General features: G+C 42.7%; 11 protein-coding genes across 19 annotated transcripts in view; 5 read left to right on the top strand and 6 right to left on the bottom strand.

Moving 5' to 3' along the window:
- pabpc1b (poly A binding protein, cytoplasmic 1 b) overlaps nucleotides 1-1,553 on the top strand; it is an 11,098-nt gene extending 9,545 nt beyond the window's left edge. Inside the window, exons 14-15 of one of the 2 annotated variants that reach the window (XM_013135454.4) lie at nucleotides 942-1,063; nucleotides 1,147-1,553. In XM_013135454.4, the coding sequence (XP_012990908.1) occupies nucleotides 942-1,034 (93 nt within the window). In that variant the 3' untranslated portion in view covers nucleotides 1,035-1,063; nucleotides 1,147-1,553. Of the gene's footprint in view, nucleotides 1-744; nucleotides 880-941; nucleotides 1,064-1,146 lie in introns of those variants that run through there. The other variant, XM_034294816.1, reaches the window with a different exon arrangement.
- Nucleotides 1,554-11,063: 9,510 nt separating this feature from the next.
- rnf19a (ring finger protein 19A, RBR E3 ubiquitin protein ligase) lies at nucleotides 11,064-31,681 on the top strand. Of its 2 annotated transcripts, none has more exons than XM_029122770.2 (10): nucleotides 11,064-11,150; nucleotides 23,948-24,739; nucleotides 25,476-25,684; nucleotides 25,771-25,915; nucleotides 26,267-26,429; nucleotides 27,462-27,576; nucleotides 27,926-28,087; nucleotides 28,959-29,151; nucleotides 29,400-29,540; nucleotides 29,623-31,681. In XM_029122770.2, the coding sequence occupies exons 2-10, from the start codon at nucleotides 24,150-24,152 to the stop codon at nucleotides 30,404-30,406; spliced, it is 2,502 nt and encodes an 833-aa protein (XP_028978603.2). In that variant the 5' UTR covers nucleotides 11,064-11,150; nucleotides 23,948-24,149; the 3' UTR covers nucleotides 30,407-31,681. The 2 variants fall into 2 exon arrangements, with proteins under 2 accessions (XP_028978603.2, XP_010898220.4); XM_010899918.5 differs by having other exon boundaries at nucleotides 11,105-11,294.
- Nucleotides 31,682-33,037: 1,356 nt separating this feature from the next.
- spag1a (sperm associated antigen 1a) lies at nucleotides 33,038-40,691 on the bottom strand. Its single transcript, XM_010899923.3, has 8 exons — nucleotides 40,006-40,691; nucleotides 38,829-38,928; nucleotides 38,396-38,548; nucleotides 37,959-38,095; nucleotides 35,201-35,342; nucleotides 34,827-34,953; nucleotides 34,530-34,667; nucleotides 33,038-34,069 (listed from the first exon to the last, which is right to left on the bottom strand). The coding sequence occupies exons 1-8, from the start codon at nucleotides 40,337-40,339 to the stop codon at nucleotides 34,064-34,066; spliced, it is 1,137 nt and encodes a 378-aa protein (XP_010898225.2). The 5' UTR covers nucleotides 40,340-40,691; the 3' UTR covers nucleotides 33,038-34,063.
- Nucleotides 40,692-41,268: 577 nt separating this feature from the next.
- Nucleotides 41,269-42,796, bottom strand: polr2k (polymerase (RNA) II (DNA directed) polypeptide K). The gene is made up of 4 exons (XM_010899925.5): nucleotides 42,652-42,796; nucleotides 42,240-42,308; nucleotides 41,829-41,921; nucleotides 41,269-41,379 (listed from the first exon to the last, which is right to left on the bottom strand). The coding sequence occupies exons 2-4, from the start codon at nucleotides 42,298-42,300 to the stop codon at nucleotides 41,357-41,359; spliced, it is 177 nt and encodes a 58-aa protein (XP_010898227.1). The 5' UTR covers nucleotides 42,301-42,308; nucleotides 42,652-42,796; the 3' UTR covers nucleotides 41,269-41,356.
- Nucleotides 42,797-42,915: 119 nt separating this feature from the next.
- On the top strand, nucleotides 42,916-49,504 carry stk3 (serine/threonine kinase 3 (STE20 homolog, yeast)). 2 transcript variants are annotated; one of them, XM_010899924.5, is made up of 11 exons: nucleotides 42,916-43,175; nucleotides 43,681-43,761; nucleotides 43,870-43,998; nucleotides 44,248-44,362; nucleotides 44,986-45,150; nucleotides 45,370-45,537; nucleotides 46,522-46,659; nucleotides 46,847-46,972; nucleotides 47,118-47,325; nucleotides 47,501-47,685; nucleotides 47,783-49,504. In XM_010899924.5, the coding sequence occupies exons 1-11, from the start codon at nucleotides 43,150-43,152 to the stop codon at nucleotides 47,942-47,944; spliced, it is 1,503 nt and encodes a 500-aa protein (XP_010898226.1). In that variant the 5' UTR covers nucleotides 42,916-43,149; the 3' UTR covers nucleotides 47,945-49,504. The 2 variants fall into 2 exon arrangements, with proteins under 2 accessions (XP_010898226.1, XP_012990877.1); XM_013135423.4 differs by having other exon boundaries at nucleotides 47,786-49,504.
- A 792-nt stretch (nucleotides 49,505-50,296) lies between these two features.
- Nucleotides 50,297-54,271, top strand: LOC105027712 (2-iminobutanoate/2-iminopropanoate deaminase). The gene is made up of 6 exons (XM_029122950.2): nucleotides 50,297-51,234; nucleotides 51,683-51,788; nucleotides 51,960-52,014; nucleotides 52,470-52,538; nucleotides 53,508-53,563; nucleotides 53,679-54,271. Exons 1-6 carry the CDS (start codon nucleotides 51,170-51,172, stop codon nucleotides 53,733-53,735), a joined length of 408 nt encoding a protein of 135 aa, XP_028978783.1. The 5' UTR covers nucleotides 50,297-51,169; the 3' UTR covers nucleotides 53,736-54,271.
- A 9,964-nt stretch (nucleotides 54,272-64,235) lies between these two features.
- rpl30 (ribosomal protein L30) lies at nucleotides 64,236-67,306 on the top strand. The gene is made up of 5 exons (XM_010899928.3): nucleotides 64,236-64,314; nucleotides 64,428-64,476; nucleotides 65,165-65,310; nucleotides 65,956-66,086; nucleotides 67,215-67,306. Exons 2-5 carry the CDS (start codon nucleotides 64,456-64,458, stop codon nucleotides 67,265-67,267), a joined length of 351 nt encoding a protein of 116 aa, XP_010898230.1. The 5' UTR covers nucleotides 64,236-64,314; nucleotides 64,428-64,455; the 3' UTR covers nucleotides 67,268-67,306.
- Nucleotides 67,307-69,599: 2,293 nt separating this feature from the next.
- laptm4b (lysosomal protein transmembrane 4 beta) lies at nucleotides 69,600-76,545 on the bottom strand. Its single transcript, XM_010899930.5, has 7 exons — nucleotides 76,281-76,545; nucleotides 75,380-75,497; nucleotides 74,534-74,607; nucleotides 74,106-74,228; nucleotides 73,493-73,591; nucleotides 72,691-72,786; nucleotides 69,600-71,312 (listed from the first exon to the last, which is right to left on the bottom strand). The coding sequence occupies exons 1-7, from the start codon at nucleotides 76,371-76,373 to the stop codon at nucleotides 71,238-71,240; spliced, it is 678 nt and encodes a 225-aa protein (XP_010898232.1). The 5' UTR covers nucleotides 76,374-76,545; the 3' UTR covers nucleotides 69,600-71,237.
- A 3,060-nt stretch (nucleotides 76,546-79,605) lies between these two features.
- On the bottom strand, nucleotides 79,606-90,448 carry mtdha (metadherin a). 2 transcript variants are annotated; one of them, XM_010899931.5, is made up of 10 exons: nucleotides 89,986-90,446; nucleotides 89,099-89,197; nucleotides 88,036-88,120; nucleotides 85,938-86,117; nucleotides 85,561-85,614; nucleotides 85,139-85,306; nucleotides 84,861-85,019; nucleotides 84,097-84,383; nucleotides 83,778-83,874; nucleotides 79,606-81,593 (listed from the first exon to the last, which is right to left on the bottom strand). In XM_010899931.5, the coding sequence occupies exons 1-10, from the start codon at nucleotides 90,331-90,333 to the stop codon at nucleotides 81,526-81,528; spliced, it is 1,545 nt and encodes a 514-aa protein (XP_010898233.3). In that variant the 5' UTR covers nucleotides 90,334-90,446; the 3' UTR covers nucleotides 79,606-81,525. The 2 variants fall into 2 exon arrangements, with proteins under 2 accessions (XP_010898233.3, XP_010898234.3); XM_010899932.4 differs by having other exon boundaries at nucleotides 81,508-81,593; nucleotides 83,745-83,874; nucleotides 89,986-90,448.
- A 5,555-nt stretch (nucleotides 90,449-96,003) lies between these two features.
- rrm2b (ribonucleotide reductase M2 b) lies at nucleotides 96,004-102,734 on the bottom strand. Of its 3 annotated transcripts, none has more exons than XM_010899933.3 (9): nucleotides 102,506-102,734; nucleotides 100,781-100,942; nucleotides 100,274-100,390; nucleotides 99,170-99,303; nucleotides 98,579-98,673; nucleotides 98,115-98,248; nucleotides 97,764-97,868; nucleotides 97,476-97,589; nucleotides 96,004-96,421 (listed from the first exon to the last, which is right to left on the bottom strand). In XM_010899933.3, exons 1-9 carry the CDS (start codon nucleotides 102,623-102,625, stop codon nucleotides 96,272-96,274), a joined length of 1,131 nt encoding a protein of 376 aa, XP_010898235.1. In that variant the 5' UTR covers nucleotides 102,626-102,734; the 3' UTR covers nucleotides 96,004-96,271. The 3 variants fall into 3 exon arrangements, with proteins under 3 accessions (XP_010898235.1, XP_010898236.1, XP_019905898.1); XM_010899934.5 differs by lacking the exon at nucleotides 102,506-102,734 and adding an exon at nucleotides 101,747-102,457; XM_020050339.2 differs by lacking the exon at nucleotides 102,506-102,734 and adding an exon at nucleotides 101,087-101,621.
- A 96-nt stretch (nucleotides 102,735-102,830) lies between these two features.
- On the bottom strand, nucleotides 102,831-115,886 carry azin1b (antizyme inhibitor 1b). 3 transcript variants are annotated; one of them, XR_829317.5, is made up of 13 exons: nucleotides 115,699-115,886; nucleotides 113,650-113,793; nucleotides 111,467-111,660; nucleotides 107,729-107,902; nucleotides 107,434-107,606; nucleotides 107,163-107,291; nucleotides 106,832-106,913; nucleotides 106,594-106,668; nucleotides 106,300-106,465; nucleotides 106,039-106,154; nucleotides 105,570-105,793; nucleotides 105,110-105,256; nucleotides 104,776-104,867 (listed from the first exon to the last, which is right to left on the bottom strand). XR_829317.5 is itself a non-coding variant. In XM_010899936.5 (12 exons), the coding sequence occupies exons 3-12, from the start codon at nucleotides 111,566-111,568 to the stop codon at nucleotides 104,792-104,794; spliced, it is 1,317 nt and encodes a 438-aa protein (XP_010898238.2). In that variant the 5' UTR covers nucleotides 111,569-111,660; nucleotides 113,650-113,793; nucleotides 115,699-115,886; the 3' UTR covers nucleotides 102,831-104,791. The 3 variants fall into 3 exon arrangements, 2 of the variants coding, with proteins under 2 accessions (XP_010898238.2, XP_019905897.2); XM_010899936.5 differs by lacking the exon at nucleotides 105,110-105,256 and having other exon boundaries at nucleotides 102,831-104,867; XM_020050338.3 differs by having other exon boundaries at nucleotides 102,831-105,256.
- Nucleotides 115,887-118,450: the final 2,564 nt, after the last annotated feature.

The raw sequence follows: 118,450 nt of genomic DNA on the forward strand, positions 1-118,450 counted from the left end.
TATAGGTGGATGAGGCTGTAGTTAATTGTGTTTTATTGGTGGATGAGGCTGTGGTTAATCGGGTTTTATAGGTGGATGAGGCTGTGGTTAATCGTGTTTTATTGGTGGATGAGGCTGTGGTTAATCGTGTTTTATAGGTGGATGAGGCTGTGGTTAATCGTGTTTTATTGGTGGATGAGGCTGTGGTTAATCGTGTTTTATTGGTGGATGAGGCTGTGGTTAATCGTGTTTTATTGGTGGATGAGGCTGTGGTTAATCGTGTTTTATTGGTGGATGAGGCTGTGGTTAATCGTGTTTTATTGGTGGATGAGGCTGTGGTTAATCGTGTTTTATTGGTGGATGAGGCTGTGGTTAATCGTGTTTTATAGGTGGATGAGGCTGTGGTTAATCGTGTTTTATTGGTGGATGAGGCTGTGGTTAATCGTGTTTTATTGGTGGATGAGGCTGTGGTTAATGAGGCTGTGGTTAATTGTTTTATTGGTGGATGAGGCTGTGGTTAATCGTGTTTTATTGGTGGATGAGGCTGTGGTTAATCGGGTTTTATAGGTGGATGAGGCTGTGGTTAATCGTGTTTTATAGGTGGATGAGGCTGTGGTTAATCGGGTTTTATAGGTGGATGAGGCTGTGGTTAATCGGGTTTTATAGGTGGACGAGGCTGTGGTTCATCGGGTTTTATAGGTGGACGAGGCTGTGGTTCATCGGGTTTTATAGGTGGACGAGGCCGTGGTTCATCGGGTTTTATAGGTGGATGAGGCCGTGGTTAATCGTGTTTTATAGGTGGATGAGGCTGTGGTTAATCGTGTTTTATAGGTGGATGAGGCTGTGGTTAATCGTGTTTTATAGGTGGATGAGGCTGTGGTTAATCGTGTTTTATAGGTGGGTGAAGCTGTGGTTAATCATGTTTTATAGGTGGATGAGGCGTGGTTAATCATGTTTTATAGGTGGATGAGGCCGTGGCAGTGTTGCAGGCTCACCAGGCCAAGGAGTCAGCACAGAAGAACGTCACTAATCCAGCAGGTGGTCCAAGTGTCTAAGCCAAGGGAGGACTGTCCAGTTCCAGCAGGTCACTCTATGTAATACAGCCATGTAATGATGTCCTCACACATTTTCCACCTCAGATAACAAATGGCTTATCTCTGTTCACAGGGTGTGGGAAGCTTGGAACCTGCTTCACTGGTTAAAAAAATTTACTAAACATTGAAAAAAGCTGAAAACACACAAAACAATGCAAAAAGAAAGAAAAAGAATTGTTATAAAAAGGAAAGTACTCTGATCAGCCAGGCCTGGAGAAGCACACCAGACCTTGTTTATTAAGGAAAAAATCTGGAAAAAATAGTAAAAAAGGTTAAAATAAAACATTTTAAGTTTTAGGGTTTTAATAGATAATTCCATATGATGGAATGAAGCCTTCCTGAAAGCATTCCTTTCTGGCCTTTTATTCCTTTTAGATGTATGAATGTTTGGGATGTTGGTCTTTGGCGTGGATGATCGATAGACCAGCATTGTGAAATGTACATTGACTTTTGCTTGCTTGAATTAAACTCATACAAATATTTGAATATTGTCATCTTTGATGAACATTTATAACCTGGGTGGCTGATATTCAGGATGTCTGTCTGGGTATATCTGACCCCCTGATACGCTTTATGGCCAAAAGTAAGTGGACATCCATACTAATTGAGTTCAGGTGTTTCAGCCACACCCATTGCCCACAGGTACATAAAATCCAGCACACAGCCGTGACCTTTCCATAGACGAACATTGGCAGTTCAATGGGTCGTAGTGGAGAGCTCAGAGACTTTAAACATGGCTCTGTCATAGGAAAATACCTAGTCAGTTTGTGAAATTTCTGCCCCGGTTAACTAAGTGCTATGATTGTGATGTGGAAGTGTCTGAGTAACAACAGCCCAGCCACAAAGTGGTAGACCACACTCACAGAACAGGCGCCCCGAACAGGGCTCACGTATTGTCTGTTGCATCACTCGCCAGAGTTAGCAGATGCCTTACCTTCCATATAGACTATATACTGCCTTACCTTCCATATAGACCATATACTGCCTTACCTTCCATATAGACCATATACTGCCTTACCTTCCATATAGACCATATACTGCCTTACCTTCCATATAGACCATATACTGCCTTACCTACCATATACTGCCTTACCTTCCATATAGACCATATACTGCCTTACCTTCCATATAGACCATATACTGCCTTACCTTCCATATAGACCATATACTGCCTTACCTTCCATATAGACCATATACTGCCTTACCTTCCATATAGACCATATACTGCCTTACCTTCCATATAGACCATATACTGCCTTACCTTCCATATAGACCATATACTGCCTTACCTTCCATATAGACCATATGCTGCCTTACCTTCCATATAGACTATATGCTGCCTTACCTTCCATATAGACTATATGCTGCCTTACCTTCCATATAGACCATATGCTGCCTTACCTTCCATATAGACCATATGCTGCCTTACCTTCCATATAGACCATATACTGCCTTACCTTCCATATAGACCATATACTGCCTTACCTTCCATATAGACCATATACTGCCTTACCTTCCATATAGACCATATACTGCCTTACCTTCCATATAGACTATATACTGCCTTACCTTCCATATAGACCATATACTGCCTTACCTTCCATGTACACCATATACTGCCTTACCTTCCATGTACACCATATACTGCCTTACCTTCCATAAACACCATATACTGCCTTACCTTCCATATACACCATATACTGCCTTACCTTCCATATACACCATATACTGCCTTACCTTCCATATACACCATATACTGCCTTACCTTCCATATACACCATATACTGCCTTACCTTCCATATACACCATATACTGCCTTACCTTCCATATACACCATATACTGCCTTACCTTCCATATACACCATATACTGCCTTACCTTCCATATAGATCATATACTGCCTTACCTTCCATATACAGGGGCTGGTCATAAACTTTTTGATGATATTCTAATTTTATTTCAGTAATTCCATTCAAAAAGTGAAACTTGTATATTATATTCATTCATTACACACAGACTGATATATTTCAAGTGTTTTTTAATTGTGATGATTATGACTGAGAACCAATGAAAATCCCAAATTCAGTATCTCAGAAAATTTGAATATTACTTAAGACCAATACAAAAAATACATTTTTTGAAATGTTGGCCAACTGAAAAGTATTAACATGAAAAGTATGAGCATGTACAGCACTCAATACTTAGTTGGGGCTCCTTTTGCCTGAATTACTGCAGCAATGCGGTGTGGCATGGAGTAGATCAGCCTGTGGCACTGCTCAGGTGTTATGAGAGCCCAGGTTGCTCTGATAGTGTCCTTCAGCTCTTCTGCATTGTTGGGTCTGGCATATCGCATCTTCCTCTTCACAATACCCCATAGATTTTCTATAGGGTTAAGGTCAGGTGAGTTTGCTGGCCAATTAAGAACAGGGATACCATGGTCCTTAAACCAGGTACTGGTAGCTTTGGCACTGTGTGCAGGTGCCAAGTCCTGTTGGAAAATGAAATCTCCATAAAGGTGGTCAGCAGCAGGAAGCATGAAGTGCTCTAAAACTTCCTGGTAGACGGCTGCGCTGACCTTGGACCTCAGAAAACAAAGTGGACCAACACCAACAGATGACATGGCACCCCAAACCATCACTGAATTTGTTTTTGCAGCCTAAGGATGGCCTGTTTCACTTACATTGAGAACTCCTTTGACCACATGTTATGGGTTCACAGCAACAGCTTTTTTTTATGAGAATGCCACACCTGGAATCAACTCCAGACCTTCTACCTGCTTAACTGATGAAGAAATATTGAAGGAATAGCCCACACCTGTCCATGAAACAGCTTTTGAGTCAAATGTCTAATTACATTTGGTCCCTTAAAAAAGAGGGGGCTACATATTAAAGAGCTGCAATTCCTAAAGTGTATATACTGCCTTAACTTAAATTTATATACTGCCCAGCCTTCCATTTATGCTATATACTGCCCAGTCTTCCATTCATGCTGTATACTGCCCAGCCTTCCATTTATGCTATATACTGCCTAACCTTCCATATAAACTGCCATACCTTACTGGTACTGATGGCTGGAGTGGTGGCAAACAAGTTACTTGACCCGATCAGAACCCAGTATTACAGCTTGTTTTACTCCATGTCTAGAAATTCACAGAGGTTCTCTAGCCCTAATCCACATGTTTTCATAGAACCCCTGCTCAGGGAAAATGCAGAGCGACCAGACAGAATAAGGGAGAGAGATGGGGCTTCAATTCTCAGGGCCGAGTGGGGTCCTCGGGTCTAAGATGCTGACTTCGGTGCACATGATTGGCTACAGCATGGGTTTCTTATCTGACCTGTTCTTTCTGACAGTGAAAAATAAACTACATTTATATATATATATATACACTCACCTAAAGGATTATTAGGAACACCTGTTCAATTTCTCATTAATGCAATTATCTAATCAACCAATCACATGGCAGTTGCTTCAATGTATTTAGGGGTGTGGTCCTGGTCAAGACAATCTCCTGAACTCCAAACTGAATGTCAGAATGGGAAAGAAAGGTGATTTAAGCAATTTTGAGCGTGGCATGGTTGTTGGTGCCAGACGGGCCGGTCTGAGTATTCCACAATCTGCTCAGTTACTGGGATTTTCACACACAACCATTTCTAGGGGTTTACAAAGAATGTTGTGAAAAGGGAAAAACACCCAGTATGTGGCAGTCCTGTGGGTGAAAATGCCTTGTTGATGCTAGAGGTCAGAAGAGAATGGGCCGACTAATTCAAGCTGATAGAAGAGCAACTTTGACTGAAATAACCACTCGTTACAACCGAGGTATGCAGCAAAGCATTTGTGAAGCCTCAACACCCACAACCTTGAGGCGGATGGGCTACAACAGCAGAAGACCCCACCGGGTACCACTCATCTCCACTACAAATAGGAAAAAGAGGCTACAATTTGCACAAGCGCACCAAAATTAGACAGTTGAAGACTGGAAGAATGTTGCCTGGTCTGATGAATCTCAATTTCTGTTGAGACATTCAGATGGTAGAGTCAGAATTTGGCATAAACAGAATGAGAACATGGATCCATCATGCCTTGTTACCACTGTGCAGGCTGGTGGTGGTGGTGTAATGGTGTGGGGGATGTTTTCTTGGCACACTTTAGGCCCCTTAGTGCCAATTGGGCATCGTTTAAATGCCACGGCCTACCTGAGCATTGTTTCTGACCATGTCCATCCCTTTATGATCACCATGTACCCATCCTCTGATGGCTACTTCCAGCAGGATAATGCACCATGTCACAAAGCTCGAATCATTTCAAATTGGTTTCTTGAACATGACAATGAGTTCACTGTACTGAAATGGCCCCCACAGTCACCAGATCTCAACCCAATAGAGCATCTTTGGGATGTGGTGGAACGGGAGCTTCGTGCCCTGGATGTGCATCCCACAAATCTCCATCAACTGCAAGATGCTATCCTATCAATATGGGCCAACATTTCTAAAGAATGCTTTCAGCACCTTGTTGAAAGCATGAATCAATGCCACGTAGAATTAAGGCAGTTCTGAAGGCGAAATGGGGTCAAACACAGTATTAGTATGGTGTGCCTAATAATCCTTTAGGTGAGTGTATATAGCTATATAAACCTCTGCTCAAAAGTTTGGGTTCACTTACAAATGTCCTTGTGTTCCATTAAAATGTACTTGAAATTAGTTTGAATAGAAAATATAGCACAATATATTGGAAATATGGTACTTGACAAGGTTAGAAATAATTATTTTTAATTTAAATAATAACTGTCCTTCAAACTTTGCTTTTGACAAAGAATCCTCCATTTGCAGCAATTACAGCCTGGCAGACGTTTGGCATTCTAGTTGTCAGTTTGTTGAAGTAATCTGAAGAGATTTAATTCCATGCTTCCTAAAGTACTTCCACCAAGTTGGATTGGCTTGATGGGCACTTCTTACATACCATATGGTCAAGCTGCTCCCACAAATGCTCAATAGGTTTGAGATCTGGTGACTGTGCTGGTCATTCCGTTATAGACTGTTTCTTCCCTAAATAGTTCTTGCATAGTTTGGAGCTGTCCTGTTGTAGGAGGAAATTGGCTCCAATAAAGCACAGGGCATGGCAATGCAAAATGGAGTGATAAGCCTTCCTTCTTCAAGGTCCTTTTCACCCTGTATACATTTCCCACTTTATCACCTTCAAAGCACCCCCAGACCATCACATTGCCTCCACCATGTTTGACAGGTGGCGTTAAGCACTACACCAACATCTTTTCATTTGGTCTGTCTGATTAATGTTTTTTGTGATCCAAACACCTCAAACTTAGATTTGTCTCTATACAACATTAGTGTACATAGTTAAAGCTGTTTTTAAAAGGAGAATGTTACAAACATATGAAAGGCAAACAGAAGCCAAAAGTCATTGGAGACACATACTAACTGAAACATGACATGCAAATACGACCCGATAGGATCATTCTTCCTTTCCTAGCTTCTTCCTTTCCTAGCTTCTTCCGTTCCTAGCTTCTTCCTTTCCTAGCTTCTTCCTTTCCAAGCTTCTTCCTTTCCTAGCATCTCCACAAACCAAAAAGCTGGATTAGGGTAAAGATGCACTTAGACAATGATCTTGGGTCATTTTTGCATTTCCAACACTGGTTCATCTGCAACACTGACTGTTCACATGGTCAGAATGGGGAACAGCTGGCCAGAATGAAGAAAACACTGAGTTGTGCTTTTAACACAGCCCTGCCTTTCACCACCTCTACTGTTCCCTTCCACCAGTTGTGCGCTATATCTGTGTTTGAACTGAGCTCCTGCTGATCCACTATCTACAGATGTTCACAACCTCCTCATCGTCCTATCAAGACAGTGGTTCAGTCTGCTTCAACTTTGCTGGAGCTTGGTTGTTACATAAATGGGTCTAGCCTGACCAGAAATCGAGGTGTTCTTAGAAGCAAGCATTTCATGAGCCACAGATCCAGCGGAAAACACTACACCCATAATTGGCTACACTGTCAGATGCTCAGGCCAGAGATGTGCTGATCTAATGGTGCTTTCATCACAACACGAAACGCAGCCAAAATGGACGTCCAACTTCCTAATGGATGATTCAGACATTTTCCAAGTGGGGAACTCTGAGACAATTCCTCTTTAAGTTTCCATGTCGGAAATTCCCAGGAACAGATTGGGATTGTCTTGAGAGCATCATAACCCACCCTTTTGTGTGTGAAATGACCTAATCTAGATCTAAAGACGTTGTATAATCAATAATCTACCTGCTACATCCTGGTTACTTCCCACATTTTATCACTCTAGCCAATCAACTCTTCATGTGGCTTGTCATTTATGGAGACTCAAATGTATTTCTGGAAGAATGACACATTTGTGGTACTCAAACTGTAACAAAGCCACCCATTCTCCCCTTATCTAATTTTCTGAAATGAATGTGTGTTCAAAGACAAAGAAAAACCTTGGTTTCGACAGGAACACGTACAGGAACACAATGCCTTTCATCACACTGCTTCCTCTAGTTTATTTAAAGAGCTTTTTTTAATCGTTTTATTCAAATGTCTTTTGTTTCTAAATCTTTTCTAAATAATTCACATCTTGTAAAATAATATGATCTTGAATTAAACAAGCAAAGTCAACATAAGTTAAAATTACATTTTTACAAATTCCAAACAGGGTAATCCAAATGAGTTGGTGACTGTTGATTTGTTAATAAGATAACAGAATGTCATTATTAATGACCATTGTTTGATTTGGGGGCCCCCTCCCCTAGTGGCCTGTGGCTCCCCAGTGGTTGGGGGCCCTAAGCAACCGCTTGTTGTTTAAGCTTAGAACCGGCCCTGACATGGAGTATGTGTGTGTGTGTGAGAAACTGTGTCTAGATGAATGTGCAGGAATTAGCAAATTATCCATGATGACAATGCTTTTGTCTGTCGGTAACTGACAAAATGTTTTACTTATTTTCAGTGTTATGCTTCTCTGGTTTTAAAATAGTATTACAATAATCCTGAGTGTATTTTTGTGTTGATATTAATAATCTTGGCAAAACAATACCTAGAAAACCTTACACAAATGCAGAAACTAGTGGACCACTCACACGAAAGATAACACAAAATGTGTTGCTTAAGAGCATTCATAAACCTTACATAACACTCAGTAAACCTCATATTCTAGACCAGACAGTAGAAATCTGGGCTTCTGGGTAACTGATTTATGAAATGTTCAGTGTGACTTCTCTACAGCCCTGTGCCATTACAGGGGAGCAAAAGCATTTTCAGGTCACAGCTTCTATCACCAATACGACCATGAACTGGTTGTATCACCAATACGACCATGAACTGGTTCTATCACCAATAAGACCATGAACTGGTTCTGTCACCAATAAGACCATGAACTGGTTCTGTCACCAATAAGACCATGAACTGGTTCTATCACCAATAAGACCATGAACTGGTTCTATCACCAGTCCTAGCACAACCGCATTGCTAACCAAATGTCTACCTGGTCCCCTACTTCCCCCTGCATATGCCAGAACAGAAGTGGTCAACATGGGTCTGAGAAGCATCTTATTAGGTCTTTACAATGCATTTCTATGTACAATGGCTGTAAAGATAAATTGTATTATAATTTTAGTATAATTTACCCTTGACATCGGTAACTTGTTCTATTTGTTTGTATTGATGTAAAGGCACATTCTAGAGCATCAGGAAACAAAATCAGATCAACTGGAGGCCTTGCCATCCAGTTCAGAAGAAATGGATAAATACCACTCTTACGTTTCAGTTTGTGTTGTCCTCCCAGTCTTACTTCACCTGATACAGGTGTTAAAGGGCAGTATGGAACAATGACCATATTTGTTCCCATCACAGCAGCAGTGCAGAGTTCAATAGAAAAAGTAGCTCATCACCTCTTTTTCATTGCTCCCCTTTGAGATGGTTGCTAAGAGATAGAGAGAAGAGCAGCTGTTTAAATAGTCAGGATTGAGCCTGCTTAGCAAAGGCACAAAGAACATGACGGCTCCTGCTGAAGACAGCACACATGTTTTGATGTCCTGGATATTAAGACATTACGGTGCTGTGAGGAAACCTTTCTGGGCTTCATCGTCATAGCAACAGATGATTGATGTAATAACTGAACTTGTACAAGCTAAGACACACTACTGTTGAATTCAGAATAACTGTCCTGGTATTCACTACTGTCAGGACAGAAATGCTCAGTATTCACTACTGTCAGGACAGAAATGCTCAGTATTCACTACAGTCAGGACAGAAATGTTCAGTATTCACTACAGTCAGGACAGAAATGCTCAGTATTCACTACAGTCAGGACAGAAATGCTCAATATTCACTAGTCAGAACAGAAATGTTCAGTATTCACTACAGTCAGGACAGAAATGCTCAGTATTCACTACAGTCACGACAGAAATGCTCAATATTCACTACATTCAGGACAGAAATGCTCAGTATTCACTACAGTCAGGACAGAAATGCTCAGTATTCACTACAGTCAGGAGTGAATGTTGTTAAACATCTATATTAGCTGAATTTGTCTGGTGACTAGTTCCAACCTATTCCAGATATAGTGCACCTCTGGCAATGTAATGTAGAAAAGAGCCTAGGAATACTGAGTGAGCGAAGGCTGCCTGGAGACCTCCACTGTAGGTTGGTTTGACTGAGTCCTCTGAATCCTGATTGGTTCACAGCGGAATTACTTTGGAATTTCCTAATCTTTTCCTCCAGATGGCTTCAGCTGATATACCAGGCTTTTACCAACATATGTTACTGGGTGAATCACTCCCTCCAAGCTAAAAAACAAAGATATGCTTTCAGTTCAGTCATCAGGTGAACTACATTGTCAGGAAATCATTTTGAAGAGATTTCTTCCTGAAAAACAGGTCTCTGACAGCCAGCTATGGGAGGGGTATGCTGCTATGGGAGGTGAATCTCATATGCTGCTATGGGAGGTGTATGCTGCTATGGGAGATGTATGGTGCTATGGAAGGTGAATCTCATATGCTGCTATGGGAGGTAATATGCTGCTATAGGAGATGTATGGTGCTATGGAAGGTGAATCTCATATGCTGCTATGGGAGATGTATGCCGCTATGGAAGGTGAATCTCATATGCTGCTATGGGAGGTGTATGCTGCTATGGGAGATGTATGCCGCTATGGGAGATAAATCTCATATGCTGGTATGGGAGGTGTATGCTGCTATGGGAGGGGTATGCTGCTATGGGAGGTGAATCTCATATGCTGCTATGGGAGGTGTATGCTGCTATGGGAGGGGTATGCTGCTATGGGAGGTGAATCTCATATGCTGCTTACCTGCATGGGGCATGGAAGAATACGGAATGGAAGCAGTAACCAAGGCCGTCTCTAGACTTGAGGGCTTTAAACAAGATACAAAACGTGTCAAAATTGTGTAATGAAACATTAAGCTTTAAAATTCATGGCAATTTCTGGGATTCTACACATTTTGCAGTTGATCTGGTTTCTACCTAAAGGCTCTGACACAGCCCGCTGGCTTTTATTGACCTGCTGGTCACCTAAACATGCCAAAACATTGATGTGGCCCAAAACGTCAGGTACTCTTACAAAGCCACAGGCCACCCCTCAGAGTCTGGGAAGAAAATCCCACTTAGTCTATAGTGTGGAACAAATTCAGACATTTTATGATTTATTGGACAAAAAAGTGGTGAAATAGCAGGGAACTGGTGCACTGTAGCCCATGCTACCATGGTCTCTTCAGTCACACTGTATCTTATGAACTTAGTGTAAACAGGCCCCTGATCTGTTCCTGACTGGGACCTCCTTTCACTGAATTTTATGTTTTAAAAATATCTGACTACCCTGATGTAACCAGGCAAACATGGCTTTATGAGTCAAATAGGTTTCACTTCTTGTTTTCTTTGTGAATAAATAAATTAAATGTCAACAACCGTTTATGACTGTGTCCTCGCGAGATTTCGGAGTTGTCGTTTGAAAGCTGTTGAAAGCAGTCCACAAGGATGTGGCTTCTGGCCGGTCGGTGGTTCAGATGGGACGGGAAGCGCTCTGGAACGAAGAGGTAACCAGCTGTAAGTTACAACGGAACAGAATACAAATGCCCATTTGGGATACATCATTTTTTATACGGAACTGACACCGAAAACTCGTTGTAGTGCCCTTTTGCCACGTGTCAAGTCGTTTGGCGGATCTATCTATCTATATTTTTTTATACGGTAAGTCGGATGAAATCGCTAGCTTCCTAAACCAATACAACGGCAATGTTAGCCTGAAAGCTACGGTTAGCTAGAAGCAAACCCAGGCAGTGGGGTAGCTAGCGTAGCTATGTCACAAGTTTAACTAACGTTGTTAGGCTCTGGCTCTACTTGGAAAATATAAAGCCGCTGTTTAATTGTGTTTTCAATTAACTCGTTTGGGTGTTTTAACTTTACTACAATATCTATGCTTTTCTTTTCATAACAGAAAATAATCCTAAATCCGCCCCGATGAGTTTCGACTTCCCAGAAATCTTAGCGTTAGAACGCTAACAAGTTAGCAATTTAGCTTCGACGGAGATGTAGGCTGTTTTTTTAATAATTCAAGACATTTAAACATTAACATTGAATTTGGAGTTTGTTAGGACTGTTTGTATACAATAATATTGTACGCCAATTGCTGTTTGTTTAGCCAGTTAGCCACGCTGATACATTAGCTAGGTAGGTAACGTTCGCTAGCTGCTGTATATGTAGTTGGTCATTTGTAAACAGTACGTTTCAGTAACTAGCGATGTACGTTTCTAGCCAGATGTGGTATGTTGTATTTTCTTTACCCTTCAATTCGAATTTGCTTCTAACAATCTGTACTGTAGCTACCTAGAGCCAAATCTCTACGAAAAGCTTTGTTTCCCCACAATATTTTCTGAAATCTAACTAGTTATCTGTTCCTGCCAGTTTTTTTCTTCAATCAGATGTATTTATTATAATACATTTTATTTTTCCAATAATATCTAATGTTGTTGACCAATCCGTTGGTTGCTCTCTTCTTGAACATCATAATTAGTCTTGAGTTGGTTTTCCTGGTCATTCAGCAACAGGAAGAGCAGAAACAGAGAGGGTCTTTATACCCTACAAAGTGCAGGTCATTTTCTCTAACATTCCCTGAATTCTTACTGCATACCAAGAAAGCTAGTGGTTGAGACTGTTCGTTACAGTACATCAATTCAATTATATTTATAAACCGTGTGTTTCAAAACAACAGAATGTCATGACCACTGACCGGATGTAATGGTCTGTCAGATGTTAGCAGTGGTTCCGTACTGTGACCTGGTCATTGTTTCTGTCCAGGAAGTTACTTAAGGACTCATGGACAAGGATGGACAAATTTGTCAAGAACCCATTGTTTTGAGGCACACCCCAGCGGTCTGGGTTCTGGAAAATGTGCCATTACTTCCATTAGTTGTAAGTGATTGCAGTCCCAGATCTCGTTCGGTGCAGCATGGTGACAGGGCTCATTAGCAGTGATCCGTGGTGCCGTGTCTTACCAAATGGGTCACGTTACTTTTTACCTGACATGGTTGGCCCATCTATATGCACTTCTCTGCCTGAGCTGTGGCCAAACTGACCTCCACTTCTGATCCTCAACATTGGAGGTTTAAAGCATCTTGCTGACATTACCCCCCATTCCACATGGCATAGAGAAATCCAGTCTTTTATTTAGTACTGCTTCACCCGCCTGAACAGTGTGCCACGGGCCTGCCAGCGCTGCTCGTGTGAGCCAGGAATTTAATGGCTGGAGGTGGGTCTGGGCTCGGGTAGAGGAGTGTTTGTGTAAAGGGTTGATTCTCCCAGCAATATGCCTGTACATGTTCAGTGCTGTAATTTAGCTGTCTGACTAGAAACCCTAACAGTCTAATATACATTCAATCCAACGGGGCCTTTTACAAATCTGTGTGATCTGAGGGCCAGTTGTCTAATGCACAGCCCTGAGGGGAAACATGTTGAGTGTCAATTTTAACCTCACACTTGTTTGGTTTATTTTATTATTATTATATAGTATGATGCTTTACATTATTGCCAAATTGAGTCAAATGCATATTTATGTAATTTTTTTATAGAAAGACAGACATTTGTGTATACTGGGTTATCGAAGGTTTACATGTGTTCTGTAGGATATTTGTAAATGGTCTGACTGTGATTTGCTGTAGATGTTGTTTTCACTGAGTAAAACAATGTTCTGGAGTCAGCCATTTGTACAGCAAATTGTTTTTCAGAGATGCTGTTCAAGCAGATTCCCCTGCAGTAATTTTGGTCAAATGTCTCCTTTTGTGTTGTGGCTTACTGACCATGTTTCCAACTATTGGAGAAGATTCCTGATGAGAATATTGAATTCTTGGTCTGTGAAGTCTAATTTGAGTATACATCATCTTCTGGGTCTCTGTTTGGTTATTCATCAAACTATTTTTCATTATTTTGCGTTAATCAAAAAAAAAATCTACATACATTAAAGTCAGAAGGTCTTTTTCTTTTCTTTAGGTTTCCACACTTTTCCATATATCTATATAATTTCTTAATGGCATGAAGTTTGTTTGATCTTGATGCTTCGTAGTTGGGTATTGTTCTATTCAAATATGTTGTGAGTGGTCTGAATTTGGAGGGAATGAGAAGACTGACCACTGAGAGACATCTGTAATGAAGCTACATGAGCAGACCTCATTAGTGTATTTACTGCTGACTTGTATCTCTAGTATGAAGTGCTGACTTGTTTGTATTCTTAGGATTTGGTTGGCAGCTTGGCCCAGCACCCCAAAAAGCCTCATGTTTATGGGCTGTTCAGAGGGTGTAAATCTGAATGGTGGGTTGGCCCGAGATGTCTCCATGAAATGGCAGGCAAGTGACTGGGTCACCATCCATGTTACAATGAAATTTAGATAGTTGTGCAAGTGGCAATTCTCAATGGCATTCTAAATTTGCAGTCGAGGCAAATTGAAGGAGTAGGGTAGCATGTGCAACTGAAATGCAGGGATAGCAGCAATGAGGTTCCCAAGGTAGACGTGTATGTAACAATAGAAAATGCAAGTACAGTGGCAGTTCTAAATGTGTAATGAAGGCAATTTTAAGGTGCATGTCGGCATGCGCAAATGAAATACAGGAATAGCAACAATGACATGTACCTGTAGACAACTGAAACCCTTATCAGTCTTTGTAAGGCACTGACAGAGTCCAGTAGTACAACAGGTGGGTATGTAACCCTAATCCCTTTAAGACAGAACTCTGAATGAATCCTCACATGACCCCACTGGTTAAAGACACTTCTCTGGGGCTGAATTCAGAGCTTCCCTCCCCTGCCAAGGTCATGGACTTGTAAAGTGCAGAAGGACAAAGTTGAATCCTCTAGAGCTGTGCAGGCCAGAGTAAACAGTTTTCATTTTCAAGAAGGAATGAAAACCTCACTAGTTGCCCAATCACTGGGCATATTGAGGCCTGTATTGTTTTTAAGAGCTATATATTGTGTTGATTATTATTTTACTGTCTAACCCTCTTCATGGTGATTGGGAGGGGCCCTAGCCTCGTCGTGGCCTAGTGACTGTTTGCTCTGGGAGTCTCAGTTGTGGTCATCGACCTGAGAGGGGTTCTCAGAATGTGGATGTTCTAACTGACTTCCTGGATGAGTGGGTTATTGTATGGAGGAGAAGTGACCTGGCAGGATGTGTATCTGAAGATATGTCCTGCTCTTCAACTCTCCCAAACCCACTGGGAGTTGCTGTGGCAAGGCCATAATCAGGAATGGGACATTGATATTGTGACAGGAAAAGGGGGTGAAACTAGATGACGCTCTCCAATCAAAGGGAAGTGGATAATCACTGTAAATATACTTTGTTTAGCAGATCACGACTAAAGGGGTAATTATAGGTCTTTCCTTACGCTTGTTTTGTCAAAGGCAGTAAGTTGGTCTGTGAAGTTTCAAGCCTATTGCATCAACCAGGGATGTTGTTGTTACTGTGGAAAAGTTGACTGGCCCAAAGGTTATAGGCCAGTGTGAAGTAAATAGTGTTTAGGGGCAGGCCCTGTTGATCTGATGCTGGTCTCTGCCTGCCTCCTTCCCTGCCTGCCTCCTTCCCTGCCTGCCTCCTTCCCTGCCTGCCTCCTTCCCTGCCTGCCTCCTTCCCTGCCTGCCTGCCTGCCTCCTTCCCTGCCTGCCTGCCTCCTTCCCTGCCTGCCTGCCTGCCTCCTTCCCTGCCTGCCTGCCTCCTTCCCTGCCTGCCTGCCTGCCTCCTTGCCTGCCTGCCTGCCTCCTTCCCTGCCTGCCTGCCTGCCTGCTTCCCTGCCTGCCTGCCTGCCTGCTTCCCTGCCTGCCTGCCTGCTTCCCTGCCTGCCTGCCTGCCTCCTTCCCTGCCTGCCTGCCTGCCTCCTTCCCTGCCTGCCTGCCTCCTTGCCTGCCTGACTCCCTGCCTGACTCCTTGTCTGCCTGCCTGACTCCTTGTCTGCCTGCCTGCCTGACTCGTCTGCCAGTCTGTCTAGAAACTTGATTTGAACCACATTTAATATATCTGAAATGGATTTCTTGGCTTGTAGGCATGCCTGTGATTTAAATCTGACCTGATATTGTTGGAAGACTCTTCTCTAAAATGGAATAACTTATGTTCATGTTGTAAATAAAACCATACTCTTTAATTTAAAGCCATTTTTTGATTTGCAGATGGAAAGTCCACTGGTAAGTGGTGGTGCCATTACAAGAATCAAAGATAAATGTTCTAAGTAAACTAAATGTATTGCTATAGGACATAAACAGAGGTGGTGGTTGCTGTAGCGATGATGTTGATGACACAATCTTCTGGCAATAACCTTTTAAATATTAACAACAAAGTAGTTCATATAATGGATCAATCAAATTAATGTGTGCAGCAGAAAGAAACATATGGATTAAGGCTTATACTGGAATTAAGCTACATGCAGAAAGGAGTCTGCTGATTATGGCCATAAAGCATCATGTATGTATTCTACTAAAACCTTCAGATATGAGTGTTTTCCCCCCCATTTTTTCAATCTGTGAAAGAAAATCGGAACATGGCCAAACAAATGACACACAGAGCCCTATTCCATATGGATCAGGATCTACAAGGCCAAACGAATGACACACAGCCCTATTCCATATGGATCAGGATCTACAAGGCCAAACGAATGACACACAGCCCTATTCCATATGGATCAGGATCTACAAGGCCAAACGAATGACACACAGCCCTATTCCATATGGATCCGGATCTACAAGGCCAAACGAATAACACACAGCCCTATTCCATATGGATCAGGATCTACAAGGCCAAACGAATAACACACAGCCCTATTCCATATGGATCAGGATCTACAAGACCAAACGAATAACACACAGCCCTATTCCATATGGATCAGGATCTACAAGGCCAAACGAATAACACACAGCCCTATTCCATATGGATCAGGATCTACAAGGCCAAACGAATAACACACAGCCCTATTCCATATGGATCAGGATCTACAAGGCCAAACGAATAACACACAGCCCTATTCCATATGGATCAGGATCTACAAGGCCAAACGAATAACACACAGCCCTATTCCATATGGATCAGGATCTACAAGGCCAAACGAATAACACACAGCCCTATTCCATATGGATCAGGATCTACAAGGCCAAACGAATAACACACAGCCCTATTCCATATGGATCAGGATCTACAAGACCAAACGAATAACACACAGCCCTATTCCATATGGATCAGGATCTACAAGGCCAAACGAATAACACACAGCCCTATTCCATATGGATCAGGATCTACAAGGCCAAACGAATAACACACAGCCCTATTCCATATGGATCAGGATCTACAAGGCCAAACGAATAACACACAGCCCTATTCCATATGGATCAGGATCTACAAGGCCAAACTAATTTTATTTTAACCTTTATTTAACCAGACAAGTCAGTTGAACATTCTAATTTACAACCACGGCCTGGCAGGAGGAAGACATCTTTTTGAGGGAAAGGACACAAGTGAATAAAGGGAGTACGAAAGAAAAATAGAAAAAAGAACACAGAGCCCTATTCCATATGGATCACAATCTATTCCTGGTTCTGCCAAATCAAAACAAACTACATTGACTGTTGGCCTTTTAACTTTGCTGCTAAAGCACCCATGGGTTTTGGTGAATTGCTACATCCATAGTACAGTATAAACGCCTGCATTTAGTAATCGTATATCATTCCTGGCCATTTCCAGTCATACTATAAAGGGCACCATTTTGACCGGCTTCTAATGCATGGTGTACCATCAATCTGCTTTCTGTGGTTCTTCACAGTGGGGCTGATGACCCATTTAACAGGATACTTTTATTAGAGCTCAATTATTTAAGTTCTCAGCTGACAGACTTGTAGCTAACCAACCAGTGGGCCAGCAGTGAGACAACCCACCAGTGGGCCAGCAGTGAGACAACCCACCAGTGGGCCAGCAGTGAGACAACCCACCAGTGGGCCAGCAGTGAGACAACCCACCAGTGGGCCAGCAGTGAGACAACCCACCAGTGGGCCAGCAGTGAGACAACCCACCAGTGGGCCAGCAGTGAGACAAGCCACCAGTGAGCCCGGGCCAGCAGTGAGACAACCCACCAGTGGGCCAGCAGTGAGATAAGCCACCAGTGAGCCTGGGCCAGCAGTGAGACAACCCACTAGTGGGCCAGCAGTGAGACGGGCCAGCAGTGAGACAAGCCACTAGTGAGCCCGGGCCAGCAGTGAGACAAGCCACCAGTGAGCCCGGGCCAGCAGTGAGACAAGCTATTTCCAGTCCTCCGTTGGGCTTGTAGGAATGTGTGTGAGTTCTTTTTTTATTTTTTTTTGTATGGGCCCTACTGACAATCAAAAATATTCCCTGATTGTTTCCTGTGAGGAGCTTTTTGCTCTGAGGGCTGTGTTGCTGGTCTACTACAGACAAACCCTGTTATTTATGGGCGCTGCTCCTTTCTAAAGGTCAGCATAGAGCCTTTTGGCTTTCCTCTGTACTTGGTCTGCTTGTTCTAACTGAATGCTACTTCCTGATTGTTGTTTAACAGTTGTATAGTAAGGCAGGGAAGGGTGCCTTTAATGGCAATCTGTCCTCCATATAAGCGTTGCTCAACTGGTATTCTGTCTGGTACCAATTTTGACAATGATAATTAAATTGCAATCCCATATTGTTTACAACTTGTCAAGGCCGGGCTCATCTGCAAAAGAGTCCCTTGGTCTCAGCATGACTTCCTGTGTTAAAATCAAGGTTAAATTATAACATGGGCTATAGGTATATTTCCAAAATTTTTTTTACATCCATTCACTATTAGAAAACATTTAATATCCTGTTTCCAAAAATGTTGGGATGCTGTGTAAAATGTAAAGAAAAATGGAACGCAATGATGTGCAAATCATGTAACCCCTATATTCAATAGAAAGTAGTACAAAGACAACATATCAAGTATTGACTTAGAAATGTTAATGTTCTTGAAAAATGTATGCCCACTTAAAATTTGATGCCAGCAACATGTTTCAAAGTTGGGACGAGGCAACAGAAGACTGAAAAAGTTGTATAATGCTAAAAACACACACTGGTGGAACATCGCACAACTAATAGGTTAATTGGCAACAGTTCAAGAACATGATTGTGTATGAAAAAGCATCCCAGGGGGGATGAGTCTTTCAGAAGTAAAGATGGGGAGGGGTTCAACACTCTTTGAAAGATTGCGCAGGCAAATAGTGCAATTTAAGAAAGTTTTGCAAAAAATCTACAGTACATAATATTAAAAGATGACAGATGCTATTTGCACCCAGGTGTCTGTAGCCAACAATGATATTTTCACCCGGGGTGGAATTGAAGTTGAACCAATAGCCCTATTTTTGGTGGCTAAAAACAATATAGCTATATATGGCAACACAGCAGAGTATTTCGATTAACTGCAGGAGTTTTAAATGTTTCACATTTTGCCCAAGCATGTTCAGGTGTAGCCAGTTAGAGCTAGCTAGCACTAACGCTACTCCTTGTCTGTATGCCTTCATCATTGCTGGCTAACATTTGCTAAATTAGCTGGGCATAGCTAACCATGGATGGTTGTATTTTGTGTTTAATGTAGCCTACCTTTTTTTAAATTTTAATCCTCCTTTGGCACCTGCAACTGTTGAGGCACGTAGCAATCAACCTTTGTATCGTTTGGTGCCCGCGGCCATTGATGCACGTAGCTATCCGTTACGCATTGCGTTATTTATTTGGGTTGGTGTAAATAGCCGGTTAGCTGACGTGGCTATTCTCACCCGGGTGCTAATAGACCCTCTGTTAAGGGACACGGCCCAAAACCAATATTGGATGGCCTTGCTCTTTGGGCCCTCAGGCGGCACTGCATTATAGACACAATTCTGTAGTGGGAATCACTGCATGGGCTCAGAAACACTTCTGAAAACCTTTGTCTGTGAATGCAGTACATCACTGCATCCAGACATGCAAGTTAAAACTCTACCATACAAAGAAGAAACCATATATAAAGTTTTTCTGGATGTATAATACAGAAACGCTGCCACTTTCTGGGCCCGAGCTCATTTAACGAACTGCGGCAGAGGAAAGCTGTCCTGTGGTCTGAGAATCTAAATTGGAAATAATTTTTGGGAATAATGGACGCCATGTCCTCCAGACTAAAGAGGAGAGGGACCATCCAGCTTATCAGCACACAGTTCAAAAGCCAGCATCTGTAAAGGTATGGGGGTGTATTAGTGTGCATGGCATGGGTGACTTGCACATCTGTGAAGGCACCATTAATGCCCATCTTTTTTGAAACCTGTTACTGGCATCAAATAGAAAATGGGCATGTATTTTTTCCAAATACAATTTCCCCCAAAAAATCCCAAAACAACAAAACTGAACATTAAATGCCAAAACTGAACATTAAATGTTCAGTTTAAACATTTAATGTCTGCGTACTATTTTCAATTACATTTAGGGATGAATGATTTGCACATCATTGTATTCTGTTTTTACTACCATTTTATGCAGCTTCACAACATTTTTGGAAAAGGGGTTGTAATATCATTTCAAGGTAATTATTACAAATCATTATAGATCACTAAGAGGATGTTATAACAGGCTTGGCTACATATCGTTCATTAAAATATGCAGGTTAATGTAAATTTAAAAATGCAGTATTTTAATGTAAATAAAACATTGGCCAATAATAAGTTATGTGGTGAACCACATAAAAAAAGTGATTAGGTTTTCCTCAAAGCCCTCTTTCTCCTTTCCTAAATCCTGACCAGTCCCACAGCACGATGCTCCCGCCAGCATGCTTCACTGGGAAGTGGGTATTAACCAGGTAACGAGCAGTACATTGTTTTTGCCAAAATTCATTATTTCGACAAGGTTTGGGAAAAATGTCTTGTGAACGAAGGCATGTGGACAATCTCTCTCTACTCTACCTACCATCCGGCTGGTTGAAACAGAATTTTCTATCACAGTCGGTGAGTGCAGATGACGTTATGGGAAAAACGTCAACCCAGACAAACTATACAAGTAACGGCACTGCTGCCATAAAGGGAAGCCTAGCAGAAACCAACTGGCAGAGTAGCTAAGTTTTGTTTGGGTGTGGAGACACACACAGGAGATTATAATATATTTTTAATAAAAATTAAGTGCATTTCATGAACACCCATTTCATACTTCATTGGAGCGAAAACATCCTGACAGCAGATAAAAACTAAATATAGGAACATCATACAAATTACTCTGGTCTTGGAGGTTAGGTTTCACACAGCAAGGTGGTCCTGTAAGATTACCTGGCTGTTCCTCTGTTTTTGACTGCAGGGAACACCTGTACCTGTGTTGTGATTCAGGGCCCCTCCCACTGAGACAATGAGAAGTCTCTGTTTATGTTTTTCTGCAGAACTTACAGCTAACCAGAACCTGCTTGGAAACCAAATGTGTGTGTTGGTGTGAGTTCTCAGGAACTGAAAGTGGTGACCGATTGCACCTCCAGCAGTCTGCCAAACCAGCTGGGTTTCTTCTAGATAATCTCCCTCTCGTCACCCTCCTCTCATTCCTCCCTGGGAGTCTCCCTTCTGTTCCAAGGAAAGTTTGAGTATGAGAGAGTTTTTCTCTCTCTCTAGTTATTACCAGCTGACTCTCTACTGTGCTGTTGCAGCAATATCATTTTATTATGTTTAGATAAACTCTGAGGTGATTATCTTCTCTCAAAGTAGATGAGTCACTTCAAAGTTCAACACACTCTAATTTCTCTTAATTTACTGGTGACCTGCCCAGTAGAAGTGGATCTAGCTAGTCTCCAGCCTCTACAATGTTTGTAGGACATGGGGAAAGTCTGTTTGTGGTTAGCAACACACACATCAATACCATTGAGCTGTTTCCTTTAAGACAGTCTGCAGGCTGGGAGAAAGGAGCTAGCATGTAGCCTTAGAAATGTTTAATCTCTCCAGCGGTTTATCAGCCTGTTCATAGTGTTCTGAAAGAGGATAAACTGTGGCCTGGAAGAGTTGGTTGGCGTGATGGATTACCAGGCTACGGCTTAGGCTACATCTCTGATGCAGTGAATGCTACAGGTTACAGGCTATGGGTTTAGGCAACCCAGGTTAAAGGGTTAGGGTTCAACCCTGAAAACAAGGTGTGGGGGGGGTAATAACAGAGTTTACATTTAGGCCTAAGCATTGCATTTTCGTGGGTCTATTTGGAGATATGTTCTAAAGAAAGCCTCTACTCTCATCAAGGCAAACCGCAGTGTAGGAAGTTTGCTAAATGTTATTAGAACTTTGATTTAACCTGGTTCTGTGGTCCAATGTCTTCAGACAAAAGGCTGAAAACTTGTTGGAATGGAGGTGGTGTCTAATTGTAGTTTTGGAGACTTGATAGACCTTAGATGTAACCAAATTTTCTTTTGTGATCCTTGGGGCCTTTTGGACCTCGGTCTGACATTGACATTTCTTAGTAATTGGCCTTGTGGAGGAGCATTTCCAGAGCTCAATACATTTTATTTTTAGTCATTGCTTACTTTACGCAGGTCAATTTCCTTATGTCTCTGTCTGTTCTCTGACTTTGATACCCCAGTGAAACAGGAAGAAATGGATGACCACTTGAGTTCCTAACTCATATGAACCTGAAAAAATATATGGGGCAAATGTCTGTTCAGTGAAAGTTCTGTCTTGCAAGCATCATGCCAATGGAAAGGGTTTCTAAATCTGCTTACTTGGTTAAAAAAAGGTGTAATAAAAACCATTGTGCATGTTTGGGCAGGTTCTCTCTTCAGTTGTATTTTCAATAACATTTTGGTGTCTGAATGGGAACCAGCATTCTAGCCTGTTACACCCTCCGGAGCCTAGTGTGATTAACAACCAGTTTGACCTGATCAGATGCATTTTATTTAGGGAGACAATTATCCTGTCAGAACTCTACAGAACTTGGTCAATATGATCGTGTTGCAATTATAACAATCATTACCAGTGGTATGTAAATATCACTTCCTCTCAGGAACTGCCTGACTCCCATGGAATCTGTTGGACTGCTACAAAGGTACCTATTTTACAGCTATACATGTTGATACAGAAGTATTCTGATCATTCATGAGCATTTACCTCCACCAAATATCAAAACAGAGATCAAAGTGAAACTAGATGGGCCTAGTTCTGCCGGCACGTGAGTAGAACGGACTGTGGTGAGACAGGGAGGTCTGTATCAAGAGTCTGTATTTATGATCTAAATCTAGATACCTAGTAGCCAGTAGATGTGTGTTTGGGGTAATTAACAGGACTTTACCCAAAACAGACAATCATGCAGTAAACATGGGCCTGCACCTTATCCTACAACACGTTGATAATCCAGTAAACATGGGCCTGCACCTTATCCTACAACACGTTGATAATCCAGTAAACATGGGCCTGCACCTTATCCTACAACACGTTGATAATCCAGTAAACATGGGCCTGCACTTTATCCTACAACACGTTGATAATCCAGTAAACATGGGCCTGCACTTTATCCTACAACACGTTGATAATCCAGTAAACATGGGCCTGCACCTTATCCTACAACACGTTGATAATCCAGTAAACATGGGCCTGCACCTTATCCTACAACACGTTGATAATCCAGTAAACATGGGCCTGCACCTTATCCTACAACACGTTGATAATCCCATAAACATGGGCCTGCACCTTATCCTACAACACGTTGATAATCCAGTGAACATGGGCCTGCACCTTATCCTACAACACGTTGATAATCCAGTAAACATTATTATCCAGGTACCTATTCAGTGGTCCTGCATTTAACACCATCACAACAGTCTCTCCTGCAACCATTAAGCCATGACTTTCTGTTCATTTCTGGAACATGGTTTTATTTCATAGCTACAATGATATTGTCAATATGGCATTGCAACATCATTTAAATGGTTTGCTGTCTGTTATAATTACATCATCAAGCCAGGGGTTCTAACCTAGGAAGCTGCACACAGGAGTCCAGTACCAAAAAAGCAGTATCCCAGGGATTCCAATCTAAGACGTTGTACACTCAGGTCCATGTCTCTAACCACTATGCTACTGAACAATGAATAGTTACTAGGCAGAATTTCAGAATTATTGTAGACATGCATGCAGAGTTCTGGACAGAACAGGACACTGACTCCATTTTGTAACCTGCCTACCTGCCAGGAACAATGCCTTTCTGTTAATTAATTCTGCAGTTAGTCTAAGGAGACTATAACGTCAATTTATTTAAATGAGTGGGAGATCATAAGATCATCTAACATGTTTTTCATTTTTGCATCGCCAAGACTCAGATAATGGTGGTCACATTTGTGTTGAGTTTCCTGACTCTGTCTTTTGGTGGTGTCCTCTGCAGGTGTGTGTGGCCTTGACCAGATTCAGCCCTGTGGGCCATAGGAGACCAGGCGTGGAGAGCGGGCCCGGGGCCTGGCCGCCACCAGAGAGCCCCCCCATGTCTTAATGGCCTCCGCCTTCTCCTCAACACGCTGTCCCCTCAGCCCCTCTCCCCCTCCCCCTCCCCCTCGCTCCCAGTGGAGACCCCACTACCTGGTGGGGAGATGAGTCTGCAGCAGCTGAGAGGGTCGGAGAAGGACCTCCACTCTGCCACCTCCTCTACCAGCCTGCCCTCCGTCAAGAAGACCCCCAAGAAAAGACGCCTGTCGCTTCGCTCGTTTTTCAGCCGGCGTCGCCGCGGTGACCCCAAGAGGAAGTCCCGGGCTCTACCGGGCGGCGTGGACGGGATCGCCAGTGTGGAGAGCATCCACTCAGAGATGTGTCACGGCGATAAGACCTCAGCGCTCTCCGCCCCTGGCGTGGCGTCCACCACCTCTTCCTCATCTTCGACCTCTTCCTCTGAGCTCCTGGAGTGTCCTCTCTGTCTCCTCCGCCACACCAGAGACCGTTTCCCCGACATCATGACCTGCCACCATCGCTCATGTGCTGACTGCCTGCGCCAGTACCTGCGGATAGAGATCAGCGAGTCCCGGGTCAACATCAGCTGTCCAGAGTGCTCGGAGCGCTTCAACCCGCACGACATCCGCATCATCCTGGGAGACCCGCCCCTCATGGAGAAGTACGAGGAGTTCATGCTGAGGCGCTGGCTGGTGGCCGACCCTGACTGCCGCTGGTGCCCCGCCCCCGACTGTGGGTAAGAGATACATGCACTCATCATTGGAATGGCCACAGGGCTTCAGTGACTACCGGGGGGGGGGGGTGGCGGCTTAGTTCAGTGACTACCGGGGGGGGGGGGGGCTTAGTTCAGTGACTACTGGGGGAGAAAGGGACTTGAAGTGTATTCAAGCTAAGCTTAGTTGTGTGGTTTGAATGGTTCATAGGTGTCTCTGGCTGCTGAATCAAACAGCTGTTCTCTAATAATGGCATGTTAGGTAGACTGACCCCCTCTAGACAAATGTCCAAGTCACACTAATAGAATGCATTACTCAGACAGTGGAAATAGCATAACAGAACTAACATCTCAGTCACTGTGACACACACACACTGCAAAATGACAGGAAGATTAGCTGCTCTTATAGATGCAGCTCATGTGTTCATAGGCTTGGCCTGGAATAAGCGGTTATGGCACAGTAACATCTGATTGTTCCAGGGGATTTATTCATCAGTCAGAGCAGCCATTAGGTCCTTCTGCTGAAACGCTTCCATGCGTAACCCCAGACCCTCACTGTAACCCTGCTGGGTTCACCTGTAACCCCAGACCCTCACTGTAACCCCAGACCCTCACTGTAACCCTGCTGGGTTCACCTGTAACCCCAGACCCTCACTGTAACCCTGCTGGGTTCACCTGTAACCCCAGACCCTCACTGTAACCCTGCTGGGTTCACCTGTAACCCCAGACCCTCACTGTAACCCCACCTGTCTCCGCCCAGGTATGCTGTGATAGCGTTTGGCTGTGCCAGCTGTCCTAAGATCACGTGTGGCCGTCAGGGCTGCGCCACTGAGTTCTGCTACCACTGCAAGCAGCTGTGGCATCCCAACCAGACGTGTGACGCGGCGCGGCAGCAGAGAGCCCATAGCCTGAGGCTGCGCACCTTCCGCTCCTCCTCCCTCAGCTACAGCCAGGAGAGTGGAGCAGCAGGTAACCTCACGCTCACACACAGGACCCGTCTGATCTGGCTGCAATAAATATTAAATCTGGCTGTTCCCTCTCTGTCCTACCTCTAGCTGACGACATCAAGCCGTGTCCGCGCTGTGCTGCTTACATCATCAAAATGAACGATGGAAGCTGTAATCACATGACCTGTGCCGTGTGTGGCTGTGAATTCTGCTGGCTCTGCATGAAGGAGATCTCTGACCTCCACTACCTGAGGTGAGACTGAATGACTGACCTCCACCTCAAGAGTTGAGACTGACTGACTGAATGACTGACTGACTGACCTCCACCTCCAGAGTTGAGACTGACTGACTGACTGACTGACCTCCACCTCCAGAGTTGAGACTGACTGACTGAATGACTGACTGACTGACCTCCACCTCCAGAGTTGAGACTGACTGACTGACTGACTGACCTCCACCTCCAGAGTTGAGACTGACTGACTGCGAACTTATTGAATAAAGTTTAACGTGGCTGTGATATAGAAAAGAGTGTGGTAAATAACCAATGTGTTAATGTTACCCCACATCAGTAGTTATATAGGGTTAAAAACAACTTGCCCCCCAGTCCCTCAGGCTGCACCTTCTGGGGTAAGAAGCCGTGGAGCAGGAAGAAGAAGATCCTGTGGCAGCTGGGTACACTGGTGGGCGCTCCAGTGGGCATCGCTCTGATCGCTGGCATCGCCGTCCCTGCCATGATCATCGGTATCCCTGTCTATGTGGGGCGGAAGGTGAGTTGGGCCCCTTTTAAAGGACTGCAGAAAGACTACTCTTCCTGTCAAATCTTCAATGAAAAAGTCCCACTGATGGTACCAATGCTACCTTCATAGAAAATGAGTTGATGTGCTTTACCTTTTTACCCTCACAAATGTGACTGTAACTCTTTACCACTGAGCTGTTGGCTATTATGATCCCGGTCAGGAGCTCGTATGCATGTTCTGCTCCAGTGTGCTGCTCACCAGCTGTCTAGGACACCTTAAAGGAACTCTGGCAAAATGTTATTTTCTGCAGTCATTTATTACTTGATTATTCTTCCTTCATGTTTTCAGGAACTTCCCAGTGCTTTTCTAATGCCTGTCTGTCACTACAGACCATAGACCTAAATCCTTCCCATTTCACCTCCTTCAGAGTTTTATTTTACATATTTACTGGTGTTTATTAACATGACCAAATGTATTTTATTTAATCACATACTTGTTTCCAATAGTGTCATAAAATAGAGAATTAAGTAGATTAAATCATGCTTTAACTGTACCTTTAACGTAAACCATGTTTTGAAATATTTCTTTAATGAAGAGCGTGATGGTTAATGTGTTTTATTCAAGTGGTTGCCAAAGGAAGAAGTCTCTGGCTCAAAGATGTTTGAGAGAGGCTGATCTAGAAGACACTTATTAGATACCAAGTTTTAGTATCTGAGTGTCAGCTTGTGATTTGATTACACATAATTACCATTGATCCATCTTGGACTTCAGCTACTGACTTGTCAGGTCTGTCAGTCACCTCCATGTATCATTGGATACAGTAGAATGGTTTGGTGAAAGGAGACGACATTCTGGCAAGGCCCGGTGTTAGTTTGGAACCCCTCTATAAATCAACTGCCTTATTAAAAACCCTTTTTCCCATCAGCAACTGTCATAAAGTGCTTCTTCAGATACTCCGTCTAAATCCCCACAGAGGAAGCACTGCAGATGTTAAAACATGGACTGGCAGGAATGTAACCGTGAGCTGTGCCAGACTCACGTGATCTTATCCTCTTCCCTTAGATACACAACCGCTATGAAGGAAAAGACATCTCCAAGCACAAGAGGAACTTGGTAATAGCAGGGGGAGTGACATTGTCAGTCATTGTCTCTCCAGTGGTAGCAGCAGTCACTGTTGGTAAGTTCCTTCACTTGTTTTGATCAACTGTCAACCAGCTTGGTCTGTCAGATCAGTTAGTTGACGAGTAGAAGAAAAACTCTTAGGACTTTGTTACGTACAGAAAGCAAATAAGCATTTAAAAATAGCTGTAGGTTTATTTAATTGATCTGGGTTCATAGAAACTACTCCCACTAGAAGAATACTTTTATATCCAAGCCCCATCCACAACACAGATGTTGCACCTGCTTGTCAAGTTCATGAAGGGTTATTATAGCAGCAGCTTCCTGTGACTATAGCAGCAGATAGTCTTCCTGTTGCTGATTCTGTCTCTGGGTGTTGGTGTTTTGACATTTCTATCTGTCTTCAGGTATTGGTGTTCCCATCATGTTGGCGTATGTCTATGGGGTGGTGCCCATCTCTTTATGTCGTAGTGGAGGGTGTGGTGTCTCCGCTGGCAACGGGAAAGGAGTCCGCATCGAGTTTGATGATGAGAATGAGATGAACGTAGGGAGTGGAGCTGCTGCAACTGGTGAGTCATCACAAACATCATCAAACAGCTCACTGATTGGTCAAGTGATCAACATCATCATTAGATAACGGACCAATCAGTGAGCTATCTTATTACATTCTACTCTGCCATATTCTGTATTGAGTTGTTCTTTCATAGCTCTGTGTCTTCACCTGAAGGAAGGGCTGGGTGATACAATGTCAATCATAAATAAAAGATACACTGATGATTTCTTTTAAACAGACAGGGAATATGACCTTCATTTTACGTAGCGCTTTATGATGTATAATATAGGGATGAGTTTCGGTACCCCAAATAATTATTACTTGATCACTGATTTGTTATTTCTCAAAAACAAAGCAGTAGACTTTGTCATTGACATGTGAAGCCTGGTTTTTGTCTGTGGAAATGCTCTCCTGCTCTGAGTTTTTGTGTTTGCTTATGTGATGTAATTAAATATCAAAGTGGTGCAATTGCAGAGAGAACCTTACAGTTCTGAAATGTCAGTCTGGAAACAACAAGGTTCTACCTGCACAGAATGTTACATGACTCCAGTGGTTAGGGTTAGGGTTAACCCTAACCCTGTTACATGACTCCAGTGGTTAGGGTTAGGGTTAACCCTAACCCTGTTACATGACTCCAGTGGTTAGGGTTAGGGTTAACCCTAACCCTGTTACATGACTCCAGTGGTTAGGGTTAGGGTTAACCCTAACCCTGTTACATGACTCCAGTGGTTAGGGTTAGGGTTAACCCTAACCCTGTTACATGACTCCAGTGGTTAGGGTTAGGGTTAACCCTAACCCTGTTACATGACTCCAGTGGTTAGGGTTAGGGTTAACCCTAACCCTGTTAAATGACTCCAGTGGAACCATGACTTGGTTGTCGTCCTCAGACACCACCTCCGTGGCCGAGACCCGAAACAACCCCAGCCTCGGGGAGGGCAGTCTGAGTGCCAGCGGGAGTCACATGGACCGCTTGGGGGCAACGAGGGACAACCTCAGTGAGAACGCCTCCACCATGGCCCTGGCTGGAGCCAGCATCACTGGCTCTCTATCCGGCAGTGCCATGGTCAACTGTTACAACAGGTAGGCTCTTTATCTGGCAGAGTTACGTTAAAACCTAGAGCATTTTCAGTGGGGCTTTAACCACCTTTCCTATTGAAGTGGTTGAGTAGGCTCCATTTCATGTGTTTTTATATATGTTGCCACAGTCTGGGATGTGTCGAGGGTCTGGGATGTGTCGAGGGTCTGGGATGTGTCGAGGGTCTGGGATGTGTCGAGGGTCTGGGATGTGTCGAGGGTCTGGGATGTGATGTATGCCATATCTCCTCCAGGCTGGAGGTGCAGGCTGATGTCCAGAAGGAGAGATGTAGTCTGAGTGGAGAGTCGGCCACCGTCAGCTTGGGGACGATCAGCGATAACGGCAGTACCAAAGCAATGGCCGGGTCCATTCTGAACTACAGGCCTCTGGACAGGTTAGCAGCTCCATGTGGACCCATTGGGTCGTTACTCGTTGCCCTAATAAAGACCAGTGCCTAACGGGTTAACTTGTTTCAGGGAGGGCAGTCTGGAGGTGACTGTGGACGTGGAGGGGAAGCAAGAGAAGAAACTGCGTCACCACAGCAACAGCAGCAGCCTGGAAGAGGGCAGCAGTGGGGGGCGAGGGGTGGGGGTGTGTTCCTCTGGCTGCCCCCATGAGTCTATTTCCTGCTCCTCCAAGTGGGCCAAGGACCCCTCCAGCTGCTCCTCGGGGGGCAAGAAGAGCAAGACTAAGTTGCGGAGCAGGAAGACCAGCGGCGGAGCCCAGATCAACCAGAGACGGGAGGAACTGGACGTCCAGCTGTTGGAGCAGCGCAGCACCAACTCCTCCGAGTTTGACTCCCCCTCCCTCAGCGGCTCCCTGCCCTCCGTAGCTGACTCCCACTGCAGTCACTTCTCAGAGTTCAGCTGCTCCGACCCCGAGACCTCCAGACCACCTCCTCTAAACCCCTGCTGCATGGACCTCCCCTCCCAACGACCCCTCCCCTCCCTGGGCTCCGATGTCACAGTCACCCCCCTTCCGGAGGTGGAGAACGACCGGCTGGAGTACTGTCCGGCAGCTGCCTGCTCCTTGGCCTCCGGATCTCCAGAGGGAGGCGCTGGGTTAGGAGGAGCAGGATGTGCCTTGCTCTACATAGCGGAGGAGAGTGTGGGTCTGATGAGAGCAACACTGGAGGAGCAGGACTTCCTGGCAGAGGAGGACCTGAAGGAGACCAAGAACAAAGATACGGACGGTGTCATTGCCTCACCCCCCCAACCTCACTGCCCTGTGACGGGGGCCTGCATTCAGACGGACATATAAACTCTGCTGGCTGGCTGGCTGGCTGGCTACAGGACTCCTGTTACTACAAATGATCTGGCCTAATGTTTTTGAAAACTTCTTAAAGCTAAAGATCCACTTTTTTCCCAGGTGCACGCTTTAAGAAGGAGCTGGGAGGAGGGTCAGGGGGAGGGGCTGAGGAAGGGGAGGGGCTGAGAGGAGCAGAAGGGGGAGGGGCTGAGAGATGTCTCTCTATTGGTGGGGTCTAATGATTGCTTCCATATTAGAAGTCAGACAGCTGAATAAATGAGACAGATGGCCCAGGTAAGTTAGAAAGGATGAATCCAGCAGACAGCCCAGGTAGGTTACATTGAGCCAGGGAAAATCTCATGTTCTACTCATTAAAGGGGTTTTGTCAGTTAAGGGTTTTGGTCAGTGATAGGAACACTAAATTGAGTTATCCATAAGAACCAGAAGTTGTATGGCAGGCTCTGTTTGTGGAAAGAGTAGTAAGCAGACATCCAGTCAAGCATCCACTTATGTAACAGTTGCTGTGATGGCCTGGTCACTAGATATTCACTGGTGTCTCGACCAAGAAATCACATGTGGATCTGACCAGGACACCTGGAGGAATCTGGCGATGTAGTGCCCTGTTGCTGGATGCCCTCTGAATGGCCAGGGGTTTCAACCGTTACCCTATATGGTCTGGAGCCTTTGGCTTTTCTGTTGCATCATTAGTGTCACCCAGCAGGTGTTCAGGTCTGAATCGTGGTGAGAGAAGAAAAATAAAAATAGTTAATCAACATTGGAACGAACTTGGAGATCCAGAGTTGTTTGTGTAATTCCATCTATGAATGCTGATAAACCACTGTGCCTCTGACACAGTCTCTGCCAGCCAGGCTACCAGCCAGGCTGCCAGCCAGGGGCTCCACCCCCTAATGGGTGTTAATCATCTCTTCCAATGCCTGTCAATAACAAAAACATCTAAGAGGGACCAGTCACTAATTCATTTTTTCCCCCATGACAATTATTTTAAACATGATTATTACCTTGCTAATGTTTGTTTTTTGTTCTATGGTTTTTGTATTTCATTTTCCATGTTGGGAAGTGTTGTAATAATATTGATTGTGTTGTTGACCGGCGAGGAACACAGCGCTTTTCTGGCCAAATCAACATACAGTTTGCAAAGTTAGCTATACTGGAGTTATTACAAAACATGTCAAGCTTTGAGCTAACATTCAATATGATTAAAATGTGAGTGGCCATGTTTGCAGATGGGAACAAAGTGGTTAACTCTCCCTTTCAGTTCTGCTATAAGAGAATATATCTTACAGTAGAGTTGTGGATGTCTTGGTGCTGTCCGGTCACCTCGTGGTCGGGAGAGTCAAGACGGCCCAAACCGCTCCGCAAACCAGGCTAACAGAAATGAGCGATGTCTTCAGGCTGGCCATCGCCTGACCACTGAAACATGCAAATGAAGATTTTTGTACTTGTGGTGACTCATTGTGCCTTTATGAAAAAGCTTTCTTTCCATTTCCTGATTCCTCCTCATACTGTGTCTTCAAAAGATAAGAATCTGCCTCGTAAAAGCCACCTTATTTCCTGTGTTGTTCACAACTTCCACCAGGGTTGTAGTAGTCTCCTATACACAGTAGGGAGCCATTTGAGATGCGCTGAAAGACCCTCTTAAGTCAAGAGATGCTTATGGACCCACCTCTGCGTGACCTCCCAGCCTACCAAAGACCGCTGCTCAGGCTCTTGTGCTGCATGGTGTCACCGCGGAGACGGCAGCTCAAATGGCTCTCTGGTGGGTGTGGCCTCTCGACCCTCCTGTCGAGGGATCTGTGGTGGGTGTGGCCTCTCGACCCTCTTGTTCGATCCGTTGAGTTGTGGTGCTCTGAGGAGAGTTGTGGTGAACTACGGATCAGATCCCTGTTTGCTGCTGTTTAACTATGACCCTGAACTGGGTACGTGATACTACGAGTGGCAGCTGGTTCTGGCAGAACACTGAGGACACCTACCCTGTGTAACACAGAGAGGGAGGAGCTTATCTTTGTATACTTGTTTCCTAATTTGCTTCATAATATGCGTGTAAATGCATATCTGACAAAATAAAATTATGAATCAATTTCAAGCTTTCGTTTAAATGTATTTTAATGCAAACTACCTTGTGGTGTGTTGGTGTTCCTTCCTACACCACTGTTTACTGTCCAACATGACTGATCAGTCCCAAGGAGTTGGCATGATGGCAAAGACTGGCACATTTACACAATGTTTTACGCCACTGCTGAACATTTAGCTGGGACATGTCAGGACAAAATTCAATCCCAGGTTAGAATCATTACAGATTTTTAAGGCCATTTCGGGCTGAGGTGACATGCGACGTGTATTGTGAAAGGTAACCGCAAACACAAGCACTGCCTAGTTTAAATAAAATACTTTGATTTTCATGTAATATTTATTCAGTGGAGCGCAACACCAGTCTCATTCCTGGTGGTGTCCTGAAAAACAGAAGTACAATTTAAGAATGCTCTCCTTTTCTTTCACTGAAATTAAATATTAGCTGGTGTTTCCCAGCACGGTGTCAATGTCAGAGCTTGATCAGAATCCTGGCTCAAACTCAAAAGAGTTGTGTATCAAACGCTTACTGACTGAAGACATGGCATACAATCATACAAAGCACAATCTGTTTATTCCAAAAATGGCCAATCAACTGTCTGTGGTGAAAGCATAGCATTAAACACATGCAAGTTGCCCATCAGATCTGAACTGACCACCTGAACTGAATTTCGTTTTGGGAGCAGAACACCATCTGAAAACTAGCAGATAAGAGACAATACTAATACACAAATGGACCTACTTTTGGTACAGACTGATACAGTTAATCTACTGAACCAGAGCTATCATGTTGGTCAGGTCTGACTCTGAGCTATACAGAACATGATTTTAAACTGTCCTCAACATTACCTGACAAACAGCACTCTCTCATGGTTAAAAAATAATAGCTGTCAATACAGTGCCAACATCATCTTTTTCAATACTTAAAACACTTCAACAGTTTATCAAAGCAGCAGTTTATTACATATATACAAGGATGTCATTTCTCAGAGGTTCAGATCCCAGGCACATACTGCATCTCAACCACAGCATGTTCCAGCGTGTGGAGAGCTTCATGGTGTCTGTCCCTCGCCTGATCAATCTATCATAATGCTTATCTGCATAACCTGCTGTTACTGGGAATAATATAAATACTTCTGCAAGAAAACTAGATGCTCATGACTTTCCAGATATGGTTGCATCCCAAATAGCAGCAAATTCCCAGTATAGTATACTACATTTGATAAGAGCCCTAGGGGAGAACGAGAGCTCTGGGCCCTGGTCAAAAGTAGTCGGCGCCATTTGGGACACATGCCCTCTCTTCAGTGCTGCCAGGGAGTCTGAGCATGCTGAGGTAAAGAAGCTGCATCTGATATCTCTTGACTTCCTCCAGAATGAAAATGAAGGGTGCAGCTGCTGTGAATGATTGAACAACGCCCTGGTTGCTATCCTCACAACACTAAAGATGTGTCCAAGCACAGTGCCATTTCCCACAGTTCACATGAGGAAGTCTCAGAGGAATTGCTGTCTTTCCACATGTGTCCATGATGCTCCTTCCATTCTGTGGTCTTCCTACAGCTGTTCAAGTCAGTCCATCTGCGATCAAACCTGAAGCAGAAAAAGGGAATTTAAATAATTGTTAAGAAACAGATTTTTCAATCTGGGAAAGATGACATCACATACAACATGTATCTACCCCGGGTGTTTTGGGTATCTACCCAGGCATTTTGGGTATCTACCTCTGGCATGTTGGATATCTATCCAGGAATTTTGGATATCTGGTCCGGGTGTTTTGGGTATCTAACCCAGGCATTTTGGATGTCTACCCTGGGTGTTTTGGGTATCTAACCCAGGCATTTTGGATGTCTACCCTGGGTGTTTTGGGTATCTAACCCAGGCATTTTGGATGTCTACCCTGGGTGTTTTGGGTATCTAACCCAGGCATTTTGGATGTCTACCCTGGGTGTTTTGGGTATCTAACCCAGGCATGATGGATCTCTGTCCCGGGTGTTTTGGTTATCTACCCTGAGTGTTTTAGGTATCTGCCCTGAATGTTTTGGGTATCTACCCTGGGTTTGGTTTGGGCCCCATCCATAAGGCTCTGTCTGAGCAGCACTGTCACTGTCTCCAGCTCCTGCTCAGCCTCCTGGACGTTTGGGTCTAGCTGCAGTACCTCCTGGAGGTCACTGCTGGCTGCCAGGTAATCCTGTGGATCAGAGGAGAAAATGATAGAGGAGAGGAGGATGAACAAGGAATAGAGGGGATGACAGTGTGAGAAGAGTGTAAGAAAATAAAGTGTCATAAATGTCAAATCATCTTCTACTGCACACCCTGCTAAACCTATAGGTTTGATTTTCATATGCACCTGTAAGCCTTTATACGCTAGAGCCCGTCTATAGAAGGCCTTCTTATTGGTTGGCTCAAGCTTTAGGGCGGAGTCACAGTCCTTTTTTGCCTCCTCAAAACAACCCAGTCTCAGATAACAGATGGCTCTGCAGGGGAAGGGAGGAGTTAGGGACAGGTGGTAACTGTAATGTTGGTGGACAGTTTACAGAAATAACCTCTTTATGTAAGTCAATATATAAGTACTATGACAAATTGAGTGAATTGGACTTCCATAGCATTGGAGACTATCCACATATTGAAAATTAGACGGTTAAGAAGAATGCTGTAAATGTCCTGTTAAAACTGGTGTCCAGTTGTTTTAATGCTTGCAAGACCCGAATAACATTGTCTCACCTGTTGGTAAAGCAAGAGCAATCGTCAGGTTTGATCTGAAGGCATTCACTATACTTCTCCAGACCATCCCGGAAAAGGCCCTTCCTCACATTGTCGTTTCCTTCTGTTTTGAGAGAAGCAAAGCGGGCCTCTGCTTTTTTAGCTGCAGACAAATTAAAAAGAGCAGTAGAGATGATTGGCAGGGAAATGTAAGCAACATGATTTGTTTAATCAGGACTAATCAAATCATTTCTGGTTTCAAGCCTTTCCTGGCCAACATTCTGCATCCAACTGCTGGCTTGCCTCTGAGGCTATGCAGGGTCATGGCTGTTTGAGCTATAGAGGGATAAATGTCATCAGAGGCTCCATTGCTAGATGACTCCTGCTCTCCCCATGGGTGGTGCATATATTATGATCTTGGCATTCAGCTCTCCAGTAATTACCCCCCCCTCTCCCCCATGGCTTCCATCCATTTCAAGGTTTGATGCATCATTCATTCAGAGTTATCCTTCTAACACTCCCACCACAGTCAAAGTTGCTTAGATTACACGTCTTCCCCGTTATAATTTCTGGTTGACCAACAGATAAAACTCGTAACATTCTTTATTTAGTTGCAGCCACATGATTGGCTGTTTGGCTACAAGTCAGTGTACATAATGAAGTGGCCAGTGAGTGTCCTCTGTCAAATTCCATGTTGTTAATATCACAGTCCAATATAACTATTCAAGTGTAACAGGTCCTACTTGGATTCGAACCCGAGTTCTCGGGATGGGCGTTGGGCGCTCTAGCAAGGAACACATGGGCTCTAGCCTCTGTCATTAGAGTGCCCCTCAAGGCATCAAGGAGTGAGGTTTTCACTCATAGCACAGCACTCTCTGGCCTCTGTACCACAAGCTTAAGATTGTTCTCACCTACTGTCTTCCAAGTATTCTTGAAAACATCCTTGATGATGTGGACACTGTGATAAGTTAATTTCCTGACAATGCACATATTATCTGATAACTTCAGCCCTCCAGGGGTCTTCCTTACATTTAATTAATTCCTCTGTTCTCATTCTTCTAGATTTATCATGACTATTGCTCCTCTCTCCTCCTGTTCTCTTCATTTGACACTGTAAACCATCAGATCATCCTCTCCATTTCTCAGGGCGTTTCAGGCTCTGGATCTTGGATCGCTCCCTACTTGGCAGGACGTTCCTACCAGGTGATGTAGAGAGAATCAGGATAAGTGGCTGCAGGATCAGCCCTCTTACTACTGGTGTTCCCCAGGGCTGCATTCTTCTCTTTAAACACCAAGTCACTTGGCTCTGTCATATCTTCACATGGACTCTTCTATCACTGCTGTGCAGATGACACTCAACAATGTTTCTCCTTTCCCCATGTGACTGGCAGAAATCTCAACTTGGATTTCAATCTACCACCTCAAGCTCAACCTTAACAAGACCGAGTTGCTCTTCCAAATTTCCCAAACAACTTTGATGTGACCCTAGCGATCACGCTTTCGTTCTCCGCAAACATCTAGACTGAAACTCATTTCTGCAGGTTCATGTTCTATAGCATTTGTAGAGTGCTCAATTCTTAATCAAGGCACTTGTCATCTCATGCTAGGACTAATACCATTCCAAGGAATCTGCTTAGCCCTAGTCCTGACACCCGTGATGGAACCCTTAAAGCAAGCACAGAGTACCTGATCATTTTCCTGAAAACTTAACAAAGATTTCTCAAATGACTTAACAACTTTTTAATTACTTTCAGAAACACCATCTCATGGCACAGGACTATGAAGGGACTAACACACACACACATTTAATTCAGGAAGAGTAGCTTCTGCATTAAGTGTTAGCAGAAGCTAAAGGAAATCCAAATTTAGATTAATCTCTGTTAATCTCAACATAGGACTTTAACTCAAATGCATTCAGTAATAACTAGAGATCCCATAACAGATTGTAATGAGATGTTCCGAGCGTTTGTGCTGTCAGCTGAGGGGTACCAACAGCAGGCCACCTGATCCTGGTTTTTCCATGAGAACCATTCTGCCAGTCTGCCTTCCATCTATTCTATTACACTCTGCATTATTCATTGACTGCCCTTGAGACAGCATTACTACAAATACTAACACTACATAGCTTAGCAACTAAGCCTTCACCCAAGGCCGTAGATGCCGATGTCTACACTGGGTGACCAGTTTATTAGGTACACCAATAATACTGGGTCTGACAGTTTATCAGGTAGCCCCATATAATACCTGGTTGGACACTTTGCCTGCAGAACAGCTTGAATTCTTCAGGACATGGATTCTACAAAGTGTCTTGACTTTCTCCTTCAGCTTCTCTCAACAAGCTGTGTTTGCCCAAAGGACTGTTGCTGACTGGATGTTTTTTTGTTTGCTGTAATTTCTCTGGACACCCAAGACACTGTGGTGTGTGAAAATCAGAAGTGGACGGCTGGTTATGAGATCCTAGAACTGACAGAACTGGTACCACAAATCAGTCCACCATCAAACACTGAACTAACTAGTTTCACCATTCTAACATTCAAACAGTCTGGATGCCTGTCTGACTGCTTTATATAGCAAGCCTCAGCCACAAGGTCTAGAGCAGCAACAAATTATGAAAACGAGGTTGCAAAGCTAATGAACTGGCCACTGAGTGTAAACCAGTTTCAATACCTGCCATCAGATGATGGCCAAGACCTGTTTAAACTGTTTAATATCACTGTTGGACAGAGAGTTGTGAGATTAGCCAGTAAACCAGAAGTCGTGTGAGAAAGTAAGCTCTGACCTTCTCGTGCCTGGACGAGCTCCACGCTCGGGTCTTTCTGTCTGTGGTGCTGCTGAGCAGACATGGGGACCAGAGGGATCTCTGGAAGCTTCTCTCTCCATTCAGGACCATCCTGCTCTATAAGCTGCTTGGTGATCCTGTATGGAGGAAAGCACACTTCACACCAGCTATAACAAAAGCAACAGTGATTGGCTGCTCAGTCACATCCGTTATAACAGCAACAGTGATTGGCTGCTCGGTCACATCCGTAATAACAGCAACAGTGATTGGCTGCCGGTCTCATCCGTAATAACAGCAACAGTGATTGGCTGCTTATAAAGGTAATTTCTCACAGTCAATTGGATTATTGACCATTGTATATCAGCCCTATAGTGGGGATCTAAGGAGTTCCTCAGAACCCCCCCCGTGGGAACTGATTCGGCTGTCGCTCAGGTTACCGATGGACACTGTCGTGGGCGGACTGAACGCCAATGTCGATCTGCAGAACGGTCTTGTAATCCACGTAGGCCTGCCGGTAGCGCTCCATAGATTCATAGGCCATGGCTCTGCGGAGGAGGGGCTTCAGGGCGAACGGCTGCAGCTCCAAGGCTCTGTTAATAGGATCACGCCAACAGGGAGCTTTAACACACATGCTTTATGTTTGGTCACACGGAGACCCAGGTGGCGCGACCAGACTTATGCCCAGTCCTCTCCACGGGACAGACTGCAGCTGATGCAGCCATTTAGAAAACTGACAGGCAAATTAACATTTTATCGTGTTCCAAATCACCCCCATTCCCTTTAAAGTACACTAGCTCTGGACTAGGAAATAAGGTGTTATTTGAAACCAATACATAGTAATGGAGTGTGGAAGGGACAAGGCCTTCTGACCTGGTACAGTCCTGGATACACTCTGTACTGCTGCCATCCTTCAGGTAGCACGCTGCTCGGTTTGAGTACAGGATGCACAGGTCCTCCGGACTCCCAGTACCTGGAGCAACAAGCAGAGCTTGATTTCATAGTCAGAATGGGTTTTATAAGCAGAGCAGTCATACAATAGCAGAAAGCATTTTGTCCACACTGCTCAGATCAGTCAGCAAACTCCACTACTATAGCTGGAATAGAACACCCAGAGGGGATGCATAGTGCACAGTACGTTCTGCTTTGTCATTCCATTTCCAAGGAAAAGGCTTCCGCTGCTCTTTCTCCAAGTAGCTCAATCTGCAGAGTCAGCGATGAATCAGTACTGATGGATTCCTGTCAGTCTGAATAATGTTGCTGCCCGTGATTTAGCCTGGTGATCCCACCTGATAGTAGCGATCATCTTCCACCCATGAGTTTTGATGAAAAAGATGTAGTTAGATGTTTTGTAAATTGAGATCAATCTTATTAGCAGGACTGTTAAGCTTTATTCCTATGCAGCATAACAAGCCTCCATCAGCAACAGGGAACACTCCCAGGGCTGCTAGACAACAGCTCTGTTACCATGGGATTGGCTGACCATAGCAGCCATGACTGTTGTTAAGCCCAGTGACAACAGAGAGGCCTGTGAGCCAGAATATTGAACCTGTTTTCAGACACCACAGCTGGGAGTGACACGATATACCTGTTTCCATCTTGGGCCACAACATTTTGACTATTCTGCATTACTAAACTGTTAGCCTCTGTCCTTATGGAAAAAACAAGTAGTCTCTTTTGTAAAGTAGCCCTATATCACTACTGCAGTAGTACTTCTATATCCCCATTGCAGAGAACTCCTATATCTCTTTTGTAAAGTCACCCTGTATCACCGCTGCAGTAGTAGTCCTATATCTCCATTGTAGAGTAGTCCAGTATCACTGTTGTCAGAGGATTGAATGATTCTATTGACCCATAAGGAAAATGTCACTTTCCTAGATTGCAGTAATCTCATGAAACATTGAGTTGACAGGCTGCCGCCAGCTTTGATCAGACATGAAAGGCATTTAAGAGCTCTGAGCTAATGAACTCTTAAGAGACTAAGCCCCATTCTGAGATGTCCAACTCCTCTGTAAGAAGCACAACCAAACGGCTAGTAGTTTTACTCCACCTGCGTCACAGCAGCCGTTGATGGCCGCAGAATACTTCTCCACAGCATCTGCAAACTGTCCATTTTTGAAGAGGTGGTTTCCCTCGTTCTTGAGGCGGGCCAGGTGTGGCGGCAGGGCTCCAGCGGGCACGTCCAGGTAGCTGCTGTCAGGTGGGGTTTCCCGGCTCCTGTCCCCCTGAGTGGCTCCATTGACTACTGACTCCTTTGATGGGGGCCCCTTTCCTGCCCGGGGCTTTTCTGTACTCCCGGCCCTGCTTCGCCTCCTGAATCCTGGGGTGGACTGGTCCGTTTTAGTCCCTTCGGCTCCACTGGGCTTATCCTGCGCATTGCCCATGATTATCTGTGCTTGCTGCCACAGCTCTTCCCTCTCTGAGCAGCACCCTGGCCTATCTGGGTTGGAAGATTGTGTCAGGACACACCCCTACTGGTGGAGTCAGCAGTGACATCACAGAAGGGGCGGGGTTGTTGCATTGCAGTGCTGCAGAGCTGCGAAAGGAGCTCCATGAATAATGAGGCTGAACTGGCTCCCTGCAGGAAAAAGGCAGTTCTGTTGCCAGTTGTTAGGTGTCTGAGAAAATTAGGACCTACCTCTAGGGACATCAGGCCAGGAAACCAGTTACACCCCAAAAGGAAACCAAAACCCTATGTAGTGCATCACTTTTGACCAAGATTGTTAGTCCTCCAGTCAGTAGTTATGCACTATATAATGAACAGGGTGTGATTTCAGATACAGTAGTAATCAGGCAGCCTGAAGCCAGAGGGAAATGAAGGGAATCATGAACACAGTGCTGCTAAAAGGCATTTCCCATTCACTGTATTCAACTACTGTTCATATCCAGCCTATATTCATATTAATAGAAAGACATGACCTCTGTATTGGGTCTTCGCTGTGAAGGAAAACCATTTGTACACTGATAGATTTGACAGTTATCTTCCTACACAGAGATTGCTCCTAATACAGAGAAACACGGACGACTGGACCGTTCAGTCCTACTAGAAACATACCGCCACTGTACACTTTCCATATTCAGTGGTCCTGTTGTGGAGATGTCGTGACGAGTAGAAATTAGAGCTATTTAAGGAACTAACAGTACTAAAGTAAGACACTTATGATTATGCAAATTAGTGGAATCAGAAAACCATCTCTATCATCAATTACAGGAAGGTAAAAAGGCAACCATCAAAAGATCCCCCATTTTGGTACTCCTCCCCAACCCAGTGAAAAGTGCAATTTATTTGAAAGAATATACAGAGTTTGTTTTTGGATTGTAACCAAATTTATTTACACTGCGATACACAAAAAACAACATGAAATAAAAAAATGAACCTAGTTCTATTGTCTTTGTCCACGTCAGCGCGCGTCAAATACAACCACTGGAAACAGCTAGTCAAGGAATATCAACCGAAAAGGAAAACATCAAAACAAATAGGCAAAGCAGCATTTTGCACAAGTCTTAGATTAAACTGGTGGGTAATTACACTGCCCTCTGTAGCTGATCTGCTAGTAGGATTTGAACTCTGGTCTCGCAATTATGCTGCTAGCCAATATTTTACATTTAAGTCATTTAGCAGACACTCTTATCCATACAGAATGCAGGAGCAATTAGGTAAACATACCTACTCATGGACAGATCAATAATTTCATGTGTTTAACATTTCTAGTTCAGAGATTTGATCTAGCACCCCTTTAGGTTGGGACAGGATGCTAGTGTATTGCAGGGCATTTTTTTATTTACTCATTATTCAGTTCTACAGAGACATTTTAAAGAACATTCCCTTGGGTATCTTTTGAGCCATTGACAAGGGCATTTTTAAAAGGATACATCTCTTTGTTCTCTTCTTGTACATGATTCTGTATCCACACTCTCTGCATCTGATTGGATCACGAGCCTTAATTTCATTTTCAGTGTGGCACTCTGTTTGGAGAAAAACAACATTCCAGCAGCAATCACCTATGTGTTCTGTACTGTAGGAACTACAGCAGTACAGCAATAATACAGAGACAAATGTTATGTAGATATGGGTGAACAAAACAAACGGGTGGCAACTACAGTCACATATTATGAGAAGTCACTGTAAATGTCATTTTCAAAGCAATTTGTTGATATCACCACCTCTCAAACACGTTGTGTCATGCAGAGTATTCATAATAGACATTCTGTTATGTTCAGTAGTGTTTACCGAGTAGACATTATTTGTCATGTAGAATATTATAGAGTCAAAGTAGACATTACCACCACATATGTAGATCATAGGTTGTTGCTTGGGTGGTTGCACGTCTTTTTGAGCGTCCATGCCTGAATCTGGAGATGAGATAACGGTGTGTTTAAGTTTAAGTGCCTAGGTGTTGTGCAATTGCTAACATATCACACGATTGCTAAATCAGACAAAATATCACACCGTAATACAGTATGATATGATAAATAGGTAGCTAACCGCTAGAAATATTTCAATAACTTTTTCCGACTTGCTAGCATTAGCGGTCTAGCTACAGTAGCTACCCAGTTAGCTAAGAACAGCAAATGCAAAGGTATGCACATATATCAATTTCACCTAACATCTAATGAAGAACTCGGAACTATTATAGTATGAATCGCATTTGTAGTATCAATTAATAAAGAAATAATTGTAATTCAAATAACACACCGGTTTAGAAAACTGCTACAGATGTTTGTTTGTTTCTCTCATGCCAGCATGCGCAACGGTACTGGACGTCGCAATAACGTGATTCGTGATAGGTTACCTAATCCTCGAATGTAATTGGTTCGTTAAACGTTTCTATTTCTGCTTCATTATCCATTACAATTAATTATTTTAATTATTATTACTTGTAATTGACGGATATAAAGCAGCCCATTAAGTGTTTTATTATCTCTGGTAAACCCCAAGTCGTCTGCTTCGCAAGCATTTGCTGACGTCTCCTGATTTTGCGGTAGGCGGTAACTCCAGGACAGGAGGTGGCGCTTTTCTACACCGACGTTGGTGACCCTCTTCTCGTTTTTACATTGAAGACGATTCAGCTGGACCGGTAATAGTGTGAAAACAACAACTAAAATAGAGAATGAAAATATCTCGAATATTACTTTGAATTTGTTATTTTCCGGCGTTTGTAAAGTCCCGGCGGATTATCTGAAGTTGAAAACCATGGAGCCATCGACAGCGCCCAAAAGGTGTGAATGGTTTGATTCGCTTGGAAAAGTAGAGAGTAACTACGAGCAAATGTAGCGATCTAGCTGAATTAGCATTGACAGCACAATAGCTAGGCAGCTAACTAACAAAATAGCCACGTTAGTAAGTTTACTAACAATATATGGTAATTTCCGATAAATTAGTCTTAGTTTCACCACAAATACTGCTAATTAGCTGGCGAAATATTATATTAGTTGTCTTCATGCTAGTTCTATTTTGAAATGCGGTTGTATTAACAACATGTCTAACTAGTGGTAACTGTGCTATATAGTTCTGTAAGTTGGGTACTGAATGAGAGAATTAATCAAATGTAAAAACGTGCTGTAAAAGTATGTGCTGTGTTTTACATTTTAATGCATCCTTTTCACCACTAACAAACGCTAGTTAGCTAGACAACGTTTCATGTAATTTTAGGATACATTGCATTGTCATTATATTCAGTGTATACGCAATCCCAGTAATGTTGTATATATTCTGTCTCCACAGCAAGCTGAAGAAACTGAGTGAAGACAGTCTCACAAAACAACCAGAGGAGGTTTTTGATGTTCTGGAAAAACTTGGTGAAGGGTGAGGATATTTATTTCTTACATCATTATAACCTTGATAACACTGAAATGTATTCATTTATGAACGGTTTTAGTTCATGCGACAGTAGTGTTTATTTTTATTTTTTAGGTCCTATGGCAGTGTATTCAAAGCCATTCACAAGGAGTCGGGACAGGTGGTGGCCATTAAACAGGTTCCTGTTGAGTCAGACCTGCAGGAAATCATCAAAGAGATCTCTATCATGCAGCAATGTGACAGGTACTGAATGCTAATAATATATTATTATATATTTCCAATCATGCAGTCGTGTAACAGGTACTGACGCAGTCGAGAACATACTCTTCCTCACACAGAACTTAGGATTTATCTTCTCATTTATGATATTCATAATCATTCAGTTAGATTTTTACATGATCTTACCTACCGTAGTTGAGTGTATTGTCCATGGGTCCTGCAATGTAAAACACATTTTCTGATCTCCCTTGGTTTGGTTTGTTTCATGTCCAGTCCCTATGTGGTTAAGTACTATGGCAGCTACTTCAAGAACACTGACCTGTGGATAGTGATGGAGTACTGTGGGGCGGGGTCAGTTTCTGACATCATCAGACTGCGCAACAAAACGGTCAGTACCGGGTATCTACAACATTTTGGTAGGGCACGTGTCCCGTTTAAGGAGGGCTGAGCATTTACAGTCTTGGTCAATCGGTGAGTACAGTAATAATGAACAATATAGTCATTAAAGTGCCTGTAAACTCTATGTAAAATCTTAATGTTTGCATGATGTTATTTAAGAATCATCACTGAATGCATGAAGATTTTGTAGCTTTTCTGCCTCTTCAGACTGCTCAATTACAGTTTATCCTCATTGATTTTCATAACTCTTCATAAATTTCATGTCGACCGTTGCATAACAGTGTGGAAAGCAATGCCAACAATGTAACAAAATATGGATCTAAACTTACAGAAAACGTCATTTGCAATACATAATGGCATAACTCAGTAACCCCGTTAAGGGTGGGCATTTTAAGGCTAAGTTAGCCATAGCTCCCTGAGTGAGGAATATTGACTTAAATTCCTGGGCAAGTGTTCATCATTTTAACTACTCTAACAAACATTTTAGATAATGTGAATAATGTTCTGTGTAATAAGGCCTAAAAGGGTGAACATTTCAGACCTTACATTTAAATATTGTGTTCATATATAGACTACTGATCAGAATTCATATGTTCTCTTTGTCTTTTGTAGCTCACCGAGGATGAGATCGCCACCATCCTGAAGTCCACACTGAAGGGCCTGGAATACCTGCATTTCATGAGGAAGATCCACAGAGACATCAAAGCAGGAAATATTCTGCTCAACACCGAGGGCCACGCCAAACTGGCTGACTTTGGAGTCGCGGGACAGCTTACGGTTGGTGTCTCTGTCTCTTCTCATTCAATCTTGTTCTTTTTCTCTCGCTTGCTTTTTAAAAAATTTGGACAAATACCACTACATTGCTTCTTATTGGCTAGCCTGCTCACTGTATGCAGACCAGCCGTGCATGCAATTTCAGTACCTATTGCTATTTGGACCTGTTACCTTTTGTTGCTATTTGGACCTGTTACCTGTTGTTATTTGGACTGTGTGTAGGACACCATGGCAAAGCGCAACACAGTGATTGGGACTCCGTTCTGGATGGCTCCGGAGGTGATCCAGGAGATTGGATACAACTGTGTAGCAGACATCTGGTCTCTGGGCATCACCTCCATAGAGATGGCTGAGGGAAAGCCCCCATACGCTGATATACATCCCATGAGGGTGAGTGAGACCACTGATGTAGGTTGAGCTTCCAGGCAGGCAGGATGATGATGATGGTGTTTCTAGGTGGAGAACAGACCATAATCTAATTAGAGGGCAGATAGGAGGATGATGATGGTGGTGGCTGGGGGACAGACGGGACGTGGAAGGTGGTAGTGAGGTTACATGTGTGGGAAGAGTCAGGGGAAGAGTCACTGGCTTCTTGTCTCTCTGTTGCGCACTTGTGCAATTGGGCTGTACGCTGCTGGCAATACTCGCCCTCTTTCAGGGGGGTTGCTGTTGGTGGGTGTCCCTTTGGTTGATGCCTGGCAATGTGGGTGGATTGATTTCCTGCCTGTTGGGCCCTGTCCGGGGCCTCCCCCGGGTTGGGCCACAGTGTCGCCGGACCCCCCCGTCTCAGTTCCAAGGTGTTACGCTGCTATATTATTGTGCTGGGGGATATGAGGAATGCACTTTCTAACTTTTCTCAGTCCCCTCCAGTTTTACATTTTAGGAGGAGATGAGGTCCTGGTCCACACCTGCGGAGTACCTGGTTTGGGGGGCCCGTTGCTGTCCTTGTCCACCTGGTCATTCTTTTGACCTAGTCTAAAATCAAATAGACTCTGGATTTAGTCCAGAGAAATGTATTTATTATTCCAATTGGACTCTTAATATCTAACCCGGCACAGCCAGAAGAGGACTGGTCACCCCTCTGAGCCTGGGTCCTCTATAGGTTTCTTCCTAAAATTCGGCCTTCTTAGGGAGTTTTTCCTAGCCACTGAAATCCAAAACTACTGTTGTTTGCTCCTTGGGGTTTAAGGCCGGGAGTCTCTGTAAAGCACTTTGTGACAACTGCTGTTGTAAAAAGGGCTTTATGAATAAATTTAATTGATTGACATGTGGATGCTTATAACGGTTATACCTGAAATGACCAGTGTGCCTTAATGTTGATCTACAGAGGTGCCACACCTGCTAAATTGACTAACTCTTCTGTATTGTTATCAGGCCATTTTCATGATCCCAACCAACCCCCCTCCGACGTTCAGGAAGCCGGAGCTATGGACAGATGACTTTACTGACTTTGTGAAGAAATGCCTGGTAAAGAACCCAGAACAGAGAGCTACAGCCACCCAATTACTTCAGGTAAGATGCTGTCTGACTGAATGGCTGGCTATCTTAAGGTCTGACAACGACCACCTGTAGACACCATTTCTCTTTCCAAGACACTAGGCCTTGACATTTAGCTCTCCAAGCTGTACCTCCCTTTCCAAACGAAGTGAAACACCTGTCATGGATGCCAAGCTTCATCAACTCAACCTTTCTCCCTCAGCATCCATTCATCACGGCAGCCAAACCTGTGAGCATCCTCCGAGACCTGATCACAGAGGCCATGGAGATGAAGGCTAAGAGACAACAGGAGCAGCAGAGGGAGCTGGAGGAGGAAGATGACAACTCTGTACGTGGGTGGTCCGGGGCTGCAGATTATTTATGTAGTGTTTATGTAATGCAGTCTGTCTTTTGGAGACGCACAGAATCTGCTTGCATCTTGGGGTCTTAAAATCTTAAGTTATGTGCCACCATTTGTGTCTCTGTCTCTCCAGGATGAGGAGGTGGAGGTGGACTCTCATACTATGGTGAAGTCTGGTTCGGAGGGGCCTGGGACCATGAGAGCCACCAGTACCATGAGTGACGGGGCCCAGACCATGATAGAACATGGCAGCACTATGTTGGAATCGGACCTGGGAACCATGGTGATCAACAGCGATGAGGAGGAGGAGGAGGAGGACAGCCAACAAGGATCTATGAGACGTAGGAACACCACGACTATCTGTAGTAGTTTTAGGAGGGGAGCGTTTGCGAGGAGTGTGTCAGGACACTGTTAAAGTATCTAGCCTACATTCTAGTTGACCTCCCCAGATATTGTTCCAACACAACTGGTTAATGATAAGAGGCCACAGGGTGATTGAGGGAATGTCTTCCTCAGGACACGCCACACCCCAGCAACCTCTGCGCCCATCCTTCATGGACTACTTCGACAAGCAGGACTCCAATAAGGCCCACCAGGAGAGTTACAACCACAACCAGCAGGACCCCGGCTTCCACATCAGCCAGGCCAAGAACGTCTTCCCTGACAACTGGAAGGTTCCACAGGATGGAGACTTTGACTTTGTGAGTTCCACAGTCTCTGATTTGCTCTGTTTCTTAAAGACTTTCACTGTGCCGTGTTTTGAAGTTGTTTCTCTCGTTTGCTTTGTGTGTGTCGAAGCAGCTGAAGAACCTGGACTTTGAAGAGCTTCAGTTGCGCCTGACGGCTCTGGACCCGATGATGGAGCGAGAGATTGAAGAGCTCCGGCAGCGTTACACCGCCAAGCGACAGCCCATCCTGGACGCCATGGATGCCAAGAAACGTCGGCAGCAGAACTTCTGACGTACTGGACCAGGGGAAGGCAGCCATTTTGACGCGGACCCATTTCCATGCTGCATTTTAGTCATAGGATCAGGTCTCTTTCCATGTTCCATTTAAAAAAAAATGATAATCCAGAAGTTAAAACTGATCCAAAATCATCCTTCAGGGTTACAGTACTTCTGAGGGTCTGACGTTAGGCGTTATGACCTGTTTCTGGTTGAGGACTGAAGACCTGGCTGCATCCGAACCCCCCCCCCCCTTTCCCCCATGTCCTCCATTCACCCCCCCTCCCCCATGTCCTCCATTCACCCCAGTATTGTCCTTCCCATGGTTCCCTGTTCCCTTGACTAGTCGTCCTGTCATGGCTTCAAGTTTAATCCTGACATCCCTCTTAACTTTAAACCTTTAGGAAGGCTTACATCCCAAAGTATGATTAACATTAGATGTTCCTAAAGTCCTCAGTGACCACATCTGTCTGGGTTTCAACCAGCTCTGCTCCGGCTGCTGGGACATGTTACTGTACCTCTACTATTCCTGCCTGTTGATACATTCCTCTGACTGCCTGAGTGGCAGGGGATGACTTGCTTTAGCCTGGTCCAGTAGAGGTTTGTGCTGTCACACCACTCCTCGTCAAGAGCACGAATACACTGGTCCCTAGGCTAGAGTGACCTGTGGCATGTTTGATGTTGTCTAGGTGTTATGAGGAAGTAATGCCTCAGGAGGTCTGCTGAATGCTCACTACACACAACTGTGCTGTATTGGTTGTCTACCTGGGATCATGTGGTGTTATAAACTGGTTGCCAATCGTTAAAACAAGCGATTTAGTGAAAATAAACAGTTTTCAACCCTAATTTGCTCTAAGCTGTGGTATGAATGCCACAATTATGACAAAATATTTTTTTCTGTTCAAATGCCATTGGTAATTGGTTTATAACAGCAATAACGTATCTGAAGGGTTTGTGCTATATCGACAATTTACCACAGTTTAGAGCTGAATCCTGGCACTCCTTGGGTCGTTCCTAAGAACTGCCGTAGTATATTGGCCATATACCACATCCCCTTGGGCCTTATTTGCTTCCAGGAAGTCAGTGTCCAAACCCAAATAACCCGGTTTATAATCCAGGTATGTATCATAGTACACTGTGGAGTTCATTTCCTCCATTGACATGTATTGAAATGGAACCGGCTCCACACCTGGAAAGGATTTTAGGACATTAGGATTTTCTGTGGAGGCGTTCTCCACGACCAAAGACAATCTTGATAAGTACATTTTAGAAAGCCTTAAAAGAATGGGAGTGATATTTTTTTGAGTGTATTCTTACGATCTGATTCATCAGAGTTTCTCCAAGTGCTGTCAAGACATAAAGGCCGGACAGACGTTATGAAGGTGATCTTATGTAAACCATGACGTTAACTTTGTCCATTGGATCTTCTGTTAGTTGTACATTGTTCTGTTTGATATTCTGAAACAAAACTACAGTACTATATAGTTAACCTCTTTCCTCTAATGAAGACAGACAACCTTTATTTTCTTTGTAACCTAACCTCAGCTGTAGAAATGGAAGAATTCCTTTGTCTGGCTTTGTCGGCTTTTTTTTATGTGTTTCTGGTTTGTTTCCACACTGAAGGGATTTTCTTTGTATTTAGACATGCTTGGTTCTCAATGTCCTATTTGTGCATCATGACTCACAATGTGACCTCAGTCATATGATTTTCGTTCTCTGTTGAGTCTCCAAGCGCACCCTACATCACACAAAGTAGTGCACTACATTGGGGATAAGGTGTCATTTGGGACACTGAATGTATTTGACTTAACAAGCATTTTGCTACAGAGAGACAACCACTTACAGCTAACCTGCTTTGCTTCATGTGATTCATGTGAACACTAACCCCAATGGGACCTGCTTTGCTTCATGTGATTCATGTGAACACTAACCCCAATGGGACCTGCTTTGCTTCATGTGATTCATGGGAACCCTAACTCCAATGGGTCCTGCTTTGCTTCATGTGACCAGTTAGTGAAGGATGACTGAAGGATACTTCTGATGGATTTACCTTGAATCATCCCTTTACGAAAGCTGTTACAAAACCATATTTATTGAATGTGCTGAAACCTATCTGAAAGCCTTGTTGTGGCCCATTAGATTTAGCTTATTGTATAATTATGTTTGACTATGCATGTTTAACTCTATTGTTGATCTTGCTGTGTAGTGGGAGTAACATTGATAAACTATGGAGGATGTAAATATAGAAATGTCAACTTAGTGTCTTGCTTTGTTTCAGGGTTTAGCCTCTACATTGCCAACTGCTTTAGGTTTAACCTCTACGTTACCAACTGCTTTAGGTTTAGCCTGTACAATACAGACTGCTTCAGGTTTAGCCTGTACGTTACCGACTGCTTCAGGTTTAGCCTGTACGTTACCGACTGCTTCAGGTTTAGCCTGTACGTTACCGACTGCTTCAAGTTTAGCCTGTACGTTACCGACTGCTTCAGGTTTAGCCTGCTTTTAATAGGTGACAGCATTTCCCCTTATTACCTGTAACAATCTGTAACCATAGCATCTGTGTTGGATAATGTAACCTAATGCTTAGAACTCCTAACTCCTTACCAGTAGATGTCTGTGTTTTGGTTAAATCATGTCACATGACCTGTGTTTTAAACTTAGAGCTTTTCCCAGAAATCAGACCAAAAGTGTAAATTAATTCAGAGGAGGGTGCTGGACCCTCTGACAAAAAGAAACGTGCGCAGTTCAAGGAAACGTTTTTAAATGAAGATTACAATTATCCACCAAAATACAGAGCCCTAATTTTGAGGTTTGTTTCATATAATATTTGAAAGAGCAAGGAATAAACTTTGACACTGAATAACGTATTTTACTGAACTGTCTTGACAGTTCTTCAGATTATGTATCATGTAAAGAGATATTATATTCTCACGATAGACTCGTAAATCTGCTTTATTTCAAAATATAATCCCAGTGGACTACACAGGTTGGGCGATTTAAATCGACACGTGCAGAGGAAACTGAAATATTTCGTATCGGTCTCCGAAATGTTCCTATGGTGAAACGGAATCTCCATAGCTGGATGGTCTGCGGGTGTAGGGGCGTGTCCTGTATACGACCTTAGAGGTAAGGACCCTGCATGAACATAGAACTGCCCTGATAAAACTGTGTAGTGTTTTTCTGGACTTGGGGTCATTCGCTCAGTCCCAACCTCACTTCAGAGACTTGTACTACTGACACAATGGCCGCTATTCAGAAACATTGTCCATATACTCCTAAAGCCCCTGTACGGCAGGGCATTTACAGGTACGCATAAATTATTCTCAAAGGGATTTTTGCACAGCGTTTGTGTTGTGTTAATTCTTTAGAAAGCAGATAAGACATGCATTTAGCGATCATAGACTTTGCCATAACTAAATACAAGAAGAAATACCTGCTTCATGAATTATTGTAAAGATAACCGTTTTGACTTTGTGCAGTTGATAAAAACTTTGTGGGGGCTTACATTGACTGCACACTTGCCATCATTACATATTGGCGACGTGTGTGTGCGTGCGTGTGTGTGCGTCTCTTTGTTGATTTTGTGTGTAGGAAAAAAAAAAAACTTTGTGATTTTACTTCAGCACCGAATCTCACCAGACCCATTAGTTACTGTTTACCATAGTGGTGATGATCTAAAAGTCAGATGTTCATTCCCATTATTGACCATAGTGGAGAAGTTATCGGATTAACCTTTGTCCACATTGTGCTTCAGCCAGGTGGTACTGGTGGACAGAACCATGTACATCTCAGGTCAACTGGGGATGGATGTGACCACTGGCCTCCTGGTTGAAGGGGGGGTGGAGAACCAGGCCAAACAGGTGAGATGGGGGGATGGCAGGGGGGGTCAGAACCAGGACAAACCTCCTCCATCACCAAATCAATCCAATATTTTTATAAAGCCTTTTTACATTAGCAGTTTTCACAAAATGCTTTAAAGATATTGAGCCGAAAACCCCAGAGAGCTAAAACAACTGTTCTTCTCCCAACAGGCACTGATTAACATGGGGGAGATCCTTAAAGCAGCTGGATGCACTTATGACAATGGTTAGGTTATTTATATGTTTTTAATTGAAGAATGTTTTGTGATTGGTTCAATTCACCTGAATGTCTTAATGAAGACCTGATCGATGTAGATCAGGTCTTCATTAATCGGTCATGTACATCTGACAGACTGGTCTTCATTAATCTGTAATGTACATATGACAGACTATCAATCAATCACATTTATTTATAAAGCCCTTTTTACAATCAGCAGTGGTCACAACGTGCTTTTACAAAACACCCGGCCTTAAACCCCAAGGAGCAAACAACAGTAGTGTTGAATTTCAGTAGCTAGGAAAAACTCCCTAAGAATGCCAACATTTAGGAAGAAACCTAGAGAGGACCAAGGCTCAGAGGGGTGACTAGTCTTTATTAATCTTTAATGTACATCTGACAGACTGATCTTCATTAATCTGTAATGTACATCTGATAGACTGGTCTGCTTTTGTCTCTTCCAGTCATCAAGATAACCTTGCTGTTGGCAGACATTAATGACTATGTCAACATCAACAGTGTATATAAAACATGTAAGTGCTTGACTGACACTGTGAGGTAAGGAGTCATATCATGTCTAAGTCTGGGATCCCCTTGTCTCAGTGCTAGAGCTTTGCACTAGGTTAGTGGGAGTCCCCCTGAGCGTCTAGACTTTGAGTACATGTATATATACAGGGCTTTGGTAAGTGTGCCTGCTAAATTGTTACCATAGGACTACTGTAAGTGGCTCTAAATAAGAATGTATGCTAACAGTTAATGTAGTAAATATGTAAATACTTACACTTTTGATTCAATTCTGGCACAAACAAGAAATGAACGTAATGTTTTGGCTAGAAAGCCTTTTTTTCTAACGTACCAATGTTATGTGCTGAAATTCTTTATTTGTACCACAATTAAACTAAAAGTTCAGTGTCCAAAGTCTGTAGACATTTCCTTAAATGTGCTTCCTGTTTCTCTCTTCAGTAACTGTGAATCAATCATTGTTTTGACTCTGAACACTTCTAGTCCTTAATGTTTGGAAATTGCATTTTTTGCTTAGTATTTGTTGTAATGCTGACCGGCATGTCCACAACTGTCCACACAGTGGCGCCCTTCCCCCTCTCAGAACTACTGTCAGTATTTATTCACTTGTTGTGTGTGCTTACTGTCTAATAATTTATATAGCATCTGCGGCATAATGTTGGATATTTAGTTTTAGAAACAATATTCTTCAGAAGTCTTTTATACCCAAAGAAAGTCCTAATTTAAGCTTGGGCCTCCATAGCTGGAGGTCTATGGAACATGTTCATATCATCCATTAAAAGTCAAAATGTGTGCCTAGCTGTTTTACTGCTCAACATGCTTTATTTTTTATCAGTCAGTAAAGCTGGTAACTCAGCATTGCCTGGACGCTGGTAGGGAAGTTTCTGAGGACCTGAGGAGGCTAAAGTGAATACAAAGTATATAGAAACCTAGTACAGATGTAAATATACTTTTTAAATATAATTTTTTCTTTCTCTCAGTTTTCAGCAAAAACTTCCCTGCCAAGACTACCTACCAGGTGGCTGCCCTCCCAAGAGTAAGCACCAATAACAAAGATCTGCACATATGTTTTCATGATTGGAGGATTGAGCTTTAAATACCCCTCCCTCACCCCCATCCCCCCCCCTCCCCTTCTGTCTGTCTCTCTTTAGGGGGGTCTTGTAGAGATGGAGGCCATAGCTGTCCTGGGTCCCATGTCTGACTCCTGACTGACCGGCCAAGGCATCAACAAGTTGTAAACTTGTGAAAGTGAACTCCAAGAACCATTGAAGTCTGTTTTGTGCTGGCATTCTTGTGCCATTTGTTTGGCCTGACCAGGAGTGGAGTGCTTTTTATGTGGATAGAAAGAGTTTAAGGCCAGATGATGTCATCTAGGTTCATCTGCCACAGAGCTGCTGCAGATACTCAGTCCTTCCTTCCTTCTGGTAGTCATCTTGTAGAGCCCTTGATGTTAGGTTTAGTATGGGTCTGTAAAATTACTTTGTGACAATGGCTGATGTAAGAAGGGTTTTGTCAAATACATTTGATTTATTAAAACTTAATAACAGTAACTACATGAAAATATGCATTTATTGGATCTTTTCTACTTCCATTTTCTGACTTGTAGCCCACCAGTGATAATAAGTGTGGACAGGTTTGTATCTCTATGATTTGATCTAACGGTGTGGGATGGTTTACCTTCATGACCCTGGTATTTAAACTCACCCAGTGTCCCAGGTCTGAGTCAGACAGCTCTCTGACTGAATCCAACAATGTGGATGAGTTCCTGTCTAACAGATAGAAAGACTTCACCACCCACAATAAATGTTGTGGAATCAAACAATCAGTAATTTCCAAAAGCAACATTGGTAAATATCTTTAAGTTCAGTGACTGTTTTATTCAAACCGTTAGACATGATCACAGAGCTTTAAAACATGGTCAAAGATTGTAATAGATAGCTTTATAACATGGTCATAGAGCATTATAAAATATATATATCAAATTATCATAAAGCTGTATAATGTGATCCAAGAGCTGTATAAGCTTTATAATATAATCAATAAAACTTCATAACAGAGCTCTGTAACATGGTCATAGAGCTTGATAACATATTATAGACCCTCATAACCAGCAAGCTGTAAAAAACAATGTAAATGTGTGGTATTTTTTGGCTTTGCATGTCTCATTATGTGAGTGGAATTAAGGTAGATCTCCAGGAACAGGGTAAGGCAGGCCTGATGTAAGGTATTCTTCAGTAGTTCAGAACAATTTGTGCTAGTAGCTGAATCACACAGATTGTCAACAGAATGTAGCAAGACTCTTCATGCACAACAGAAATTGAATATTTTTTATTACTCTGAAGCAGCTATTTTTTATTTTTTTAAATAAATATAGAATATATATTGAAGGTCTCCCACCCAACTTTTTAAAGGGGAAAAGGCACAGTGTGGACTGACTGACCCCGGTCATTGTACTAATCAGTTGGTCTGTGTCTTGGCAACAAGCAAGTTGGACATTCATGCAGATTCTTCATCCAAAACCATGTTTATCAGCCGATACGGAAAACCTGTTGAATGGCCCTAAAATTAAATCAAGGAAATTCCTATTAGCAGGAGTGGACATATAAGACCGTAGAATATAATTTAATACAGTAAAGAAGCCTTCTTACCTCGCTGCTATTCAGTCTTCGTCTCTGCTGTAACCTCAGTCGCTTTTCAGAAAAGAGCAATAAAAAGGTATACATTTTAGTATATGCTGTCCTGCAGTTTCCTTTAGTAATAAAATAGTCAGGTCACTTTGAATTAGACAAACACTGTGACATCTCTCAACCTTTCACCATAGGAGAAGGCATTTATCCAAACTGGACAAGGGATGACTCATTGTATGGAGAATGGTGTGATGGAATGATGCAGATAAAGCATTCCGTGTTTTTTAGATATTTATTCTACCTTTATTTATACAAGGAAGTCAAGTTTTAGTTAGTTCCATAAATAGATAATGTATACGCTCTGAAACTCATGACAATAGCCAAAACGGGTGTCTGAGTGGGAATGAACATAACACTGCCCATTATGAAGGAATGTGAAGGTATGCTTTCCCTACTGGCCTCATGTCTGCTTCCAGCTTCACACACAGTTCCTCCATCCTTATCAAAGATGTCACTATTTACATGATGTCACAGGCCTCTCTTGTCAAACTCCTCGGGGGGGCATATATGGGCACTGGGTGGAACAGTGCTGTGTAATATATTTTGCATAGGAAAGAGATAAGGGGATGGTTATGGTTTTGGACAGGTCTTTTGGAAGGCCTTGCTCTTACGTTACGTACCTGGCTCTTCGGCTGGAGGGGAAGGATCAGGGGGGCTGGCTGGCTGCTCAGGGGAATCAGGAGCCGGGTCAGGAGGTACAGTATCATTCTGAGCTGGGCCCTCTGCTGCTGGAGACAGGGCTTGGGTGTCAGCAGCAGCCTGGCCTGGGAAGGTCTCAACACTGGCGTTCTCATTGGCTGTCCCTGTCAGTGGACACACACCATCAGACACATACTGGGAGCCTAAGGATTGGTGATTAAATCAGTCAATCAATCAATCCATCTACACATTGTTCAATCAATCCTGGTTCTATAATTTGATAATAAGGACATGGTTCTAGTTCTTAAATCTGTTACAGGGTTCTGTTTCTAATGTGATTTCTATGACAGGAGTCTAGGTCATACTACTGTGAGTCTAGGCATGTCGAACCACTGTGAGTCTTGGTCAGGCCACTGTGAGTCTTGATCAGACCACTGTGAGTCTAGGCATGTCGAACCACTGTGAGTCTTGGTCAGGCCACTGTGAGTCTTGGTCAGGCCACTGTGAGTCTAGGTAGGTCGAACCACTGTGAGTCTTGGTCAGACCACTGTGAGTCTTGGTCAGACCACTGTGAGTCTTGGTCAGGCCACTGTGAGTCTTGGTCAGGCCACTGTGAGTCTAGGCAGGTCGAACCACTGTGAGTCTTGGTCAGACCACTGTGAGTCTTGGTCAGACCACTGTGAGTCTTGGTCAGGCCACTGTGAGTCTAGGCATGTCGAACCACTGTGAGTCTTGGTCAGGCCACTGTGAGTCTTGGTCAGACCACTGTGAGTCTAGGCATGTCGAACCACTGTGAGTCTTGGTCAGGCCACTGTGAGTCTAGGTAGGTCGAACCACTGTGAGTCTTGGTCAGACCACTGTGAGTCTTGGTCAGACCACTGTGAGTCTTGGTCAGACCACTGTGAGTCTAGGCATGTCGAACCACTGTGAGTCTTGGTCAGGCCACTGTGAGTCTTGGTCAGGCCACTGTGAGTCTAGGCAGGTCGAACCACTGTGAGTCTTGGTCAGACCACTGTGAGTCTTGGTCAGACCACTGTTAGTCTTGGTCAGACCACTGTGAGTCTTGGTCAGGCCACTGTGAGTCTTGGTCAGGCCACTGTGAGTCTAGGCATGTCGAACCACTGTGAGTCTTGGTCAGGCCACTGTGAGTCTTGATCAGACCACTGTGAGTCTAGGCATGTCGAACCACTGTGAGTCTTGGTCAGGCCACTGTGAGTCTTGGTCAGGCCACTGTGAGTCTTGGTCAGACCACTGTGAGTCTTGGTCAGACCACTGTGAGTCTTGGTCAGGCCACTGTGAGTCTTGGTCAGACCACTGTGAGTCTAGGCATGTCGAACCACTGTGAGTCTTGGTCAGACCATTGTGAGTCTTGGTCAGGCAACTGTGAGTCTTGGTCAGACCACTGTGAGTCTTGGTCAGGCAACTGTGAGTCTTGGTCAGACCACTGTGAGTCTTGGTCAGACCACTGTGAGTCTTGGTCAGGCCACTGTGAGTCTTGGTCAGGCCACTCTGAGTCTAGTTAACTGATACATTTAGAGGGAAATCATCTTAACAACATTGCAGTTGACCTACGTTAATGATCTCACAGCACTCCAACTATATTAACTTCCTTCCCCACATCCACACATATTTTACTGACAGGAATGTGTACAAGGATATGAAGCTGAAGCCAGAACCTCTACTCTATATAACCAGACACAGTGGCAATGTCTCTATAACCCTACAGTACTTATATACTGCTCCCATATACAGTTGTGCTCAAAAGTTTGCATACCCTTGGAGAATTGGCAATATATGTACCATTTGTAAAGAAAACATGAGTGAGCAGGCAAAACACATGTATTTTATTTCTTATGGGATTCACATTGAACTGTAGGTCATAACAGAATGACACAATCATAAAAAAAAACATGGCAACAAAGAAAAAATTAACTGACCCCTGTTCAAAAGTCTGCATACCCTTAGTTCTTAATACTGTGTTTTGCCCCCTTCAGTATCAATGACAGCGTGCAGTCTTTTATAGTAGTTGTCTATGAGGCCCCGAATTCTTGCAGGTGGTATAGCTGCCCATTCGTCTTGGCAAAATGCCTCCATGTTATGCAAATTCTTTGGTCCTTTATATACTGCTCCTCTATATACTGCTCCTATATATACTGCTCCTCTATGTACTGCTCCTCTATGTACTGCTCCTCTATGTACTGCTCCTTTATGTACTGCTCCTCTATATACTGCTCCTTTATGTACTGCTCCTTTATGTACTGCTCCTTTATATACAGCTCCTATATATACTGCTCATTTATGTACTGCTCCTTTATATACTGCTCCAATCTAGTTCCATCTGTAAACAAACATTTTCTTGAAACCACAACTTCCTGTAAACCCTACACATTTTCGGAAAGTGATACCGCAACTGCAAACCAGAAAACATTGGTGGTGAGGAGTAAAACCTCTTACTCATTTAGCAGATGCTCTAATCAAGTAGTGATTTTTGTTGTACTTTCTCTTAACTCCCCTCTGGGATTCAAACCCACGACATCAGAGAAAGAGAAAATAACTATTGGGGGAGGGACAAGGTTGAATTCATCTGTAGATCAGTTCAAGCTGTTTTCAGATTGAAAAGTCTGAGCAAAACTATTCTTTCATGTTGGTAGTGGAAAACATTTGATATGAGCTTGATATGAGTTGATATGAGCTCAGTCTTCTTGTCCTTCCTGAGAAGGAGCAATATGCAAAACCAAGGAAATGACCCAGGCTCATGTCATCTGACCCAGACAAAGAGATTATAGCATTTCTATGTATGACAGACTTGACAGGGACATTGTTCACTGTAATTCAAGTGACACCCAAACGGGATATGAATGATGACCATACAACTGGTTGGGTTCGTTAACCCTTAGTTGCACAACATTTCTGATGAGTAACCTAAGTAGTAACCATCCCCTAAACCAACCTACACTTCAAATCTAATACCCAACTTGTAATGGGGAAAATTACAGAGGCATTTACATTTGACATTTTCTTCATTCCAATCACGCTCTGATCCAGACTGACTTGCAGTTTGTACAACCACACAAACCAGAAGGAAGCAAAAAAACATAAATAATCACATTAGTTCTCAACAGGCATCCAAGGATGGAGGGAGGTGGAGGGAGGTGGGGGGAGGTGGAGGGAGGTGGAGGGAGGTGGGGGTCAGCCTTGGATGCAGGACCACGCTGGTCCTGCCAACGTGGAGATGAGCAATGTCAGATGAACTAGTGGATCCTAGTTTTCTTTTACACCCAAACATCAAAATATTTAAATAAAATGTAATAAACCCTAAATAACATCCAGTGCGCATAAAACATTTTTAAGATTTCAGATGACTTCTAGTAGCCTAGAATTACAGATTTTCTTTAAAAGAGAGTTTGTGAGACAAACACAGATGACTGGTGAAATGATCATTAGATTAGGGTGTGTATTGTCACCAAAAACATATTTGCAATAAACAGTGTAAACAAATATCCAATTAACTTATGTAAGTCACTAACAATGTAAGTATATGAACGTGACGACGCTGGATCAGCGACAGCAGCAGATCCCAGTACAGCTGAAGGAAGTTGGGGGGGGGGCAGTAAACAATGTGGCGTCAAGGCAAGGTTTTAGGAAAAACTATGCAACAAGGTTGTAATATATACAGCTGTTTTGTCTTTTATGCAAGTCTTTATTTAAAAGAACATAGCATAACAAAGACAATAGACAAGAATATAGACTGTAATTAACTATAAAGCTAATAGATTATTTCATATTTTCCTAGATCCTCTAAAAACATAGAACCAGTGGTTTTGACACTGAATGGCTCAATGTTTTCGGGTGGCTCAGACATAATAAAACCCTATCTCTCTCTGGGTGGTGTTTTACCTTTCTGTAAGCCAGGTGGTGTTCAACCTTCCAACAAGTCTATTTGGGTGGTGTTTTACCTTTCTACAAGCCTCTTTGGGTGGTGTTTTACATCCCTACAAGCCTCTTTGGGTGGTGTTTAGCCTCCCTACAAGCCTCTTTGGGTGGTGTTTAAACTTTCTACAAGCCTCTTTGGGTGGTGTTTAGCCTCCCTACAAGCCTCTTTGGGTGGTGTTTAAACTTCCTACAAGCCTCTGGGTGGTGTTTAACCTTCCTATAAGTCTCTTTGGGTGGTGTTTAGCATTTCTACAAGCCCCTGGGTGATGTTCAGCCTTCCTACGAGCCTCTGGGTGGTGTTTTCAGAACTCTTTGCCCTGTCTGATTAGTATAAAAGCTGCTCAGAGAACACAACTTCTGGCTGAAACATGGAAATAACGGACAGAATTTGGATTGACATCTTCAACGCCTCTTTGGTTAATCAGGATAACTCCTAATCATCATGGTATAGACAGAATAGCTCCATTATTAAGTATCATAGAAACAGCGGGTGAGCATGAGACTGGCCATGGCTAAAGCACCTAAAGGTCCTCCCTCTAAAACTCTCTCCTAAACCACATGTTACCACAGCAACTTACTATCACTTAACTCTCCCAACATGAACCACAAAACAATAGAAGGCGGAAGCAACGCATTCCGAGCCAGACCTCTCTAACCTTACAAGAAAGTTCTCCATAACCTGTTGAAACCATAGATGTCACCATGTCACCGAATCCCCCGACCTCCTGCTAATTTCTCCCCGGAGAAAGGAGCAGGACCTGTACATATCCACCATTTCGTATTATATATTTTATATTTGTGTCCACAGTGCTGGATAATCTCAACAGCGCTTCTTCCAAAATCTAGTTATTTTATTTTAAAGACATTTAAAGATTTATTTTGCAATTAAACATTTATGTATAGCACTGTTGCAGGCCGACATCAATAAACAACCCAATAAACCAATGGCTGTTAATGAATCGTTGTAGATTTGGAGAGACAGGCTAAATGTGTAACATTTACTCAAATGCCTACATGTGTTAACTAGTCACACAAGTACAGTCAACTATTCACCTGTAGTGCTGGCTCCATTGCTTTCCTCAGGGTTAGCGCGAGGTTTTCTGGTGGTGTCCTGTGCTGTAGTGTGGGAACTCGTGGAACAGCCCATTCTGTCTCATAGAAGCCTGAAAATGATGAATATCAGAGAGCTTTCTGCCGTATTGATGTCGGGCATATATACTATTCAAATTCCAAAGGGAAAAAAACTCGGCTTCTGGCCCCGACTGCAGACTACATAATAATATCACTGGTCTCCAGAATTGTGTATTTGCGCATGCCTCTTGATTTAAATCCAACCGGCAACGGCTTGTTGTGGAAAGCTGGCAGCGGGGTTACCTATGTTAGCATAGTGTAGCTATTGGAATCTGCTGTGTCTCCAAACCCTGTAGATAACAGATGAATACATTATTCAGTGAAAAGGAGCGCGTTATGAAACGTGCGTGCGCAACTAAACCCATAGCACCAAAGTGAACCGCGATGACCAGTCACCATAAGTCTGTATGTTAAAACTGGCACTTGTGATATGTGTTCATGTCACTTAAATTATTTAAATTAATGTAAATAAGAACTCTGGGTCATCCTGTGTGGGATAGCCTATTATTTCTTGTTATAAGGTGCGGAAAACATGAGGTCAACATTTTCTTTAATTTTAAAGGAAATACTGAATATTTATTACTTTTGAAAGGTTTGTTATCAGCTGTAGTGTTTTGTACAAATAAGAAAACGGTATTAAACGGGAGACATTGCGCCTCCCGGAGGGGTTCTGGTGTTGCGCATGTAGGAAGCTTCAAGGCACAATGATTACAGACTAAAATATATACCACAACCCATGTAGCGTTTGTCAATCCCACAAAGAAGGTTAGAGAACGCAACCCGATATATTTCCTTTTGTGGAGTCTGTGAGTGCATGGACGTATCGTGAATCTCAACCCCTGCCCCTATTCAATGTTTTGGTGGCAAGGGTGTAGGAGCCGGGGGGACATGTCCCCCCCTCCCAAATATATTTTCATAGCTATAGAACGAACGTGTTACAATATATAAGCTTTCTTCTGGCTAAGAAAATATTTAAGAGTTAGCTTGCTATCTATATTTTCTTCAATTTAGATGTTTTGAATTATCTAGTGTGTTAAATATTTTAAGAATTTGGTTTATGCTATGTATGATTATGGCAGAAAAGTGATAGACATGAACAAACAGGCAAGGAGAGAAAGAGGCCACATACCAACAGTGCCAAGATAGACTGTTGATCTGTCATCATGTAAATCAATCAGAGTCATTGAATAGGATATCTGATAGCAGGACAGCAGCTGAATTTAGGATTGTACTGTATGTGTTTACTTCATTCACTAGAGAGGCAGTCGTAACAATAACACAGATCAGAAATGTAGGTTGAGGCAACAAACCAACAGGTAAGATAGTGAGAAGTATTTAATCAAGGCAGTTTATAGGAGCAGATTGGAAATATTAAAGCTGGACTAACATGCCTGACTTAGATGTTACCAGGATTGTAGTATAAGTCATTTTAAAAATGCACTCTGGTTACATTATCATCTACCTGAAATGCCTTTCCAGCTGAAAAGTCCGCCATGCAAAAAAAACAAAAAAACACACCCAGGACTATTGCATGTTCAGAAATCACTACTTTCTTAAAGTCAAACTGGAATTTTCACACTGAACGCTTGAATCCTATCAACACATGCAAGGCATCAGTGCAGAAAGACAACATCGTTTGTGGTAACTTTCTATTAGCTACACTCTTTCCAGGCATAATGAGTATGCCAAGCCAGAGTTGTGGAAACAATTATCACCCCCAGTATTTTCAACCAGACTACCTCTGAGCGAAAATGTGTCAGTTGCACTGGTCCTATTCACACTTCATTGGTAAATAATGCATATGCCTTTTTTTAATCAGAGCATGTCTATATCTAACGTAGTCATGAACAAAGAGAATCAAAACAAGAATTGGATTCTAGAAGTGGAAAAACATAGAACTACATATTAAAAAAACATTTTGGTGAATATATTAACATTCACACTTGGTCAAATGTGTGTCCCTCTCCAATATCAGTCACTCCTGCACCCTTGCTTGGCGGTTTGAGGTCCCTGCATCAGGCATGGTCAATTATAGATCCCTGTAAGGTTTTGAGACCATGCTGGTTTCACCTCAGACCACAACAAGTGTCTTCTTGGCCGATCATTAATAATTGTATTTGCAAGGTGGGTCTGTGGTGGGTGGGGGTCCCGCGGTGGGTGGGGGTCCCGTGGTGGGTGGGGGTCCAGTGCTAATAGGCATGGACACTTGAATGAAAGGCAATAAGCGAGAGATGTCAATAAACACAAACACTTCTGGACAGACTCTTGACTTGGATGATCCAATTCATTTTTAACTAATAAAGCAAACATGAATTTCACATGAATAAAAACCTATTATTGTTATGCAGGATATTAACCTCATAAAATGTTTTTTCCACTTTACATGTGTCAAGTCTAGAAACCAGACATGACTATAATGGGTTAACAGAAATGATCATTCACTTAAATGTACATTCTGACCAGTTGACCGGGTAATTAGGAAGTTGAAAGTCAACCACTTGACTACTTTAAAATGGCAGCTGCATTCGTTGTGGCCCCTTTGGCATTGGAACAAGTGTAATGGTCCTTTATTATTTATTTTGTCAGGAAAGACACTGAGAACATGTTCTCTTTGGCATCACCTTCGTGATGTTCAATGGCAGTTTTCATTTTAAAACGTCCTTTTGGCTTTCAACTTCACTCTTGTAGAAACACTTTTCGTTATTAAATGTTTACACTTCTCAAACTGAACTGTATCATTTACTATTATTTCTTAATGTTTTGTTCTTTTAGCTTTAGAGACTTGAACAATGAACATCTTGACAAGCAATTCTGGATTTATTCATCCCACTGCTTGCTCAACGAAGATGTTTTCACGGCATTGCACTAGAAGAGCGCTTTCCAGGGTCAACAATCATGAAGCTTTGCAAGACCTACCACAAGGATTCTTTACAGACAAACCAGCCTTGTCCATGATATCCACCTAATTCACCCTAGTTTGCATGCAGTGACACACAGCTGTACTGCGAAGCAGATAGACTATATTTGATTACAGTCGGCCATGATATTTTACACAGATTATATTGGGTATAACATATGGGCCTACGTGAAAAACCTGCCCAGGCGTTATAAGATGTCGAAAGGGGTCCGCAACGAAATGCGGTACCAATCTAAAAGTAAATTGGCACTGGCCATCTCGCGATAACTTTCCAGGGCTGTGAGGTGTGCTGCTAAATATCTGATTTACAAATGTACTCCAATGTGCACACACTTGTGTATTTAATCCGTATAATGCAAAGATCAGCGATTTTGCGCAAACCCAGTCATGTCAGTCTTGGGTTTTCATTAGCATGCCAAATGGTCGCAAAGCACGCTGGGACTTCCTTTCTTACCGAGGCCATATTGGAGCAACATACTTGTAAGTTCGGCTCTGTGTTTATTCTTTAAAATACGTATATTTTCGCAGTTTTGAAGAACACCAGACGTGTGGTTATTAACGTAATATTATCCATCCTTTTATTTCGTATTCAGGTTGGCCGGAACGGACTAAATCGCAGCAATGGTAGCCGCAAAGAAGACGGTGAGTCGAACTCGTGAACGCATGCATGGAGGAAGGCTTCACGTGGAATCGTGGTGCTCGTTGGGCCTAGTGAAACAAATCAGGATTGATACGTTTCATCATAGTGTCAAAAGTTACCGTACATGTAAACCAGCGTGTAATTTACTCCAATATGTAATGCCTGCCTCTCTGGACAGGCCACAAGTTAACTAGCTTCTGACTCTTCGTAACCGGCTCGGCTAGCTAACGCGCTAGCTAACTAGTATCAAATTAGCTAGATGACTACAGTGACAAGCTTACTAGTGTATTGTGTGTGTGTATATATCACAGTAGTAGGCTGTTTACTCGTCGATATTTATAATTAGTAGGCTGACTGCTAATCAATAGTATAATTGTATTTCAAAGTGTCGCCCCTGTGAATTATTCGAACTACAGTACAGTAGATCTCCATGCCACTCGATGTCCGTGTTTGGCAGAATCATAGTGGCGTGTTATAGTTAGCTGTACAGTTGTCCGGGCTTGAGTTGTTGGTCATCTAGCCTGAAAACAAGTTTTCATATGTGTTGTGTATAATTTGGTGGATCATTTGCGTTCAATTGACTTGACTGTTACCTTTAACGTCAATGAAATTGTTTGCTAAACAATTACCATATAGCTACATTGTGTAATTTGATGTCACTAAAATATAATTGTTTTTGTTCTTTGTCAGAAAAAGTCCCTGGAGTCTATCAACTCTCGTCTCCAGCTGGTGATGAAGAGTGGAAAATATGTTCTGGGATACAAACAGTCTCAGAAGATGATCAGACAGGGCAAAGCCAAGCTGGTTATCCTGGCCAACAATTGTCCTGCCCTGAGGTAATGGACTCTGGCCCCCTAACCCCATATAGCCAGCCCTCCCACAAAGGCGCACTTGTATTGGTCTGCTTACAAGTGCGTAAGAACCGGAGGAACATTAAAATGAATGCTGATTTTCTTCCTGGCTGCTTCTGTGGTTGGACTCTCAGCTCTCAGACACTTGTTTTAAATCCCAAATTATCATACTATTTACATTTAACAGACAACCAATCTAAACCAAAAGTTGTGCATCTTGGCCAGCCATCAGCATTGGTGCAAATGTCCACAAGTCACACATGCTGTTTCATTTTCCAGATTTTTGCCTGACAAATGATTGGATCGGATTTTATACTATATCATACATACACAACATAATAGTCTTTATTATTACTCATCAACCATTAGCTGTTTGATAATCGTCACGGTTTTCATAGTCACGGTTGGAGGCAGAACAGGTATTTGCCATTTTCTACAGTGGATAACAACCCATTTAAATGGTAGTTTTGAAATTTGTAGTATTCTGTTTGCACTTTCAAAGCATCAGACTCTAAATTATTTGACTTATTAAGAAAGTCTTAATAACAACCAAGCGTTGCTTTGTTTTAGTCAGGGATAGTCCCTTCATTTTTTTGCCACTTTTCTAAAAACCGATTTCTCGCATCTTAGGAAATCTGAAGTCGAGTACTACGCCATGTTAGCCAAAACTGGAGTTCACCACTACAGTGGAAACAACATTGAGTTGGGCACTGCCTGTGGAAAATACTTCAGGGTGTGCACCCTGGCCATCATCGACCCCGGTGAGTGTCCTCTATCTGACTGGCTGAATGTTGCTCATCTAAGGCCTAACCCAGGAACAGGCTGTGCATGGCAGGGGGCAGATTGGGGTCACCATCATCCCATGTAAACATTCTGGCTCAGACTAACTAGATTAGATTGAACTTTACTCATTGAACAAGTACAGTACAACTAGCAAAATGTTGTTCTGGTTTGCCGATTAACTTCCTTGAAATATGCCAACATGGTCCTTAATTGTTGGAAAAGCATGTTTGTTCTATAACCGTTCTGTGCCAAAATGTTGCCCTAAATGCTGCACCCCATGTGGCACCAATAAATGTGACACCAATCAGAGGTCAGAAGTGGCTCCCTGGATTGTAAGTGAAGTAATGAGGTGTTTGCATGGATGGAGGTCTCTAGGAGAGCACTTTCACGTGGTTGTTACACTTCAATGTACATTTGTTTAGGATTGTTTTAATGATGTTGGTGTTACTTATTTAAATTAGCTGCTTTTTCTTTCAATCAAATGTATTTATAAAGCCATTTTCACCACAGCAGTTACAAAACACCCAGCCTGACAACCCAAGGAGCAAGCAAAAACAGTGTTGAAGCACAGTGGCTAGGAAAAACTCCCTATGAGGAGCTGAAATTTAGGAAGAAACCTAAACAGCCTTGGAGGGGTGACCAGTTCTCTTCTGGCTGTGCCGGGTTAACTTTTTAATAGTACAAGTTGTAATAATTAGTAAATACATGGTAATTAAATTTAATTTTTTCACTTTTTTAAAGATAATGCTCACTGCCGGGTTTGCATTTGGTGGGTATCTTGTGGTCTGGCTGGACGCGTGATTCAATGCATAAATGTAATTGCAGAGCATTGAACTGAACTGACTTTGCTCTGTGGCCAGTTGGGTCCTGCTTTATGGGTGTTTATGGCTTGGCAGTTCCCTGCATTACAACGCTGGCTCAATGAGTTAGTCAGCTGACATTGATTTAAATAAAACAGCATTTTCTAAGAAACACATTTCCTAAATTAACTCAGGATGTTTATCTAACTTGAATTTAAATAAAATAACATGACTCAAACCTCCTTTGTCATGTACCCAGGAAACCTGCCAGGAAATGCAGTTATTCAGTGTGTTCTCTCCCCGCAGGTGATTCGGACATCATCAGGAGTATGCCCGACCAGCCACAGGGGGACAAGTAGAGCTATTTCACTGTTATAAATAAACTTGGTTGAATGGTGTTTTTGGTGTTTCTCTTCATATTTCAAATGGAATGTAGATTCTTGTAATATCCTCTTGGTTTTCCTTTCTTGGTCTGATTGTGAGTCAGAGAAGGACCAAATGGATAGAAGACAACCTCCAGTTTCCCAGAGAACCAGCATAAGCCCTGATCCTGTAACTGAATCTCTGCTTTCCTGTTCTCTGCCAGTCTCTTGAATTTCCAGTCAAATGATCTTAGTCAGCCTGATTTGTAGGACAGGCAGCAAGACAATACATCGGTAGTCAGAAGTTTAAATGGGGCTCCATTTTCCTATTGTTTATTTGCTGTCTGCCCTGAAGCTGTTCATGAATGCAGTGGTGAGTTAGTACAGTTATTATTGCTCACAGACTGTTAGCTGGTCATATCTAGTGAGGTTATTGATCACAGAAATCAATATTTGAACCAGTTATTTCCTGGGTACCAGTGATGAAGTAACCAGAGTTCTGTTCATGAGGGCACTGAACCGGGGTTGCTGTAGGTCTTTGCAGTGTTTAGTGAAAACATGCTTCTGTTTGACATTTGGATAGGTGTTGCTTCAGTTTGTTTTCCCTTTGGTCCAACAATATTTTTCCCGTGGCCCATATTTTCTTTGAAAATATCACTGTTAATTACCAACATAATCTGTGTTTGTGAGGGGTTTTGACGAGTTTGTTGGTTGACCTAGTTCAGTCTCCGTCGGTGTGTCTCCTGTCTAGCCAAGTTACAATGCCAGCATGTCCTGCAGGATTCAAGTCATTTCAATGCGTCTGTGCTTGATTGAACTTGCCTGTCTGAATGGACCAATGGAATCTTAGTGAACATATGAAGACCCGCTCATCCGGCACACCAGCCAACCCTTCAGAGCCGTGGAAATAAATCCTCGGAGCAGATTTCCCTGTCGTCTCTATCTCTTCCTGCTCTCCTGCTTATAACCTCTCATTCCCCATCCTTACAGGTGCTGGTCATAAAATTAGAATATAATCAAAAAGTTGATTTATTTCAGTAATTCCATTCAAAAAGTGAAACTTGTATAATGTATACATTCATTCCACACAGACTGATATATTTCAAGTGTTTATTTCTTTTAATTTTGATGATAACTGACAACTAATCAAAACCCCAAATTCAGTATCTCTGAGAATTTTGAAATCAAGGTCCCAGCAATTTTTTTGAAATCAAGGTCCCAGCGTCTGGAGGAAGAGAGGAGAGGCACAGAATCCACATTGCTTGAAGTCCAGTGTAAAGTTTCCACAGTCAGTGATGGTTTGGGGTGCCATGTCATCTGCTGGTGTTGGTCCACTGTGTTTTCTGAGGTCCAAGGTCAACGCAGCCATCTACCAGGAAGTTTTAGAGCACTTCATGTTTCCTGCTGCTGACCAACTTTATGGAGATGCAGATTTCATTTTCCAACAGGACTTGGCACCTGCACACAGTGCCAAAGCTACCAGTACCTGGTTTAAGGACCATGGTATCCCTGTTCTTAATTGGCCAGCAAACTCGCCTGACATTAACCCTATAGAAAATCTATGGGGTATTGTGAAGAGGAAGATGTGATACGCCAGACCCAACAATGCAGAAGAGCTGAAGGCCACTATCAGAGCAACCTGGGCTCTCATAACACCTGAGCAGTGCCACAGACTGATTGACTCCATGCCACACCGCATTGATGCAGTAATTCAGGCAAAAGGAGCCCCAACTTAAGTATTGAGTGCTGTACATACTCATACTTTTCATGTTCATACTTTTCAGTTGGCCAACATTTCTAAAAATAATTATTTGTATTGGTCTTAAGTAAGATTCAGAATTTGGGATTTTCATTAGTTGTCAGTTATAATCTTCACAATTAAATAAACATTTGAAATATATCAGTCTGTGTGTAATAAATGAATATAATATACAAGTTTCACTTTTTGAATGGAATTACTGACATAAATCAACTTTTTGATGATATTCTAATTTTATGACCAGCACCTGTAGACCTCTGTATCGAAGCTGTTCTGCTGGCCCGGACAGCCACTGAGGATTCTGGCCCAGAGTGGCCAGACGGGCCACTGGGCTTTCTGCCCTCATCAGCATCCTGTCCAGCCTGTTTATACCGGTACTGTTGGAGGATGGCGACGAGTGCGTTATTTCATCACAGCATTTCATTTCTAATCATTCTCATTGGGTGTGATATTTTTGGGCCATTTATATAGTTGTGACCAACAACTAATCCAACTTCTCTGTGTTTGGCTGCCAAGTCTGATGTCGTTCAGAACTTCAGGGGGATGGACATGCAGCAGAACAGGGAGGGATTGATGTCATTAAGTCTTTATTGATCAGCGATTAAGACAAGCCTACAGTGGAATGTGGGACAGGGATGAAACAAACATTGTGTATCAGATCATTAGTGTTCCTCCACTAGTTGCACAATAAAACATTTCTCAGTTTAAATATTGCATGAAACCCTGGGAGACTTTTACAACGACCCACAGAAATGGTGTAGTATCTTACAACATAGTAAAAGCACTAGTTTCAAATATCACCCAGGTAAGATTCTTTAAAGTGCAGCTTACATTAAACTGTTGGATTGCAAAAGCAGAGGTCACAATTCCCACAAAGACGATGGACCGGAATGAATGGGACTGATGTTAACTTTCAGTAAAACTCCATCTGACTCAGGATGGTCTATCATTAATCTGTCTTTATGTTCCCCTGACACAGGCAGAGAGAACCAATCACAATATTTTATAATTCAGTTCAGCTACTCTTAAGGTTAACTCAAGGTGTGCCAAACATCTGCTTACACGGGACAGTGAATTACCTTCATGGGGATTATCACACAGTCCGGACTTAAAGAAGCAGATGACTCCGTTCAGTAGCAAGTCATGCTCTCAGGACTGCTGCTCAGCTACAACAATAAGATCATATTATCATGTTAAAAGCCCCTAACTATTTTCAGCTCAATTAGTTTAACTGAACATACTACAGTACACATGAAATGGACACATTGTAACACACCAATACATATTTAATGTTTCTATTAAGTGCTTTGATAAAGTTGTACGTGCAAGTCTTTGAAATGTTTAATGTTGGAGACCAAGAACATAATGGGAAGGACTCCATGGGTTTCTGGTCATTGTAGTATCTAGTACACTAGTTTTGCCTTCCATTCCCTGTTTGGCACTACATAAGTGCCATTCTGGGAACCATTATTTTCAGAAGATCAGTCCATAATAGGCATTCCAACAACATGACGTCATGGTGTTTTGTACCTTCACATGACAGCCTTACACAGCCTCCCCCTTGATGGTTCAGTCAGATATCACTCTATAAAAAGCCATACAAAAATACCCCCGATATTACATTCAATTATGACCAGGGTGAAAATTATTTATATTTTTAAAAAGTGCCTTTGCATAACCAATACTTTTTATCTGCTATTTAAAAAGTCAGGTAGTGCTGGAGAGACTGTAAGGGAATCAGAGTTAGGAGATACACCTCCCAATATTGACCAGGGGTTTCTAGTGAGAGGCTGGGTCTAAAGGGGTTTCCAGTGAGAGGTCGGGTTTAAAGGAGTTTCCAGTGAGAGGGTGGGTTTAAAGGGGTTTCCAGTGAGAGGTAGGGTCTAAAGGGGTTTTCAGGTAGATGTCGGTCTGAAAGGGTTTCCAGTGAGAGGACGGGTCTGAAGGGGTTTCCAGTGAGAGGCCGGGTCTGAAGGGGTTTCCAGTGAGAGGCCGGGTCTGAAGGGGTTTCCAGTGAGAGGCCGGGTCTGAAGGGGTTTCCAGTGAGAGGCCGGGTCTGAAGGGGTTTCCAGTGAGAGGCCGGGTCTGAAGGGGTTTGCCTGTACAGCTGGACTAGGCTTGTAGGGAGAGCAAGGGGGGAAGGACAGAACATTACAGCAGCACAAAGAGAGGGGAGGAGGCCCAGTGCATTGTGGGGTCTCATTCTTCTCAGGCTTCCATGTACTGTGGAGGGGGCTCCTTGGGGGGAACAGCAACAACCTCTTCATATGGTGGCAGCAGAACCTGAAGCCAGAGAAACACAGGCAGATTAAACTATATTCTAAACTCAACAGGCAGGTTAGCAACACTAAATAATATATCCAATTCTTCAGGCTCTTCCTCCCTGCTGTTTGTCATTAATGCTGAGTGCAGCTCGGCAGCTATCCTCTGCTGGAGGGGAATTCCCATGATTCCCCACAGAGGTCTGGCCTCAAACTGTTATAAAAACACCATGTTAATTCAATACAAAGCAGATAGAGAATCTGCTAGGAGGCGACACCATTCTAAACGCGTTAAAAGTGTCTGGGCCAGATTCATTTCAAATGAACCGGACAAGCATGGACAGTTACATAACAGAACACGACGCTAGAACTGATGAGAGGAGAAAGAAGTGGAATGGGTTTTAAATGGTGGTGCACTGAAATAGACTGTATCACACACTAACTGGCTGGCAACATAACCAGATCTGATGGAACATATCAACCCCCTACACCAGGCCAGATAGGATGGAACATATCAACCCCCTACACCAGGCCAGATAGGATGGAACATATCAACCCCCTACACCAGGCCAGAAAGGATGGAACATATCAACCCCCTACACCAGGCCAGATAGGATGGAACATATCAACCCCCTACACCAGGCCAGATAGGATGGAACATATCAACCCCCTACACCAGGCCAGATAGGATGGAACATATCAACCCCCTACACCAGGCCAGAAAGGATGGAACATATCAACCCCCTACAGCAGGCCAGAAAGGATGGAACATATCAACCCCCTACAGCAGGCCAGAAAGGATGGAACATATCAACCCCCTACAGCAGGCCAGATAGGATGGAACATATCAACCCCCTACACCAGGCCAGATAGGATGGAACATACCAATCTACATCAGGCCAGATAGGATGGGACATATAAAATCACAATGATTAAATATTTATAAAAGTAATGTTATAAAAATGAGTTTTTAGGTAAGATTTAAAAGAATGCACTGAGGTAGCATCTCTGACATGCAGTGGGAGGCTGTTCCAGAGTCTAGGGGCCCGTATAGCAAAGGCCCGGCTCCCTTTAGTTTTTTTGGGACAGCCAGTCCTTTTACAGCTGATCCGAGAGGCCTAACAGTGCAGTATGGGTTGAGCATGTCACTAATGTAATCAGGTGCCAGACCATGAAGTGATATGTAGAGTTTTAAATTCTACTCAGAAATTCACCGGTAACCAATGTAGACCTGCCAACATTGGGGTTATATGTAACCTATATGAGACCTTAAGGACCAGCTGGACTAGAATATGACCTTTATGACCCCTAGGCTAGGATAGGTAATTTTGGACCAGCTGGGCTAGGATAGATCCTTTAGGACATTGAAGAAGCTAGTATGATATGTGGGCGTGTCTTACCGAGGTGTCGTTAGTGGTAACGTACAGCAGCACCTCTGTTGAGCCTCGTCCACTGACGTACCGGTAACAGTTCCACACGCAGCCAATCAGGTAGGCCTACAGAACACAAGAATAACATGACTAGTCAGAAGTGGATTCTTTAACTTAAGGACATTCACAGATGTGTCACTCCAGCGTTGTATTTGCAGTGTGCTTTGGGTTGTTGACATGCTGAAAGATTAATCTTCACTGTGCACTCTAGATCAGGTTTTCTTCAAGGACTTTTGAATTTTCCTTGGTCCATCCATCCCTGAATCCTGGCTAGTCTGCCAGTCCCTGCCACTGAGAAGCATCCCCATAGCATGGTGCTGCCACCACCATGCTTTACGGTAGGGATGGTGTTTCTCAGGATGATGTGCAGTGTTATGCTTGTGCCAAACAGTGTTTAATGTTGATGCAAAAAAAGTATCTCCTTTCATTTGTTCTCAGAGCCCCCAAAATGGCTTTTGGCAAACAGCTGAGTTTGACAAAAAGGTTTTTTTCCCACTCTGTAATACGCCGCACTTACATCATTTACAGCATCTGGTTCAGTTAGAATTAGCATAAATTACTATATGTAAGAACATCACAGAGTTTTTACCAAATCAAGCTGAATACAATTTAAATTCAACAGTGAAGAAACATAAGTAAACATGGACCGTGGAAAACTCCAGTTGAGATGGATGTAGAGGAGGTCAACCAGGCCTACATACAGTAGATAGTAGAATGGAACCACAGCTAATTAAAACCACATATGGATGGTTTTCTGTATCTTTGAGCGTACCTTAAAGGTCAGTATGCAGCCAACGAATAGTAGAACAAACAAGACGAGGCATAAGTTGTTGGTTGACATGATATCGTCTTTGTATGGGAACGTCCCAGGCTGGAATGAGATGACAAACAGCACAGATGGAAGGGAGAGAGAAGGAAAATATAAAGAAAAGAGCAGGAAAGAAGAGAAAGAAAGGAAAAAAACAAGAACAACATGTCAGAGATACACAAGCCATCAGGATGCTAGATAGTGGTGACCTAATAAATTTCCTATGAAGTGACAAAAAGTGACAATTTCTAAATGGTGAAACCAATATCTACCGATATGCCTTGAAATAAATCCATACAATTTATACTTTAACCGTACAGACATTGTTAGATTTTAAATCCAAACATTTAGGGGGGGGGGGGGTTTGCAAACACAGATTAAGCCTAGTCTGGGACTAAAAGAATCTCAATGGAGATCTCAGTTCAGCTTGACTGTGGTAGACCAGAACCAGATTTAATCTTAAAGGACAAAGCCAAAGGGGAAATAAAAAATGTCATTGTCCCAATAATTACTGAATGTCAGTTCTTTAGTGTGATGAAAGGACAGAGGAAACACTGTTGACAGGTTTGTTCCTCACCAGCTGGTGTAAGTAGTCCTGGATAGTATTGGGATACACCAACACACTGATGGCCACCAACGCATTCAGGGCAAAGTCGAAGACTTGGTAGCAGAAGAATGGAATGAGCCATGCCGCATGTTGCTGCCAAGATAACACAATACTACGGTTTTTATAAATGGAAACATTTAAATGGTTGTAAATGAATGTTTACTTTTATTTTTCTTGTTATTAGAATTATCTACTTGAATGTTTATATTTCTTGCATTATTTTTCTCATGTCACCTTCAGGGTGAGACTTTGGTGTCAATAAGTTTTCTCCTGAATAAATTAAAGTTAAATAAAAAAGATATCATACAGTTGTACACAAAAAAAAAAGCCTTATAGCTTCCAACAATAATAGATGTCATAATTTGTTTGTTCAATAATAAGCAGTAAATTAAAGTTACCTTGTAGGCACCATAAGTTGCCATTCCACATATAAGAATCATGAGCAGAGAGATTGCCGTGGCGATACACATGTCTGTAGAAAAATAAGAACAAAACAACATGTTAAGAGTCATGAAGACACTTGTCCACCATTAAGGGTTGACAAAAATACAAGTACTATTCTGCCAAGCCGTTTATCAGATAGTCTGACTGGTTTAGAGGCCTGTTGGGAATGGAACCATTTGAGAGGGACTCTGACAATCAACCATGAAGTAACTCATTGTCAACAAGCACAACAGCACAGCAACATTAACAGATGTTTTCATTATTAACATTGGGGATAATGTTTTCATTATTAACATTGGGGATAATGTTTATCCCCGTCTGTACTGTGTTTTGGTGTCAACAAAATTCATATCTGTCTCAGCGATGAGGATACTGCCCTCTTAATCCCTTCCATCTGTGAGACTGACCCCATCATGTAGCAGCTGTAAAATAAACCCCATAGGGACGTTTCCTACTCTGTTGTCCGTGCTGGATAAAACAACTTTTGTTGACCTTGTCCTTTCTGCACTGTTCAACCAATCCAGTAAATGTGGAAGGTGTCTCCAGGTTTCCAAAAGCAGGAAGTTGCAACACAGTCTAACCTAACTCAGCTGTGAAGGACCAGGTTGTGAGGGTTGACTAACCTTCTGCTGCACTGCGCTGTAGTTACCATAGTAACTGTCTGTCTGAAATCAGTAGTAGGTCAGTACTACTGTCTGTCTTTCTGCTTAATGTGTGGTTGAAACAGAGGTATAGAAGTTTAATTGCTTCACCACAGCCTCAGAAATGCTGAGAGCCTCCCCAGTCATAATGAATCTTACTAGCATCATCCATGACATCAAAGTCTGAGCCCAGCTCAGCATTGGTAAGGTGGTAGCGGTACTGGTCTGGGTCGGTGAGAGCTGACAGGAGAATAAGTAGAACAACAGCATTGATGAGCTGGAGTAGAAAACAAGAAGGACAACATATAGTCTAGGTTTAATTTTTGTATGAATTAAAACACAATCAACATTAGACAGAAGTGTGTGTGTGTAAAATGTAGGCTCATATTGTAAAATCTTATGAAGCATGTTAACTTCAGCCTGGGATGGACTGACAGAATAACTGCTGGACAGCTCCTTCTAGAAGTAGTTCACGCTGTGAGTAGTCAATGCATTTTCACTGCGTTGTGGCGGCAAAGGAAAAGTACAGTGAACAACAGATGGTCTAGTTAAGCAGTCTCGCTCTTTATCGGATCATGTGTCAGTGAATTTGTTTGGATGCTTTCCTCATTCAGGGAAAAACGTCACATAAACTGCATAGCTAACAACTGCCCCTAGACGCTGCCTAAAGGATATGGCAAGGTTTATCGGAATAACAAAAATTTGAAGACTTATATATATATATTCAAAAGCCCAATCCAACAAAGTCATAAAAACGTCGTCGACATAACACATAATTATGAATACGGAAAACGTATGGTGACAATGTCATTAAATACAGTAACGCATTTGGAATGGCACTACAAAATGGCCAATGATATTGCAAGGAAGAGATACGTGCAGACATCTACTGACCTACGAGGGTAGGACATTTTAAATATGTCTATTTTATTCAAACCTTTGTTTATTTAGAACACAACCCATTCCGTGTGTAGATTTACAAGTAGGCCGCTAATATAAACCCATTCCGAATTATTCTACTTTTTTATCTATAGCCTAATAATACTATTATTTCGCCTACCATATACCATATCCCCAGGATAATGGTGCCCGTCCGAACATGACAGCAGAGGCAGCAGCTAGTTGTGTACCACCGATCCCACGGGGAAATCATTGTTCCGGTTGGAAAGGCGATCAACTATTACATCTATGATTATTTCAGTTAATAATAAAGGTTATTTCCCCCGTTAAACGATTGATTAAAACGGCGGAGCCTTCCAAGTCCTCAGAGCCGCCACATTCGATGACTGTTGTTCACAGTTTCCGTTAGTCACAGTCCGGAGCTTGAGCCGGGCTCCGGTAATATAGTGCATCCTGTAATCACGTGACCTGCGGAGGATTTGGCCATCACCAGAAGACTCGTGCTCCAGGAAATTAAAATTAAGATGATGATTGGATAATAATAATAATAATTGGGTGGAGAATACAGCTTAAATTCACTTTTCTGACTGAATTGAAAACATTTTCATATCTCTTATAAAGGTAGGCGGAGTAGACGGACAGTGGTTTCCATCATCGTTTCATGAAGCAGCCTACATCTGCACGTGAACCACCCCAGCAGATGGAGAGCGGGGATGCGGAGGCAGGCAGGGCAGCTAAGCCCCGTGGGCGGGGAAGCTTCCCTATCAGCAATGCTGAGTTTCAAATAGCATCAGATTCCTTGTATTGTCCATTACTTTCACCAGAGCCCTATTCCACCAGCTCCCTCCTCAGTCTCAGGCTTCAAAGTTCTTTTTGATTGGGTAAACCAAGTTGGAAATGTATCCAGCCTGCTGGCATACGATTTATGGAAAGTTATTTGCCTTAGTTGACACAGGGCCTGATCAACCCACTGAAATATTGTCTTTTGTTGTGTTGTATGTAACATATTTTGTAACATAGGATTGGTTAATACTTGATATGCCAAGTGTAGCTTTTGAACTAGGTAAAACAGATTTAGGTTTTCTTGCAACACAGAAGTGAAATAATTCTAAATAAACTCATGCTTGTACACCTTCTGCACTGTGAATTTAGAGAGCACTGTTAGAGGCTCTAAATTCACACCTTGATTTGGGGCAGTTTCTCCTATTCTTCCTTGCAGATCTTCTCAGGCTATCAAACTGGATGGGGATCGTCTGTGAACTGCGACCATCAGATCGCCCCACAAATGTTCAGTGGGGTTCAAGTCCAGGCTGTGGCTGGGTCACTTAAGGACATTCACACATTTTCCCAAAGCCACTCCAGCTTTATCTTATCTGTGTGCTTCAGGTCATTGTAATGTCCTCTCCACTCATTGTAATGTCCTCTCCACTCATTGTAATGTCCTCTTCACTCTGGATCAGGTTTTCTTCAAAGACCTTGTTGTATTTTCCCCATTCATCCATCCCTGAATCCTGACTAATCCCCCCGTTTGTGCCGCTGAGATGAACCCCACAGCAAGATGCACCCACCATCATGCTTCACTGCAGGGACTGTATTAGCCATGTGGTTTTGCCAGACATAGTACTTTGCATTCAGACCTAATCATTTTATTTTTCTTAATATTCTTAGTCCTTTAGGCAGCCTCTTGGTGATTCCAAAACGTTCTTCCATTTCGCCATGATGGAGACCACTGTGCTGCTGGGAACTTTCAATACTTGAAAAAAGAAATTATAACCTTCTTCAGATCTTTACCCAAACCCGATTCTAAGATCTATGGAGAGTTCCTTGGACTTCATGGCTTAGTTTTTGCTCTGACACACACTGTAAAGTGCCTTATATAGAAAGGTATCTGGATTTCAATATCATGTACGATTAACTACATTTATCACAGATGGACTCCAATCCCAAGAATGACCCAAAAAAAAGGATGTCAGATCAGTTTGGAGTGTTATGGTGTGACATAGCTCAACTGTTAGTTAGGCTGAGTATTTTAAATTCCTACCTTCCGTCATCTCCCACATTCAAAGCGATAACCAAAATGGCCAGATGTATCACATCAATTGTGTTCTATTTTGTGTTCTAATTTCACTTCTTTCATCAGTCTGGTTTGAATCGCTACGTGATGTTTGTGAGGGTCAACTAATTCTGACTCCAAGATAATACGGAATTTTTCAGAGAATGAGTAGTTATGTAGTACACTGATAATCTGTATTGGGGTCAGCGTGATGTGACTGTAGCCATGAAACAATACGCCTCAATCCTACCTTTGGTACAGCTACAGATGTCAAAACATGAATTTGCTTGTCTCGTCTGGTCCTTCCATTTGGAGCTGAAGAGAAGGACATATAGGGCCGGTTTCACAGACAGATTAAGCCTAATCTAGGACTAAAAACAAGCTCAAAGGAGTTTTCTACTGAACTTCATTTTCTTTTAGTCCTTAGACTTAATCAGTGTCTGTGAAACCAGCCCATAGTAATATAGTAGTATAGCAAAAGACAATGCTCATCACTAACCTCCCCCTAATGCTGCTGTGCATAATGCATATGAGCCTGGACACCTTCCATTCAAAGACCTTAGGGAGGAACATTCTTTGGGAGTGTAATTTATATGACTTACATGGCTGTATAAGTCATATAAATTACAACTTTGTATCCTACATACAAGTCTGTACTTACAAATATCTTTTTAATTCAGTTAATCAAAATACAGCGATGTGTGCCATCAAATGGAGTGACAATTCCAAAATGTTATCATGTAAACAAAAAACAATGACATCCAGTCTGGAGTAAGCCCGCCACTTCATAATACCACCTTATAGCCTACAAAACTGTTGTCATTAGTAACTTGTTTTTATTCATTAAGAAATGTTTAGTTGTGTCATCAGTCAGTAGTAACAGATGTTTCAGCTGGGCTGTATGCTCTCATAGCTGTCCCATAGAGAACTACAGTGTAGAAACAGGTGATTGGTTACACAACCCATGTGGGGTAATGTGTTGGGGGGAGATGATTGTTTGGTAGACAAAGCTGATAAAACCAATGCCTACTGAAGCGGGGAAATGTGCCCATCTTTTTGAAGGCCTCTTTGTTCGAAGTGTTACTTCAGATCTACGAATGTGGTCAGAAGTGTCTGGGAATGAGATTAGTCTCCAAGAGCTTTGGACACCTGGATTTTTATATTATTTTCAAAGAATATTATTAGTATTTGAGAAAATGATGGTGGGTAATATTTTAGAATATCTATATTCTTTATATCTGTACGATCTAACCATATATTTGTATTCCAGTCCTGCAGTTCTGTTCAGGAGGACTGTATCTTTCATTGATGAGGCTGGTTCATCATTATTAACTTGACCATGCATTACTTAGACATTCTGGAATACTTGGTGTAAATCAATGCCCCCCCCCCCCAAAAAAAAAAAAACATGACAAAAAACAGTTCAAACCACTTAAAACTTGGTGCTAATTTTTTTTAGCATTTTTTGTTATTTTAATTTCAACATACAAATATCATTGCATTTCTTCAATAAACAAAATCATTCCTCAAAAATGTTATTTTTCTAAGGACAAGGTATAAATACATTGATTGAATAATCACTTACATTTCAATGATCAACAGGCAGGTCTATGTGGCTTCTGTTCAATTCATCAGACTGCTCTACCTATAAAACCTCCATACAGACCGGTTATTCTGTACAAACGACAAAGCTATGAGAAACACAGTCCATTTGATTTCAGCTGAAGCGCAGGTTGCCAGCCCTCAATCTGGAAGCTCAGTCGTCCCTCATGTCATTCAAGGATATTAACAGGAAGTGTAACGAGAGGAGCACTAGTGTGAACAGAAGTAAAACTCAGCCCATTCTCTAATCAGAATGTGAGAGAATGGATATCAAAGTCATGCAAGAGAGTAAACTCATTTTGGACATCAAACCTGTAAAAGGGTCCCCCTCCCCCGGTCTGAATATTATAAAAAAAGGAGATGTAAAGAAATCCACAAAAACACACTAATACACTAAAGGTTAAGGCAATAGAATTCAATTCCTGATACCGTTTAAAATGACTGACATGGAATTAAAGCTGCTCAACACAATGTCTCTCCAAGGACCATCTCCTCCACATCACATTCACTTTCATCTAAATCCACTAGCAGAAATAGCACCTTCACATTCCTCTGAACAGTCTTCTTCAGAAAATAATCATGAAAACGTAGATAAGGTACACAGTCAGCACAGTGCATTCAATCACAGAAAAATTCCACATTAGAAAAAGCCCTTATATTCTGTACATATGGCATGGCTTTTTCCACCACACAAGAGGTTGGAAGAAAAGACTGGTTACGATAAACACCCTCCGATACACAGCTAAGCTCACAAGACCTTCTCAATACAATCAGAACAATTCAATAAAAGGTCCAAAAGGTACACTAACCAGATCAGTGAGAAAAAGATACTCCGAAAGAGAAACACATTGAGAAGAAAATACTATTAGTGTGTAATCACAGTTGCAGCCAAATCCCCCCTCGTATACTGCCTCCTACTGGAGCACTCTGTCCAATTAACCATACTGCCTCCTACAGGAGCGTTGAGTACTCTGTCCAATTAGCCATACTGCCTCCTACTGGAGCGCAGGAGCATTCTGTCCAATTAGCCATACTGCCTCCCACTGGAGCTCTGTCCAATTCATTTCAAAACCTTCCAGTGGCTTTTCCTTCTGCAGATGGACCATCGATAACCTACCTCTGATAATAGTTTGACACAGGTTTACTGGCTGTAACCACCAGCAACGCTATCATTAGCCGTAACCACGGCAACAATATCATTAGCCGTAACCGTCAACACTGATATTCCACCAATATAAAACAAAAAAAAAAGCACTTTTATAAAAAAATTCTTTGCATTACTTTAAGAAAACATGTATACATTTGGGTTATTTAAGATAAACATAGATAAAAAAGAAGCTTGATATCACTGAAAAATTATATTTTCTAAATGTGTACCTCACTACAAGTTCAACACCCTCCCTCCTAAATCATTTGTTCTGCTGCAGTATAGTGTAGAGGGCATGTAGGTTAGATAGAGCTGACAGGACCAGAACCATGATGAACTGGTCCAAATATCTGACAGGACCAAAAAACAGATGAACTGGTCCAAATCACTGACAGGACCAAAAAACAGATGAACTGGTCCAAATATCTGACAGGACCAGAAAACTGATGAGTTGGTCCAACTAATTGCTCTTTGATCTTTTTTTGGGGATATTGAAAAAGTAGAGTCAACTTATCCTGCATACAAGTCTGTACTTACAAATTATTGCATTTATAACAAACAATCCTTTTGCATATAATTAACGTGGGTTCTTGTTTCTCAAATTCATGTTTCTCTCCGGGCTTTCTTCTTCTGGGACGGTTTGGGAGCCTCGAAGCTCGGATCAGATAATTCTGAAAAGATTATAGAAACAAAGAAAAACATATTTAATGTGTTATGTTTCATGACTTACGGATTATAAGACATTTTTAGGGCCATCAAAGCCAACTTAGCAACTAATCCCGCATTTCCACAGGGCTACAGCGGTGATCTGTGGTAACGTTCCAGGGCTACAGCCGTGATCTGTGGTAACGTTCCAGGGCTACAGCGGTGATCTGTGGTAATGTTCCAGGGCTACAGTGGTGATTTATGATAATGTTCCATGGTTTGACAATAACGAGCCCGGGGCCAGTAAAAAGTCGGACCAATAAAAACAGCAAGTCACTGTCCTGATAGGGCCAGTGCAAAAAAAAAAAAATTGAGATTGAACTAAATGATTGCATTATAAACTCGACATTCTCCAGTTGTTTCGTAATCTGGCACTTGCAACCCCTTTCGCACGCTGTTGGCCAAGAGTTGAGCAGTGATCTGATGTGTGGCTGTCTGGTATTGTTTTTTAATAAAAATGTAAAAACTTGTGAGTCACTCAATCGAAGAAGGCACTGAACGATAACTAAGAGCCTAAACGAAAGCAAACAATTTTACCGAAGTGCAAAAAATAATTGACCTGTTTCGACTTCGATGGAATTCAGATGCACCGTGTTGTCGGTCATAAGTTCCTGGACAAACGTGGGTCTTACAAAGGCACTGACAACTTTCGCAAGCAGTCCCTTGACCAGCCACGCCAATAGCAAACAGCACCTGGACTGCATGACAGTCAAACGGGTGGCTGACAATCCCTCGTTCTGGTCAGGAATTTAAATGCAGATGCCCATTGGGTGATTGCAGACATAACCACATACCTAGTAACTGACAGACCAGGCGGTCGCCTTGTTCCCCAGGGATGTGTGAGTTACTGTTTAGTTTAAAAGTCAAATGTTTTGTTGACTTATCTTTTTATAAATTTTTATAATTAGAAATGTGATGAAACAAATAAAAATATTTTTATGTTTCATATGTTAACCTTTACCCTACCTTTAACAGAAGGATTTGGGAGAATTCAGAGGTAATTTTGTGTTGTTATAGGTTCTGCAGGCTACGTCTCAGTCTCAGCGCTTCATTTTGCTATTAAGTCGATGGCATCGTACCACCTCGTATTGAGTCGATGGCATCGTACCACCTCGTATTGAGTCGATGGCATCGTACCACCTCGTATTGAGCCGATGGCATCGTAGCACCTCATATTGAGCCGAGGGCATCGTAGCACCTCATATTGAGCCGAGGGCATCGTAGCACCTCATATTGAGCCGAGGGCATCGTAGCACCTCATATTGAGCCGAGGGCATCGTAGCACCTCATATTGAGCCGAGGGCATCGTAGCACCTCATATTGAGCCGAGGGCATCGTAGCACCTCATATTGAGCCGAGGGCATCGTAGCACCTCATATTGAGCCGAGGGCATCGTAGCACCTCATATTGAGCCGAGGGCATCGTAGCACCTCATATTGAGCCGAGGGCATCGTAGCACCTCATATTGAGCCGAGGGCATCGTAGCACCTCATATTGAGTCGATGGCATCGTACCACCTCATATTGAGTCGATGGAATCGTACCACTTTCGGTCGTTCCAACTCTTTCCATTGAAAGTTTTTGCTTCCCAGTACAGTCGCATTATTTTCTTTATTTCATCAGGGATTTGTTTGTTAGACAGCATGTAACGCGTCAACTTGCAAACCACGCCCTAAGTCCGGGGCGTGGCACCAAGCAAGAGCCGGGCTACTCTGCCATGGCACTGGCCCGTGTCAATGTTAACAGAAACATTTCTTGACACCAGTGTTTGGCACCAGTGGAAACAAGGCATCAGAGGTTTTAATGTTCCTACAATGACAGATCTTAATTGATCTGACCTGAAACATGAATGCTGACACAATATACGGTTTAGGGTGCCATTTGGACCTGGGGTTCAACATTCTACTACAGAGGGTTTAGGGGTCCATTTGGACCAGGGGTTCAGAATACTACTACAGACTGGTAATGGCCAAACAAGGCTTCATTAGCGTTATTTTAGCAGCAGGATGTTATGCTGGCAGCACTCAGATTTTCTTTTTTCAATTTTTTTTTACAAGAACGGTAATGAGGCCTTGAATGGCCATCACTACTACAGAGGGTTTAGGGGTGCATTTGGACCTGGGTTTCAGCATATCGCTGCCAGTCTCTTACTCTGTGAAGAGGCAATCGGGCCGGACGACCGTGTTGCAGCTGGAGGTGGAAGTGATGATGTCTCCACTGGAGTCACTGTGCTGCTGTCAGAGGACATCTGGGGAGGCAGACAGAACCAGGAACACAAAGGTCTTTAGGTAAAATACCTAATCTTGCAAGATGAAAAACCTGTCATTCGGTCCCTGAGCAAGACTTAACCATCATTTGTCCCAGGTCACTGATGAGTGAGAACATGTCAGTCATTTTACCTGGTAAAATTTGTATTTAAAAACAGATAGTGAGAGAGAACAGCCCAAAGGTGGTTCATCATACATGTTACCTGGGCTGCCCCCCCCTCCTCCTCCGGTTTCTTCTTCTTCTTCTTCTTTTTCTTGGACTTCACAGCCCCACCAGCAGGGTCATCCTTCTCCTTCTCCTCGTCAGAGCCTTTGGTCCCCTGGAGGCGGGGTGCTGAGTCCTGGGGGCGGGGTGCTGAGTCCTGGGGGCGGGGTGCTGAGTCCTGTGGGGGCGGGACACAGGCCACCACCGCCGACGGCTCCTCATAATTCCCCCACAATTCTGTGGGTGCATTCCAGTCCGAGCTGGGGTCTGCTGCAGTAATCCCATCTGAAAACAACACAGACACTATGGGCATATGTACACAGAACATATCATGAGACAGGGAGACCCAGAGGCCCAGGGAGACCCAGAGGCCCAGGGAGACCCAGAGGCCCAGGGAGACCCAGAGGCCCAGGGAGACCCAGAGGCCCAGGGAGACCCAGAGGCCCAGGGAGACCCAGAGGCCCAGGGAGACCCAGAGGCCCAGGGAGACCCAGAGGCCCAGGGAGACCCAGAATTGTAAAAAATCTCATTCTAATCCAGGTTCCGTGGTGGACCACGTCAAGACAGCGGTTCCTTCCTGTTCCCACACCAGCGTTCTCTTTAATAAATTATTTTATTTTTTGACCTTTTGGGGTTGTAAATGTAGATGAGGGATTTAAACTAGTATTCTTAACCAGGGATCTGACTAGTTTATTTAATGACTTACCCAGACCGTAATAACAACCATCCAGATATTCCCTTATTAACAGATTTTGTTCTTACTCAGTCCAGTCCAGTCATCATCAGCAGGCTGAGGAACACCTTCCCATGTGAGCTCAGCAGCAGGGGTGGAGAGGGGTTCCGCGGAGCCCAGACCAACCACAGGGAACGGCACTGTTTTGAGTTCAGTCTTCATTCTCCTGTCAATACCAAGCCACGACCCTGGAGTAAAGAAATAACATCATACTTTTGTTGTTCCCAAGAAAAATAAAACAAACAAACAAAAAGAGTATCTTTGAAGTTGGGAGGTTAGGGGTCAAAACCAGTAGACAGTAAGTCACCTTCAGTCTCCTGTCCCCAGCTGGGATCTGGGTTCCTGTGTCGGGGGATTTTGGGGATAGCAGGCCACTTCTCCACATCTGAGGCACTTAACTGGACTGGCAGCTTCATGGAGATGTCAGACCACCCTCCACCGTTGACCGAGTGCTCCTCTCTCCAGCTGGTCGACCCTGACGAGTGAGGAGACTTTTAGGGAACTAAACCACTTGTTGCTGAGACATTCCAGAGCAAAGCCTTCAGCTCATGTTTGTAGAAAGGGAGACTTAGTCAGTGTTATCTTGATGTAATGGAACTGTCATTATTCACAGACCACTCATCGACATCAGGTGTTGGCCACCTTCCTCGTGGAGTGCCAATTTACAAGCCACCTAACATTCACACCAATCCACATGGGGAATAGGATGCCATTGGTTTGGTAGTTTACCTGGAGCCATGACGGTGTTTCCCTTCACCACGGTCCGCATCGGTTCTAAGAGGACTGAGAAGAGACTGTTTGAATGGACGGAAGAATAGAACGATGGTTCCAAACCAGAACCCACAGCCTAACGGAAACCACAGCTCAAATGAACTTTGAGAAATGAAATGAACATGGTGGGACCTGGAACTTTACAAAATTAATGTTGCATATTAAAAAAGACATGCTACTAATTGTTGGCAGCAGGACTACAGAGTCATTTAACATACACACACCACAAATCAGTGATAAGACCTAAGATCCTAATTTTTACAGGTATTCCTGGTAGTCGTTTCCAGATATCCTGCTTTCAGGACTATAGTGCAACATTCATTTCCACAGCATACCTCTACCCCTCCGGGAGGTGGGCGGGGCTGTGGGTGGGGGCGTGGCCAGAGCGGTAGGCGGGGCGGGGGGAAGGAGTTGCTCCGCTGGGTAGTGTGGTACCTCCACCCCCCCGTCAGGGCCCTTCTCCTTCCTCTTCTGCTGCCGTTTCTCACGGTTACTCACCTTCGTCTCCCAGGCGCCTGAGGAACAACACAGCACAACAGAACTAAGATACATTCTGGTTTTTGCTCTGTTGAGGCAGTTATTTTCATGTTGTTTTAGCCCACCAGACAAAGATCCTAGGATCAGTTTCCCTTCCCGGAATCCTAACCGTAATCTTTGATGAAGAAACTGGATCTAAGATCAGTGACAAGTGGGAGTGCAACAGTACGCAAATTTATTTAAATTTACTACGAAATTATAAACTTTGCCCATTGCCACTGTGATTAAAACTGCACTAAGTGGGAATTTTTCTGTAAATAAATTACAGCATTTTGCAATTATTCACCAGTCAAAAAGCGGTTCCACACCAATGCCTGCTGGAGAGTGATGTTCCGAATAATAATATGAAAAATAGAATTAGCTATTCTCAAAAAAGCGCCATCTCTGGCTGGTCGTTTGTGTTCACCATTTATTTACGAGGCTGCATTACACGTTCTAGGCCAGTGGCTCCCAACCTTTTCAGTTACTATACCCCCAAAAAGATTTTGAAATGCTTGGAATACCCCTGAAGCACTCTTCATGTTAATTTCACTAGTAAGCCTATGGTGTCATGAGTGTTTTCAAGTATCCCCTGTGGAGAGGCCATGTACCCCAAGGGGTCCTAGTACCCCTGGTTGGGAATCACTAACCTAGGCTACTTCAGTTGCTAAGTTACAGCTCCAAGATCCATCTCCAGGTGGAAACTGAGTTTAGAATGTTAGTTTCCCACACAGAAAGTAACATGTGTGGTTAAAGCTAGACTACATGCATTTGGATCACAATGTTTACAAAACAGAACATCTTACACTGAACGGAGTGGTGTGGATGTGTACCGTTACAGCCCTAGTATCCTGAATAACCATGTCAAATCACTTCATAAGGAAGATGAATACCTACAGGAACTGAAAGCATACTGTCACTTCAGCAAATGTCACTTTACAGATACCTCAACTGTAGCTGTTCAGCCTCAACTGAATTACTGGTTGACCTACATGGGAGTTAATTTGCAACTGATGTTCGATGGATTGAGGTCACATGACATCAATCATTAATGAATAGGGCCACACAACTGCCACTGCCCTAGTCAGTTTGGTAACTCCTATTTATACTGTAACCTCCTACCCATCTGGGGCAATACTTGGTAGCTCTGAAACCTTTCCTCTAATGCCCTGGTTCTGACCAGGGTCCAGAGTCGCTGGTCTGTTGGCTCTGAACCTCCTTACCCAACACATACAAGTCTGGCACAACTGCCATTGGAGGTTGGCCTCAGTGGGATTAACCAGGTCATTCTATGGGTGTGACATTATGGAGTACAGTATATTGTCATTATTTGATTTTAGCTCACCAGAAATCTGCCAGGCGTGGCTCCCAACAGGGTAAGCCAGTTCACATTACAAAATAGAAGATGTCTAGCGGCATACCTGACTATGTTCCATCAATTAACCATCTAGCAACTATCGTAACATTCTTTTCATAAGTTAAAATGAAGGAAGAACTGCATTGTTCCTCCCCACTGACAACAGTTAGGGTTATCTCCATAGATACTGCACTAACTGTCCCACAATGAAGTAAACATGTTAGTAATTGGAGCAGTGGGAGATGATTGGTTGATACACAAACCATAGTAAGCCAATGCCTTTAGTGCTAGGAAGTTTTTCTCCCACAACTTCCTTATAGGCTAACAATTGCCAAGTCTGACGGACTGTACAACCAGTCTTTCCACGAATTTGAACTGAAGATCAATTGGCAAAGGCTGTGGGTTAATGAGGGAATACGGTCCCAGTATGGATTCATCCTGACTGACTTGCTCATCCTCAAAAAACCTGACAGTAGAATTCAGTTATCCAAGGGTCTTAATAACATATCAAAGACAGTAGAGTTCAGCAGGATTCATTTACAGGGGGTGATGAGTCATACCGTCATCAGGTTCTTTCCCATCTGAAGCAGAGACTGTCTTGGCTTGTTTTACCTCAGGTTTGGCTTTCTTCTTGTTCTTCTTCACCTTTGTAAAGACAAAGTCCAATAGAAATGTTTATGCCCAGTCATTGATAGCTGTCAAGGTCCTGGAGTAAACATGACAATAGACCCACAGGGCACTGGTAGCTTTACCTTATCACAGCTGTGGTGACAACCTGATGTTCTAATACCAACATATATAGGACAAAAGTTGTTTTATATATACACGTTAACATTTTGCATGGTTCACTCTTCAGGATTTTTCACTGAATTCTCTCCAAAAGTTACGTATTTCAGTGGTTGCTGTTTTGACCACACAGCTTTGTGCAGTGAACTTTTTTTGACTAGATAAATGTTACCTTAACACATCACTCATAGACATTTGCATTAAAACATATTTTTTTTTATCTCCACCCATTCAACCATATAGAAACTTGGAATTCTGACTTCAGTTTGTGAGAGCCATCTTTGTTGGGCACCACACAGATCCAGGTCCTGCCACAGATAGGCAGTGAGCAGAGATGCTTTGTGTAATTCAACTAGTCTATTAACATTGAAAAATGCAAAACTCTGAAAATATATTTCATAGGCTAAGCAAACACCTGCTTTTACAGAATGCAACACACATTGTAATTAATTAGTCCTGAAACCGGTGATAATCGCCCCAGACCAGTGTTTCCTGCACCAAAAAATTGTTGCGACTGTTCCAGTAAAACAATGATGTCTGAACAACTGCTTGTAGTGCTAAATAAGGACAGCCCTAATGTTTTTTGGAGCCCAGAAAGTGTAGCTGTAGCTTTTAGTGGCAGCTAATAGGATCCTAATACAGCCGTCTGAAATTGAGCTATAACAAACAAACCTTCAATTTGGATAAACCGGAATTCATTCTAACCAGATGGAGAATTACAGCTACAGGTTAATAGGACTTATAAAGAGAAATGTATTTCGCGATGACATTTAAATCCGTTTGACATCGAGCATTGTTTGAGGACGTCAAGGTGTTATTTACATGCCACGAACAAACCTTTTCAGTTTTGATCTCTGGAGATGGGTTGGAGATTTCAACAATGTCTCTCACTTCCTGTTGATTCTCTGGCACTGTGCGACCGTTAGACTGAGCCTTCTGAAGTAGGGAACCAGAAAACATTGAGTTAGCTACTGTGATCGGTGGGGGTTTTTGCACAAAAAACATTAGACAACAATCTACTACCGTATAGGACTGTTCAGGCTGGCAATGATAGAAAGCTAACGTTAGTTAGCTTCCTACTCCTACAAAAAAGATAGCCAGCTTGCTAGGTACGGAACAGTTTAACTACACAGCTCAGTCGATACACCAACGACATTAAGTTAGTTAAATCAGTATAACTATGTATAGTTGTAGTTAGTTGTGATGAAACATGTTCAATTATTCACATGAAACTGATTGCTACATTACAGACACAAGTGAATGCTAACAAAGATGGCTAACTAATGTTAGTTAGCTGGAAGCTAACCTGTCAAAAACGAAGCACAGTAAAGCAATATAAAGTACTCTGCTGCTAGCTACTGTCATGGGTTGTATTACAGTAATATCATCCAAACACGTTTTAAGTTGAGAAACAGTTTATAGCGGACATAGCTGGGTATGTTCCTGAGCTATTAGTTAATACATTAACAAATGGTGAGGGGCCTACCTGAAATGTAACTAATAGAAATGATGTTTCACCAAAGCTTTCACAACTACCGTACAGTACTGTAAAACGTTTTGTTTAGCAGAATTAATACATCTTGTGTAAATTAGCAAGATAACACTTAACAGGCTACTGTAGTTAGCCAACTAGTCAAAACTCTGTTGAATGAAAGTTTGCCAATGCCACGACAAAAACTATTTACAACGAGCTAAATATATAGCTAGTTACAGTAGCTATGTACCTTTTCGTTTGATTTCTTTTTAGTCTTTTTCTTTTGTTCCTCTGGCTTTCCAATCTTAATTACTTGGGCCCTAAGTAAGTCGTCACTCTCTTGGGTAACCAAAACTCGTTTCTTTTTTCCACCGAAGAATCTGCCACAAAACGCGGCCCACGAAAGAACCAGCACCACCAGCAGCCCAACCACCGCGGTGGAGAGAATCACCCATGACGGGTAAATCTCGGGTGTTAGACCCAATTCCACACCAAACTCCGATCTAAAGTATCCCTGGCCGGAGGATAACAGCTGTCTGATACCACTGGATATCAACTCGGCTTTCTCAATAGCTAAAGCTTGCCAGTCTGTTGCCATCTTTTCAGAGCACCATGTAGCAAAGCCAGTGCCAGCACTTAGCAAGGAGCTCACTACCTAGGTTCCAACTATCGTTTCAGTTCACTAGGCTAGTGCTATTGTTCTGGCAGCACTAAGGATGACGTCTCTGTCGAATAGCAATGACGAAAACTTCAAAATAACAGCCTAGAATTAGATTTTTTATTTATAATTATTTATTTTTCTAAGGCGTTGGAATTGTGATTGGTTTCCAAATACAATAAGGAATTTGTGAAGGAAAATTACTTTGGTCAATAATTGTGTAATTGTACACTTTATGAAATACATTTCTGCATTACAAGTGGTGAGTGTATTGCCCACTTGACCCCACCCCGACTCTCTACTCCAGGCCATCTCTGGAGAACTCTCATTCCTTGCCTCCCTCATTAACTCATTCCTGAACCCTGGCTGCGTTCTTCCTGACTTCAAGATGGCCAGTCACTCCCCTCGAAAAGAAACCAGCACTGGACAAAGGTGTAGTCTACAGACTGGTGTTCCTTCTGTCTTTCCTTTCCAAAACAATTAAGCATTTCTGTATTTGACCAATTTTGGTGTTATTAATCTTAGAACAATCTCCTCAACCCTAAGCAGTCAAACTTCAAGACGGGACACTACACCACAAATGCTCTCCAATGTTTTCAAAAAGTAATTGTATAGCCCCATAGGTGACATTTCAAACTTGCTGTTGAGTGAGCTTACAGTTTGTTCATTTAATTACATTCACCCCTTCTTAACTTGCTACAGTGCTTTGCTCAACTTACAATCCAGGTCACTGCACCAGTGAAACTGATATCACCCTAAAAAAACAGAGAATGGTAAAACACACTTTATGCTTTAACATGGAATTCACCCAGAAGGAAAGGTAAGACATTGCTGAGAATCTTATAATAGGCAGCTTTAAAAACAGTTTATAGTCAGAAGTAAACAGAAAACACCTATTTGTATGTATGATTTTGTGCAATAAATAAATAAATAAACAGAAAACACCTCTTTTTAAAGAATCTATAAAAATAACTCCACAGCAACCCCCACTCCTGCCTTTGAGAACTAATGCATGCAATGTTTATTTTTATTGTCTTCCTTCTAGCTCTTCATGAAGTAGCTGTCAGGAAAAGTATTTCATACTTTCTACTACTGTGTTGCATGGATGTTCCACGTAGCAGTCTTAAGTTAAGCTCGGCTCGATTCTGGGCCCATTATTATTCTCACTATACAGGTCCTGGTCATAAAATTTGAATATCATCAAAAAGTTTATTTATTTCAGTAATTCCATCAAAAAGTGAAACTTGTATAATGTATACAATCATTCCACACAGACTGATATATTTCAAGTGTTTATTTCTTTTAATTTTGATGATTATAACTGACAACTAATGAAAACCCCAAATTTAGTATCTCAGAAAATTTGAATATTGTGAAAAGGTTTAATATTGAAGACACCTGGTGCCACACTCTAATCAGCTAATTAACCCAAAACACCTGCTAAGGTCTTTAAATGGTCTCTCAGTCTAGTCCTGTAGGCTACACAATCATGGGGAAGACTGCTGACTTGACAGCTGTCCAAAAGATGACCATTGACACCTTGCACAAGGAGGGCAAGACACAAAAGGTCATCGCTAAAGAGGCTGGCTGTTCACAGAGCTCTGTGTCCAAGCACATTAATAGAGAGGCGAAGGGAAGGAAAAGATGTGGTACAAAAAAGTGTACAAGCAATAGGGATAACCGCATCCTGGAGAGGATTGTGAAGCAAAACCCATTCAAAAATGTGGGGGAGATTCACAAAGAGTGGACTGCACCTGGAGTCAGTGCTTCAAGAACCACCACGCCCAGATGTATGCAAGACATGGGTTTCAGCTGTCGCATTCCTTGTGTCAAGCCACTCTTGAACAATACACAGCGTCAGAAGCATCTCGCCTGGGCTAAAGACAAAAAGGACTGGACTGCTGCTGAGTTATGTTCTCTGATGAAAGTAAATTTTGCATTTCCTTTGGAAATCAAGGTCCCAAAGTCTGGAGGAAGAGAGGAGAGGCACAGAATCCACATTGCTTGAAGTCCAGTGTAAAGTTTCCACAGTCAGTGATGGTTTGGGGTGCCATGTCATCTGCTGGTGTTGGTCCACTGTGTTTTCTGAGGTCCAAGGTCAACGCAGCTGTCTACCAGGAAGTTTTAGAGCACTTCATGCTTCCTGCTGCTGACCAACTTTATGGAGATGCAGATTTCATTTTCCTACAGGACTTGGCACCTGCACACAGTGCCAAAGCTACCAGTACCTGGTTTAAGGACCATGGTATCCCTGTTCTTAATTGGTCAGCACACTCGCCTGACCTTAACCCTATAGAAAATCTATGGGGTATTGTGAAGATGCGATACGCCAGACCCAACAATGCAGAAGAGCTGAAGGCCACTATCAGAGCAACGAAATGGCCCCCACAGTCACCAGATCTCAACCCAATAGACCATCTTTAGGATGTGGTGGAACGGGAGCTTTGTGCCCTGGATGTGCATCCCACAAATCTCCATCAACTGCAAGATGCTATCCTATCAATATGGGCCAACATTTCTAAAGAATGCTTTCAGCACCTTGTTGAATCAATGCCACATAGAATTAAGGCAGTTCTGAAGGCGGTCAAACACAGTATTAGTATGGTGTTCCTAATAATCCTTTAGGTGAGTGTATATCAGTCTGTGTGTAATGAATGAATATAATATACAAGTTTCACTTTTTGAAAAGAATTACTGAAATAAATCTTTTCGATGATATTCAAATTTTATGACCAGCACCTGTATATGCTCCCTCTGGGTGATGTAATCCAAAATCACAATGTCAATGTTCAGTGTTATGGTGATGACACACAGTTATATATTTCAATGAAGCATGGAGAAGCCCCAAAATTAGCTACTTTGGAAGCATACGTTTCAGATATTAGGAAGTGGATGACAGAGAACTTCTTGCTCTTAAAGTCAAGAGAAACAGAAATGCTTGTTTTAGGACCCAAGAAACAAAGAGCGTTGTTAGCAGATCTCACTGTGAACCTCGACGGCTGCATGGTCATATCCCAAAAAACTGTAAAAAACCTCAGCGTTACCCTTGACCCTGACCTCTCCTTTGAAGAACATATAAAATATGTCTCAAGAGTTGCTTATTTTCATCTTTGAAACATTGCAAAAATCAGAAACTTTCTATCAAAAACTGATGCAGAAAAACAAATCCATGCTTTCGTTACTTCTAGTCTAGATTACTGCAATGCTCTTCTCTCTGGTTATCCAGACAAATCAATAAATAAACTTCAATTAGAATCCTAACTAGAACAAAATAAATTTACACGTTACTCCTGTCCTGGCGTCCTTACACTGGCTGCCTGTTAGGGTTAGGGCTGATTTTAAGGTTTTACTCTTAACCTATAAATTAGAATTTCTAAACAAACAGCTGGCGGCAGGGCCTTTTCTCATAGAGCTCCACTCCTGTGGAATGATCTGCCAATTAAGGTTAGAAATGCAAACTCAGTGCAAACTTTCAAGTGTCTACTAAAAACTAATCTCTACAGCACGGTTTATAATTAGGTGTAGCCTGGCCCGGGGGCGTGAAGGTGACCAGGAGGTTTGATACTGTCCACCCTTGCTGTCTTGCCAGGTGGGCTCTCATCGCCACTGGGATGCCCTCCCTCCAATGCCTTTTGGGGGAAGAGTCACTGGCTTGTTGTTGTCTCTCTTTTGCGCACTTGTGCAGTTGGGCTGTCCTCTGCTGGCAATACTTGGCCCTCATTCAGGGGGGTTGCGGTTGGTGGGTGTCCCTTTGGTTGATGTCTGGCAATGTGGGTGGATTGATTTTCTGCCTGTTGGGCCCTGTCCGGGACTCCCCCGTCTCAGTTCCAAGGTGTTACACTGCTATATTATTGTGCTGGGGGATTGGGTCAGTTCTCCTTCCCCACTAAGTTCTCGTTCTCCACTATAAATCATTGTTGATATGAGGAATGCATTTTCTGAATTTTCCCAGTCTCCTCCCGTTTTAAACTTTAGGAGGACATGAGGTCCTGGTCCACTCCTGTGGAGTACCTAGTTTGGGGGGTCTGTTGCTGTCCCTGTCCATCTGGTCATACTTCTGACCTAGTCTAAATTTAAACAGACTCTGGATTTATCCCACATGCATTTATTAATTATTCCAATTGGACTCTTAATATCTAACCCGGCACAGCCAGAAGAGGACTGGTCACCCCTCTGAGCCTGGGTCCTCTCTAGGTTTCTTCCTAAAATTCTGCCTTCTTAGGGAGTTTTTCCTAGCCACTGAAATTCAACAATACTGTTGTTTGCTCATTGGGGTTTAAGGCCGGGTGTTTCTGTAAAAGCACTTTATGACAACTGCTGTTGTAAAAAGGGCTTTATAAATGCATTTGATCTTCCAAAGGCCTAGCGGGAAAGAGAGCAATGTGATATTTTACGAATTTCCTGTCTAAAGCATAAAAAAGTGCATTAAGTACATTAGAATATTCATAGTTTCCACAGTTGTTACAATGTTGACTCCACTATAATATAAATAAAAACAACTACATTTCCTAAGCTTAACATTGCTGCATGGGAACTTTTGTTTTGCAAAAGAAAATCTGCAATTACGTCATCATAATATTCTGCTACTAGGAAAACAACGTGAGCTTGAGGAAGGGCTTTTCTTTTTACAGTCTACCAAGCTGCCTACATTCAAAATGCCTGTCACAAGGTGGAAAAGGTGACGGGCTCTTTAAGGATCTGGTTTGAACTGGTAAGTTGTGAAGTAGGGACCAATACATCAAATGTCAAATTTCCACAATTTAAATGAAGGCTAATATTTTCATACATTTCAACAATTCAGAATGAGTTAATACCACATCCATTCCTTCTCCCAGATCTTACTTGTTACCTACTCTTTATTAACGACCTGTGTATCAACCCTCATTATAATTAACTCAGAGTGCAATCTAAGGAAGGGATCATGGCTTACAGGGAAACCTGGGGATAGATTGGATTTTTGGTAGGACCTGCCTCCGTACTTCACACACCTTGATACTGAATGTGGGTGACCAGTGTCAGTTCGTCAGCATTGTCCAGTTCCCCCCCCCCCACAGGGTTCTGCCACAAATGCATCACTCAGTCAACAAGTCAGTTTGGCGTCAGTCGATCTGAGCTCCACTCCAGTCTGGTGCCACGTCACCAGACTCCATCGCCTGTAGCATGCAGTGTTTCCATTGGCCTTTTAATTCCATGATTCTAGTCAGTGTCCATAGCCAGAGGGACTTTTCTCCTTCGTAAGTCCAATAGAAGGGAGGTTCTGGTTTCCTTCTGTTCAGCAAGCGGGTATGTCTGACAACAGTGAAAATACATTCAGGACACTCAAGCAACCTCTTTTCAGCACAGGAAGTTATAACAAGTGGTGTGTTTAAGATTAGGAGCTTGCTCACAAATTTAATACATATATTTTTTTTTTTAAATGTCTTGCAGACCAATTTATTATGACTCAGATGTGAAGTTGTTGCTGCGGCAAAACTGGAATCGATTTAAGTAATATGGCAGACGCTTTTGTTCAGAAAGAAAACCTGTAATAACCTGTGGGAACTGGACCTACAACCTTGGTGTTGTAAGCACAATGCTCTGCCAACTGAGGTGCATAGATTACGAAACAGAGACATTTTATCAGTACTCATTTAATATAAAAGATAAACAAAGGCCTTTGTCAAGTGTTTATTTACAGAGAAATATTTCCTCATTAAAACCCCCCGCATTGTGGAATTATTTTATTTCTGTCATGGCAATTCAGGTCAATCAAATATATTTATAGCAATTCCATGTTGGAAAGCAGTGGCTAGGGAAAAACTCCCTAAATAACCAAAAGCTATAAGGATAAAATAAAACTCATAAATAGAATAAATATAAGTGTAAAAATGTGTTTGATCTAAAAGTCAGCATCCAGAGTGAATTCACAGTCCATATTGGACATGACTCCAAACCGCTGATATTCCGCCACGCGCTTCTCAAAGAAGTTGGTTTTCCCTTCCAGGGAGATGGACTCCATGAAGTCGAAGGGGTTTTCTGACAGATAGACCTGTGATACAGAAAAAGGCCTGTTACATTCATTTGCCCAATACATTAATGTAACCCAACAAGCAACGCATGGTGTATTGAATCCACTGTACTGTCCAGATGTAGTCTGGCAGCAAAAAGAACAGAGTTCTCTTAATGTGAACATCAAACACAAACAACAAAAACAAAACATATGTCTACTTGTTTACATTATGAGAGAGAATATAACAAGATAGACATTATTTAGCCTAACCATTTCCATAGCGCTGGAATTTACCCAGGCATGTTGGAGAAGTACCACACAGGATTGTGGGCATCCATCACAGGAAATATTGAGCCATTTGCACACATACTGGACAGAAACGTGATACAGTTCCAACACAAACGTCTTCACACTTGCAAAACTCCGGGTGGGGGAGTGGGGGCACAATCGAATTTGTGGCACATGCTACCTCGGACGATGGTGTCCTGAGCAATCAACAGCAATCAATCAATGGTAGCGTAATGTAAACAAGCCCTTTGTAAATGTGTAAGAGCAGTAATGAGTATTGTAAACCAGCCCTGTGTAAATGCCTTTGAGTAATAACGAGTATTGTAAACCAGCCCTGTGCAGATGTGTATGAATATCAATGAGCATTAGTGAGTATTGTGAACCAGTCCTGAATAGAGGATGGATTGACATTCCTGTCAAATTAGACAGTTTGTCCATTATCATCTAATTCTCTCCAAATGTAGTGTTTGCCAATTTAATAAATTAATTGAATGACATTTTTCCAAAACATGAGGACTTGTTTTTTGGCCAAAATAAGTTTTGTTGCGGTTTGGATATATGGTTTAGGGCTTGTGAAGTACCCAAAATAATAAATTAACCTCTGCATTAATGAACGTACATCTGATCCTTTAAAAGTGTATTTTCAAGATGTAGTGCTAATATCCCATGATGGTTTGCACCTAGCTGCCTGGTAGGTCATAGGAGTCTTACAGAGAAAAAACATCAACACAAAATTCAGTTGGAGAATATAATAGCAAATAATGAAATAAAGAATAATATCACAAAGAATAAAAATAAGAGTCACCTTGTCTAATCCCAGGTCGACCAGCAGACGGTCGGCCACAAACTCAATGTACTGCTTCATCAGCGCACTATTCATCCCTATGAGGTCCACAGGCAATGCCTCCATCAAAAACTCCTGCACAGTCAAAGTGGTAATGAACAGGTTATAGAGGAATCACCACTTTATTCACCAAGGACATTTCATTTTAATGGGAATTGGATCCAAATGGTGCAGACAACAAAAACATTTCAGACAGAATATAAATAATCTACATATGATAACATTATGTGGCGCAGACAGTGTTCTCACCTGCTCAATACTGACAGCTTTGGTGATAATGTCCTTGACCCGGTCCTCTGAAGGTTTCTTCACTATGTGGCTGAACAGCAGACAGGCAAAATTACAGTGCAGACCCTGAAGACACAAATACCCAATGATCAGGAAACAACAGCTAAAAGCATATTGTCAGTGAGGTCAAACCTCATCCCTGCTGTCAAGCTATCCCAGTTATCTACAGTAACTAACCTCATCCCTGCTGTCAAGCTATCCCAGTTATCTACAGTAACTAACCTCATCCCTGCTGTCAAGCTATCCCAGTTATCTACAGTAACTAACCTCATCCCTGCTGTCAAGCTATCCCAGTTATCTACAGTAACTAACCTCATCTCTGCTGATGAGCTCATTGGAGTAGGTGAGTCCCGGCATCAGGCCTCTCTTTTTTAACCAATAGATGGCAGCAAATGACCCTGAGAAGAAGATTCCCTCCACTGCTGCAAAGGCAACTAACCGCTCTCCTGGGAACCAATCAAAACATCACAGTTTTATTTAAAAATGTACAATTACAATAAAACAACCATCCAGTTATTCAATGACAAAAACATGTAAAATATTAGTCCCCCTCAATGATACGATTTTAATATAATTATCTCAGATTGTACATAAACATTCTGTGATTTATTATTTTACACATAGAAAGACTAATGGCATAATATTTTTGTTTTAATAATTGAGATTAATAAACAAAATAGCCTATAATGAAAAGATCCAAGAAGATCCAATGAAAGACTTCTGATACACACTGTAGGTAGCGGTGGTACATCTGGGATGGTCAAGGACTGACTCACCAAAAGTGGACTTTTTGTCTGAGATCCACTGCAGTGCCCAGGCTGCTTTCCTTCTCACACATGCCATAGTCTGAATGGCATTGAACAAATACTCCCTGAATAGACAAGAAAACAGGAGAAGAGCATTTAGTAACATCATTAAATGCACTAACCAAGTATGGAATCATAATTTCACTACAACCATCTCGCTAAGGGTCCAAGCACCACCTGGTGAGGTCAGCCAGGCCCTCAGTTATAAAGGACCTGATCTAGGATCAGAGTAGCTTTCTGGATCACAAAACATATGGCTATTTGGACATGGAGGATCTGATCTTAGATCAATATAAATATGGTTACTTGGACATCGAGAACCTGATCCTAGATCACAGTCAATATGGTGACCTAGAGGACCTGATCCTAGATCATAAATATGGTGACATGGAGGACCTGATCCTAGATCATAGTCAATATGGTGACATGGTGGACCTGATCCTAGATCATAGTGAATGTGGTCACTTGTACAAGGAAGACCTGATCCTTGATCAGCATCACTACCACTCAGATGCTGTCTAGGTGCCAGCCCAGGATGCATTGCACATCCCAGTCATATACCTTTCTTTGGAGTCTCTGATGTAGGTGTTGATGAGCAGGCTGTACATCTCAGAGTGGATGTTCTCAATGAGTATCTGGAACCCATAGAAAAAGCGGGCCTCTGGGAGCTGCACCTCCTGACTAAATCTCTCCACCTGAGAGAAGGAAAGCATAGATGATTATATTACGGATGACAGCCAGGGGGGTAAAAACTCAAAATAATGATTCAACATCTACAAAGACATTCTAACGGCCAATCAACATTCCTGTAGTAAATCCATATATGAGCATTGTTGATTGAAGTGTTTCACCCTGCTGGTCTCTACTGACAGATCAGTCTATGAAAAGCTCCAGATTGTCTGAAGGAATGTTCTTCACAAATGGTGATTCACTTAAGGTAACATGTTGAACCCCCTTGTGACAGTGTATATAACTGATTGCATACATTCAGTAATTATAGTTCTTTACCATTTACCGTCCCGAGGCATTGTAACTTGATATTTAGATCAGAGGGAAGAAGGCCTCCCAAGCAGGACTAACCCTGGGTAGCTTCAGATGGAAGCAAACAGTGAATTAGATCAAGGTGTTCTGAAGGGAGTTATGCAAAGTCGCTTTTCCTGTTCTTAAAACACAGCACGCAAAATCAACAACCACAGCCGAATTAAAATATAAAGAGGACTGGGCCTTACTGTGGGGTGGCTCATTCCAGCCTAAGCTACTTCAAATTATTAAACTGCCTCACGAATGGTTTGACAACAGTTTTTTTCAATTAAAATAAATAACTAAGCCACAAAACCTGAATCAGTTTTTTTTAGGTTGGTTGTTTTTAAATCTGTCTGTTTACCCATCAATACCAAGCGCACACAAAGACAGGTTCATTTTGGGCAAACCTAATAGACAAACACTAAAAACAAAATCCAAAAGCATGTTTCCGCTTCATTAAAGACCAAGCAAGGTGAAAAACAAGTCATTCTGTACTTGAGCAAGACCGTTAATCCCAACTGGTCCTGTGAGTTGCTCTGGATAAGATAAAATGCTCCATACATGACGAAAAGAAACTATCCATTTGTAACACCCCATAAAATATGGTTTGGATTCAGAGAAGGAAAGGAGAAATGGACCCACAAGATTCTCGTTGACAATGCCGTCACTGGCTGCGAAGAATGCCAAGACATGAGAGATAAAGTGCTTCTCGTCAGGCTTCAGTCTGTCCCAGTGGGCCAAGTCCTTAGATAAATCCACCTGCAGAACCACAGACAGTTGAACAGTTACTAACCACGCATCAACAACCACCTGCTATAAAACTGTGTTTTTCTGTATGAGGGAGATGTTTTGTAGCCTAATGTCTGCATCCTATGCAACTGACTTTTCCTGAAAGTGTTTCAAACCACAAATACACAAAGCGAGCAGCTGCAATCCTTCTGTTTTGCTTCAAAAATAAGGACGTATTATTTAGGGTATTTTTGATAGCCAGTCTCTGCAGTCTTGTAAAAAAATAAAAGGAAACTGCTGTAACACATTCAGCTGTGATACTGTGGAAACAGTAATTGTAGAAGCACTGCAACATTACTGCAACACATTTTATAAGATAGGGGCATAAAATAGGCCTGCAGTTGGAATTAAACCCCCCACCTCTTCCACTGTCCAGAATGAAGCCTGTGCCTGCTTATACATCTTCCAGATGTCAGGGTACTGGATTGGGAAGATCACAAAGCGCCTTGGGTTTTCTCTAAGCAGCGGTTCAACCGATTTTTCCTCTGCAATGCTGTTCTGATCAGTGTCTTTATGTTCATTCTGAAACAAACACAATGGAAGGACATCACTTACTCAACTTGAAAGGCAGCAAACGTTATCTAAACATTACGTGCAAACCATTCAATTAAAGTGTATCATTTACAAAAGCAATCTAAAATGCCGGTGTGGTATCAGGAAAATCACTTGGGAAGAAGAGCGATATCCGTTCAATGCTCTTGCAAGTATCACTGTTGTTCATTCTTGCATATCGGCCTGGTAGACTTTTAACCTTTTCGCATGTCAGAGGCCTATCTGAAATACAGATTACTAACAGAAGAAGGCCTAGCTTATTAGGCATACTTAGTTAAGACAGGGTTGATAATTATTGTATTTGGTTTACATCAATATAAAACCGCTGACCAAGCCAGTTACAAAATAGGTAATTGCTTGCGCAAAAACATCCTTCTTAGTTCTTATGTTCGTTTTACGTCGGTCGGACTAGATAAACAAACGAACCTTTTTTGAGGGACGTTATGGGCATGTACATACCTGATAAATAGCCTAACTACGGTTTTAGACATTGCAATTTGGTATCGTGCCATTTCTCCCAATAGGCTACCTAGTTCTTGTGATCGCTGTCATTCTTGAAAAACTCTAAACATTTTTACAATCAATGGCAATGCAGCAAATTTGCAAAAACGTAGGCTCTCAATATTTAATGTGACATTACACAAGTGGCGTAATGTCACATTAGTAGCGGTCTGTTGTTAGGTTACACAAGCTAGCTCACAAATCAGAAATTTAAAGGGTCACCGCTACTAGCTACATAATTGGGGGAAAAAAACATTTCCGGGAATGGTTTACCTGGTAATCCTTGGACTCTGAGCACAGGTTTCCAGTTGTTAAACTGTCCATTTCGAAAACAGACAATGTTCGCTTCTGGGTTTTATCATCCAGTCATGTTATTAAACTTACTGGTCGCGGTTCAACGTAGCAGTGACTGGATGATTGAAACTGGAGTCCAAACGCACGGTTCTTCTTCTTGTAATTCGTCGTCGGATCGCAACCATACAAAATGTGCATATACTGCCACCTAATGTATCGGAGTGTGAGGCCGGCTACGGCCTACTAACGTCGTACACTTCTGCTCAGCCTAGTTTCCCTGAGAAATTGAGACAAAGCCCTTGCCTTGAGCTATAGACCTGTTTTACAAATAGGCCTATAGCTCAACTGGTCTGGACACTTGAAGACTCAAGACTCCCAACACAGTGGACATTTTTGGGATTTCCCTATCTAGCTAAAAGGACACCCCATAGTCAAAACAAATATCCAGTATTATAGCAGATGATGTGTATTAACATCAGATACGATATTTCAGCATTATTATGTCACTACAGTACCCGTTCGTCTGCGCTAGAGTGCATTTCCAAGAGCCCCAATCAACCAGAGACCCGTCGCCTGGTGCCACTGCCATCTTTTTTCTCCTTTAGCCGATAGCAGAACCAGATGGCATCCGCTAGAATTATCTACTTGTGAGTTCTGTGATGCCCATCTGCGTTAATATTTGCTTGCTCGTAACCTGCCACATAGCGCGTACGATTTCTATTCGCCATGAAATCTTACCAACGAGCAGTTCTGGCCCGAACCCTTGTTGCACCACTCAGGAATCCCTATGAAGTGCCGCAAATGTGGAAAAAAACAGGATGGCCTTTCGAGATACTTAAAGGTGAGCATGGCTGTCATGATCCACAATCGATCCCGAAAGTTGCCCACGTTCTTAGATAAACAGCTGCAGCAGTTCAGTTTGAAGTTCCTGGACCGGCAACAATGATAGAGCAACAAACTCGCCCGTTTTACCTTTGAGTCAAATCAATGATAACCGTAGTCATTCATAAGTGAGTGTGCAGCAATATTCGTCGAGAAAAACACTCCGAAGACACTGTTTCAGTCAGATGTATTAAATTAATAACTTTCATTACTTTAACAAGCACAATTTACAGTCAAAAACAGGCTATGGTCCATTAGTGCCTTAGACAGAAAGTAATTTACAATACATTATTTCCAATGAGGGCAGGATTAAGAAAGTGTTTTTCAGTCAGCCTGAGAGTCAGTCAGATTGTGGCATAATGCCTACTGTCATTCCACAAGGCCAAACGTCTTGCTGGTTAGCCGCAGTTTGCCACGGTTCAGTGTTTGGCTCCTTGTATTTGAAACCCCTGGGCCAATACGGTGAACCTTCTGCTGATATGCCCTGAGCAAGGCACTTGCTCCAGGCTGACTGAATATATGCTGGCCAAGAAGCAACCGCAAAGGTGTAAAATAGGAGAAATTAAAAGCACCCACTAAATGACCTACCAAATTGTAATGGAGTTGGAAACAGCACAACCAGAAGAGGTACCAGGGGAAGTGGAGCCACCTTGTATTTAAACCTGTATAAACCTGTATGATGCAGCCCGGCAGAGGCACGAGAAGCTAATTTCATAAGACACGTCTGCAATGTGTTACGGGGGGCAGCGAGCGAACATGCTCTGGCAAGAGAGAACAGGGACCTGGAACCCACGCTGTGGTTGAAACATTGAGAACACTTTAATATGTCCAAGTTTACAAGGCAGTGCAGTTGCAACTCTATACCACCTCTGCAAAGCATGAACCCAGGCCATGAGCTGGAAACACTCGGCCGAACCAGAAAGCTGCTCGTATCTGTTATGTCCAATGAGTTCTTAACAGGTGTCATATGTGATGGACAGCAGTCACCACATCAATCCATTTTCACAGAGAAACCTTTCAAATTGATTGAACTTTTGATGGACAAACACTTGGCCAATTAGAAAAGGGAAGCAGGCACACAGACCACAGATGCAACAGTCCTCCTGCTCTCATTCAGTTCAACAGGTCAGTGAGGCTTTGCTGTCAAACCCTCCCACTACACACACAGAAGTGGGTTGTATTCACTGGTGTACACTGTAGCAAAACTATTTGTAAACGAGTTGGAACAGTAGATTCTGGAAGGTCCCTCTGCGTTTTGTTCCGTTTGCTACTAGTTGGTTTCCAATGACCACACCCCTGAGTAAATGCTTTCTGATAGCCTGGTTCAAACATGTTTGCACCTCTGGTACTCAGAACGACTGGCTAAACGAAAGCAAACGGTACACCAGACTAGCTTTCTAGTCAGTTGTACCTCTGAAATCACTTCAGCAAATCCTTCAAATGCCTCACTGAGACTGAGAACTTTAAGAGGTCACCATGGCAATCACAGCACACATATCTAGGTAGCGTTAGAAAATACATAAATATTTAGATATATCTTAGACAGAACACATTAGGTGAACAGAGAATGAACTAGGAGACATTTTCTCAGGAGATCAATGAGCTCCATATATAGGTTTAAGAAATCAAACTAATCAAGATCAAGAATGGGTGAACGTCTCACAATGTAAGCTTTCTGTTTCACTTAGATTTACTAGGGGTCTAAAGCACAAATGTAGTACTGATTTTAAATACTAAAAACCTGGAAAATCGTCCTCTATAAACAAATGCATCATCATGTCGGCCTGACAACTGATTTCTACAAGACTGACAACTGGTAATCATAGATAATAGAAATGAATCAAATGTACATTTATGTAAACGCATCTGATTAGGAAACCCAGTTAAGAAGCAGGCTTCCATCTCCAAGAGTCATCCGTTTTGTTGCATATGTTACTGGTAAACCTGTGTTCTTGATGTTCTCTAGCTGACTGAGAAAGGAGGGACGGGACAATACACTTATGGGCCAGTAATCAATAATATCCCAGGAAAACCACCACTGTTGACAGATTGCGTATTTAAGTCCTGGATGTTGGAATGTTGACCTCCAGGGTTCCCTCTCTGATGTCATAATGTGGGGGAGGAGCAGAGCTGAGGGAGGAGCTAAGCACCATACTGGACCAAAGAGAAGTTCTTCATGATGCTGTCCAAGGCTACTCCGGCTTCCTGCATTTCATACCTGAAGATCAACAGAGGAAAAATGGTTGAGCAATACAATGGCTCTACAGTACAGTAGAATGGCCAATGGTTTAGCTTAATGTGTAGTTCGCGTCTGTCCAAGTTTTGAGATATTGTCACAAACAGTGAAGATCAGGTGTGGCACGGACAATCCTTGCACGACATCAGTTGGGTGTCTAATCAGAAGATACATCGGACATCATAAGGTAATACAAAGAGCCAAACTCTCGGTGCCAGTCTCACATCCTGTCCAATCACAAGGCCCCAGCTTGGACGTCCCTCCGACCGCTCCTTCCATTGTCCCGTTCCGCGTCTACCCTACCGATCGAATTCGTGAATATAGACACGCCGACACGACCTGTCAATCCCGAGGCTTTACGGCAGGAAAATCTATAAATTCATAAAAGCTCATTGGGTCAATGCTCATTTGACACAAGGTCAAACGGAACGTGTTTGATGTGAAATGTACACACAATTCAAAGTCATTTCAGTTCATCTGTAACCATCAGACCATCTCCATAGTATTGGAGTGGTGTCCTCACTGGTCGCTGCCTTATGGGTCTACTAGTAGCAACACATTTACGCTGAACCAACCAAGCAGTTCGACAAACGTCTCCACTACAATCTGCTAGCAGCTCTGAAGAGCTTTCACTAAACGACCCAAATCCCCCCCCCCTCCCGCCATTGAGGAACCAGGCTGTACCAGTCGGTGGTGGAGACGGTGTAGTAGACCGGGGGTCTGCAGGCAGAGGGGTCACTGAAGGAGGACAGGTTCTCCAGGCCAGAGGCCCCCATGTTGTTGAAGACCAGCCAGTCCCCAGGGCCCAGTTCAGGCAGAAGGCAGCGCTCCACAACCCGGTCCAGGCTGTCCAGTGTGGGACCCCACAGGCTGCTGGAGAACACAGGCTGCTCCACCATAGAGGCCCTCTGTGTAACAGGACAGGGACAACCAAGCACACATTTAGCAGATGACAGCAACACTCCCACATGGTTTTCTAGATGTCATATGGGAAAATTCATTTACAGTGTGTGTAGTCTCTCATCCCCATCCAGTTTAAAGACCCAAAGCCCTCCACCATTCAACAATGCTGCAGTTTCTTTCCATTCAGGCATATCATGTGGAAACAGGAAATGAGGTAAAACCTCCCAAAGCAGGAAGTAGCCAGACTTACCTTGTGCACTGCCGGGGGAGGGATGCTGTTGCCCAGCAGTTTGCACGAGAAAGACCCGTAAACGCCGTCGTTCAGGTAGTACAGGAACTCTGGCTCGTCGTCGAGGGTCAGCGCCTCTGAACCAGGAACAGATCATGTCAGACAGGAGGCCATGTTTCACACCAAGGACATTCAAGGTGCTGATTTAGGATCAAAGTGTCTTGGCCTCATCTGGGAACAGACCCAGGGGAATGTTCCTCTCTTGCCAGCCAGGCGTCTCACCTGGAGCACGGCCACCCCAGTCCTGGGCCACCACCTTCTTGCCGATGATGTTAACAGCCAAAGTGAAGGCGGAGGAGACGTAGTAGCTCCCAGGCTCAGCGATCACCTGCACCTCCGACTGGGAGGGGAAGTAGACATCCAACAGCGGCCGGACAGCCATGTGAACCTGCAGAGACATTGTGTCACCCTCACTACGCCACCCAATGGCAATGAACTAAGCTGCAGTGTATTCTAAAAAGGACAACAAAATAGAATTTTGTTAATCTCAAAATGTAAATGAGAGATATACTGAACCTGTTTGAGCTGATACTCTGAGCCAGAGAACCCACCACCAATATCCAGGATGCTCATATTAAAGCCCAGCTCCTCCTGGAGAGAGATCACACATTATACCATGGAGAGGTCTGTAGAGCCAATTATATCTGACAAAATTAGGAGGAAAGAGCATTTTCAAATATCAACAAACATATTTTTCATCCCAGTCATGGATTTTAAAACAGCCCATTGTCCCTAAAAGTCAACTCGTACTCACCCCCATGTCAAACACACAGCGGGCATCCGAGAGGGCGTGGCCATATGCCTGTAGGTCCTTGCAGGAAGCAGGAATGTGGAACCTGAAGACAGCCAGACTTCATTACAACAGTATTAACTAGTGCTGCATTTCTACGGCAACAGAACGAACAGCGGGAAACATGTTTCCACCCATGATTCTGTTAGGAGTCAAAGATCAGAATGTTCCCACGACAGCCCAAGGTAGACACCAAGGTCAAATGTCAACATGTCGATTGAATACAATCATCGAAGAGCATTAACATATGGACACCAATGACCCCCCCAACCTCCACCAGGAGGTGTGTACTTACGTAGCTCCCACCACCTGCACCCCAAGGCTCTTAGCCATCTCCAGAAGATGCCTGCAGCTTTTCAGAGAGCAGCCAAATGCCATGCTGGTTTCAGCCACCTGGGCCCACGTAGTGACCTGGACCAACAACCTGCAAGGTGGAAGAGGTCAATCAACTTCCTTGACCCAGATTTACATTCAACAGCAGCTTTAAACCACAAGAAGAGACCATCAATGGCCAGGTGACTAGAATGCAAGTTCACCTTCAGACTCTGGTTTGTGTGGGCACCTACTTGGCATTGGGATGGGAACGGGCAATCTTGCAGAGTTCGGTCTCGCTGTCGCACACCAGAAGGTCAACACCATTCCTGGCTGCGTACTTAATGTGGGACAGCGGTTTGCAAACCCCAGAGAAGATGATGTTCTCAGGGGGGACACCATAGTCCAATGCCAGGCTGACTTCACCCTGAATCACAACACACATACACACAATCATAGTAGATTCTGAATCATAACAAAAAATAATCAGTGATCTATGATTTTATAAACACTGACAAAATATAACCGTCAAACTAGGGGTTGACTGACCTTGTTGGCACAGACAAAGCCAAGTCCAAGAGAGGCTAGAACCTGGAGTACCGCAGGGCTGCTGTTGGTGCTGACAGGGTAGTAGGCGCTGATCCGGGACACGGTGTTCTGCCACTGGACATGCTGTCTCATTAGGGCCCCCAGGTCTGCCACCACAAACACACTCTTATCATCCTGGGAACCAGAAGAGAGACCTCAGATAGGAATAGGCCATGAACAAAGACACAATCTAGTTATATAAACCAATTTCTGTTGCATGTACATTCCCGTTCAGAAATTGAGTCACTTATAAATGTCCAGCTTGTGGGAGGTGGTTCAGGTAGCATGGAGGTGAAATCTCTTCAGGTTACCTCAACAAACTGACAACGAGAATGCCGAGGGCTGTAATTGCTGCCAATGGAGGATTCTTTGACGAAAGCAAAGTTTGAAGAACACTTTCATTTAACTTTAACTAACTTTTTCATTTAACTAGCTTTGTCAATTATTATATTTCCAAAAAATGTTGCTTGAGTTCCTATACAAACTAATTAATGTATAATCCAGTTTCCAAAAAAGGTGGGATGATGTGTAAAATGCAAATAAACAGACCGCAATGATGTGCATCATTTACCCCTTCATTTCTTTGAAAATACAGACAAGATATCAAAAGCTGAGAAATGTTACTGTTGTTGGAAAACAGTAATTTTGAATTTGATGCCTGCAACACGTTTCAAATGTTGAGACAGGTGCATGTTCAACACTGTGTTGAATCTCCTCTTTTAACAATACTCTGTAAGCTTTTGGGAACAAAGAAGACAAATTACTGTAGTTTTGAAGGTGAAATGTATTCCCATTTTTGCTTGATTTAGGATTTCAGCTGCTCAACAGTTCAGGGTCTCTTTTGTCGTATTTGTTGTTTCATAATGCGCCAAATGTTTTCAATGGGTGACAGGTCTGGAATGGAGGCAGGCCAGATTAGCACCCAGACTCTTACTACAGAGCCATGCTGGTGTAATACATGCAGCATGTGGTTTGGCATTGTCTGAAACAGACACTGTCTGGGTGGCAGCATATGTTGCTCCAAAACCTGTAGAGGGTCCCACAACAGCTCAATAGGGTTGAGATCTGGTGACTGTGCTGGCCACTCCATTATAGACAGAATACCAGCTGACCAGCCTAAATAGTTTTTGCATAGTTTGGAGCTGTGCTTTGGGCCATTGTCCTGTTGTAGGAGGACATTAGCTGCAATTACAGGCGCTGTCCACAGGGTATTGCAATGCAAAATGGAGGGATAGCCTTCCTTTTTCAAGATCCCTTTCACCCTGTACAAATCTCCCGCTTTACCACCACCAAAGCACCCCCAGACCATCACATTGCCTTCACCATGCTTGATAGGTGGCGTCAAGCACTCCATCTTTTCATTTGGGCTGTCACATTAATGTTCTTCTTTGTGATCAAAACACATCAAACAAAGTTCTGTGTCCATAACACTTTTCCAATATTACTTTGTCCAGTGTCTGTGTTCTTTTGCCCATCTTTTCTTTTCATTGGCCAGTCTGAGATATCTTTTTCTTCACAAATCTGCCTAGAAGGCCAGCATCCCAGAGTCGCCTCTTCACTGTTGATGGTGAGACTGGTGTTTTGTGGCTACTATTTAATGAAGCTGCCAGTTGTGAACCTGTGAGGCATCTGTTTCTCCAACTAGACACTAATGTATTTGTCCTCTGGCTCAGTTGTGCATCGGGGCCTCCCACTCTTTCTATTCTGGTTAGAGACCGTTTGTGCTGTACTGTGAAGGGAGTATTACACAGTGTTGTACAAGATCTTCAGTTTCTTGAAGATTTCTCACATGGAATTGCCTTCAATTGCCATTAGAAAAGACTGACGAGTTTATGAAGGAAGTTCTTTGTTTTTGGCCATTTTGAGCCTCTAATTGAAATCAAAATGACTGATGCTCCAGATAATCAACTAGTCTAAAGAAGGACAGTTTTATTGCTTCTTTAAATCAGCACAACCGTTTTCAACTGTGCTTACATAATCACAAAAGGGTTTTGTAATTATCAATTAGCCTTTTAAATGACAAACTTGGATTTGCAAACAACATGCCATTGGAACACTGGACTGATCGTTGCTGGTAATGGGACACCTATATAGATTTTCCATTAGAAATCATGTGTTTCCAGTTACAATAATAATTTCCAACATAGCCTACACTGTATTTCTGATCAATTTGATGTTATTTTAAATGGACAAAAAATATTTATTTAAAAAATAAGGACATTTCTAAGTGACTCAAAACTTTTGAACGGTAGTGTGTGTATATACACTCACCTAAAGGATTATTAGGTACACCTGTTCAATTTCTCATTAATGCAAATAACTAAACAACCAATCACATGGCAGTTGCTTCAATGCATTTAGGGGTGTGGTCCTGGTCAAGACAATCTCCTGAACTCCAAACTGAATGTCAGAATGGGAAAGAAAGGTGATTTAAGCAATTTTGAGCGTGGCATGGTTGTTGGTGCCAGACGGGCCGGTCTGAGTATTTCACAATCTGCTCAGTTACTGGGATTTTCACGCACAACCATTTCTAGGGTTTACAAAGAATGGTGTGAAGAGGGGAAAAACATCCAGTATGCGGCAGTCCTGTGGGCGAAAATGCCTTGTTGATGCTAGAGGTCAGAGGAGAATGGGCCGACTGATTCAAGCTGATAGAATAGCAACTTTGACTGAAATAACCACTCGTTACAACCGAGGTATGCAGCAAAGCATTTGTTAAGTCACAACACGCACAACCTTGAGGCGGATGGAATACAACAGCAGAAGACCCCACCGGGTACCACTCATCTCCACTACAAATAGGAAAACGAGGCTACAATTTGCACAAGCGCACCAAAATTGGACAGTTGCTGCCTGGTCTGATGAGTCTCGATTTCTGTTGAGACATTCAGATAGTAGAGTCAGAATTTGGCGTAAACAGAATGAGAACATGGATCCATCATGCCTTGTTACCACTGTGCAGGCTGGTGGTGGTGGTGTAATGGTGTGGGGGATGTTTTCTTGACACACTTTAGGCCCCTTAGTGCCAATTGGGCATCGTTTAAATGCCACGGCCTACCTGAGCATTGTTTCTGACCATGTCCATCCCTTTATGACCACCATGTACCCATCCTCTGATGGCTACTTCCAGCAGGATAATACACCATGTCACAAAGCTCGAATCATTTCAAAATGGTTTCTTGAACATGACAATGAGTTCACTGTAATGAAATGGCCCCCACAGTCACCAGATCTCAACCCAATAGAGCACCTTTGAGATGTGGTGGAACGGGAGCTTCGTGCCCTGGATGTGCATCCCAAAAATCTCCATCAACTGCAAGATGCTATCCTATCAATATGGGCCAACATTTCTAAAGAATGCTTTCAGCACCTTGTTGAATCAATGCCAGGTAGAATTAAGGCAGTTATGAAGGCGAAAGGGGGTCAAACAGTATTAGTATGGTGTTCCTAATAATCCTTTAGGTGAGTGTATATATATATATATGCAACAGAAATACATACATAATGGTTTAAAGACATTCCACTGGACTAGAGGAAAAGACAGTGGACTCTGATGTGGACTCTAAATCTGATGGGTGTGAAGTCCATTCGTTTTTAAATACAAACATTACATTATGTAACAATGAGGAACAGACATTAAAGAATTAATGTATAATTGCCAGGTTTCTTTATGGCGTTCAACTAAAACATTTCCCTCACCAGAGCTTGTTCCTGAACGTGTCCATCTATGACATCTTCCAAAGTGGTTCCTCCCTCCAAGAGTTCAACAATGTGGTTTGGTTGGTCAGCAAGTCCTTTCATCTCAGCCGTATTCCGCAAATCCGACAATCATAAAGCAGTAATCAGGTGAAGGTTATGCCAGAGCTGTGGGGTCCTGCTGGTTACGCAACAAACTGAACAGAAAGACCAAGACCAACAGAACACACATACATACCAATAAGTAACCGTTTGCTGGATATTATTCAATGATTTCAACCTGTTTTCATAAAACACGCAAGCAATACATAATAAATACCTTTTATCACACTTTGTACATCTGAAAAGACACAGCTACGGCACATTTTAAAACAGGGCTTTTTAACTACATTTTTATGAGGGACTGATTCAACCTTACACAGTCGACATCCGCGGATCGTGCTCATTTGCATAAATATGTATAAATTTTTTGGGTTGATAATTTGGGTTGTCTGTGTATTGTTTGGGTTGCTATGGGAACTTTTCACCAGGCAACGACATTGACCATGCATCTTAGAAAGGCGAATGTGTAGACAAGAATAGGGATTACAAGGGTGTACATCACTATATATGATGTTTTGAACCATAATACATCGTTTGTATTATAAATATGATAAAAAATTATATTTAGTCAGCATAGTATGGGGGTGTTCTTGAGTTTTTGGGAAGAAGTTGGTAATTTTTCTGAGTTTATAAATTATAAATCCAAACGTAACTAGCGATCTAGTGCTGCGTCATTACAAGCAAAAAGTGATATAAAATAATTATTATTCATTTTATTGTGTTTTATTTCCAGGTAGAAGAACCACATTTTTTGGGGGTGCCTATATTTTTTTTTACCTTCTATTATTTTATTTCTTCATTATTTTCAACCCAATACAGTGTAATTTGATAGTAAAAGTATGAAACTATGAGGGAATACCATTAACACAAAACACTTTCAAAAAAAAAAAAGCATTATGCTGAATGGCAGAAATGTTTTCCAAAAAATATACTTTTTGCCTTTCCAATAGATTAGTTTTTAAAATGGTGACCCAAAAGTCTGTTTTTATTGTGATTACCAGGATACATCATAATACGTTGTATCTGTTACAGAAATGAATCTAGGACCCAAAATGTCCAAGTAGTGAAATCCGGCCGAAATCCCCACAGACTACTTAGGGTTAAAAATGGTGATCCTCTTCTAAACAAAATAATACAAAAACGAATTCTAATTTTACAAATCACTTTACATAAATAAAAAGTCCATCTTAGGTGATTTAAAAAAGGAGCACCTGGATTTGCTAAATCATTTTTTGACCTAAACATACATATTTCTCCACAGATTCTTGAAATACTTAATGCATACATGCTTACTTTTACTATTCAACCACTTCTGAACCTAAAAATTTCTACTCGTTTATAAACAAGTAATATGGATAAACTTATTATGACATCATGGAGAGTCCTAACAGACATGGAAGACATTATAGATTTTTATGTAGGTTCTCTGCTGCTTCATATTTTTAGCACATCTTAGTTTCCCAAGAATCTACTTCAGTGGTCTGTCTCATGCTTACAGACTTTTGTATGGGCTCAAATCTTGAAAAACACACCTGTTCTAGTCTAGTAGGAATTGGCTGTGACAATGCCAAAAGGCTGACCCATCCCCAGTCTCATTGAGCAGCGCTGACTGGCTGTAACCGGTACGTTGGGTGAACTTGAGAGACAGACTCCCATTGGACAATTAAAGGTCTCATTTTGGAACTATACTGAATCATTGCAGGAATTGGTACATATTTTTTATTAATTCCGGACAGACTGGAGGGCTGGATGTAAGACCCGTGTTACGCTGCTGAGACGGGGAGAGCTACATGTATGACCCGTGTTACGCTGCTGAGACGGGGAGAGCTACATGTATGACCCAGCCATGTTCAGAGTCTCCTTTTCATTCCTTAACCATCAGCTTCATCTGAATGCCTTTCACATGCAGAAACAAACAAGGGCCAGTGTGAGCGTCTTCACACCAAAACACTGAGCTAACTGTAGGTCCAAAGGATCCTAAGGTAACGGTCACCTCTACGTCCGGCCCTGAGGGGTCCTAGGGTTTCAGCTGTATGTCTGGTCTGAAAGTACCTATGTTAAGTTCCTGTATGGGGACACCTTACATGGACAAGTCAGGAGATGGGCGTGTCCCGCTATCAGCTAGGATCCCAAGGCGGCTCGGCGTTGAAGTCAAAGCGCTCCCGGTAAAGGGCCGCCCCTAGTCCTTCTGGGTAGCGGTTATACACCTGCACAGAGAAGAGGGAGCCCTGTGGGAGAACAGGTACATGTTTAAACCACTTGAGTTGCAGAATGACTCACAACATGGAACACAGTTCAGATGAAACAATTACTGCACAAACCGATCTTCCCTCAGGTCAAGGTTGTATACAAGACAGATGGGACAAACTGTTCCTTTGTCAGTCTGGTGGTTGACCTCTGTACTACAGCCCTCCTCTTTCCCAAGCACACAGAGAGGCACGTGACAACCTACTGGATTCCCCAGTTCCAAAAACAGAAGATCGCAGCAATGTCCTTTTGGCAGACCAAACTTTTAGAACTTTAATGACAATGTCATGACCTGCATATTGAAATACCGAACCACCTGAACAGGACGGCAGGAGATTGCAACCGTTGATGGTGGCAGTGAAGATCACAACAAAAACAACAGACTAAGCCCTGCCAGTGTGTCAAAATGAGGTAGATAACATTACTGCACTCTAGGAGTCAAACGCAATAGTAGCCAAGGGGTTGTGTACTGGCATAGGAAGTCATTGTTTTCTTAGTTGCAAGTTGTCACATCCCCTGTAGCGATCACACCCTCACACTGATGTTAGCTTAATGCATTATGTTTATAAAAACTTAAGTGACCAAAAAAACTAATCGTATTTGTACAGGAACAAAGTTACATTTTGTCTTCCTCACAATAACCACAAATGGATTAATGGTAACAGGCCCTGAAGTCCACCAGGGTTTCCGGTCCACTCTTGCCTTCCTGAAGTTCCTCAACACCTGGCTATCACCACTCCCCATGGACTGTACCTCGATTCAAATGCAATGTGCTATGAGACACGGAATACCACGTCTTACTGGTCTAAATGAGTTGGTAACTGGTTTATAACTGCAATACCATATCAGGATTTGTAGAATATTCCCTACACACCAAAGCCAAGTACTCAAGACACATTTGCCTACGTACAGCTCTTAGCTATAGCTTAAACAAAAAGTAAGCTCCTTCGAGATTTTGAGAAAATGCTATATAAAATGTATTACTTCAGTGTTTTAGGGAAGGATCGTTGGTATGCGACTACAGTATCGTGCAACATGTTGGTTAAGATAAAATTGACATTAAATACTCATTTACGGGAGCAACTGTCTCAACTACGACAAAAAAAACGCAAATAGCGGTTATTTTAAGGGGTCCTCTTTGAGAGACAAAAAAAATCTAAACATTTGAAAAACTGAATTGTTAGCTAGGATCTCAATGGAAAATACACCCATGGAGTAATCAGACAGAAACCACTACTACAGTAACACCAGTTAGCGAGTGTTCTAAGTAATGGCGGTATTTTGAATCAATATGACTATCAAAGGTGAATCGGCAGGATATAAGCAAGCTGAGTGAGGGAAATGCAGCTGCTACCAACACTTTGTTGTGTTTAATTACACTGAACGATACAAAGCAGTGTTAGTTTCGGATACGCTCCGGATAATATGCAAACTTGGCTGATAGACAGCGAAACCTTGAAACATTCAAAAACAGTAGATCCCATAGTTCCAGTACTGTACATCGTCGCTAGCCTTATGTAATAGCGGGTTGGTTTTATAGACAGTGGCGCTGTAGATATTAGGCTAGCTAGCCAGCTAACAATTACACGTAGTTCACTAGGCATCCACCAACCTGTCATATTCGATAACCCCATAATTGCTAATTAAATTGTTTTTAAATAAAATAAATTTACTTTCATTCGCGTAGGAGTCGTGGTAAGTTACAAAAAAGCAACATTTTCCGAATGAAAGGTTATAAGCCAACTGGCCAACTAATCGTCTGTCATGTGTGCCGCTAGACAAGTTAGCTATTAGCATCCCCTTGGTTAGGACTGCGCCCGCCATGTTGCGTTTGCTAGCCAGCTTAGCATGAATTCAAAATTCAATCGAAGTAATTTCATACTTACGTGAGATAACGGCCAGAATGTTTCGGAAAATCGTCTTCTCTTTTTCGGCGGAATTTTTAAAATGTAGTGGGCACCACATAAAAAGAAAGAAAAATATCTATTTTTGCCATATGCTTGGAAGACCAGAGCTGTGTAACTGCGCCGCTGTTCTTTCTCTTGGCTAGTGGGAGGAGACCTGTGATTTCTGAAATGAAGGGAAGTGAAAAAGGTAATCAACAGAACAGAGGCGTAGTCTGTTTTGTTGTAGCCAATCAAATGTCGCTGTATTCAATTCAACGCCAAATTTGTATTTCCGAATAAAATAAGGGCCGCCTACATTTTTTTGTTGCGAGTTTAATCATGCCCATTAACATTTGGTGAATATACACTCACCTAAAGTATTATTAGGAACACCATACTAATACTGTGTTTGACCGCCTTCAGAACTGCCTTAATTCTATGTGGCATTGATTCAACAAGGTGCTGAAAGCATTCTTTAGAAATGTAGGCCCATATTGATAGGATAGCATCTTGCAGTTGATGGAGATTTGTGGGATGCACATCCAGGGCACGAAGCTCCCGTTCCACCACATCCCAAAGATGCTCTATTGGGTTGAGATCTGGTGACTGTGGGGGCCATTTCAGTGCAGTGAACTCATGAACTCATGTTATGTCATGTTCAAGAAACCAATTTGAAATGATTCGAGCTTTGTGACATGGTGTATTATCCTGCTGGAAGTAGCCATCAGAGGATGGGTACATGGTGGTCATAAAGGGATGGACATGGTCAGAAACAATGCTCAGGTAGGCCGTGGCTTGGCATGGCATGGATCCATGTTCTCATTCTGTTTATGCCAAATTCTGACTCTACTATCTGAATGTCTCAACAGAAATCGAGACTCATCAGACCAGGCAGCAACTGTCCAATTTTGGTGAGCGTGTGCAAATTGTAGCCTCGTTTTCCTATTTGTAGTGGAGATGAGTGGTACCCGGTGGGGTCTTCTGCTGTTGTATTCCATCCGCCTCAAGGTTGTGCGTGTTGTGGCTTCACAAATGCTTTGCTGCATACCTCGGTTGTAACGAGTGGTTATTTCAGTCAAAGTTGCTATTCTATCAGCTTGAATCAGTCGGCCCATTCTCCTCTGACCTCTAGCATCAACAAGGCATTTTCGCCCACAGGACTGCCGCATACTGGATGTTTTTCCCCTCTTCACACCATTCTTTGTAATCCCTAGAAATGGTTTTGCGTGAAAATCCCAGTAACTGAGCAGATTGTGAAATACTCAGACCGGCCCGTCTGGCACCAACAACCATGCCACGCTCAAAATTGCTTAAATCACCTTTCTTTCCCATTCTGACATTCAGTTTGGAGTTCAGGAGATTGTCTTGACCAGGACCACACCCCTAAATGCATTGAAGCAACTGCCATGTGATTGGTTGATTAGATAATTGCATTAATGAGAAATTGAACAGGTGTTCCTAATAATCCTTTAGGTGAGTGTATAACTTAACTAACCAGTAGGCACTATCATGCAGAAACTAATTCCTGTGATTGTTTGCTTTGATTCAGAATTATGAAAGTTTTGACTACTTACATTTCATGTTGAGTAGGAACAATTTAAAGTTAACAATAAACCTGTGTGTGGTAAACCTAGCGGCTGGTTGTCTGCATCTAATGTAAAGGTATTGATTCTATGTATGCTTAGTGTTTACTATCAGCACAGGGCAACACTTTGCTACAGTTCATCTGACTACCTGGTTCTCCCTGGAGTATGTTTACCAGCGGAGACGAGGGGCTTGCCAGTCAGCCTCAACTTATATACCTGGATTATATGATCACAGCATCAAGTATACAAACACAACAGCATGGCCACTGAGACGTTTTATTAGGCAGATCTGACTAGAGATCTGCCTAATAAAACAGCTAGCGCGATGGGTGAGGGTATCTGGTGGAAGATGGATGACCCCCGCCCCGGATCCAGTCTTGACCCAGAGACACCCTGCGATGAATACAGGGAGCTCAGGTTTCCGGGTGGCAAGACTATTCAAAGTTTGTATCTGCTAAGGGATCTCACTTACAATGTAACAATAAAAAGCAAAAGTTAGCTTCCTTAGGCTTCTACAGCTCATGGCTTGATTCAGACTCCAGAATTCGGTCTAATGTTCGCTGGTGGTTTCATGATTACCTAACTGATAGAACACAAGCTACCAAAGGTTGATGAGGCCAAATTTGTTAGGTTACTTATAGCCTTGCCTCAACATTCCCTACTGTTCCCTTTACTCCTAAAGTTTAAATAAATGTTGATAATCCTATAATTAATTAAATCGCTAGATGCTGTTTTCCACTGTGCCAGCAGATTCATTAATGGCTATGGTTCTAAAACTCACCATTGTGTTTTGTATCAAGTGGTGGGCATCTTTGTATATAAGGGTGCAGCATTCTCTGGTGTTTATTTATAAAGCATTAACTGGCTAGGCATTAACAATGTTGATTCATTTTAGAATTCATAATTATTGAGCCTTTACAGCTAGATGATAGTACTATTACACTTTACAGCTAGATCATAGTACTATGACATCTTTCTACTACACCAGTGTGCTACTACACCTTACAACCACACCAACCTTATTACTACTAAACCCTATTACTACACTTTAATGCTACTACACCCTAATGCTACTCCACCCTGATTCCAAATATGTGCCGCAAATCTCTCTAAACTGACAAGAATCCAACCATCCAAATTCCAGAGGTTTTCAATGGGTTTCAGTT

The sequence above is a fragment of the Esox lucius genome, chromosome 10 (genome assembly GCF_011004845.1).
Source record: "Esox lucius isolate fEsoLuc1 chromosome 10, fEsoLuc1.pri, whole genome shotgun sequence".
NCBI classification, from domain to species: Eukaryota; Metazoa; Chordata; class Actinopteri; order Esociformes; family Esocidae; genus Esox; species Esox lucius.

Coding starts and splice junctions, on each gene's coding strand:
- LOC105027712 (XM_029122950.2), top strand. CDS start 51,170: ATGGCCGCTATTCAGAAACATTGTCCATATACTCCTAAAGCCCCTGTA. Junction 51,235..51,682: donor GTACGGCAGGGCATTTACAG/GTACGCATAAAT, acceptor ATTGTGCTTCAG/CCAGGTGGTACTGGTGGACA. Junction 53,564..53,678: donor AGGTGGCTGCCCTCCCAAGA/GTAAGCACCAAT, acceptor GTCTCTCTTTAG/GGGGGTCTTGTAGAGATGGA.
- azin1b (XM_010899936.5), bottom strand. CDS start 111,568: ATGAAAGGACTTGCTGACCAACCAAACCACATTGTTGAACTCTTGGAG. Junction 106,669..106,831: donor GCTGTGTGTTTGACATGGGG/GTGAGTACGAGT, acceptor ATCTCTCTCCAG/GAGGAGCTGGGCTTTAATAT. Junction 106,155..106,299: donor CTGGGGTGGCCGTGCTCCAG/GTGAGACGCCTG, acceptor TTCCTGGTTCAG/AGGCGCTGACCCTCGACGAC.
- polr2k (XM_010899925.5), bottom strand. CDS start 42,300: ATGGACGCTCAAAAAGACGTGCAACCACCCAAGCAACAACCTATGATC. Junction 41,922..42,239: donor TATGATCTACATATGTGGTG/GTAATGTCTACT, acceptor TTCTCCAAACAG/AGTGCCACACTGAAAATGAA. Junction 41,380..41,828: donor CAAGAAGAGAACAAAGAGAT/GTATCCTTTTAA, acceptor AGCTGTTTCCAG/TGGTTGTATTTGACGCGCGC.
- spag1a (XM_010899923.3), bottom strand. CDS start 40,339: ATGGGCAATGCGCAGGATAAGCCCAGTGGAGCCGAAGGGACTAAAACG. Junction 38,929..40,005: donor CAACGGCTGCTGTGACGCAG/GTGGAGTAAAAC, acceptor TTGTTGCTCCAG/GTACTGGGAGTCCGGAGGAC. Junction 38,549..38,828: donor TGTATCCAGGACTGTACCAG/GTCAGAAGGCCT, acceptor TCCTATTAACAG/AGCCTTGGAGCTGCAGCCGT.
- rnf19a (XM_029122770.2), top strand. CDS start 24,150: ATGAGTCTGCAGCAGCTGAGAGGGTCGGAGAAGGACCTCCACTCTGCC. Junction 25,916..26,266: donor TCTGACCTCCACTACCTGAG/GTGAGACTGAAT, acceptor CTTGCCCCCCAG/TCCCTCAGGCTGCACCTTCT. Junction 29,152..29,399: donor ATGGTCAACTGTTACAACAG/GTAGGCTCTTTA, acceptor TATCTCCTCCAG/GCTGGAGGTGCAGGCTGATG.
- rpl30 (XM_010899928.3), top strand. CDS start 64,456: ATGGTAGCCGCAAAGAAGACG. Junction 64,477..65,164: donor TGGTAGCCGCAAAGAAGACG/GTGAGTCGAACT, acceptor GTTCTTTGTCAG/AAAAAGTCCCTGGAGTCTAT. Junction 66,087..67,214: donor CCTGGCCATCATCGACCCCG/GTGAGTGTCCTC, acceptor CTCTCCCCGCAG/GTGATTCGGACATCATCAGG.
- laptm4b (XM_010899930.5), bottom strand. CDS start 76,373: ATGATTTCCCCGTGGGATCGGTGGTACACAACTAGCTGCTGCCTCTGC. Junction 74,229..74,533: donor CAACTTATGGTGCCTACAAG/GTAACTTTAATT, acceptor TTATCTTGGCAG/CAACATGCGGCATGGCTCAT. Junction 72,787..73,492: donor GCTGCATACTGACCTTTAAG/GTACGCTCAAAG, acceptor TGTGTTCTGTAG/GCCTACCTGATTGGCTGCGT.
- rrm2b (XM_010899933.3), bottom strand. CDS start 102,625: ATGACAGCCATGCTCACCTTTAAGTATCTCGAAAGGCCATCCTGTTTT. Junction 99,304..100,273: donor GCATTGTCAACGAGAATCTT/GTGGGTCCATTT, acceptor TCCTTCTCTCAG/GTGGAGAGATTTAGTCAGGA. Junction 97,590..97,763: donor AAGCTGTCAGTATTGAGCAG/GTGAGAACACTG, acceptor TTGACTGTGCAG/GAGTTTTTGATGGAGGCATT.
- mtdha (XM_010899931.5), bottom strand. CDS start 90,333: ATGGCAACAGACTGGCAAGCTTTAGCTATTGAGAAAGCCGAGTTGATA. Junction 85,020..85,138: donor CTGGGGACAGGAGACTGAAG/GTGACTTACTGT, acceptor TCTTTACTCCAG/GGTCGTGGCTTGGTATTGAC. Junction 84,384..84,860: donor TGATGACTGGACTGGACTGA/GTAAGAACAAAA, acceptor TGTTGTTTTCAG/ATGGGATTACTGCAGCAGAC.
- stk3 (XM_010899924.5), top strand. CDS start 43,150: ATGGAGCCATCGACAGCGCCCAAAAG. Junction 45,151..45,369: donor GAGTCGCGGGACAGCTTACG/GTTGGTGTCTCT, acceptor GACTGTGTGTAG/GACACCATGGCAAAGCGCAA. Junction 47,686..47,782: donor AGGATGGAGACTTTGACTTT/GTGAGTTCCACA, acceptor TGTGTGTCGAAG/CAGCTGAAGAACCTGGACTT.